The 144179-nt window shown below is 37.7% G+C and overlaps 3 protein-coding genes and 3 pseudogenes across 4 annotated transcripts; 3 read left to right on the top strand and 3 right to left on the bottom strand.

The window, feature by feature from the left end:
- The first annotated feature begins 982 nt into the window (after nucleotides 1-982).
- BRG3 (SBP (S-ribonuclease binding protein) family protein) lies at nucleotides 983-2399 on the top strand. The gene is made up of 3 exons (XM_059588597.2): nucleotides 983-1195; nucleotides 1308-1650; nucleotides 1759-2399. The coding sequence occupies exons 1-3, from the start codon at nucleotides 1140-1142 to the stop codon at nucleotides 2338-2340; spliced, it is 981 nt and encodes a 326-aa protein (XP_059444580.1). The 5' UTR covers nucleotides 983-1139; the 3' UTR covers nucleotides 2341-2399.
- A 16964-nt stretch (nucleotides 2400-19363) lies between these two features.
- LOC132176403 (Trypsin family protein) lies at nucleotides 19364-56577 on the bottom strand. Of its 2 annotated transcripts, XM_059588596.2 has the most exons (7): nucleotides 56406-56577; nucleotides 54952-55011; nucleotides 54219-54725; nucleotides 53891-54034; nucleotides 21932-22172; nucleotides 20568-21068; nucleotides 19364-20004 (listed from the first exon to the last, which is right to left on the bottom strand). In XM_059588596.2, the coding sequence occupies exons 3-7, from the start codon at nucleotides 54711-54713 to the stop codon at nucleotides 19571-19573; spliced, it is 1815 nt and encodes a 604-aa protein (XP_059444579.1). In that variant the 5' UTR covers nucleotides 54714-54725; nucleotides 54952-55011; nucleotides 56406-56577; the 3' UTR covers nucleotides 19364-19570. The 2 variants fall into 2 exon arrangements, with proteins under 2 accessions (XP_059444579.1, XP_059444578.1); XM_059588595.2 differs by lacking the exon at nucleotides 54952-55011.
- A 15866-nt stretch (nucleotides 56578-72443) lies between these two features.
- Nucleotides 72444-92052, bottom strand: LOC148586877 (protein FAR1-RELATED SEQUENCE 5-like; annotated as a pseudogene).
- Nucleotides 92053-94104: 2052 nt separating this feature from the next.
- LOC148586876 (zinc finger BED domain-containing protein RICESLEEPER 2-like) lies at nucleotides 94105-95360 on the top strand (annotated as a pseudogene).
- A 401-nt stretch (nucleotides 95361-95761) lies between these two features.
- On the top strand, nucleotides 95762-139755 carry LOC132174243 (ubiquitin fusion degradation protein 1 B-like; annotated as a pseudogene).
- A 1746-nt stretch (nucleotides 139756-141501) lies between these two features.
- On the bottom strand, nucleotides 141502-142103 carry LOC132176634 (SAUR-like auxin-responsive protein family). Its single transcript, XM_059588897.2, has one exon. The coding sequence runs from the start codon at nucleotides 142071-142073 to the stop codon at nucleotides 141687-141689; it is 387 nt and encodes a 128-aa protein (XP_059444880.1). The 5' UTR covers nucleotides 142074-142103; the 3' UTR covers nucleotides 141502-141686.
- Between the last annotated feature and the right edge of the window lie 2076 nt (nucleotides 142104-144179).

Below are 144179 nucleotides of genomic sequence, written 5' to 3'. Positions count from 1 at the left end.
AAATTTTGTGGAGTAGAGTTTTAATTGCTCAAAATATTACTCGGTCAAACTTTGACATCTCGGATCTGTCAAAATCGGCATGATTTGTGAACAGCATTTTTTCCTTTTTCGCCAAGGGAAGAAAAAAATAAAAATAAAAACAAATGGGAGTAAATTATATCTTTAATAGGATCAGATTCTATAAAATCTGAAACTCTGAACCGTTGATTAGTGAGATTAACGTAAATCGTTGTAATTTTTGAAAAATTAATGCCGTTGTGATTTTATCAGCTGGATTAACGTAGAGCGGCACCGTGCTCGAAGTGGGAAACTGCCAAAGGAGAATCCCCATCACAACGGCCACCAAGCCTAATCTAGACAGGCAGGGGCATGGTGGGGAATCAGAAAAGTACACGCTGGCACGTCGCACGTGGCCACAGGGGTTGATTTGTCCTATTCTCCCCCACTCTGCCCCCACACGTGTTTCATGGGGCCCGCGCTCATCACGTTGTTCTGTTCAGTGTTCAGGGACGAGAAAAGATCAAAAAAATGAGTAAAGGTGGTGGGTTGGAGTGTAGCTGTCTACGTGGCAGGCTCCAGTCGGCAGGTGTTTCGTGGCAGATGCCCGGCGTGTCAGTTTTTTAATCACCACATGCACCAGGCAGGCTATACCTCTTTTTTTTTTAACAAAATTAAAAAAACAAAAATCTAGTTACGATAAAGACGGGACGATATTCCGTATGTACCCCTAGTAAGTCACAAAAATTGCGGACTGACCGGATCTCTGTTTCTTAAGATAAGTAGGATGAGAGGGGTGTTTCCGGTAACCGAATCCCAACATAGCCAAAACCAAAAACCAACAAACGGGTCCCCCTTCTAGTCTACTTTACTTTCTCTTTGTCTTTCTAAAAATGTGGGCGTTTTTTTTTTTTTTTTTTTTTTTTTAATATTTGATAAGATTATCTCTCTCCAAACCAAATCAAACCCTAAATAAACCCCACCACAGCCTTGCCACCTCTATTGCATGCCTTTTTGTTCATTTTCTCGTCGTTGTCGTTCTCTCCTATTTTCCCCTCTAAAAGCCCAAAGCAGGGTGGAACGCGTACAGATACAGAGAAGTACCAAGACAAAGAATAGCCTCCACAACCCTTTTCTTCTTCATGGCTGTTGAGGCTCGGCATCTCAATCTCTTCCCTTCTCAACTCATAGGAAACAGGTACCCTTTTTCTCTTCTTCTTCTTTTGTTTTCATTTTTATTTTTATTTGTTTGTTTTTTTTTTTTTTTTTTTTTTTTCCATCTAAAGTTATGGGGGGTGATGAATTTGCAGGGAAATGATGAATCTCATTGAGGTAAACAGCAATATGTACAACTCCCATATGGGTTACACAGTTCCATTATCAGGAACCACGACGACGGAGACTCTGTTACCAGCACACAGTTCTGTGGTGATTGATTCGATTCCTCCGAAAGGTGCAATGAAATCCGACAGCGGCCTCACCTACAACATCCCCATATCAAGAAAGCGCTCAAGAGACGCGATCAACCCTTTCTTTTCCAACCCAAATCCTCAACCCCACAAGAATTGCGGCTTCTTCTCGTTTCTTGGTGAAGACATTTCCTTCCAGATCCAACAACAGCAGTTCGACATCGACCGCCTGGTTTCCCAGCATGTACGCCTAATTAATCTAATCAATCGCGCTCTTTTTGTTTTGATTTTTCATTAGATGTTTGTTGATCGTGAGTGAAGTATTAATTTGTAATTTCTGTTGTTGTTACAGATGGAGAAGGTGAGGATGGAGATTGAGGAAAAGAGAAAGAGACAAGCGAGGAGGATAATAGAGGCAATAGAGTTGGGGATGATGAAGAGGCTGAAGGCGAAAGAGGAAGAGATAGAGAAGATTGGTAAACTGAACTGGGCTCTGGAAGAGAGGGTCAAGTGCTTATGCATAGAGAATCAGATATGGCGCGACCTGGCGCAGAGCAACGAGGCCACGGCCAACGCTCTCCGAACCAACCTGGAGCAGGTGCTGGCCCACGGCGCAGGATTAGACGACGAGACGGCCGCCGCACACATGGACGACGCCCAGTCCTGCTGCGGAAGCAGCGGCGAGAACGTGGAGGATCATCACACAGAGGTGGAGGGCCCGCGCACGTTAGCGAGGATCGGAGGAGAAAGAGACTACTATAGGAGTGATCAATGTGGCAACAGGTGGTGTAGAAACTGTGCGAAACAAGAGTCGTGCGTACTGCTGTTGCCCTGCAGGCACCTCTGTCTCTGTACCGCGTGTGGCTCTACGCTCCACACTTGCCCCATCTGTAAATCCACCAAGAACGCCAGTGTGCATGTTAACATGTCCTGAACCTCAAAGAACAGATCAAATTCTAGAAATTTAGATGATCCCATGGATCCTTTCTTTCTTGTCAGTCTCATTTTTTTTTGTATCTATATTTTCTTTCCCTCGATTTGTTGTTTGTGGGACATGAATTTTCTCAGCAAATGGTCGGAAAGACCATCCCAAAATCAAGAACCAATTACGTAAAGAATTTGAAACCATTTTGCAGCCTAATTTCTCTCATTGAGTTGTTTTACATGGGAATTAATTATCGTGCGTAAAGAAGGTGAAATGCAGGCGCATTTTAACGTAATAATGGCGTTAAATGTTGGAGTTATGGGCAAAAAGGGAGGGTCCAGACCCGAGGACGTAGGGCGACGGACGGCATGCGGAGGATCTAACCGACAGCTAGTACTCTGTACACCAGCTGGCGAACGGCAATGGAGCGTGGAGCGTGGAGCACAGGCGCGTGGAGTCAACGAGGAAAGGCGAAAGGGACTGGTGTGAGGCAAAAGCTGACACGTAGGACGCGCGCAAATGTCGCTGTTGGGAGCAGTGGCATCCCATTGCCAACGGCAGCACTAATCTCTCTCTGATTTGTTTTGTCTCGATTGTGCGCACTGTAGGGCTGTGCTTGTGTAGCTGCCAGCCTTTGGCACCAAAATCCAAAGGAGAAGCCGACACCAGAGTCGGTGGTTGGAATAACCCCGTCAAAAACAAAACAAAACAAGTGAAATTTTATAAACTAGTATTAAAAAGAAAGTTGGGGTATTGTAAACGACGACGTGTTACCGTTTCAATTCTTTCTAAAATTAAAGATGGTTGTTGGGACTCGTGGCTTCAGGGAGGCACTTACTTTTCTGTCTAAACCCTCTTCTGTCACTGTCCAACAACAGGGACCACACACACAGAATCAGGATTTGGTTTTAAGTATATTAAAATAACTGTTTTTATTTTATTTTATTTATTTATAAGTGGTAAAAGAAAAAAAGAAAAAAAAAAGAACGGGGTTCTGCTAAAAGTGGCAGCCTGTGATTGTGCTTTCTTGCAGTAGTAAATGGTACGGTCGTCCTTTGACTACTTATTACTCCCGCTATAAATTTTGGCGGTTAGGATTTCCTGTCACGGTTTTATTTATTTATTAACTAAAAAAAACAAAATAAAATAAAATGTATTACTTCTTAGCCCGGTTGAAACTGAATGGGTTGTTTTGGAAGTGATTGACACGTTACTTCTGGTTTTAAGGGAAATTTGCACCTATTAATGACCACAAAAAAAAAAAAGAAAAAAAAAAAGAAGAAGATTATATATGAAAAAGAGGCTAAACATATTCCATTATTTTGTTAGAGTAGTAATTGGCGTGAATATAGGAATTGAATTGACAATTTCAATGGAGGCCTTGGAATCAACTCCACCATAAATGAGTGGAGTGGAAGATGCCTAAAATTGTTTGGCAGTCGCATTCAATTTAATTGAAACTCTAAAATCAAACGTCAACCTTTGTCCAACTAAAGGGACACATTATTATTAAAATTAAAATTTAAAAAAAAAAAAAAAAAACCTCAGATTTGAAAGGACAAAAACCCTGGGTGGACCCCACCTAAACAAAACAAAACTAAAAAAAAGGTACAAACGTCAAAGTTGGCATGTTATGAGTCAATGGTAAAAATAAAATAAATAATGTTTTTATTTTAATTATTATTTGTCTGGCCCCACTTGTGGGCCCTCACCAGATCTGGACCATCTGACCGGCATTATATATGCCCTCTGGAACACGTGAATCCCATTCCCACCCACCCACTTCCTCTCTCTCTCTCTCTCTCTCTTCTTTTTCCTGTTATCATTATCTTCATTATCTACTCAATTAAATTGCCATCAAGACTATACTTTTTTGTAATTTGGGGGGGTGGGGCCGGGGTTTAAATTGTCTTTTGCCTTTTGGCCACTATACCTGGGTGTTTCTGCCTAGGAATCTCATCAATAGCTTACCTGAAAAAAAGGATTATTCTACTTTTGGAAAAAAATAATTATTACAATTTTGAAACTAAACCATTCTTGTAAAACCGGACATGACTTTTGACAGGGAAAGAGGTTCTCCAAATTGTTCGCCTGCTGTCTTTCAACTATTTTAAGGTGGGAGGTGGAGGATCCTCTTCCTTTTCTAACTAAAATGAAGAAATATTATTATATCATACAAATTTAATTGTATTATTTTGTTTTTAAATAATGTGACATTATAATATATATATATATATATATATATATAAAGAGGATCGTGATCCTTTAAGAAGTCACAACTTATTAGTTTGTGTTTTTTCCTTTTTAGTTTGGAAAATACCATTTTATTATCTTGAGTTTTGATCATCTCATAAATGGTTTTGTCTAATTTCACAGTTAGACATAAAGGCCTACTGATGGGGTTCTACATCTTTATGAAATTTTCATTATATCCTGAAAAATTTCCTAAAAGAATATATAAGATAAAAATAAAATAAAATAAAATAAAATACTAACAGAAATGCCTCCACCCTCACAGAAGGGTTGCCTACTTGCTTTGCTACTTCTCCTCATTGATGGGGTGAAGGCTTGTAGGCATGTGAGTTGTGACACCACCAAATTAATTAATCGATAACTAATTTGAGATATTACATATATTACCATAATATCGTAATACATGTAACATAAATGTAATATTGATATGAACTCAATTACTATTTTATCGTGGTATCTTTCTATTTATTTATTCTCATCCTCTTGTATCGTTAGTACAAACTAGAGCCACTATAAATACAATTACCTCAAAAAGTATATTGTTTTTCCAAATGCAATAAGTACAAGAATACACTCTATAAGATTTCACACTGCGACCTCAGAAAGCTCGTGAATACAGTATTTACTGTTGGAACTTGGTCTAATAATATGTAAAACAATAATGTTTTATAGGTAGAAAATGGGAGATTAAAGGGCGACCCACATGTTATTAGTACACAGTGTAACCACATGTTATTAGTACACGGATATTAGAGACCTATTCAAATGAGCTAAGTGAAGTTCTTGCTTGATTTTACATATAAATTTTCTCTCATGCATTCCACATTATAGGCGACCCACATGTTACTAGTACACGGAGTAACCATTTATCCATCACCCTATTCACATTTGAACGAAATGGAAACATAGGGGGACATTGCACTCTTGTTAGAGAGCATAAAACATAAGACTTTTCACTTACCATAACAAAGATTGCCACTAATCACAGCACAATATATAATCACCAGAGTGAAACTAAAAAATCAAGCAATAACATAGATATCCATCAAGTGTTGCGATCTAAGACCGATCATCAAGCCAAAAGGAAATAATTATAAACCAAGTCTAAAGGTTCTAAAGCATTAAACAAGTTTAGCTAAACCAAAAGTTAAGCTCATCAAAGTCATCATAAGCCAGATCACAATCTTGAATAACCTTGACAACGATTCACAATCAATATGAGGGCCATTACTTTAAACATACTAAATTAAATAAACATCATCCTGGTAATCTAATAAATGACTAATTTTTTTGCACTCGTTCCATCATCAAAAGATCAACAATTCAGGATCCAACTTCTCAAAAATAAGTCTGGCCAAGTCCTCCAACGCTATCAGGAAAATAGGTTTTGTCTCCTCTATTTTTGTCATCATTAAATAGATCAACTATAAAACAACACACGATGTACTATGTCAATGGCTGTTATGGTATAATAGTAGCCAATGACCATTATCCCGTTATACGATGTATTATGTTACACGATGCAATTTTTTACAGTCTTTTATATGAATGCATTTACAATTTCATATTTTCTTAATCAATTTTTCTTTTTTCTTTTTTCTTTTTTTATTTTTTTTCTTTTTTATTTTTTAATTTTTCCAAAGTAGAGTTTATATCATTCTAAAATGTATTTCATGTGAGTTGTGAGCATGCACATTTGATCTGTAAAATAATTATGTCATTAAGAATTGAGATAACAAGCATTTGTGTGAGTTTTACTCATTTTGCTCATGCGATTCCACTAGGCAATCCACCAAACAGTCACCAATCTCCCAATGTATGAAAGGACTTATTATAAGTCCCTAATCTAGACAAAAACACCATTAAATCTAAACTAGTGACAAAATGGTCATTATGTCTGACCATCGAACGTTCGGTTATCCTATCGGCCATTTGACCTTGATTATTCAATAACCTTACCAAACGTTTGTTAATTGAGCAAAACCAACAAAGGTCCAAGCTTTTCCTAGTCTATTACAACCTAAGGCTTTTCTAAGACACTAACCACAATCTTAAACCAAAATAAAACCTCCATGCATAATAAAGTATGTCCAATATTCATAAGAGATTGACCATTAGTAATCTTGTCTTAGGACTTAACAAAATCTTATAAGAGTAAACCCAAAACCTAGATCTACAAGATAAAGTTGTTTAAACGACCAAAACAACACTAACATATGCTAATCATGATGATAACATTAAACAAAATGACTTTAAGTCTAGGGTATTACCTGATAAGCGCCAAATGTTGCACATTCAAGCTCTTTAACTCGCATATGTTAATTCCTTAGTAGTGTTATTTGTTTTGATTTTGTTTTTGTAAAGTAAATGCATAAAAGTAAAGATAATAATGATGAGAGAATAGGAGCTTAATTTAACCACTAACCGTATAACAATGGTCAATCATAAATTAGTAAGGAAAAGTCATATTATGCATGATATAAGGTTCGTCTTACTTAAGTAGTCAAGAAAAATTATCATCATTAAGAAATAAGTATAATCTATCTTTGGTTGGCACAGACCGTCCACCTAACCACTTAGATGTGGTACGATCCATCTTCCCTAGATATAGATTATCTAATTTTTTAATAGGCTACACACAATTAATGAATAAACATAACCTATCTTCGGTTGGCACGAACTATCTACCTAAATTACACTAAACTCGAGTATAGTACAATTCGTCTTCTCTAGGCATGACCTATAAAATCTTATTGATCATGCGTCAGTTAAAATCGTTGTATAACAATAATTCATATAATTACAGAAAATATAAAAAATTGAGTTCAATCAACATAAAAGACTTTCTAAGACAAGAGAAGAATTTCATAATAATTGAATATAAACATTAAGATCAATTCTCACAATTATACAACTATCATGCATATAGAAAAACCTAAATTAAAATACGATTAAACCATTGTTACTTGGAAATGGCTACATCAGGATGACCTCCTACCATGTTCCTCTTCTCTTCAACTCTCTAAACCTTTAAAAAGATTTTTTTCTATCTAAAACTAAGCACACTTTTCTCTTGAAGTTTGAAGCCTATTTATAGGGAGTAAGCAAGCCCTAGATGCCCTAGGAATCCCAGAAAAATCGTAAGTCAGTCTCCTAGTCCAAGTGTAAGACTAAAAACCTTGTCCAAGGTGGATTTGGAGCTCCTGCGTGTGCTGGACGCTCGTGTGCGCTCAATCCCTCTAAGTTGTGCACTTGAGCCTAGTTGCTTGGGCGTTCGAGTGCAGATACGCTCAAGCTCTTCTTTTTCTTAAATACCTGAAAACACTAAAATAACACAAAATCAAACAAATAACAATGCTAAGAAATTAGCATATACCAATTAAGGGGCTTGAATGTGCAACATTTGGTGCTTATCATTACCTTTTGAAAAAGATAAGACCAAAGGTAAAGTCCTCTCTCCAAACCTCTACTTTCTATCTTTAGGGTTCTCTCATCTCAAAATGGCAAAAATAGGAGATTAAGGGGTGTAAGATCCTTATATATAAGCTCTCATATGCGTCCACAAGGGTAAGGTGTCCTTAAAACAACCCTCGGACGTGCTGTAACGCTTCGAAAATTAATTAACTGGTAATTAATTTCACGGTTCGCCTTCCAGCCTTATTCCACCCCGAACAAGACTCAGGGACCTTTACTCCTCAAAAACAGAGGATACTAAACAGCGGAAAGCATTAAAGTTTTATATACATTAATCATTACAAACAGAGCATCTACCAAGGAACATCAAAATAGCTAAAATCATACTATACGAGTCATCATCTTTACAAGGGATTCATGTTATACCTTAATATGCAAGCATACATAAAAGCTCCTAGGTCTACAGCACAACTTATAAGTACTAGTTACCATGAGCGGTTGCCTAAGCTTGTAATAAGTCCTCAAGCACCTCCCGGGTCGAATCCTCCAATATAACCGGATACTTCGCGGTATCGATCATTTGCTAAACTATCTATAACAACATAGTTGTACATAAGAAGAAAAAAGAGAAATAATACAAGGAGAAGTTCGATGACTTAGTGAGTATAAATGCACATGACATACCCGTCATTAAATGGTGAACTCATTTGTTTATAAAGCACATGCAACATTATGACAATTTATCATGGATGTGATATAGATATAATATATACTTATAATCATAAGTAATAATAATAGTCCAACCGTATGATCTACCCGAGATATTACCCATTCTCTTTTGGGTTGGCATTGTCCCGAGGGACCTATAATACAATATCGGTGCCCCAGATATTGTACACTACCGTACATAGCATTAGTGGCATGACCAAGTCCGACCTCGGGTAGCCCACACCATTAATGATGTTCGTCCTGTAGTGACCATCCATTAGGGAATGGTTGGGCCTTGGTCACGAAACCATTGGATCCAAAGCCCACACACACACACATTTGACCATAAAGTTAACCTGTATAGTAAGCCTATGGCTGTTATCCCGCATATACCGGTGTACTATGTCATACGATGCAATTAATCTTATTAGTTTTTTACATAGTTTTACAAACCTCATTGTTATCTTGTTAATCAACACACGTTTTCGCAAAAGAGATTTCACAGTAGTTTTATAATGTATTTCATGAGAGTTGCAAAATATGCATGTTTGATATATATAAAATAAATGTGCAATGCGAAAAAAGTAACAACAAGCATCCATGTGACTATGTGAGTTTGTACTCACTCGGGTTGTAAGACTCATCAATAAAATCTTCTTGAGGCTCTATAACCACGAATACTGAGAAAAGACTTATCATTAGTTCTAAATCCAACTAAAACGAACATAGAATATGAAAACAGAGGTTATCGAATGATTGGCCAAAGTGGTGTTCCATAGAAAACTCCTGACCGTATGTCTGGGTCCGTGGCTGTACGTCTACCCAGAAGGCACGTATGTTTGGTTACGTGGCCGTACGTCTGCTTAGAGAGTTTCAGGTAGAACCTTATTTGGTTCAACCGTCCTCCTATCCTCCCAAACTGGTTTTAAAGCTACCAAAAGGCTTTTTAAGACTACCTATCTCAAAATAATGTCTCCATGCAATACAAAACACACTAAATCAAGATAAACTACTAAACCGCCAAGATTAAAGCATAACCTAGCTAAAACTCAAAATCAATAATTGAGCTAGCAATTAAACAGCATAATAGCTAAGAAACAAGCTAGGCTTAAGGATATTACCTCATTGAAGCAAAACTTCAAGAACCTCCTCTCTTCTCTACAAAACACACTCTTATAGAGTTCTGGGAGCTTAGGGGCGAGAAGGGGCATGAAAGGGTGAGGGGTAGGGGGTATTTGTAGGTGAGAAAAAGCTGAGGGCGCCACCAACTATTCTGAAAAGTAGCTAACGTCCGGTACTATTGGGGTGTACGTCTGGTACTATTTACACAGCGGTCCAAAGGTTGCAGCGTACGTCTAGGTATTAACTAGTGGTCAACCAAAAAGTAGAGTACGCCCAATACTATAGGAGCATACATCCGTGCACTATTTGCAGAGTACGGCGTACTATTGTCAGCGTACGTCCGGTGGTCCTCCAACGTACGTCCTCACTTCAAGACAGAAGCGTACATCCGGTAACCCTAGCATACATCTAGTCCGAAATTATAAAATTCTCAAAATGCCCATTCTAGCTGTTCCTAGTGACTCAAAACTAAAATTAACTCTCTAACTAAGCTACTTAAGCTTAGTTAATTATTTAGGTCACTACACATGTATCAAACGTTTATAATTTAACTTTGATAATTCGAGATCCAAATTTGAAGTTTTGAGAGGCACATGAAATTCTTAAAAGCCCAAAATTCTACGTCTTAATACTTGCAATAATCACAATACTCAATTATACCAATTAGAGCATACTCATCCAGATTAAATGTCGGGGGTATTACAAGTTTCCTATGCATTTTGATCGTTTAAAAGAATCTTGTCCATTAAATGGTTATGATTAGGGCTGGGCACGGGTCGGGGTGGGGCGGGTATCAGACTTTTTTCCATCCGCCCTGCACCTTGCGGGTTTTGGGATTTCCAATCCGCCACCTGAGCACAATTAGCAATATCTGCACGGGTTCGGGTGTTGCAGGGCGGGGAAATTGTCTGCGGGTTGTGCGGGTTGGGTTCTTTTCCTCCATTTTCGTCTGGTTTTTTCTCCTCCATTTTCGTCTCTCCTGTTCTGTAGATTTCTTTTCCTCCTACACAACCACAACCCAACATCAGAACCTATAAACAATGGAAACGAAAATTTATTTGTTTGAACAAACAACCCAACATCAGATTAATGAATTTATCAAGAGATCTCTTAGATCCCATTCATGAAAGAGATCTAGAGAGAGAAAAACCTAGATTGTAGTCTGTGGACATGGGAGTGGCGTAACAGTGTCTGAGGAGGTGGAGGGTGGCGCAGACGAGAGACGAAGAGAAAGCCACTAACGAGAGAGAACAGATGAGAGAAAGCAAAAGAGAAGAAGAGAGAGCAAAAGAGCGAACTGAGGGAGAGAGGCGGCAGAACAAAATAGAGAGAGGAGTTAGGGGTAGTACCTAGGGTTTTTTCCTTTTTATACTAATGCAGGTTGGATCGGGCGGGGTGGGTACCCGCATGGAAAAAATTCCTGTACCCGCAACCCGCCCCGCACGGGTTGGATAAATCCTACCTGAACCCGCAAAAATACACACAAAACCCGCGTGGGGCTAGGCGAGGCGGGGCGGGTCTGTGGGTTAGGCGGGTTTTTGCCCACCCCTAGTTATGATGTCCTAATTTGGTGAAACTTCAATGCTATTGCTTTTTAGGTTATCAACAAAGGAAAATGTTTGAGTACTACATTTTTTGATTTCAAGTTATTTTTTATTTTTATTTTTTAATAAACTAATGTAGCAGTTTATATTTGGTGAAATCTTTAAGTATGTATAGCTGACAAGCTAAATACTAACTAATTAGATTTATAAGTCAAGTATTTTGCTTAATCATTTTATCAATTATGAAATGTCATGTTAGTTTGTAAAATAGTTATAGTAAAAATTGTAATACTCATGGTAACATGATTGATATCAAATGCCCATCCTTGATTGCAGAGCATCGCTATAAGAACAAAAGTAACCAACATTTCGAATAAGGATTTTTTGTTGTTGTTGTTGTTTTTTTTTTATTTTTTTTTTTATTTTTTTAAATTTTAAATTTTTTTTAGGGAAATTGTATATAAAATCCTTAGGTAAACGCGCCTTTTTTAAAAACTCCCTGGGTTTTTTTTTTCGAAAATTTACTCCCTGGGTTAATGGAAATGACAATAAAATCCATGCCGTCAAAAATTTTTAACAGCCGTTAGTCAAATTCAAAACGCACCGTTTCACCTTATTAAAATATTAATTTTTTTTATTAATTTAATTTTAAAATTTAAATCTAAAAATAAAAAAATAAAAAAATTAATCTTTTGTCAACTCACGACTTCTTTCCTCAACCCCGGCGAACACACCCCAGCTCTCGAATCTCTCCGGCAACATCAACGGTGGTTTGGCTTCGGTGGTGCCTTCTCCAGTTGTTGGAGAACAATTGATTTCTCAGTTAGATTTCCAGTTGGTGACTTCTTGCCTTCAAATTGATTTTTCAAGTTGAAGAACAAGAAAAAGAGAATTTTACTGCTGGTTCTTGTTATTATATCTTGATGGTCTTTTATCTTTACAATTTCAGGGTCTCTACTGCAATTACCAAAGGGAGAAAAGGAGACTGTTGTCGATCTGATCATTGCTCAAAGTTTTTGGTTTCTTGCTCTGGGTTTTGTTGGTAGAAGGATTTTCTGAATGGGTTTTGCTTAGTCTTTTTTTTTTCTTTTTTTTTCTGGTATATGGGATTTTTTCAGCTTGTCAGATGTCAACGTTTGGAGAATCTGGTTGTTTCCCTCAGAGCCAAGCTAACGTTTACCCAAGTCAATCTGATCATTGTTTCCCTCTTGCCTTCAAGGAGAATTACAGCAAGCATCAGAAAGGTTTAAAAAAATTCCACAGGCGTCAAAAGATTCCAACTTGTTTAAGACGGCTAAAACACATTAGCAGAGGCATGCATAACATTGTCCCTTAAGATGTTGGATTCTCATACACAAGACTCAGGAGCCCAATTTCAATAGCCCTTCTCAGAAAGGGAATTACATCAAAATTGCACATCTAAAAAAGGGATTCTGGTAGATTGGTAGCGCCTGGTTTGATGGAATTGCGTTTTTTCTGGGGTTGTCAATACTGAGAAAATTTGAGTGTTTTTTACTTTGTTTGGTTTGAGGAAGACCTTTTTTGGCATTGGATTGTGCTCTGTAATTATGTATTGTTTTGAGGAAAAATTGGAGGTTTGGATGTTTGTGATTACTCTAATCATTCAAATATGACAATGGAACTGTAGTAGTGCATTGTCGTTGTTAGGAAAGATCCATAGGAAGATGGACTCCACAACCCCTCCCTCCTCTCCTGTGCGAATTTACCAACTTCCTCTGTCACCTCACCACCACCACCTTCTTCCCCTGCTCCGTCGAATTCTTCAATTACGCCTACTCAGACTACTGACACCCCAGCGCCTTCATCCCCTTCAACCCCTTCAACTCTAGCTCCTCAGTCTCCTCCACCGCCAGCCCCTGCTGCTCCTCCTCCATCCCCACCAGCTTCACCCCCACCGGTATTAACACCACCTCCAACCTCACTGCCACCTTCTCCGCCAACCACCATCAACTTCACCACCGCCATCGCTACCAGCATGACCCCCAACATCTGCCCCTTTGCCAGATCACCCCCTCCAGTTTTATCTTCGCTGCCACCACCACTAGGAGGCTCTCCTCCGCAAGCATCCCTTACACCTCCGGTGGCATCCCCACCTCCCCCTCGAGCCATTCCACCAACTGCATCTTTACCTCCTCCACCCAATGATCCAGCACCGCCTTCCTCCAATCTAGATCTGGGAAATTCTGGAAAATTTTTACGATCTCTCTGGAATTTAAATTAATTTTAAAATTAAATTAAAAAAAAATTAATATTTTAATAAGGTGAAACGGTGCGTTTTGAATTTGACTAACGGCTGTTAAAAATTTTTGACGGCATGGATTTTATTGTCATTTCCATTAACCCAGGGAGTAAATTTTCGAAAAAAAAAACCGAGGGAGTTTTTAAAAAAGGCGCGTTTACCTAAGGATTTTATATACAATTTCCCTTTTTTTTATTTGTTTAAAGTGATTTTATTGTTGTGCTTTTACAAGTAATATAAACAAGAAGTTCTTTCTAAGCTTTTAGATAATGAAAATTAAGGCTTCGTTTCTTTTGACATAAAATATTTTTTGGAACACATTTTCTTATTATTTTGGTGTTTTGTTACAACAAAAAATCGTGATCAAACCGAATAAATTTTCGGTTGAACAAGAAAACCTTCTTTAATTTCCAAATGGTTTCCATTTTTCTAAAACTGTAAACCATTTCGGAGTTTGAGCTTCTCCTTTTCAAATCGCCAGAGTTTGCCGGACCATCATTCGCTGCCACCAGAGGTTGCCGGAATCCACCAAGGTGTTCACTAGAGGTTTCTAAAAATCACCAGCTCATTTCTTCCGTCTCTTATTTTTTGTATGAGCCAAAAGCCAAACAATATTTTCATTTTTTTTTTAAAAGATGATTTCGTTGAAAATATTTTTTAACAAAATACATTTTACGTCAAAACAAATGAATCATAAGTACAAAATTTGTTGGAGACGTTAGAGAATGTTTGAAAGTTTGAGACTAGTGATATGTCTCTCCTTCGGTTGTTCAACCTTTAGCTTAGTTTGTGCTTAATTAAAGCTCAATCGACTCAAATCAATTGCGTCAGCTGGCAGCTATGTGGGGAAATATGATCCTCTCTAGTTGAAAAACACTGGATAGGAATTAGTTATTTATAAGAGGAGGGTAAAACGATCCAAATAAAAAGTGAAATTATCATTTTACCCTCATCTTATAACTAACCGGTTCCTCTTCAGTTTTTTTTTTTTTTTTTTTTTTTTTTTTTTCAATTGGAGAGGATCCCAGTCCCTATGTGGGATGGTTTTTGGTAGCTTTTAAAAACATTTAATTGACTTGTATATATATAATTGGTGTATTATCTTTCATTTTATCATCTACTGACAAATACTTATGCTAAGCAATTGATTAAAGTGGTTTGAAGCATCATGGGCCCATACAATGTCATCCTATTGTTTAAAATTGGAGTAGTTATGCCTATAATAAATTTCTCCTACGTTTGTTCCTTAAATCCAGCGATTGAATTTTTTTTTTTTTTTTTAAAAGAAAATTAAAAAAAAAAACAGAAAGAAGAAGGTGAGTTGTGGATTACAGCAACCAAAGCATCATGGATGGATCCATCCATGAGTGCATACTCATGATGGTGGGCTTCAAAGTTATTCGAAAGTGACATTTGTGAATAATTTTGTTAAGCAGATTTTATTCGAACATAAAAGGGAATTTATTTATATAATAAAATGGTAATTTGGGTTTTTTGTCAAAGGGAGATTGAAGTGGTCATCAAGTGTTATGCTTGAGTGGTGCTTTGCACATTGGAATACTCCAATCCCATCTTTTCAAATGCCCCTCTTTTTTTTTTTTTTTTTCTTTTTTAAAAAAAAAAATCATTTTATTTCATTTGATTAATGATTTAATGACAACCAACAACACCCACGCAACCCCATGTCTCCCTCCTCCGAAAGAGATGTCTCAATAAATTAATTAACCTATGGAATCATGCAGGTGATATGATCCTTTCCATCCCCCCACCCCACCTTCTCTGTCTTTTTCTTTTTAAATAATAATATTATAAAAAAGCATAGTATATAGATAATTGAAAGATTAGGAGCATGTTGAAATTGATTGTCACGTACACACCACGCACCCAGGGGCGGCAACAAAAAGGGGACGTCGAGGACAATGACATGTACATTTTTTTTATCTTTCTTTTTTCTCTTGAGAAGAACCTAAGTATCTACGCCCATGCTTCTTGTGCTTATTATCTTTCTTTCTTTCGTTCTTTCTTTTTGGTTCAAGGGATGGAAAAGGTGTGTCGCATAAGTTGTCCACTTTTGTTGATGTAATGGAGAGCAGTACAAAGCATAGAATATGGATCCAATTAAGAGGGCATGGGGGCCATGATGTGAACCCTAACTTTCTTTCCTTGTGAAAGGGGGCACTTATGTACTAGTCTATCATCTTTGAGTTGATTTGGTTGCTTCCTTTTGTTTTCTCCTATACATTTCCCTTTCATTTAAGGGCCCCCCACCATACACACCCATATCACTATTTTTTATTTCTTTTCATTTTTATTTTTTTAAATTTTTTCTTAGTAATAAGTAACCAACATCACAAGTTGCTTAAGAAAAAAAAATTGATAAGACCCAGATCAGATCAGTTAGAATGAAAAATGGTCATAACCTATAGCATATGTTAAGAATGTGAATAACAAGTCAAAATAAACCCCACTTTGAAGCCTACCAAAATTTAAACGATCTTTTTATTTATTTTTTAAATCCTATTTGGGGTCGGTATAATCCAAGGATATGACCTATTCCCAAAAGAAAACAATGGTTTTGTGATGAAAATTGTAAACGAGATGGACCTTGACAACTCACAATTTTTTAGTCACATAATCCTTTTTAAGAGCCCTCATCCTCACATACTCATTTTACATTTGTCTTTTTAAAAAGGCATGGTGGGTCAAGAAAGAAAGGATTCACCTAGAAATCATATCTTACACAATGAAATATCCTTTATGTGAGAATTTCAATGAGTCTGCTTTTACAAGGATGGATTTGGTGTGATGGGTGGAGTAAGGCAAAAGATAGAGACATAATTTATTGCAATTTTGAATCCAGAAAACCCCACTACTACTGATGATCCAAACATTAAAAAGAGAGAAAAAAATAATAATAAATAAATAAAGAAAAAAAAGGCAAAAGGGTAAAGGAGGTGGAGTTCTTTCAACCTAGCTATGTATATATATATTCTTTCTCTAGGGTTGACAGATTGGTGGGGGGAAGTGTAAACATCAGCTTCTCCCACTAGCACAAAATATCCATGTGCTGAAACCATCAACTCTTTGCTCATCCCATTAATGTGGTCTTGGAGAATGTGGCTGCAAACCCAACTCCTTTCATCTTGGGTAAAATCATCATGCTTTCTCTCTCTCTCTCTCTCTCTCTCTCTCTCTCATTAGTGGAACCTTTGTGTAAAGAAAAGTGTCAACAGTTGTTGTCTACATTCGGAAGGCACCACTGCAAAAGACAACCACTGAAATCATTGGTGCTGTTTGGTTAAGGTAAAGTGGGCGAACATGATATGATGATATCAAACATAGAATGGAATTCTATGTGTATTGTATGTGTATGGATGGATAGAGTGTAGAGGAATTAGGGTTAAAATATTAAAAAGTGAGCATCTCTTGACGATCCAAATGATATCTATGAAGACCAATTAAATTAAGAGAGATGGTTGTGCTATAAAATCCATCCCCCCCCCCTTCCCAAGTTGCACATTATATTCTGACATCAACTTAAGAGTTGAAGGTGACATTACAAAGAATGAGCTATCACTCTGAACCTAAATAAATAGAGAGAGAGATATCTTTGGCATTATCACCAGTACATGATATTGTGTTGTCGACAATTCTTTGGCCAAGGGTGGCCCACGCAATTTGTCTTTGGAATTCAACCCCCATTTGGATGATTATGACTCTATTTGGTCCATACATAGTTTTTTTGTTTGTTTGTTTTTTTTCTTTTGTTTTGTTTTTATTATTATTATTTTTTTTAAATCTTTTGGATAATATTATGCAAGTTATTTAAGTGCACCCAAGTTTTATTCAAGCCTCATGCCCATTTTTGACGCACTTAATTTACATGAAAAAACTCCGTAAGCATTCAATCAAGTACATTTTGGATGTTCTTTTATTTTTAACTATATATATTGAGTTGATGTTTGGATGTCATTTACATCAAACTCAAATATTTTCAATCCAACACAAAAAAAAAAAAAAACCAAAACAGTTATATAAAAAAAAGAATAAAGAAAAAGCATTAAAAATAATACCCAAGGTGGTCTGGCCACCATCCCCACACCTGGGGGCTACCACCACCCCTAGGTGTCTGGGGTGGTTGAGCCACCCTTGAGTGGTTTTGGGGGTGGCCGAACACCTAGGGGTGGTTTTCAAACGACTCAAATATTTTTTTTTCTTTTATTATTTTTTTATTTTTAAAATTTAGAGATTCACACATCCAAACAAGCTTAAGTGATGTGTCATGTCATTATTAGCTTTTATTTCCGCGTTAGTCATGACAACATCACCAACCACGATATCTCTAATCAACTAGGACAAAGAATCAATCGATTCTCCATTTGCTAAAATCAACACTCATTTGCTAATTTCTAAATAACATTTTTTTTAAAAAAAATTTTTTATAGAAAATTTGTAGCCATCTTCATAAAATTTTCCCAATAACAACCAAAAGCCTTTTCATAGGTCAAATACATGACAAGCCCCATCCATACTAATATGAATAATACCATTAAACAAAATAATTTTGACATCACCAATTTTAACAATTTCATATTTGTTTATCCCACCCATACCATATGCACAACCAACGCATGGACAATAAGTGTAAAAATAGTACTGTTTCTGTTTTCAAGGTGTCATGAAAAGTTACAGCAGTATCTTAAATCCATTGATGCTTCATATTGCCGTAATATTACATCGCCTTTCTTAGCAGATTTTCCTTTATTATTTTTTTTTATTTTTTTTTCTTTTAACCAAATTACCATGGAATTTTGAACCCTAATCTCATAAATAATAAGAAAGTGATCTTACATCCTTAATGCATAAAGTAAACTAAATTCCGAATAAAATAATTCATTATATTTTTATTTTATTCTAAATTTTTCTAATTTTTATTTTTATTTTTTTGTATTTTTATTTAGTTTTTTAATTTAGTATTTTTTAAATTTATTTATTTGAGTGTATTTTTGTCCTCTAACATCTAAAAAACATATTCTGTTTGATTTAACGAGAACAAAATGGTAGTTCTATGCGGTTGAGTTAAGTGTGACGAGTGAGGCAGCTTGTAAACGAGATAGAAAAAACAAAAACTTAACCGTCCAAAATATATGGACATTGTGGGTAACAGTTTTGGGTTTCATCTCGGATTACCAGCAGTCTTTGGGCTGCTCCTGCAGTAGAAAGCGTTCCTAGCTTCTGTCTTGATCACAACAATCATTTTCAATATCCTCTAAATTGCATTTACTATTCCACCATTGTGCCTTGGTAATGGATATTGGTGATAACCCTCTCCCTATAAACAAAAGCCAGACGCTGCTCATAGCCCTTTGCCACCGCAGTTTGTAGCATTAAATTACACCACTCGATTTTTTATGGCCTTGGGGAATAATGCCAATAAGTTTCCCTGTGCCATTTTTCATGATTATTCCCATCTTTTTTATTCAGAAGTACTAAAAAAGTAATTAACCCAAAATTTAACTCCACAAAATTTAGAAGACCTCAAACTGTAACAAAATCCAAAATTGTGCACCTTCTATGTCTTAAATTTTGGCAAAACTGCACATTCCTAGCCAAAGTCTTTAACTAGCAAGGAGCTGAAAAGGACATGATCTTATACTTGAGGAGCTTAACAGAGAAACATTCCATATCTCACTTTGCCTTTAGCACCTTAGCTAGCAGGAAAGCTGATAAAGACGCGGTAAATCTTTTAACTCGAGATTAAAAAGAGAAACTGGAATCATCAATGTTTCTAGCCCATCATCACAGAGGTTTACTTGGAAGCTCACTTCAGATTTCTGTACACTCTGCCCATTGTTTGAGCTGATATTTTTACTTAACATGAAATGTAATCAAGGGTTAGAAAGTTCTTACAGAACACCATCTGCGTGCAAAATTTGATTCATTTAGGTTCTTCTGTACTAGTTGAAGCCTCTGAACGCCTCCTCTTGGCATCATTGTCACCTAAATGCAACGAAACACAAATATCTTCATCGCAACCACTCCTTAATGAAGAGAGATTCTCCGGAACACCCCTAATCTGTACACTTTTTTGATGTAGTGGGGACCCACTGGTGAAACTTGGAATGAACTGATGTTCAACACTGGGAGCCATCTTGATCCCATCTTCCAGATGAAACCCTGTTTCCATTAGTGATGGGTTCACTGTTGGGCTGTGGCGTTCAACTTCCAGAGGGATGTGCTGTATCTGAAGACCCAGTGGTTCAAATCTGTCCTCGGCTTTGTCCTTTGGAAGCATTCCATCAGGAGGTGAGGAGTCCCCAACAGTAGACCCAATTGCTGTAGCGGACATTGCTCTTTGTTCTTGCACCGCCACTATATATAACAAACACACACACTTGGAATCATGATAAGGCAATATAAGAAGGTAACTTTTTTATTTTTATTTTTATTTTTACAAAATTTATAAGGTATTTCCGTTCATGTATCTGGTTTTTCATTAATCCTTAAATAATGTACAGCTCTTCTCTCTGTGTGTGTGTGTGGCAAGGATGTAAAAAACCATACACAAATGTGATGTGGCCGAGGCTCAGAGGGAGACTACCTTAAGTACTTGTCCCTGGCCACCTCGAGTAGTTTTCTCTTAAGCTTGCTATCTTCTTAGATGAAAGTTTTCATTCCACTTGCATTTTTAATGTCTTAGAAGACCATATACAATCACATTGCCTTATCCTAAACCAACCCTGTTAACTTTAAACAATGAAAGCGTATCTTGGTTTTTCTAATTTGTATAGCAGCTTTTGAAGGTAGGGGCAACAAGACCGAAGAAAATCAGAATAGTTATGCATGATGCTTATAAATCCATAGTAAAAGACAGGCAGATCAGATCAACAAAATATGTCAGCACCAACAAAAGAGGCATCTGTAAAAGTACAAACCTTTAAGTCCTTCATCAGAAGTTATGAGATCAAGTTCAAGGAGATTAAGAAGGCGCCCAAGATCAACACCACTTGTCCAATTTTCGGGAGGTTGGCCAACTTTTAGTTTAAGTCGGCCCCGGTTAGCAGTTCCACCCCATATGATTCCTATCGACCGTGGCTTCTCACCATTCTCACCCTTTAACATGATGAGGCTTCCACTATCTCCTTCAAGGTCAAATGTTTGCCGGTTCTCACCCACAACAAGAAAATCAGTTAAGAAGCATATGCCTTTTTCATCATTGTACTCGAGAGCATAGGCCAATACAGTTCCAGTGGTCAAACCAGAACTTCTTCCAACCTTCATCACCTGCTTCCCAATAAGGCTACTAATTGGAGACTGCAAGTCTATAATTTTTACGTCACCAATTTCTCCAACGCCTTTCACAGATGTAGTAACAGTGCACATGTCAAAATCATCAGCAAAAGGAATGAATGCCCCATCTGCTCTTACGAATGTCTCTGCAGGGGGTCAGTATGGTAAGTTTATTAAATTAATGAAAAGCCTATTACCTAAAATGGTTAAGTATATCTATTAGCTACATAATGTAACAATAAAAGGAGAAAATGGATTAAGAAATATTTAAGAACCACAGAGAAAAATTAAGAGTGCTAAAAGGCATAACTGAAGAGGGAAAAGAATCCTAGAAAAAAGGAGAAACTACTAAGCCGTAGTTGTTAGAGAAGAAAATGAGATAATATCTGACTCAGTTGTTACTACTAAACCTTAAAATTTGTCTCTCTAAAGTTATAATTACAAGCCCTAGAAAAGGAGTTTTGAGGAGCATCTACCAAGTTGGTTGAAGTATTGACCAAACAGAGTTTAGATGATAACTAAATTATAATACCACACTATGTTTATTGAACAACCATAATGCCAAGCTAGATGAAGTGTAAACAAAGAAGGTAAAAATGGTTGGCGAATACAGTGCCAGCCATGATGGCTAGAGCACATAACCATCAAACAAACTCAAGTTGAAGCAGCATTATCAAAACCCAACTAAGATCTAGGCAGAGTCACATTCCTATTAGGTTACATCAAAGTTTCTCCTTTTCGGACATGGATACAAATAGACATGAATTCCATGATGCATGTTAATTAGATAACACCTTGAACCAATTGCAATGGGTTTGGTAGATTAATGAAAAAAAAAAAAAAGACTCACGTATAAAATCCAAATTGAGGTGCTATGTACTTAGATCGAGACCATTCCTCATAATCAATCCAATTGTAAACTTTTAACTCTCCATGAGAATAATTTTAAACTTTTTTGGTCATCAGCATGCTTATTACATTAATCAGACTGGTAATAGATCCTCATTACCTGGGTTTATTCCAGCAAAGATACCATACCAAAGCTCGTCTGTGATGAATGAGGTAGCTCTCTCCACTGCACCAAGATATACCCCAGGTCCAAGTGTTGGAGGCAGCGGATGAAACATCTTCTGATTTGGATAATCTAAGTCAACAGCAACATGACGATTTGTAAGGAAACCAACTTGTCGACTGCCTGTTTGGCTCCTCACAATAGCACCCAAGGTCCCATATGTCTCCTGGCTAGCCACCTATCAAAAGCCACAATGATGATGCATTACCAAATAAAATGAAAAGCAAAGCTAACTTAAATATTGCCAGGCAGAAACCAGTTGAAGAAAAAATAGGAAGACTTCATGATGTAGCAAAAGGCTGTAAATAGTACCAATGAACAGTACCCGTGAACTATATTTTCTGTTTGTGAATATTATTGTAGAGAATTGTACGGAAAATTTGGGAAGAGAGAGTGACTAGGTTGATTCAGTTGTAGTCCTCTCAACCCTTTTATATAGATTGATTAAGTGGTAGAAATACAAAAGTGTCCTTTAACAACTTTGTTACGGTCCTTTAAGATGGTCTTCAAATCTCTACTAGTATCTTAATAGGTTATTTTATATTATTTAGATTTGTCTTTATTTCTATGTAAGAGTCTTGGTAACTTAACCCTAGTTTATATTCCAATAAGAGCTGTTGACTCAGCCCTAGAATATGTAGTGAATCCTCTATTTAAAGAGGTTATGCTATGAATAATGATATAAAAAGAATTAAGCCCAAACCTTGTGTTTAAAAGGTCTAGATTCCTTTAGAATCTAACGTTTAGGTTCCCTTAGAACCTAATTTATCCCGTTACAGACTTAGGTTCGTAACAACTTGGTATCAGAGCCAACAATGGCTTTACCATCTTCCAATTTGGATCAAAGGCTTATAGATGGTGAGATTCGAGAGTTATTTGCTGCCCTTCTCTCCAAGATGGACAAGCTAATTGCTTTTCAATCTTGAGTACAATCAGAGCCACAAACACCACCCCACTCACCCAACCAAATCACTATCGACCCACTATTCACCCAGTCGGATTTTACACAAAAATCCAACCAGTTGCTCTCCAGAATTCATGAACCCAAAAATCACCGATCTCCGCCAAAAACCCAACCAACCAATGATACGTACACCGCTGCCAATCCCCAAATCCCACTCCTTTTCGTCATCACCGGAACCCCCAAAATCAAAAACCCACCAAGTCCACCCCCACCGAAATTCTTACAAAAAGTCTCCCTGTCACTGCTGGCAACCCAGACACACAAAACCAAATCAGAAAATCACCCTTTCAATTCCCAAATACCACACAAATCACAACCTGAAGGGAATTATTCTAGCCCCTTTCCACACACAACCTTCAACCACCAAACATGTGTTCCATTTGAGCCTATAATACACGGGCCGTTCAACAAGAAGGTGCAGCCATGGGTGGCCACTTTTCTGCGGAAGTAACGACCCAAGAACAAGAAGCCGCCAATCGTAACCCAGCAATTCAAATCAGCTCTGCTCTATCCAGGTGAAGAAGCCATGGATGTGGTTGATACCGAAACACCATCACGAGCTCGGATCAACCCTTTCCATTGCTATCATGTGCTACCTTCTGAGCGGCCAAAAAGAAAACACCTTAAATTTTTGGATCCATTCGTAGGGAAGGAGTTGGAGGAGCTGGAAGAAGTCGTCGTTACCTACAATGGCATGCCCAAACTCATTGCATTGGAGGAAGAGTTTCCGCCACAAGCGCTCAATAGTTCGGTAGAGAGTAAGAAGGTGTTTGCTTGCATTGAGATTCAATTTTCCACTTATGCCCTTGAGGACAAGAGGCCACTCAAAGATCATGGATGGCAATATTGTCCCTACAAGAGATGGTGCGATGGATGCTTGATGAAGTATAGAAGAGATAGGGTTCACGAAGGGCATGAGGTGGCTACTAAAGGCAAGAAAGGCAATTTGAATATACCACGATACTGCTACGTGGAAAACTTGGAGTGGAATTTTGTTACTTTGACTTTGAAAGAACAAGGATGCTATAAAGAAAATCAACTAGACCTTGGGGACAAGGTCTATGTTAAGAGGGAGGAATGTTACGGCCCTTTAAGATGGTCTTCAAATCTCTACTAGTCTCTTAATAGTTTATTTTATTTTATTTAGATTTGTCTTTATTTCTATGTAAGAGTCTTGATGACTCAGCCCTAGTTTATATTCTAATAAGAGCTGCTGACCTAGCCCTAGAATATGTAATGAATCCTCTATTTAAAGAGGTTATGCTATGAATAAAGGTATGAAAAGAATTAAGCCCAAACCTTGTGTTTGAAAGGTTTAAGTTCCCTTAGAATCTAAGGTTTGGGTTTCCTTAGAACCTAATTTAACCCGTTACGGACTTGGGTTCGTAACAAACTCACTAACAAACACTTACAGCTTACTAACAAACTAACCAATGCAGCTTCGTAACAAACTCTTACAACTTACTAATTTATACTTCCTGTGAACTTGGGTTGCGCTCCTCTGCGCTCTCTTAATGCATCATTACTTATAAAAAAAAAAACAAACTAACCAATTCTACTAACACTAATAAAGGATGGGTGGTGAAGATTAGGACTTTGGAAAAAGAATAGGTCTAAATTTATGGACATTACGGAGAGTTTTAGAGGAAAAAATAAATGAGAAAGACGTTCATAAGCATCACACCTAACCCTAAGAGACTTATACTCCTTGGACTTGACTAGTTTTTTTTTTTTTTTAATAAGTAATGATGCATTAAAGAGTGCAGAGGGGCGCAACCTAAGTACACAGGAAGTATACAAGAGAGCGATTAAGTAGAGGAGAAAGAAGAAGAGAACATAAATAGAAAATCAGGAAAATTGATCACTATGGGTGCAAGCCAGCCTGCAGTCCAAGTAAAGAGCGTGTACAAAAAGAAATGAACAAGGTCCTCAAGGTTTCTCGACAAATCCCCGAAGCATCTAGCGTTCCATTCCTTCCATAAGCACCACATAAGACACAGGGGAGCCATCTTCCACACCACCGCACTTCGGGATTTACCACCCGACCACCAACTCGCAAACATCTCTTTGACGCTTCTAGGCATAACCCAACACATGTTGAAATAAAAGAAGATAACATCCCACAAAAAGCGCGCAACCCCACAGCGAAGAAAGAGATGATCCACAAACTCCCCTTTCGATTAACACATACAACATCGATTAATCAGAACAATACCTCTCTTCCGAACATTACTCAAGGTAAGAGATTTCCCAAGGGTGGCCGACCAAGCAAAAAACACATCTCGAAAGAACCTTAGTTTGCCAAATACTTTTCCAAAGGAAATGGTTGGGCTCTTTAAGGACAAGCTTACTATAAAAGGAGCGAACCTCAAACTTCCCTTTTCTAGATAGGATCCACCATATCCAGTCCTCCCCTTCCCCACGCAATGAGAGCGAATACAAGAGCGAGAAAAGGGAGGCTAAGGCCATCTCCTCCCAATCATGAATTCTTTGAATAAAGGTAACATTCCAATGAACCATACCATTTATACACTCCCTGATATCCGCAATGGAGGCAGCCTTATTGCTAGCAATGTTGAAAAGGCCGGGAAAAGCATCCTTGAGGGACATCTCGCCACACCAAATATCCTCCCAAAATTTGACTTTTAGCCTCGAGCCAGGATTAAATCTAAAGTGATAGTGAAACGACCTCCAACCCCTACAAATGTGTTTCCATAACCCCACCTCATGCGAACCGTGAGGAACTATAGAGCGCCAACCGCCCCAAGACACCCCATACTTTGCCACTAATATCCTTCTCTACCAAGCCTCTTCCTCATTGGCAAATCTACATAACCATTTTCCCAAAAGAGCTTGATTAAAAGACCGCAAACTCCGAATCCCTAGACTGCCCTCAGAAATCGGCGTACAAACCTCGTGCCAACTAACCAAGTGTGTGGGCGGGTCCTATAAGATTATTGCAAAGGTCTTAGCCAACAGAATGAGGAGAGTTATGGATCGGGTCATCTCCAATTCGCAAAATGCTTTTGTCAGAGGCAAACGTATTTTGGATTCGGTTCTTATTGCCAATGAATGCCTTGACAGCCGAATCAGATCTGGGGATCCCGGCCTCTTGTGTAAGTTGGATATGGAAAAGGCTTATGACTACATGAATTGGAAGTTTTTACTCTACTTGTTAAGAAGGTGCGGTTTTGGTGAGAAATGGTGCTTATGGATTGAGCATTGTATCTCGTCTATGTGGTTCTTGGTTTTGATCAATGGTTCTCCTTCCGGTTTCTTTAAGAGTTCGCGTGGAGTGAGACAAGGCGATCCCCTCTCGCTTTTTTTGTTCCATCTTGGTTATGGAGGCGTTTAGCAGGATGATTAATGTTTCTATCAACAGGGGTTTCATCAATGGTTTTTATGTGGGTACCGAAGAGTCTAATCGGGTTGTTGTTTCTCACCTCCTTTTTGCTGATGATATGCTGGTTTTTTGTGGGGTTGCTCCTGACCAAATTAGATTTATTAAAGCCCTTCTTATTGGTTTCGAGGTTGTCTCTAGGTTAAAAGTAAATCGGGCCAAATCTGTTTTGGTCCCTGTCGAAGGTACGGGTGAGGCGGGTGAGTTGATTGGCATTCTGGGATGTGGCACTAGCTCTTTGCCTTTGAAGTATCTGGGTCTTCCTCTAGGGGCTTCTTTCAAGCTTTTGGCTATTTGGGAAGACATGTTGGAAAAGATTGCTAGAAGGTTGGCCCCTTGGAAACGTTCGCATTTGTCCAAGGGGGCTAGGCTCACCCTCATCAAGAGCACCTTATCCAACCTTCCTACATACTTTTTGTCTCTCTTTCCTATCCCTGCCTCTGTGGTGAATCGCTTTGGGGGGGGGGGGGGGGGGGGGGCTCAACGACGAGCCTAAGATCCACTTGACTAGTGAAACCTACAAAATAAAACCCTATACCAATAATAAGCCAAAATATAAAATAGGACCTAACTAGACTTAAACTAAATTATGCAAGCTCCCAAGTAGATTCTGCATCATCTAACAGGTACCAAATTAAAATTTGGACTATAGAAACATATTTTCCATGCTTTAACAAACTTCATTAGAATGCTGCCACTTGTCTCCATCATCTCTCCCCAGCTTGAGAAAACTCGACCATATCGCGTTGAAGGCATAGAATTGTTCGTAGAAGTCTCAAGCTTGAGGCGTTTGAACCTATTGTCAATGATCCAAGTACAATGAGAAAGTGGGCGCCCGTTCCATTTTAAGAGAAACATTTGATAACTCCATTAGACAGGAGTTCATGGTCCTAGCCAATAGAATGAGGAGAGTTATGGATCGGGTCATTTCCAATCCGTAGAATGCTTTCGTCAAAGGCAGACATATCTTGGATTCGGTTCTTATTGCCAATGAATGTCTGCACAGCCGCATCAGATCTGGGGATCCCGGTCTGTTGTGTAAATTGGATATGGAAAAGGCTTATGATCATATGAACTGTAAATTTGTACTCTACTTGTTGTGAAGGTGCGGTTTTGTTGAGAAATGGTGTTTATGGATTAAGCATTGTATCTCGTCTGTGCGGTTCTCGGTTTTGATCAATGGTTCTTCTTCCGGCTTCTTTGAGAGCTCGCATGGGGTGAGACAAGGCGATCCTCTTTCGCCCTTTTTGTTCATCATGGTCATGGAGGCATTCAGTAGGATGATTAATGCTTCTATCAATAAGGGGTTCATCAATGGTTTCTATGTGGGAGCTAGAGAGCCTGACCGGGTAACTGTTTCTCATCTTCCTTTAGCTGATGATACGCTGGTTTTTTGTGGGGCTGCTCCTTACCAAATTAGATTTATTAAAGCCCTTCTTATTGGCTTCGAGGCTGTCTCTGGGTTAAAAGTAAATCGGGCCAAATTTGTTTTGGTCCCTATTGGAGGTACGGATGAAGCGGGTGATTTGGCTGGTATTCTGGGATGTAGCACTAGTTCGTTGCCTTTGAAGAATTTGGGTCTTCCGCTAGGGGCCTCGTTCAAGCTTTTGGCTATATGGGAGGACATGTTGGAGAAGATTGCTAGAAGGTTGGCCCCTTGGAAACGTATGTATTTGTCCAAGGGGGCTAGGCTCACCCTCATCAAGAGCACCTTGTCCAATCTCCCTACCTATTTTCTGTCTCTTTTTCCTATCCCTGATACTGTGACGAATCGCATTGAGAAGCTCCAACGGGATTTTTTTATGGGGTGGGCTCAATGATGAGTTTAAGTTCCACTTGGTCAGTTGGCACGAGGTTTGTTCTTCGGTTTTTGAGGGTGGTTAAGGGATTCGGAGATTGCGTTTATTTAATCAAGCTCTTTTGGGGAAATGGTTGTGGAGATATGCTCATGAGGAAGAGGCTTGGTGGAGAAGAATCTTGGTGGCGAAGTACCGGGTGTTTTGGGGTGGTTGGCATTCTAAGGTCCCTCGTGGATCACATGGGGTGGGGTTATGGAAACACATTTGTAGGTTGGAGGCCGATTCAAAGTTGCTTTAGATTTGATCCTGGCTTGGGGTCGAAAGTCAAATTTTGGGAGGATACTTGGAGTGGCGAGTTGTCTCTCAAGGAGGCTTTCTCCGTTCTCTTCAATATTGCTAGTAATAAGGATGGTTCCATTGCGGATATCAGGGAGTGTTTAAATGGTATGGTTCTTTGGAATGTTACCTTTACTCGTAGAATTCAAGATTGGAGCCTCTCTTTTCTCGCTCTTATATTTGCTCTCGATGCTTGGAGAAGGGGAGGATCGGATGTGGTGGATGCCTTCAAGAAAAGGGAAGTTTAAGGTTCGCTCTTTTTATAGGAAGCTTGCTCTTAAAGAGCCCAACGATTTCCCTTGAAAAAGTATTTGGCGCACCAAGGTTCCTTCGAGAGTGGCATTTTTTGCTTGGTCGGCCGCCCTTGGGAAATCTCTTACCTTGGATAATGTTCGGAAGAGAGGTATTGTTGTGATTAACTGATGTTGCATGTGTGAATCGGAAGGGGAGTCTGTGGATCATCTCTTTCTTCATTGTGGGGTTGCGCGCACTTTCTGGGATGTTATCTTCTCTTGGTTCAACATGTGTTGGGTTATGCCTAGAAGCATCAAGGAGATGTTTGCGAGCTGGTGGTCGGGCAGTAAATCCCACAGTGCAGTGGTGTGGAAGATGGTTCCCCTTTGTCTTTTATGGTGTCTATGGAAGGAAAGTGTTAGAAAAATATATTGTATGGGATCTCTCACTTTCATTTCCCTCTCGTGCTTTGCAGTCGTCAAGTTCAGCTCTTAAGTGGCATTGTCGCCTTGGTCATCCTTCCCTTCCTGCGTTGAAGCATCAAGTCCCAAGTCTCCGTCATGAGTTGTCTGTGTCGTGCGAAGCGTGTCAGCTTGGCAAACACCATCGTGTTTCTTTTCCGTCAAGAGTTGTTAGTCGAGTTTCTCGTCCTTTTGAGTTAGTTCATTCTGATGTATGGGGTCCTATGAAGATCGAGTCCAATAAATTTCATTATTTTGTAACATTCGTGGATGATTTTTCCCGTATGACTTGGTTATTTTTAACGAAAAATCGTTCTGAGTTATTTTCTGTCTTCCAAATGTTTCGTAATATGATTAAGACTCAATTTTCTCAAAAAATTCGTATCTTGCGTTCTGATAATGCCAAAGAATACACATCTAGTTCTTTTGCCACTTATTTGTTTGATAAAGGCATTATCCATCAAACCTCATGTGCTCACACTCCACAACAAAATGGTGTGGTTGAACGTAAGAATCGTCATTTATTAGATGTTGCACGTTGTCTCTTGTTTCATATGCATGTCCCCAAACATTTTTGGAGTGAGGCAGTCCTCACTGCTTGTTATCTCATTAATCGGATGCCCTCCTCGGTCTTAGATGGTGTTTCTCCTCATTCACTCTTGTACTCTTCTTCACCTCCGTTTGCCTTACCACTAAAGATTTTTGGGTGTGTTTGCTATGTCCATAACTTGGGTCCTGGCTATGATAAACTTGATCCTCGCTCTACTAAATGTGTCTTCCTTGGTTATTCCACAACTCAGAAGGGATATCGTTGTTATAGTTTTGTTCTTCGTCGCTACTTTACTAGCGCTGACGTCACATTTGTTGAGTCTCTTGCCTATTTTCCTGTTGATGCGTCTTTCGAAGCGTCTACCCTTGAGCCCAATGTCACGTCTGTTCCGCTGCCTGTTCCATATCTCTCTGAGTCTGTCGTGTTGCCTCCATGCTCTTCTGCTCCTCTCCAGGTTTATACACGTAGGCCATGTCCATCAGCTCCTGCACCTCCACCATCATCCATCCCGTCTTCGGATCCGCTGCCACCTGCATCTGATTCCTTGCCTATTGCCCTAAGGAAAGGTACACGTTCTTGCACTATTGCACATCCTATCAGTCATTTTGTATCTACTAGTTCTTTGTCTCCTTCCTATTCTTGCTTTATTTCCCATCTTTCTACTGTTTCCACCCCAAAGACAGTGCATGATGCTTTATCTGACTCTGGTTGGAGGCAAGCTATGGAATTGGAAATGAAGGCCTTGCATCAAAATGGTACGTGGGAGCTTGTTCGCTTACCACCTGCTAAGAAGCCTGTTGGTTGCAAATGAGTTTACACGGTTCAGTTTAATCCTGATGGTTCAGTTGAACGGTTGAAAGCTCGTTTGGTTGCTAAGGGTTATACACAGACATATGGTATTGATTATGATGAGACATTTTCTCCAGTTGCCAAAATCTCCTCCGTCCGTATTCTTATTTCTTTGGCTTCTAATTTGGCTTGGCCCTTATTTCAATTGGATGTCAAAAATGCCTTTTTACATGGGGATCTGCACAAGGAAGTTTATATGGAGCAACCACCTGGGTTTGTTGCTCAGGGGGAGTATCTGGGTTGTGTCTGTAAATTAAAAAAGGCTTTGTACGGTCTCAAGCAATCTCCACGGGGATGGTTTGGGAAGTTCTCAGCGGCAGTTATGGAGTTTGGTCTTCAGCAATGTCAGACAGATCATTCAGTATTTCACTTGCATACAAGTGCTGGTCATATTCTCCTTGTGGTATATGTGGATGACATCGTGATTACAGGTAATGATTCAGGAGGCATTGCTCGGTTGAAATTGTTTTTACAACAAAAGTTTCAGACAAAAGATTTGGGAAAACTAAGATATTTTTTGGGGATTGAAGTTGCTAGATCCCAAACAGGTATCAATTTATCTTAAAGAAAATATGTACTTGATTTGTTAGAAGAGACGGGTCTTCTGGGTGTTCGTCCTGTTGACACTCCAATGGATCCTAATCAGAAATTAGTAAAAGATGAAGGGGAATTGTTTGAAGATCCTAATAGGTATCGTCGCTTAGTTGGAAAGTTGAATTACCTGACCATTACTAGACCAGACATCTCATATGCAGTTGGTGTTGTCAGTCGTTTTTGGAGGCTCTTAGGGTTTCACATTGGGAAGCTGTTACTTGTATTATTCGATATTTGAAAAGAGCTCCTGGCCTTGGGATATTGTATAGACCGAATGGACACCTTCGGGTAGAAGGGTTTACTGATGCAGATTGGGCTGGTTCTCCCTCAAATAGGCGATCTACTACAAGATATTGTACTTTCTTGGGTGGTAATCTAGTAACTTGGAAAAGCAAGAAACAGACGGTGGTGGCACGGTCCAGTGCCGAGGCAGAATACAGGGCAATGTCTAACACTACTAGTGAATTGACATGGTTACAACTCTTTCTCCAAGAGATCGGATTTGCCGCTCCTACTCCTATCCCATTATTTTGTGATAATCAAGCTGCAATACATATTGCATCTAACTCTGTCTTTCATGAAAGAACCAAGCATATTGAGGTTGACTGTCACTTTGTTCGAGATAAGATACTCAATAGCGATATCTCTACACCGTTCGTGAAGTCTGGAGATCAGTTAGCTGATATGTTTACAAAACCCTTGTGTCGGAAGCAGTTAGAATTTATTTGTTCAAAGCTGGACTTATATGATATATATGCTCCAGCTTGAGGGGGAGTGTTAGAAAAATATATTGTATGGGTATTTTTGTCTTTGCACTCTATGTTGGTTTATATATATATGCAATATGAGGGGAGTGTGGCTGTGTGATGATTGACACAGCCCCATATTCTATTCTGTCCACAGAAAGGAATGCTAGATGTTCGAGGAACCTTGAGGACCTTGTTCATTTCTTTTTGTACACTCTCTTCACTTGGACGGTAGGCTGGCTTGCATCCTTAGTGATCAATTTCCCTGATTTTCTTTTTATGTTCTCTTCTTCTTTCTCCCCTTCTTAGTCGCTCTCTTGTATACTTCCTGTATACTTGGGTTGCGCCCCTCTGCGCTCTTCTAATGCATTATTACTTATAAAAAAAAAAGGAGTTCATGATCAATAGCATCTTCAATCCCTTCCTTCATATGTGGGGTTAGTGGGAGTTTAGCAACAATAGCATCATTAGGTTCATCTTCATCATGCCTTTGGTATAAAGTGAGATCTTCAATATTAAAGACATTACTTATACCTATATCTTCCAGCAAGTCAAGAACATAAGCATTAAAATTAATTTTCTTCAAAATTTTGTAAGGACCTGCACTTCTTGAATGAAACTTCTTGTACATACCTTTTGGATATTGAAATTGTTGGGTTTTTAATGTTGGCTCATTTGGTGTCCAAAATACTTGCATGAAATTTGGTTTTAGACAAAATGTTTTGGGACTATGGGATATCAAGTATTTCAAGTCTGAAATCAAAAAATGTGAAGATTGTACTAAAAGAAGTAATATCAGACTTGGGTGTCCGGATGACCTTTGAATGTGTCCGGATGGGACTTCCAGGGAGTACCAGTTTTTATGCATGTCTGGACGGCCTCTAAATGGTCCTCCAGAAAGTACCCGGACCATGCGGCAACATTGACCCAGCCAGAGTAAAATGATCAAAACTTTTGATTCATAAATCCAATGAAGTCAAACTTGGTGTCCTTGGAAAGCTAATTCAAAATAATACAATTTTGTATTTCATGAAGTTTCCAATTCCAACGTTTGAGGGGCCAAAACGAGTTGTGAAGAGAAGACTGAAAAGCTGAGTTACTGGAAGATGGTCGTTTGGACGGGCCACTTACATGTCTGGATGGGAGTCGTAGAAGTGCAATATTTGGACCACCAACTTTCAGAATTTAGGACTACTTTCTCAAGTCTATTTAAGAGCTTTTGGAGTATGGATTTTGTAAGGATTGGAGGTAATATTTCCAAATATAACAGTTTTTTCCTCCATGTGCTAAGAGAGAAAGTACATGTTCTTATGCTTTAAGGTGTATCTCTCGAGTATTTGTTGTAAACCACAACCGTTCATCAACAACAATTGAAGCCTATTGGAGTTTCGGTATAGAAGATCAAGTAGAAGAATTGTTCCAGACATACTAGGAAGGGCTACTGTCGTAAAAGTCAAGTGAGTCGCTTGTCTTATGCAAGAGTGTCATCAAAGGTTTTGTAAGTGTAAACTTCTTGTAATTCTTATTCTTCTATAGCAGATTGATTTCTTGAGTTTAGTTGCCCCGAAGTAGTTTTACTTTTTAAGAGTTCTTCAAAAAGTTTTCACTTCGTCACCAAAATCTCTATGTTGATTGATTTATCACTTTCCATATATTTGGTGATTGTGTGGTCAATAATTTTAAATTCTGCAATAATTGATAAACACCTATTAGGTGTGTTTGGAATCTTGTTTTATATTTTTAGAAACAATCCAAGAGATGGTTCTAACCCAAAACCAAAACATGCACATAACAATTTATAAAATAAAAAAAAAAAAATTGAAAGGCGAAAAATAAAACCAACACACTCAATACAAGATATTGGTTACAAGGTGGAAAACCTTTTGAACAAATCAAAAGTAAAAAACCACTCCGAGGCAGTCAAACCTTGAAAATCACTATATGAAGAACCAAATTACAGACAATAGTGCCTTGCAAGTTTTAGACTCTGTAAGACAATAAGCTCCCCACTTGACTATCTTCATGGGTTCATGGAGTGCATTTCCTCACTGATTCATCGGTAGACTTCATTGTGGATAAAGAGGTGTAAGGTTGTAGTGGGTAGGACAAATACCACATCAAGAAAGGGATAGCTCAAAGCTTTTTCACATCCTCTCTTGGTATCAACAATGGTGAGGGATATCACTTCAAGGAAGGAATAGCACACCAACTTTCTTCAGCAAAAACCCTCCGAAACTTTCAAGAAAATTTCCTCAAAAGCTTATGCAAACAATATTAGAAGATGGAATATATATTGGAGAAATTCACTCTTTACGTCTTAACGGAAACCAAGTCCCATTAAGATAGAAAGAACAAAACATCACAAATCTGATATTTCTTAAACTTGAGTCAAGACGTGAATAGTAAGACTCAACATTCACGTCATAACAGTACATCCAAAGGGACATCAAACGGGAAAGGCAGTGCCTATATGTCACATTCCCGTCTTGACGTGTCATCCAATGGAGAAGATAGTCTGAGTCATATTCCCATCTTGACAAGTCATCCAATGCTGAAGGCAGTAACTGCGTTACGTTCTCGTCTTAACAGAACATCCAATAGAGAAGGCAGCAACACTGCCTTACATTCCAGTCTTAAGGGAACGTCCAACGGAAATTCCTTTTTCCTTTTTCACTTGCAATAACACACCAAAACACTAGTGAAAACTAAGACCAAAATACTTGCAATGTTTTGTGCATTGAATAAGGCCAAACTAGAACCTAATAGTTATCTTTCAGGCCTATGCCCATCACCATGTCTCCTTCCTTCAATTCAACAAATTTTCTCCTCAAATGAGCACGTTATTTATAGCTCTCATTGCTTATTGCAATCTTTCATTACGCTTCATCATGTATCTCATGCATATGTTTATTCATTATAAAAAATAAAAAAAAATGTATCTCATGCATATGTTTGGAAAAAGCATTAGCTTCAACACTAGTACAGGCTAGAAAAGGTAGAGGAACCAAATCAATTGGCTTTTTATGAAGTAAACCCATCACTCTCGAATGGGCTACAACATGTAGACAGATTAACAGAGCTATTATAAGCAAATTCAATAAGACAATGGAGGAGATCACTCAAACTTTGATCAACAATTTCTATTTATCCATCAGTCTGGCGTGAAAAGAAGAGAACTTCATTCGGACTTGCATTTAGCGATTTTCATAAAGTTCTCCAAAAGTAACTCAAAAATTTCGCATCATTGTCCAAGACGATAATTTTAGGCAGCCCAAAGAAGAGTATCAATATGGACAAATGAATCAATGAATCAATGTGGAAGAGCCTAAGGGCACGGGAAAGCTCTTTCTAAGGAACTCGGCAAAATAGCTGTCTGTCTTGGAGTAAGGAATAAAGTGACCCATCTTTGAATATTGATCCACCACCAGAAACGTAAAGATAAAGCAATGATGCTGAAGAGTTCTTGTAATCCTAGGACAAAGTCCATATATAAGTCTTGCCATGGTTCATGGGGAATTGGTAACGGCATGTATAAACTTGTATTTGTCTTCCCTCCCTTTGATATATGACAGGTACGACATTGGGAGACAACTCTTGCTACATCTTGCTTCAAGCTTGACCAATAACATTGATCCTCAACAAATTCAAGGATCTTATCTCTTCCAAAAGATAGCCATCATGCAAGGAAAAATCAGAATATATGCAGCATGCTGTCCAGGCATTAGATCAATATATATAACACTAAAATCCTGGCAAGATGGGTGGCCTCTTTAAGCAAATCAAAGCCCACAACTTGAATAGTTATTGAGGAAAGAACAAGTACCACTCGACTTAGCGCAGCAGCTCCCTTGCTCTCAATACAAGTCTTGTGATTGGTAACGAAAATGTACTCTTGCAAGAAAGAAACCAATTTCAGTGTGGATATTTCAACTTCTTTTGGGCATTGATTTATTTAAGTGCTAAGAGTAAAGCACAAACACCTTGAGAATGACATAACAATGCCAATGACAAAGTGCTTGAACAATAGCATAGAATTCTTTGTCATACGTAGAATACTTTTGTTTGGCCTCATTTAACATCTCACCGAAACAAGCAACGGGCTGGCCTTCATGACTAAGCATGCCTTTTATTACAACATGTGATGTGTCATATGCCACTGCAACTACTTTAAAATTTCAAAGTCACAAAAGTGGAGCATCATTCTTTTCTTTACGCTTCAAAAGTTTGTGATGTTGACTTGGTTCAAATTAACTATCCACTCTTTAGGCAATTAGTGATAAGCACTATAATAGTGCTAAAATTTTTGGCCAATCGTTGAAAACTACGAATTTCATGCAAAGTGGTGGGAAATGACCACTCTTCAATAACATTGTCTTTTTATGGATTAGCTTCCATACCTTCGGAAGAAATAACAAAACCCAAAAGTTTCTCTTGGTGAAGAACTTTCATAACTTGATGAAGATGAAGGAGGTGCTTATCCTTGGTCTTATTATAGATTAAAATATAATCAAAATAAAAAACTAAAAAGTGACCAATAAAAGGCTGAAATAGTTGAGTTATAAAATGCATGAAAGTAGTAGGTGCATTGGAAAGACCGAATGGAATAACTAGCCACTCATAAAGCCTATCTTTTGTTTTTAAAGTAGTCTTCCACACATCTCCAGGTCTAATGATATCTACTCTTCAAATCCATTTTCCAAAAGATAATAGAATCAGCCATCATGTCTATTAAGGTCCTCTCATGGTCCTTGTTAGAAGAATGTATTAGGGTTTGAGGGTATTTTAGTCTTTGTCATAATTATTTCAGCATATATAATAATATGTTTGAGGTTGGCTACATAACAGAACAATATGAGCCTCCTCTTTCTTCTCACTTTTTCCATGCAAACCTCTTAACATGGTATCAGAGCTTAGGGTTTATATCGAGGGTTTATACCTTTGCTTGATAGTTATATTTATCTCCGTTCATTTTTTTTTCCCTTTTATCTTTCCTTTCTCTCTTGCCCCATTCCTCTTGCTACTGATCGAAGGAAATTGTGTTTTTGGGCTTCATGCCCATGGTAGGAGATGGCACCGAGTTTACTGTCGTCAATGGTGTGACCTCGCCGTCATCTTCATGGTAGGATCTGGGTTCGTGACTGTTGGGTTTTAAGTAGGCTTCGTTGTCATCGTTGGTGGTTGGTTGGTGTACTAGGTCGGTTTGGTCTGTGGCGGCTAATACGCTTTGTGGTGGCCGGAGATGGGGTTTGTGATCCACGGCGGATCTATTCGTCAGAGTCAGAGCAGTCTGGGTCTCGCCGGCATGGTCTGAGTGTCACTAGCAACCTTCCGGTGAAGACGATGGGTGTTTGGTTATTGGTGTTCGCTGTTCTCTATTCGGGATAAGGATATCCCAACTTGAAACCGAGATAAGGCTATTTGTGGTTTGGGTTAGACCGATTCTTCCCGAGTTAGTACAGTTCACCACGGTTCAGGCCATTTTCCATCTGGTTCAGCCCTGTTCAGGCCATTCCACTTTCGATTCAGGCCATTTTACACCTGGTTCAGGCCATTTTGGAGACGGTTCAGCCCTATTCCGACCATTTCACTTCCGGTTCAGGCTCTTTTGCAGCCCCTTCAGGTTGGTTTTTGACTATTTCTTTCGGTTTTGCCTTGGTGTAAGTTTTTCGGTTGCCCACGCATCTCTTTCAGCCGGTGTTGCTTCGGTTTGGGGCTGTTTTATGAGTTTTTGCTTGTGTCTACGTTGTATTTCGTTCTTTGGTGGGATCTTGTAGTTTTGTTTTTGGTATTGATTAGCACTGTCACTACATTATGGCTCAAAACCCAGATTTAATTACTTCTGCTTCTATGGGTCCTGCTCCTATGACACATGTGAAACTAAATGGAAAAAATTATGTTTATTGGTCACGATCTGTGGAAGTATATTTGAGAGGGAAAGGTCTATATTCTCATTTGCAATCAGGAAAACCCTCGGAAAATAGCTCCGTGGGCCTTTGGGACCAAGCTGACAATCAAATTATATCTCTTATGTCGAATAGTATTGAGCCTCACATTGGATCCTCTTGTCTCTATCTTCCTACTGCTAAAGCCATTTGGGATCATCTCGAGCATATGTATTCTAGTATTGGGAGCATCACTCGATTTATGAGGTGTGTAAACAATACTTTGGGCTTGAGCAAGGTACCCAAACTCTTGATGAGTACTACAATCAAGTTATGACCATTTGTAAGGAAAGAGACATGTATCAACTGCTCTCTACTGACTTGAAGAAAATGGAAAAGTAATGTCAAGATATGGATGTGGTTTGGTTCCTTCTCGGTTTGAAACCTAAGTATGAGTCTGTTCGTGCGCAGATTTTGGGTGGTTCCAACCTCCCATTGCTCTATGAGGTTTTCTCTCAGCTTCAGCGTGCAACTATTACTGATCATGGTTCTCTGTTGAGCATGGAACGTAATGGTGGTCGTGCTGCTTTTATTGCTACTCGTGGTAGTTATGGTAGTTCCTATGGGAGACGTGGCGGTCTTGGTGGTCGTGGTTTTCATGGTGGACGTGATTATCGGGGTGGCGGTCGCATTGGAGGTTGTGGGCCTCACAATTGCACTCATTGTGGTCGTACTAACCATTTTGTGGATTTTTGTTGGGATTTACATGGCACACCATCTGGGTTTGCCAATCAGGTTGCTTCTTATGACCAGCCCCATCTAGACCACTTGTTAGCTCAAGCTCACATTTCAAGAATGATCTGATCTCCATTCCGAAAGATGAGTATGCTCAGTTCTTAGCCCATAAGCGGGTTTCTACCTCTTCCACTGCTACTCTTGCTCAGTCAGGTACTGCATCTCACTGTCTTTTATCCTCCACTAGCGACCCGTGGGTTATCGATTCTGGCATCAATGACCATATGACTGGTTCGTCTACTTCCCTCTCTGATTATCATCCTATTGCTACCCTCAAAAGTGTCACCCTAGCTAAAGGTTCCCTCTCCAAAGTGGTCGGCTCAGGCACTACCCATCTGAGTCCTGATGTTGAGTTGTTGTCTGTTCTACATGTTCCTGGTTTTCCTTTTAATTTGTTATCTATTAGTAAAAGGGAGATGAGGAATTTGGAGTGTTCGGTGAATTATGATGCCAGAAGTGGGAGCTCGGTTCGGGGAAGCAGGAAAGGGAGGGGGAACGTAGCAGTGTTATGAAGATAAGCATAATCTCTTGGAATGTGAGAGGATTGAATAAGAGGGATAAGCGCTTGAGGGTGAGCAATTTGCTTAGGGACTGGAATGCAGATGTTGTTTGCCTTCAAGAAACCAAGATTCAGGCTATGTCTAGAAACATCGTTCGCAGTTTATGGAGGCGAAATCATGTGGATTGGTGCTGTTTGGAGTCTAGTGGGGCCTCGGGTGGTATTTTAATCATGTGGGATACTAGGGTGGTGGAGAAGATCGATATCTGTATAGGGGAGTTCACCCTGGCTGTGTCTTTCAGGAACGTGGCAGATCTCTCTGAGTGGGCTTTTGCAGGGGTGTATGGTCCGAATATTGATAGGGATAGAAGGCTCCTTTGGGATGAGTTGGCTGGTGTTCTTAGTTGGTGGAACGTGCCATGGTGTATTGGGGGAGATTTCAATGTTACCCGTTTCCCTAGTGAAAGATCTGGTGGAGCTCGTTTGGATTCTGCTATGATGGGTTTCTCAGATTTTATTTCTGAACAAGGGCTTATGGATCTTCCCCTTGGAGGGGGTGTCTGCACTTGGTCGGTCTCTCAAGATCCTCCGCTATGGTCTAGGATTGATCGGTTTCTTGTTTCTCCAGAGCTGGAAGCCTGGTTTCCAGGGGTGAGGCAGAAGAGGCTTCCACGTCTATGTTCGGATCACTTCCCAATTATGCTAGAGTTGGGGGAGGTATCCCAGGGGAAAAGGCCATTCAGGTTTGAGAATATGTGGCTTAAGGAGGAAGGGTTTGTTGCGTTAGTGAAACAATGGTGGGATTCTTATGAGTTCGAAGGTTCGCCGAGTTTTGTTCTCGCTCGCAAACTCAAGGCCTTGAAGCTGAATTTGAAGACTTGGAATGAGGAGGTGTTTGGTAACATTGAGAGGAATAAGCGGACTCTTCTTGAGGATCTCCGGGTGTTTGATGAGCACGAAGAAAGTAGGGCTTTGAACGAGGAGGAGTTAGCGAGGAAGGCCGAGGTTGTTCGAGAATTAGAGAAGTGTACTCTTATGGAGGAGATTAGTTGGAGACAGAAGTCTAGGGTGTGTTGGTTAAAGGAAGGGGACAAGTGCACTAAATTTTTTCATTCCATAGCCAACTCAAACAAAAGATATAATTCGATAGAGAATCTTATGATTGGGGATAATCTTTCTTCAAATCAGGATGAGATTAGTGAGCACATTGTTGATTTCTACCAAAAGCTCTTTGCTGAACATCACAGTTGGAGGCCTTTGGTAGATGGTATTTCCTTGGATTCCATCTCAGAGGGAGAGGCCAGCTGGTTGGAGAGAGATTTTGAAGAGGAAGAGGTTAGAAAGGTCGTGTTTAAGATGAATGGTAACAAGGCACCGGGCCCCGATGGGTATTCTATGGCGTTCTTCCAAGCTTGTTGGGATGTGGTGAGGGAGGACATTATGAGGGTCTTCAATGCTTTCCATGCTGGCGGAATGTTTGTTAAGAGCCTCAACGCCTCGTTCATTTCGCTTATTCCAAAGATTCCCGGTGCCATCAATCTTAAAGATTTCCGCCCGATTAGCCTTGTGGGAGGTATGTACAAAATTATTGCCAAGGTTTTAGCAAATAGATTGAAGGTTGTGTTGGACAAGATTATCTCCAAGTCGCAAAATGCTTTCATCAAAGGTCGGCAGATTTTAGATCCCATCTTGATTGCTAATGAATGCCTTGGGAGTAGGATGAGATCTGGGGAGCCAGGGGTCATTTGCAAAATGGATTTGGAAAAAGCTTACGATCATGTGAATTGGGGCTTCTTGTTGTACTTGCTAAGGAGGTGTGGTTTTGGAGGGGTTTGGTGTTCCTGGATTCATCATTGCATTTCCTCGGTGCGATTCTCGATTCTGGTAAATGGTTCTCCTAAAGGTTTTTTTAGTAGCTCCAGGGGTTTGAGACAAGGGGATCCTCTCTCTCCTTTGCTGTTTGTGTTTGTGATGGAGGTCCTAAGTAGGATGATTTCGGCGGCGGTTCATAGGGGGTTGTTAGAAGGCTTCAAAGTTGGCAACACTACAGTCTCCCACCTTCTTTTTGCCGACGACACCTTGATTTTCTGCAATGCTAGGCCTGCCCAGTTACGCTACTTGCGGAGTTTGTTCTTGTTGTTTGAAGCTGTTTCCGGATTGAAGGTTAATTTGGCTAAATCGATGCTTATCCCGGTGGGGAATGTGGAGCAAGTGGCTTCGTTAGCCGGCATTTTAGGGTGTGAGGCAGCTACTTTGCCAGTGAAGTACCTTGGTCTCCCGTTGGGAGGCTCTTGTAGGTCCAAGCATATTTGGGATGGAGTGATCGAGAAGATTGAATACCGGTTGGCCAGCTGGAAAAGGGTGTTTTTGTCGAAAGGGGGTAGGGTCACCCTTATTAAGAGCACTCTTGCTAACATGCCCACTTATTACTTGTCTCTTTTCCCTATTCCGGTGAGTGTTGCTAAGCGCATTGAGAAGCTTCAACGCAATTTTCTTTGGGGAGGGATAGGCGAAGAGTTCAAATACCACTTGGTGAAGTGGTCGCAGGTTTGCACTCCGATCAAGGAGGGAGGGTTGGGGATCAGGAATTTATTGGTCTTCAACCGCGCTCTTTTAGGGAAATGGTTGTGGCGTTATGGGTCGGAAAGAGATGCTTGGTGGAGAGTTGTGATAGATGCGAAGTTTGGAAGTTTATGGGGAGGATGGTGTTCAGTTGAGCCTGGAGGCACGCTTGGGGTAGGGTTATGGAAGAATATTAGGAAAGGGTGGGAAACTTTCAAAGGCTTTACGAGATTTGTGGTGGGGGATGGGTCTAGGATTAGCTTTTGGCATGATTGGTGGTGTGGAGATTCAGCTCTCAAGATAGCTTTTCCGATCCTTTATAGTATTGCTTGTGCAAAGGAGGCCTCAGTTGCGGATAACGTGGAAATGCTAAGGGGATCCAACCAGTGGAACGTGAGTTTCTTGAGGGCGGCTCATGATTGGGAGGTGGAGGCCTTTGCCTCTTTTTTCCAGGTGTTACATTCTACAGGAGTGAGAAGAGGGTCGGAAGATAGATTATGGTGGAACCCTTCCAAAAGAGGTACTTTCAAGGTCAAGTCTCTCTTTCTATCCTTGGCATGCTCGGAAGGGAGGAGGTTCCCCTGGAAGAGTGTGTGGCGGACACAAGCTCCTCCAAGGGCAGCTTTTTTTGCGTGGTCGGCGGCTTGGGGGAAGATTCTGACCTTAGATAACCTCAGAAAGAGAAATGTGATTGTGGTAAACAGATGTTGGATGTGTAAGAAGAGTGAGGAGACGGTGGATCACCTTCTTATTCATTGTGAGGTGGCGTCTGCTTTGTGGAGTGCCTTTTTTGGCCGTTTTGGGTTATCATGGGTGATGCCTGGTCGGGTTTTCGAGTTGCTAGCTTGTTGGTGGTCTGCAGGAAGGGGGGGGAGTGCTACAGTCTGGAAGATGGTGCCTACTTGCTTTTTTTGGTGTTTATGGAGAGAGAGAAATAATAGGTGCTTCGAGGATGTGGAGAGGTCTTTCGAGGACTTTTTATCCTATTGTTTTCATACTCTGTATCTTTGGACTGTAGCGTTTGTTTTTCCGGTTTCGATTAGCTATAATGATTTCCTTGTACGTTTTTCCCTTTCTAGTTAGGTGATCCTCCTTGTATACTTCCAGTGTACTCCGGGGCGCCTACGCTTTTAATAAAGTCAACTACTTACTTATCAAAAAAAATCTATTAGTAAAATTACAAAATCCATTAATTGTTCTGTTAGTTTTTATCCTTCTTTGTGTATTTTTCAGAATCTCAAGACGAGGAGGATGATTGGTATGGGGCATGAAGTCGATGGATTATATTATCTGGATCTAGCACCTACACCTCCCTCTCGTGCTTTGCAGTCGTCAGCCTCCGCTCTTCAGTGGCATTATCGCCTTGGTCATCCTTCCCTTTCTACGTTGAAGCATCAAGTCCCGAGTCTTCGTCATCAACTGTCTGACGCTTGTCAGCTTCGTAAGCATCATTGTGCCTCGTTTCCGTAACGAGAGTTGTTCCTAGGATTTCTAATCCTTTTGAGTTAGTTCATTCTGATGTATGGGGTCCCATTACTACAGTGTCCAATAAATTCCACTATTTTGTTACTTTTGTGGATGATTTTTCCCGTATGACATGGTTATTTTTAATGAAAAATCGTTCCAAGTTATTTTCTATTTTCCAAATCTTTCGCAATATGAATAAGACTCAATTTGCTCCGAAAAATCGTATATTGCGTTCAGATAATGCTAAAGAATATAAGTCTCATTCTTTTGCATCTTATTTGTCTGATAAAGACATTATTCATCAAACCTCGTGTGCTCACACTCCACAACAAAATGGTGTGGCTGAACGCAAGAATCGTCATTTATTGGATGTCGCAAGTTTTTGGGTGTGTTTGTTATGTTCATAATTTGGGCCCTGGTTTTGATAAGCTTGACCCTCGTGCTACTAAATGTGTCTTTCTTGGGTATTCCACAACCCAGAAGGGCCACCGTTGCTATAGTTCGGTCTTTTGACGCTACTTCACTTGTGCTGATGTTACCTTTGATGAGTCTCTCCCCTATTTTCCTGCTATTACTTCTTTGAGCGACTCTTCCCTTGCACTTGATGCCACGCCTCTTCCACTGCCTATCCCCCTTCTCTTGCCTCCCCACTCACATGCTCCACTCCAGGTTTATCAGCATCGGCCTCGACCATCTGCTCATGCTCCACCACCATCATCCTTATCGTCTACATATCCGGTGCTCCCATCTCCATCCAACCACTTGCCTATTGCAATACGGAAAGGTACACATTCTTCCACTACCCAACATCCTATCAGTCAATTTGTATCCACTAGTTCTTTATCTCCTTCATTGTCTTGTTTTGTTTCCCATCTCTATAGTATTTCCATTCCAAAGACAGTGTAGGCTGCATTATCAGACTCTGGTTGGAGGCAAGCTATGGAATTGGAAATGAAGGCCTTGCATCATAATGGAACGTGGGAGCTGGTTTCCTTACCACCTAATAAGAAGACCATTGGTTGTAAATGGGTCTACACAGTTAAATTTCATCTTGATGGGTCAGTTGAGCGGTTGCAAGCTCGGCTGGTTGCTAAGGGTTATACGCAGACATATGGTATTGATTACGATGACACTTGTTCTCCAGTAGCTAAAATTTCTTCTGTTCATGTTCTTATTTCCTTGGCTACTAATCTTTTTTTTTTTTTTGATAAGTAAACATGTACATCATAATAAGTCCCATCACAATAATACCACTACTCAGGTAACAAGCCCACGTTCTTGGCTACTAATCTTGATTGGCCATTGTTTCAATTGGATGTCAAAAATGCCTTCTTACATAGAGACTTGTGTGAGGAAGTTTATATGGAGCAACTACCAGGGTTTGCTGCTCAGGGGGAGTCTCAGGGATGTGTTTGTAAATTAAGAAAGGCATTGTCTAGTCTCAAGCAATCACCACGGGCATGGCTTGAAAAGTTCTCTGAAGCGGTATTGAAGTTTGGTCTTCAGAGACGTCAGACGGATCATTCAGTATTTCACTTACATACTGGTGTAGGCTATATCCTTCGTGTGGTATATGCAGATATCGTTATTGCTGGAGATGATTCAGGAGGCTTTGCCCAATTAAAGCAATTTCTACAAGAACAATTTCATACAAAGGATTTGGGCAAACTTCGATACTTACTAGGTATTGAAGTTGCTAGATCTCGAACAGGTATCAACTAATCTCAGAGAAAGTATGCGCTTGATTTATTAGAAGAAACAGGTCATTTGGGCTCTCGAGCTGTTGTTGTTCCAATGGATCCAAATAAGAAATTACTGAAGGATGAAGGTGAATTATTCGAAGATCTTGGTAGGTACCGTCGTCTAGTTGGGAAGTTGAACTATCTTACTATCACCAGGCCGAATATTTCATATGTAGTTAGCGTTGTTAGTCAATTCTTAGAGGCTCCTCGGGTTTCACATTGGGAAGCTGTTACTCGCATTATTCAGTATTTGAAGAGACAACCTGGTATAAGGATATTGTATAGACCAAATGGACATCTTAGGGTCGAAGGTTTTACTAATGCAGATTGGGCAAGTTCTCCTTCAGATAGACGATCTACTATAGGATATTGCACATTCTTCGGCGGTAATCTTGCAACTTGGAAGAGTAAGAAACAGATAGTGGTGGCACAATCTAGTGCTGAAGCAGAGTATAAGGCAATGGCACATACAGCTACTGAGTTGACATGGTTACAACACTTTCTTCAGGAGATTGGTTTCTCAATTCCTACTCCTATCCCATTATCTTGTGATAAACAGGCTGCTATACATATTTGTTCCAAGCTGGGTCTATATGATATATATGCTCTAGCTTGAGGGAGAGTGTTAGAAGAATGTATTAGGGTTTGAGGGTATTTTAGTCTTTGTCATAATTATTTCAGCATATATAATAATATGTTTGAGGTAGGCTATGTAACAAAACAATACGAGCCTCCTCTTTCTTCTCTCACTTTTTCCATGCAAACCTCTTAACAGTCCTCAAACCTATGATCGTTTCTTTCCCTCCATATACACCACATAAGGTAAGGCAAAATCATCTTCCAAATTGCGTCAAGTTGAGACCTACCACCTGGAGCTCTCCAATAGGCAAAGAGGGATAAAGAGATCCATCTCCCAATTACGAGCTGCTCTAAGAAAGTTAATATTCCACTCTCCAAATGATCTGCAATAGTAGTTTCCTTAAAACGGGCAATGCTAAATAAGTCTAAAAAAGATGTCTTGAGAGCTTGATCCCCACACCAAATGTCATGCCAGAATCAAATCTTAGAGCCATCCCCTATCTCAAATCTAGTGTAGCTAGAAAGCTTCCCCAGCCCGTCCTAATATTATTCCAAAGCCCCACTCCATATGACCCATGAACCTCATTAGAACACCACCCACCCCAAGCAATACCATATTTAAAACCCACAATCCTCCATAATGACTCTCTCTTGAACATAGCGCCACAGCCACTTCCCCAGAAGAGCTCGGTTTAGCATAAGTAAGGTGATTTACAAATATCCCACAGATGGCGCCAAACCGCTGATATAGTTGATCACATGCCGAAAGGTTAGCCGAGAGTGCCTGCAAAATAGACAGGGAGTAAGCAGGGAGACTTTTCGGAGCCGGTGGGGATGTCTCTGATTAATAAGTAGGTAAAAGGGCTCTCAAAGAAGAATGGGAGAAGAGATTTTGGAGAAAGAAATACGCAGACAGTGAGGGAATTCGGCCTTACCAGCTACAGTGGCTGCCTCTTTTTTATTGATAGTAGATTTCCTTTTGCGTAACTGCCCCGCCACGTGGCGTACCTTCATTGGGCACATCCTTATAGTATGAAGTATGCCGTTCAAGCTTCGTGGTGCTGTCCTCTAGCGTCCGTAGGGTGTATCCATGCGCAACAAATATTCCCTTTAGAGCAACCATCAACTTTATCCTTTAGCAGGCCATTATGGTGACGTGGCAAGAATAAGGATCCTTTGTGGTGCACCTCCATATATTTCCTGTGTCTTCATATGGCCAGTGGGCTCAAGTGTGACTCTAAGCGAACCAATGGCCCTGGGCTTCATTTCTTGTCCTGACAAGCCCACCAAAAGGTGTCCTATCTTTCAAATGTTTCAAAGAATGATTCAGACCGAGTTTAATACCTCTATAAAAATTGTCCATTCTAACAATGGGGGTGAGTATATGTCTGGTGATCTTATACATATTTTTGTGAACGTGGTACCATCAAAGCACTTGTGTCGATACTCCCTAGTACAATGGAGTTGCTAAGCGAAAAAATTGACATCTTCTAGACATAATTGAATTTTTAATGCTTGATATCCCAAATCTTATTGGGGTGATGCCTTACTCGCTGCTACATATCTCATCAAAAGGATGCCCTCTCATGTCTTAGATTTAAAACACATGTTAAGGTGTTGTCCCCCATCTTTATCTAATGGTCTTTGGATGTGTTTGTTTTGTTCACCTTCATGGTCCGACTTGGGGTAAAGTATATCATTGTGCTCTCAAATGTATCTTTGTGGGTTATTTCCCCACTTAAAAAGGAGTATAAAAGTTACCATCCCTCATCATGGAAATGTTTGTCTTGATGGATGTTATTTTTTTGATTCACAACCATATTTCTCATCCACCCAAACTTCTATTCAGGGGAGAGTCCAAGTGAAGAGAAATTTTCTACAAATAGTCTTCTACTTGTCATTACTAATGTGCCAGCATGACAAACATCAACCTTTTGCTAATGAGTCTCTTATTAATGAGTTGTATGAGCCACTAGTGGAGGAGTTGAGAGTTTAATCCAAATGCCAGAAAAGTAAGACCATTCCTGATGCTACTTGCCAAACACCTAATCCTAACTCAAGTAATACTACTTCTATCCCTGATTTAAACTTATCGTCAATGATATTAATCTTCCTATTTCACAATGCAAAGGAGTTAGGTCATGTACCCCTTCATATCATTCATTTGTATTCAAATTTTCGTCTGTGTCTATTCCTAAAAATTTACAAAAGGCACTTAGCAAATCCAAAGTGGAAGGATGCGATGCAAGAAGAGATGAAAGCTCTTCATAAAAATAATACATGTGGTCTTGTTGAATTGCCTAATGGAAAAAAGGTGGTTGGAAGCAAGTGGGTGTTTACTCTAAAGCATAAGCTCAATGGTTCCTAGGAGATATACAAGGTTAGACTAGTTGCAAAAGGTTTTACAAAAACCTACGAAATTGACTATGAGGAGGCATTTGCTCCAGTAGCAAGGATGAACTCAATTCAAGTCCTACTTTTAGTGTCAGCAATTTGGATTGGTCGTCGCACTAATTTGACATTAAAAATGCATTTCTTTGTGAAGATCTAGAAGAATAAGTATACATAGAAGTTCCTCCAAGGCATGAATTTTCCAATTCTATGGGTAAATTGTGCAAACTAGTGATCAGTAGTGATCAGTTTCCCTGACTTCCTTTTTATGTTCTCTTCTTCTTTTTCTCCCTTTTAGTCGCTCTCTTGTATACTCCCTGTGTACTAGGGTTGCGCCCTTCTGCGTTTTGATTAATATATCTTTATTTATCAAAAAAAAAAAAAAAAAAATTGTGCAAACTAAATAAGGCGTTGTATGGTCTAAAACAATCACCACGAGCATGGTCTGAGCATTTTTTTCTGAGCTATGTAGAGATTTCATCATAAACAAACTCAATGATTTGTTGGCAAGTTTGATTTATTTATCTCATACCTGTTCCAAAATTGTATATGTTGTGAATGTGGTAAGTCAGTTTATACATTCACCACGTGAGTCTCATATGGAAGTGGTCTACCGGATTTTTCACTACTTAAAATCCTCACTAGATAAGGGATTGTTGTTTTCACAACATGATCACTTGAAGATAAAAGCCTACATAGATGCAGATTAGGTTGGATCTATTATAGATCTATGGTTCACATCAGAATATTGTATATTTGGTTACTTGGCGTAGTAAGAAACGGTTAGTGGTTGCTAGATCCAGTGTGGAAGCAGAAGTCAGACTCGTGACTCATGGAGTGTATGAAATATTGTGGTTGAAGATACTACTTAAAGATATTTGCTTGATATTCCAAAGATTCCATGAGACTGTATTATGACAACAAAGTTGCAATCAACATTGCTCACCATCCAGTCCAACATGATCGAACTAAGCATGTCAATATTGACAATTATTTCATTAAAGAAAAACTACAAGTGGGTCTAATATGCCCAACATATGTTAAGACAAGGGAAGAACTTGTTGATATCATGACAAGAGGAGACCTAAGTAGCGCCTTTCATGCTATCTTAAGCAAGTTGGGCAGGCGAGATGTCTTTGCCTCAGCTTGAGAGGTAGTGTTGATGTGTTATTATTTTTATGCTACTTTATTGGAGGGAATTTATGTCTCTGTACAATGTGTAGCAACTATAAATAATACATGAACAGGAAGAGAACCCTAATTCTGGTGTTTTTCTCGTACTTTTTTTCTTCTGTCTTTTTCTTCTCCTTTATTCCAACTATCTTTCCTATCATTGTTCTGTACTCTTTAGATTTTTCTACAGCACAAAAGTAATGACTTTTTCAGGTGCATCAAAACCTCTAAGTTGTGAACATCAAATGTAACAATAAAAGAATGTAACAATAAAAGATCAAATGCATCTGAAGTTGTTCAAAAATATATAAAAATACGTGGTGTGTGTTTTTGGAAGAATGTTAAATGACTTTAATACGGAATAAAAAAAAAATCATGGCCAATAAGTCTCGTAAAACCATTGAGATCCAAGAATCCTGAGTGTGTTTTGAGAAATAACAATGTAAACGATAGATGAAGACTTGCAAACCCATGACCTTGCACAAGCCTAGTAGGCCATTGAATTTGGCTTGCTAGATTGCCAATATTACTCGGATGATTTTCTTTTTTGAAGAAGTAATCGAAATATCATTAAAAGCGCAACGCGGGTATACAAGAAATATACAAGAGAAACGCCTATCTAGAAAGACTCGAACAAGAAAATCATTGAAATTAAACACCAATGGAGCTAAATACACAGTTGTCCAAGTATAAAGAGAATAAAAGGACTTAAGGCAAAGAGGAAACCCCGCAACCTCAAAACGACAGCCAGCCCCTCTACATTATCCACGTTACCCACTGGAACCAATTTTGACTCAACCAGGTTAATCTTCAACCCGTAGACAACTTCAAAACATAAGAATAAAGCACGCAGATAGCGAAGGTGGTCAGGATTAGCCTTGCAAAAAACCAAACTATCGTATGCGAACAACAGGTGTGACATATTAATCACACAGAGTGCCTAGACGCCATAGAGAAACCCGAGATAAGACCCCCATCAACAATTGCACAGAGCATTTTACTTAAAGCCTTCATGATAATAACGAACAAAAAAAAGAGACAAGGGTCTCCCTATCGCAACCCACAGGAGTTACAGAAAAAAATGGACAGATTACCATTCACCAATACGGAATACAACACCTAAGAGATATAATGCACTATCAAGGAGTATCATGAAGATCAGGAGGGTGGTTGGTGCACTAAGGAGGTTTCGGGTTCCCATGGTGTGGGCTTATGGAAGCACATTCGGCAAGGTTGGAATTTTTTTGCCAAAGGTATTCGTTATGAGGTGGGGGTGGGTTCGAAAGTGCGTTTTTGGCATGATATTTGGTGTGGGGACTCCTCCTTGAAGCATGCTTTCCCGTCTTTGTACAGCATAGCCAGACACAAAGAAGCTTGAGTGAAGGATAACTTTATTTGGAGGAATGGGGTTGTCGAATGAAATGTCATTTTTGTGCGGTCAGTACAGGATTGGGAGATGGATTTGATTTCTTCTTTCTTTGACTGGTTGTATTCGTACAAGATATCCATAGGCTCTATGGATTGTATTCGATGGTCTTCGTCTAAGAAAGGCAATTTCGAGGTTAAGTCTCTCTTCAAGGCATTGTCCAATTGTGACCATGAAGTGTTTCCTTGGAAGAGCATTTGGTGTACTAAGGTGCCATTGCGAGTGGCTTTCTTCGGGTGGATCGCGGCCTTAGGCAAAATTTTGACTCATGACACCCTGCGGAAGAGGAACATAGTGGTAGTGGATTGGTGTTGTATATGTAAGAAGAATGGAGAGTCGGTCGATCATCTTCTTCTCCATTGCGAGATCGCAAGTGTTCTTTGGCATACTATTTTTGATCGGTTTGGGCTGCTTTGGGTCATGCCTTGCAAGGTGAGGGGCTTGTTTGATTGTTGGTGGTCGGGAGGAAGTTCTCGAAGCGCGGTAGTGTGGAAGATGATCCCTTTGTGTCTTATGTAGTGTATTTGGAATGAAAGGAATGCTAGATGCTTTGAGAACTCCACTAGGACTATAGAGGAATTGACTCATTTTTTCTTGTTTACTTTGTATTCCTGGACGGCCGCTTGGCTAGCTCCTATAGGGATTAGCTTCTCTGATTTTCTTTTTCATTTTTCTCCCTCTTAGGCGCTCTCTTTTATACTTCCCGTGTATGTGGGTTGCGCCCCTCTGCACTCTTTTATATCATATTTACTTATCAAAAAAAAAAGGAGTACCATTTCCACCCCAAATCAGCACCTTCTCAACATGTAAAGTAAGAACTCCCAATTGACATGATGATAGGCCTTCTTCATAGCCAGCTTGAAAAGCATCTGTGGTTCACCAGATCCAGTCCTACTATCTAGACGTTCATTTGTTATAAGCACTAAATCAAGGATTTGCCTACATTTAACAAAGGCATTTTGGGGCTTCGAAATAATCATTTCCACAACCCTTCTCAACTGATTGGCAAGAACTTTGGCAATAATTTTATATACCCCACTCACAAGACTAACAGGTTCGAAGTCTTTTACATTAACAGCCCTAGACTTCTTTGGGATACCTGATGAAAAACCTTAGTGCATTAATCACCCTCTTTAAGCCAAAGTACCCTCAACTTTTGTCTCCAACTGATTTCCTCCAATAAAGTAGTTTTTTTTCTTCCAATTCACTAATAACCAAGCTTTTCCTCACTTTCACTTCAACTACCAATGCTCTCTTTTCCTCCAACCTATCAAGAGCATACAACTCTTCCAAAAGAGCTTTCATATGGAACTCCACATTACCAAACACATGTTCATTCCAGACTTTTAAACCAGCCTTCAAGGCCTTCAACTTTTGAGCCAAGATGAAGCTAGGAGAGCCATGGAAGTGATAAGAAGACCACCATTGCCTCACCCTATCCACAAAATGTTCAACATTTAATCACATATTCTCAAACTTAAAAGGTCTTTTGCCGCCCTAAATACCTCCACAATCAAGGAGAATGGGGAAATGGTCTGAGCACAATCTATGCAATCTCTTTTGGAACAGGCCCGGGTGCTTGGCTTCCCATTTCGAAGAAACAAAAAATCTATCAATTCTTGACCAAGAAGGGGAATCCTGATTTTCAGACTATGTACATGACCCCCCTACAAGGGGAAGATCCATGAGCCCCTGCTCAAAAATAAAGTAAAGAACTCCATCATAGCGGGACAATCTATTACTAAGAAAACGGAAGGCGAACATTATCTAATTACAAGAAGACAAACATTATCTTTGTTAGAGTATGTTTTTCTAGTTGTTTTTCGTTTGCTTGTATCTTCCAAGCTGGATTCATATGATGTATATGCTCCAGCTTGAGGGGGAGTGTTAGAAGAATTAGGGTTTGAGTCATTAGGGTTTTGGGGTAGTTTAGTCTTTATGGTATTTCCCTAATCCTATATAATAGGATACTTGTATTAGGTTAAAGATAAGTTGAATAATATAATAGCCTCCGCCTTTTGTGTCTAAGCCGTTCATATAAATTATAATATGGTATCAGAGTCTTAGGGTTTGAATTCTTGGCCCTTTGTTTGTAGTAGTTTTTTTTCCGCTCTATTTGTGTTGTTTTGTTGAGTGCTTTTCTGGTGGCAGCACTGCCCATGTGGGCCTAATGCCCACACAGGCAGTGCCTTGGTAGCATAATTTTTTTTTTTTTTTTTTGTTTTACAATGACCGAAGGAACACCTCTGGTGAAGAAAAAAAGAAAAACCATCACTGTCGTTCCTGCTGGGGTGCGAGTTCTTGCTGCTGGGTGTGATGGCCGGCATGTTCTGTGGTGGCCGGCGAAGTTGCGGCGGCCATCGGGAAAAAAAAAATCCAGCTGTTTGATGTTTTTCTTGTTGAAACGTTGATCTGTGGTCATCGTTTAATTCTGTTGTTGTTTTTGGAGTAGCAAGAGTGGTCTGCATTCTGCGGCGATACTCTAGCAAGAGTCCGGCAAAGGTCCGACGAGCCTACAGTGACTGTTTCTGTTATGTCTTTCACTGCTTTGCTTTTGTTTTAGGTACTGCCGGCATGTTCTATCTCCTGTGAGTTTCAGCACTTTCCGACGAAGTTCCGGCAAGTCTCCAGCGAAGTTTTTTCGTTTTTTTTTTTTTTTTTTTTTTTTTTTTCCAGTAGTTGTTTTCCGGCGAAACTTGTTGGTTAATCATGTGTTTGTTGTTGGTTGTTGGTGATCGATGTATCCGACCAGCCTTCGATTCCAGGGAGAACCGATCCAATGTTGTGATCGATGTATCTGACCGGGCTTGGTGTTTTGCAGCAAGATCCAATCAAATCTTGGTTGTTCAAGTTTCCGACAAGTTTTCGACCGGCGTTGAAGTTTTATTTAATTATCTTGTTATTTGTATTATGTACTCCAAGCTGTTCCAGCTTGAGGGGGAGTGTTAGAGTATGTTTTTCTAGTTGTTTTTCGTTTGCTTGTATCTTCCAAGCTGGATTCATATGATGTATATGCTCCAACTTGAGGGGGAGTGTTAGAAGAGTTAAAGTTTGAGTCATTAGGGTTTTGGGATAGTTTAGTCTTTATGGTATTTCCCTAATCCTATATAATGGGATGCTTGTATTAGGTTAACATAAGATGAAGAAGATGAATAATATAATAGCCTCCACCTGTTGTGTCTAAACTATTCCTACAAAACTTTAACAATCTTCTCCACAACCCTCCTATTGATTTATGGTAAAGGCCACAAGCTACACATATGAAGTTTGGTAGCATGGTAAAGGCCATAGGTTGGATGGTGCCAAGCTACCAAACTTCATATGTTTATTAGCCCATAAAAATAATCAAATTAAATGGGGATCTTGTATACAAATATGGAACTAGTAGTTTCTGTCTATAAACTAGTTTAGCAAAAAGTGTATGCTTGCTTGGCAAAGTAAGAATACCTGAGAACCTGATCCAATACATGGATCACCACCACGCAAGTCATCTACAATCTCAGTGTACAATTGTTCTTTTGGAGCAGGCTCAGGTGCACCAAAATATGAGAATTCTACAACATCCACATCGCACCATACACCGCCAGGTCCCTGATTAAAGATTCAAATGCCTTGGTAACTACCAGTTAAAAACAAAAGCAAACTTGAGCCAAGCATGTATAGGAAATATCTACCACTCACCCCACGAACAAAATAGGAAAAAAAAAGAAAAGGAAAAGGATAATCAACCAGAAGCATTTAATCAGAAACGTGAAAATGAACATCCTTTCCTGACCTCTAGGGCAGTAGGCAGACATTGGATAGGGCTGAGCCATTGCTTGTGAACTTTCCTGGAAACAAAAACAAGAATGGCTGGTATGTCGGTTAAAACACCCCGCTGAATACGAAATCCAATTGCTGTGCCAAGACTGTAACAACGCAAGATCTTGCTATGAAATGCCCTTATAGTCATGAGTTCAAGCAATGTTGCTGCCTGCTGCCCTTTGGGCAACTGGCCAAGAATTTCAGGTAGCACCCCTTTTTGTAGATTTGCAAAATAGTTTGCCCTCTCTTCAGCGGCATCATTTAATCGGCTGGAAGTAGGCCATGAGAAGTAAGCAGCACTACTCTCGCAGTGCTGTCCAGCTGATGCAAAAGGTTGAAGTGTTGGTAGACTCAGTGAAGCCATATTAGAATGACTACAACAGTTTCTTTCAAGATCCAGCGCTGATTCCTCAGATGGTGTTGAACCAGAACAACGGAACCTCATGTTAAGTCTAGTCTGTTCCATATTTCAGTTTACCTATAGAAATAATAGTAATGTTAAGTCTAGTCTGCTCCATATTTCAGTTTCACCTATAGAAATAATAGCGAACTGTAACAGAAACCAAAGTTGAGGAATGATGATATAAGAAACAAAAATGTAAGAAGTGAGGGAAACAAGATAAAAACAGAAAATGAAAATAAATAAAGATAAGGTGCACAATGGCGACAAAGTGGAAATAGAATTCTCTTGCTTTGATTCATACATCAAAATGAGGCTTCGATGAAAGGAATTCTGGACAGCATATCAAAAGCTTGAACTGGAGCTATGGACAAAACAAAATTTATAGTGATAAAAATAAAATAAAATAAAAGAGAGACTTTAACAAAACATTGGATACCAACATATCAAAATGTGTGAGATGGCTAACATGTAATTCTGTGAAATTTTCAACAACAAAAGAAAAGAAGTAAGAAAAGTAAAATGAGAAGAGCAAAAGGAATGCCAGAATAGATATATGTGGAAAGAAGCCACCATTAGCACCATTTTGAAAAATTTCACCACACATTAGAAGTTCCCAAATACAGCAATGATTCTCAATTTATTTCTGATGTATTCCAGATAATCAACACAGATGAAACATATCTCAAGTTTCATGGTTTGTAGTGGCTTCAACACTTGAATTCATTTAACAAAACCTTATATCCTCATGTTAAAGTATTGTCAGTGGCTTGGAGTACAAAAGGCAAAGTTGATAACAACACTATGCATTTAGTTCTTGTTAGAAATGCAAATTAAACCAAAAACCCAATCTGGCATCAGACACGATGGGGAATGGGTTGGAATTGCAATACCTAATAGTCAAGTGTACACAAGAGACATGAGAATAATTTTACAAAAAAGAAGAAGAAAAAAACATTGGCGGTAAAACCCTTAAGGGTTCCTCAGAGGTGAAATCTGAAAACAGTATACTACTAATACGAATTTGCTAAACACCCTTCCACACTACCTATATGAACAAAACTCCTTGAAATTCCACAATCATGACGTGTTACACTAAAAATAAAGAGAAAGTATACTTTAAGCCCATAATGACAACTCAACGCACTATCTAATTCAATAAGAATATAGAAGAAAAACCTAATAGAGCAAAACAACCTGAAAAAAACAATGATAATAAAGAAAAACACATAATTAAGCAAAGACACCTGAAAATTCATGATAATGTACCGCGACTCGTTTGGTAACCAAGAAAACAGACGAAAAGAATTGGAAGAGGCATCGATCTAAAACCTTACATCTTCCGCATTCTAGCTCCTTAATAATGGTAAAACTCACTTCTACATAGCATTTTGCAGTTGAAAACAAAGCCAAGAATAAAAAAAATTAAAAAAAAAAAGAAGCAGCAGCAGCTTAAAATTCCTTTCATTTTCCTATGATTTCTCAGCAATCAAACATATAGAGCAATAACAAACCATGAACTGTTTAATGTCGTACTTCATATTCACTGTGTCAAAAAGCTTCAAAAAAAATTTCATGTAGGTTTCCTCCAAAAGCTAAAAATCACGCAGCCAATGGACAGCAAGAACACAAGAAGAAAATCAAACCCCGAAAACACAAAAGCATATATAACAATTTACACATGCACGCACCGAAGCCGACCCCATGCACAAAGATATTAAAGAAATTAGAGAGAAGAGTGAGAAGTGGAAGACTCACCGATCGGCAAGCAGCGGAAAAAGGTAGAAAAAAGTTGAAGATCATCAATCTCTCGGAGCAGCAATTTGTTGCAGAGCTGCAGAGATTGGCGAATTGCGCAATTGTGGTAGACATTTATAGAAACCAATGAAAGGCAAAGTCGCATATTATGCATAGTACATCAAAATGTGGTAAAGTATGCGACTTGCCAATATTTAATGCTTGTATTCGCTTTTTATATATATGGCCATATGGGGGAGAAGAGTTGGTGGAGTACGTGTCAGGTGTGGGCGGCTTCGTGGTAAGGCTTCTGAGGTCTTCCCTTGGAAGCCATGTGATTAGATTGTATGTTGAATTCCTCGATGTAATCTTAACATCGAACGGCTTGGGAGCAACGAATATGAGTTTATATTAGATCATCTCTTATTGGATGGGTCATTTTATTTATTTTTTGGAAAATGGATGGGTTATTGTTAGTAGGGTTACACTACATGTACAGCTATTTTATAAACTTTTTACAACTTTTTATGTATCAGTATATGATTGAAGATATTTCAGTCACTAAAAAAAAAATTTCAATATTATTGACACATGTTAAAAGTTATAAAATAGTTAGAATTTTGTTAGAAAAAAAAAAAATAGAGGTCTAGCATTTTATTTTCTAAAGAGAAATGAATTGGTGTCAAGATTTTATCCATATTTCTTTTATATCATTTTAAAAATTAACTATTAGATTTGTAAACTTATGTATACCCCACATAAGTCAATGGTTGACTTTACAAATTTAATAATTGATCTATTAAATTTATAAAAAAATATAAACAAATTATTAATATTAATCATTTCTCGTTTCTAAATATTAATTTACCACTTAAAATTTTATTTTCACTATATCACAAAACCTAAACACTGGTAACACTAGCTTGTGGCTCACTAGGTGTTCTTTTGCTTGCCTATGAATCTTGTAGATTATCAACCTTTAGGTCTAACTTGATTATTTAGGCCAGTTGACTAACCAATCAATCTTTACCCGAATGACATGTGTAACACCAGGATAAATAAAAGTCAAGGGAAATAATGGAAAAAAAAAAATGTTAAATTACATGTGTCTTAGTGACATTAGATTGAACACGACAAGCCTTCCAAGTATTGCATCAAAAGGGACTACAAATATAAGTTAAAACTTAAAAATAATTCAAAATTGTGTAATCTTATTTGACCAAGAATGAATCTCAATCAACCGATTTGGCATTGCCAAATGTGTAACACCCCGTTCTAAATTAGGTATCAGCTTATGCAACTTATACAACACCTTGCTAAGTACACCTTGTGAACCCCGCATCTGACGAGTTAATGAAAAAGTCAGTGGTTTTCCTTCCGGGTTTTTTACTCATTCTACAGGGCTCATTCTCTCCACTCGTAGACTCAAGATCCTCATCTCTAGGAAAAAAAAAAAAAAAAAACAATAAAATACTTTCATTGATGTTGGTAAACCTTTTTCGTGCTTTTAGGTTAGGTTCCGGAGTGGTTCCGAATTTTGAATGCTATGGTAATTGCTTCCTCCACTCTCTATGCTCCTACTCCTGGCTACTTTAATGAGGACTTAGAGAATAAAGAAGGGACTGAGAATGACATGGAAATTAGGGAGAACAGGCACGAACAACACTTGGAGGAAGTTTGGATTGGACCAATCTACCAGTGGGAAGGTACCGATTGATCAACTTGACTCAGCAAAACCCTATGGAAATTAGGGAGAACAGGCACGAACAACACTTGGAGGAAGTTTGGATTGGACCAATCTACCAGTGGGAAGGTACCGATTGATCAACTTGACTCAGCAAAACCCTACTGATCAATCAATGATCAAGGTTTTTATTCGGTTAGGTGATAGTACACTGCAGATTTGAGAGAAATATCATGTTTGATTGACATAAAGTAGATGATCGATCGATGAGGTGATAAGACACGTCAGACAAAGATTGAAACCCTAGTGATCCGTTGATAAGTGCTAAAATATTCATATTTTCAGCCCTTATCTTACATGTTTTAATCCTTTGGTTATAGTTAATTAGGCCATTTTAATTTCTTTTTGTGTTTTTGATGTTTTTATAGGCTTTTGGAAGAAAGTGAAGTACAACTGGGTGATTTAGGCTCAAAAAGAGAAGATGGAAAAATTGGAGCTCCCTGGTACTGCGATCGAGCGCAATACTAGAGAAGATGCTGCACGAGCCAGGCCAGGAGCGATCGAGCGCAGGCCAAAAGAAGGATCGATCGCAGACCTGCAATCGAGCGCACACGGGTTGCGATCGAGCACACCCGTGCGTAGGAGGCATTCCAAGTGGCGGCTATAATGTCCCTATTTCCATATTAGGTTTTTTCAAACTCCAAATTGTAATAGGATTGAAACCCTACGAAAACCTTAAGGTTTACTACTTTTCCAAGGACTTCTAAAGCCTATAAATAGACTCCTAAGCCTTTAGAATAAGGATGCTTGGAGAAGGGAGAAGAATAGGAGCTCTCAAGTCAAGCCTCGGATTTATTCTTTTTCCTTTCCTTTCTTTTATTTTATGAAGATGTTTAACATCAACTCTATGTGTAGCTAATTTACTTAGTAGGGCTAGATTGAAGCCCTAGTTATGTTAAATTAATATTTCAATATTGGCGCCTTGTGATGATCATGTTGTGCTATTTAACTTGATTAATACCTGCTTGCATGAATTCCTCATATGTGTATGCCTGATCAACATGTGCATGTGGTATGGACTTGTTAGTTAGATCAATTTGGATGACCGAGTCCTGGGTTTAACTTAAGTAATAAAAGAATCCACACCGCGATTCTTGGGTTAATCGACATGGGGAACTGGGAGTATACACCCATGCCCTAGGCCCTGTGTGTTTGTCGATTTCCATAGAACATATATGCTTTTCTAAATAACAACTTTGTATATACCATGCTAAATCCTTTAGGAAAGAAAAGAGTTAGAGTATACACCCATGCCTAACTCATTGCTTAGGGAAATCAATAGCTTAAGGAGTATACACCCATGCCCTTAGGTTGGCAAACATTAAATATGCATAACTTGATCAAAGCATTGGCATATTGATATACTAGTTTAATATAATTAGTGGTGGATATCAAAGCCCTACCCTTTGTTATCATCACATCAACAACCAACTTTTATTTTGCTTTTGCTTAAGGAATCTATTTTTAAACATAAATTTAGCAATCCTCGTGGGAATGATCCTGTACTTGCACCTTATACTACCATGTTGACCTTGTGCACTTGCAGGTAAAACGTACAATTATTTACCTATTAATTTAGGTAAATTTTTGCACAACAAGTTTTTGGCGACGTTGCCGGGGATTGCGGCAAATTTTGTTTAAATTTATCTTCCTTTAGTTTTGTTATTTTAATTTTCAATTTTTAATTTAGTATTTGCAAAAATCAAAAAGAATTTCTTGTTTCCCTTCACTTTTCTGTTTTCTGTTGCAGGTTGCGGATTGGCATTCTATGATTGAGATCAATCATCAGTCAAGTGCGATCGAGCGCACTGCGATTGAACGCACCAACCTGCGATCGAGTGCAGTTCCAGAGAGCATCCGGACCAGGCAGTGCTGAAGCTGCCAAGTTCATGCAAGGTCGTCGATCTCAAGCCTCAACCGTTTTTCCCCTCGATCCTGAAATTGAGCGGACAATTCGACAACGACCTAGATACAAAGAAGGAGAAGAAGAAGTTGAAGTGGAAGACTTGCAAGAAAATCCAATCGGGCCAAGACCCCTAGAAGCAAATCCACCACGAGTGAGGAGACCAATGAAGCAAGCATACGTGCCAACAAACCTCCATCAACCCTCATGGATAGCATATCAACCGGAGGTGGATGGCAGTTATTATATCTATCCCCAAATCCTCAATGCATTGACTCACTTCAGAGGCACAAGTACTGAGGATCCCAACTTGCTTCTTAAGGAATTCTTTGACTTATGCAAGTTGCAGAATGTTCAAGGCCTAACTCAAGAGAGACTTAGGTTAGTTCTCTTTCCTTTTTCCTTAAAAGATAATGCTAAACTATGGTATAATTCCTTGCCTATAGAGTCCATTCCTACTTGGGAAGAATTGACCACCAAATTTTTGAAGAGGTTTTTCCTTGCCCAGAAGACAAAGCAACTTAAAAGGGAACTTCAAATGTTCCAACAACGAGACGGAGATTTGTTCTTTGAAGCATGGGATCACTCCAATTCCTTACTCCTAAAGTGTCCACATCACAACATCCCTCAAGATGATCAGGTACAAATTTTTTATGAAGGTTTAGATGATACTAATAGAGGGATGGTTGATACAGCTTGTGGAGGTATACTGATGGAGAAGAGCAGTGAGGAAGCCATAGAGATCTTTGAAAGGTTGAGTGAACATACTTAACAATTCCCATCCAGAAGGAGGAAAGATGTAAGGAGCAAGGGCAAGAGTGACGAAAATAGCGAAATGAAAAATCAGATGTTTGCTATGGAATAGAAGTTGGACATGATTGTCAAAAGCCATGACTGCTCAGAAAATTTCACCTCTACAACAGGACACACCAGCCCAAAAGCCAGAAAGGGATGACCTAAAGGATCTTGTACGACAACTGGTGACTTCACAGTAGCAGTTTATGGCTGATCAAAAACAAGTCATACAAAAACTGGAAGTACAAATGGGTCAGATGGCAAATGAGCTGAGTGAGAGGAAGCAGGAAGAATTTCCAGCTTCAACAATACCCAATCCAGGGGATCGTCAGTAGCTGGAAGCAGTCACAGTTCTCAGAAATGGCAAGGTCATTGGAATTGAAGAACCACCTCAAGAAACTCCAGAAGGACCATCAACTTCCAAGGTAAACAAAATGGAGAAGGTAAATGCACCACCCTTTCCTCAGAGGCTAGTCAAACCAAAGAAAGAAGAGCAACTAAGGGATATCTTTGAAACTTTGAGGAAAGAAGAAATCAACATTCATTTATTAGATGCAATTAAACAAATTCCTGCATATGCCAAATTTTTAAAGGACTATTGCACTAACAAAAGGAAGTTTAAGGAGTATAAGACAGTGGCCTTAACAGAAGAGGTAAGTGCAGTCTTGTTAAGGAAATTACCACCAAAGCTAACAGATCCAGGTAGCTTTACCATTCCCTGCAGGATAGGAGACCATTCTTTTGAAAAAACGCTACTGGATCTAGGAGTAGGGGTGAATTTGCTGCCTTACACTGTGTATAAAAAGCTGGGATTGTGGGAGCTTCAACCAACCTCTATCACCTTGCAATTGGCAGACAGAAGCATCAAACGACCAAGAGGTATACTGGAGGATGTGTTGGTAAAGGTAGGTACATTTATTTTACCTGCTGATTTTATTGTATTAGATGTGGAAGAATCCCCTATGCCATCACCTTTACCCATTATTTTAGAAAGACCCTTTATGAGAACTACCGATACTACAATAAGGGTGAAAAAGGGTATTGTGAGTATGAAGGTAAATGGTGAGATAATCGAATTCAAAATATTCAATGCATTGAAAGTACCTCAAGAAGATTTAGAATGTTTTGATGTTTGTGTGATCCAAAATGTTAGTGAGACAGTTTTGCAGGGCCATCATAAAGATCCATTGGAGGCCACCCTCACCTAGAGTCTCACAAGGCAGGATATTGAGTCGGAACTGGAAGAGATCACTAGTGATGTTAAGGAAACAGTGCATCACCTTGAGGCCTCTCCTAAATACTCATGTAAGTATACTCATCCCTTTGAAATTCTTGAGCCCACTAACACCTCTCTTGTTCCCTCTGTTGTATAGGCACCCAAGCTGGAATTGAAGCAATTACTGGAGCACTTAAAATATGCATACTTGGGAGAAAACAAGACATTACCAGTCATCATTGCTGCAAATCTGAGTTGTGGGGAAGAAGAAAAGTTGTTGAGAATTCTGAGAGAACATAAAATCGCCTTGGGATGGACCATTGCTGACATCAAAGGAATAAGTCCAGCTAAGTGCATGCATCAAATCTTCCTTGAAGACGAAGCAAAGCCAACCAGGGATGCATAAAGAATACTCAACCCACACATGAAGGAGGTAGTCAAGGCAGAGGTATTAAAACTACTAGATGTGGGCATCATCTATCCCATCTCAGATAGCAAATGGGTCAGCCCAGTTCAAGTAGTGCAAAAAAAAAGTGGGATCACAGTGGTAAAGAATGAAGATGATGAACTGATACCCACAAGAGTAACCACTGGGTGGAGGGTATGCATCGATTACAGAAGACTGAACAAGGTAACAAGAAAATACCACTTTCCATTACCATTCATTGACCAAATGCTAGAGAGATTAGCTGGCCATAACCACTACTGTTTTTTGGATGGATATAGTGGTTATAATCAGATTGCAATAGCACCAGAGGATCAGGAGAAGATCACCTTCATATGTCCTTTTGGCACATTCGCCTACAGAAGGATGCCATTTGGTTTATGCAATGCCCCAGCCACATTCCAAAGATGCATGATGAGTATTTTTTCAGACATGGTAGAGAAAACCATTGAGGTCTTTATGGATGACTTTAGTGTTTTTGGGTCTAGTTTTGATGAATGTCTATACCATTTGAAGAACGTTCTCAAGCGGTGTGAAGAATGCAACCTAGTGCTCAATTGGGAAAAATGCCACTTCATGGTTCAACAAGGCATTGTATTGGGTCATGCTATTTCAAGCAAGGGCATAGAAGTGGATAAGGCCAAGATAGAAATCATCTCCAAACTTCCCCCACCTCTGACAGTCAAGGGGGTAAGGAGTTTTCTTGGACATGCCGGGTTCTATAGAAGGTTTATCAAGGATTTCTCCAATATCTCTAGACCCCTCTGTGCATTGCTTGGGAAGGAAGCCAAGTTTGACTGGACCAAAGAATGCATGATGGCCTTCAACACACTAAAAATGCTGCTCACTTCTGCACCAATTATGCGAGCACCTGATTGGAGCTTACCCTTTGAGCTCATGTGTGATGCCAGTGACTTTGCTGTGGGAACCGTTTTGGGTCAAAGGATCAATAAGGTACCTCATGCCATTTATTATGCCTCTAGAACATTAAATGATGCCCAGCTGAATTATTAGCTATCATATTTGCTTTGGAGAAGTTCAGGTCATACCTAATTGGTTCTAAGGTTATTGTATTCACTAATCATGCTGCGTTGAGATATTTGTTTACCAAGAAAGATGCCAAACCAAGACTGATCAGATGGGTATTACTACTACAAGAATTTGACCTTGAGATTAAAGACAAGAGGGGCAGTGAGAATGTGGTGGCAGACCACTTATCCAGATTACTCCATGAGGAGGAAGGAGATGAGCTCCCACTAAATGAAAATTTTCCAGATGAGCAGTTGTTTGTAGTTGATATCCAACTCGCATGGTATGCAGATATAGTGAATTACATCACTGCCAAGGTCTTTCCTCCAGATATGTCTAGCCAAGAAAGAAAGGGTGTAGTACGATCCGTCTTCCCTAGGTATGGTCTATCTAATCCTATTGATTGCATGCCAATTAAGTACCATTGTATAACCATCATTCTTATGATCACAGAAAATAAGAATGATTTGAGTTCAATAATAGTAAAATAATTTCTAAGACAAGATAAGAATTTTACTAATATTGAATAGGAATTTAAAGAACAACTGCATTTAATATGAAGAACAGAAATCAACTGTAGCAATCCTCAGGGTTATACAATCAACATGCATAAATTGAAAGACTAGAAATTAAATACAATCAAACCATTATGCTTGGAAAGGGCTACATCAATACCCCACAATTGGGTTTAGCTGCTCATGATCTCCTAAACTCCACAGACTATTTTACTGAATTTTTCTCCTAATCCCTATTTATAGGGATTAGGAGAACCCTAGAAACCCTAAAAACCCTAAAAAAACCGGAAAGCAGTCTCCCAGTCCAATTGGGAGACTGAAATCCAAGTGCATGCTAGAGAGGAATTCTTGCCGTACACTGTACGCTCGAGTGCGCTCGATCCAAGACTTGGTGCGCTCGAGCGCAGTGCGCTCGAGCCTAGCTGGTATGTGCGCGAGCGCAGGCATGCGCTCGATCCTTGATCACAGACGTTCAAGTGCAGTGCGCTCGATCCCAGGAGTGCTGCGCTCGATCCTAGTTCCAGAATGCTCAGCTTTTTTTTTTTGTCTTTTTAAGCCCAATTTCCGAAGGTTTGTCAAATGAAACCTGAAACTTAAAAACAAAGCAAAATCAAACAAATAACAATGCTAAGGAATTAACATATGTAAATGAAGGGGCTTGAATGTGCAACATTTGGCGCTTATCACGATGTATCCTTAAAGTATAAAGTTCCTGGTTAGTAAATGGAACTGGGTATTCCATTTTCAGTAAGACTATTACACATCGAATTTTGGTGATCTACCTTCATCAAGTGAAGCGGTGACTTTGAGATTGATGTGTAGTGTGATGAGAACCTAAGGCACTGAACGGACCAAGGAGTTGTCTTTTTCATAAAGATACTGTATATTAAGGAAAGATAATAATCTCCTTAGAGACTATTTAGACTTTGATTCTAAATCCTGAGAAATTCGTGAACTCAGATGTGAAATGTTAATTACGTAGATGTATCATAGGAAAAGACCTATCATCGATCAATAGAAGCTCAGTGCGTTGGGTAATTGATGTGGTCTTTTTGTGTGCAAAAAATAATCAATAATAAAATTACCACTCGCAATAGAACGAATCCGTATAGAATAGGGCTATATAGAAGGTGTCAAACCGCAATGACTGCATCAGGTTGTTATCAAGTTCTTCAGAATTAAAAATAACTTAATTAAAAGATGATTGTTTGTTTTTGGATTTATAAAGTAAATGCATAAACTAAAGCAAAAGTAGATTATGATGAGAGAGAGAGAGAATAGGGGGTTGATTTCACCACTAATTGCATAACAATGGTCAATCATAAATTAACAAGAAAAATTCATATTATGCATGATATAGGGTTCGTCTCACTTGAGTAGTCAAGAAAATACCATAATTAAGAAATAAGTATAATCTATCTTCGGTTGGTATGGACCGTTTGCCTAACCTCTAGATGAGGTACGGTCCGTCTTCCCTAGGTATGGACTATCAAATATCTTAATCAGTTATACAATCAGTGGATAATCATAGCTTATCTTAGGTTAGTACGAATGGTCTACCTAAAGTACACTAAACTAGGGTGTAGACAAATTCGCCTTCCGTAGGCATGGCCTATCAAATCCTATTGATCATATGTCAATTAAAAACGTTTTATAACAATCATTCATATAATCAAAGAAAATATGAAGGATTGAGTTCATTCAATATAAAAAGCTTTCTAAAACAATAGAAGAATTTTATAATTATTGAATATAAACATTAAGATTAATTCTCTCAGTTATACAACCATCATGCATATAGAATATCTCAAATTAAAATACAATTTAACCATTGTTATTTAGAAAGGGATACATCAACACCCTATTAGAAATTTAGTTGCTCATGCTGGTGCTGAGATGGCCTCTTGTCATGTTCATATTCTCTTCAACTCTTCAAGCCTCCAAAAAGATCTTTGTGTGAAATATTTCTCTCAAACCAAGCACACTTTCTTCAAAGCTTAGAGGCCTATTTATAGGGCGTAAAACTAACCCTAGAAGACCTAGAAATCTCAGAAAATTTGTAAGTCAGTCTCCCAATCGGATTAGGAGACCTACAAAGGCTTTCCTTATCAATTTCAGCATCTTTAGGACTTTTTAGCACGAGTGCGCTCGATCCCACCTTACGCAAGTGGGCTGATTTGCGCTCGATCCCTCTTGTGCTACACTCGAGCGCAGTTACGCACGTGGACTGATTTGCGCTCTTATATTGCGGGACGATTGTGGCATAGCAAATGTCTGAATTAGGAAATTTGTGTTTTACAATGATTTATAGTATTTTGAGTTAGATTTCCATTGCCACTGGTTTTACCTCAATCCGATACAAAGGTGTGAGGTGAAACCAGTGGCATTATCCATGACTAGTATTTTAGTTATGGTCAAAATATTGAGACGGGTGCAAAATTCAAAATTTAATCCAATCCAATTTTAACTCCAATTAGAGAAATTATGATTTAATCATTTCCTTGATTTGATTAAACTTAACCACATCATATAAGTCATCTATCATGATTGGTTAGGCTTAATCACATCTTCTAGGTCTTCTTAAAGTGTGTTTTAAGCCCAAAATCAATCAAATTTCTTGCATCTTTATTAAAAACCTGAAAAATACTAAAACAACACAAAATCAAACGAATAACAATGATAAGGAATTAACATATGCGAATTAAGGAGCTTGAATGTGCAACACTCGGCACTTATCAGTAATCACATCTAACATTGTGGGAACACCAACTTGTGGGAACACCAACTTCAAGAGGGAATCCAAATCCTTTGTTAGTAAACAAAGAGATAAGAAATCCAAATCTCAGAGTCTTCGGCTAAAGCATTTTGGTTGGCATAACAAAATATATACATGTGTTTTTCACATGTATGAGAATAACATAAAATTAGTGACTCAAGGATACAAAGGTAGAGAATTAAGTGGCAGTATCCTTAGCCTTAATTATGCTATGGAATATTTCATGGAGGAATCATAAGTCAAAAATCAAAGGGATTAATTGTTTTAATCAAAAATATTAATTGGAGATCAGTCACAATCATTTAGTGGAATTAATTGTGATTAGAATATTGTTGCGTAATAAATATCGGGGTGACATGATTATGAACTTATTTAAGCCAATAATATTTTTTACTTTAGGTCCCTCACCAAGCTGATATAATTTAACCATAAGGCTTTCTTATTTATTGGGCTAACTGTTTTATTTATTTAAAATATGGGCTAAGGAGATTAGTTGCAATTGGGCTTGGGATAAAACTTAGAGGCCCAATGAGCATAAGTGGGAAAACATAAGACCAAAGATTATTCACTGGGCCTATGTATTAGTGACAAGGAAAAAGGTTTGGGGTAAAATCCAAGCGCAATCCAAAAAGCAAGAGACCGTATGGCCCATGGAGAGCTCTCCATGGACCACACGGCCATAGCATGGAGGCTAGGGTTTAAACCCTAGCCGCCCATGCTACTCCTAGTTTGACTAGGAGTCTTCTTTTGCAAGCTTTTCCACATTGCTTAAATCTAATTCTCTGCCTCCCTGCTATGCCAATAAATAGAGAGGATCCTAGGGCTTTCAAATCATTCAATCAAGTGATTTTGATACATAGTTTTCAGAGACTCTGAAAATTATATTAATTCTTTGTGTTAACTCACGAAGAACAAAAGTTTAAGATTTGAAGAGCCAAGGAAGAGCCTACACTCTCTTGGTTATAACCAGGCATTGGTGAAAAGATCTAGAGGTCTTTATATCCCCAAGTTCTTTGTGTTCTTGAAGAAAGGAAGAACTTGTTTTTCGTGTTTTTGAAGAAAAAAAAACTTGTTCTTCGTGTTCTTGAAGAAAGAAGAAGTTGTTCTTTGTGTTCTTGAAGAAAGAAGGATTTGTTCTTCGTGTTCTTAAAGAAAGAATAATTTTTTCTTCATGTTCTTGAAGAAAGAAGAAATTGTTATTCGTGTTCTTGGAGAAGCAAAAAGATTTTTGCCCAAGAGTGGCCATTAATATCCAAGTAAGTGTTCTTCATTCTTGAAATTTAATTTTAAATACCAACGGTTCTTCACATGTTTTTCATAAAGGATCTTGGCATGGGAATTCGATTCTTTCCGTTGCGCAAATACTTTGATTTGCAATCCTATTCCCAACAGGTAGCACATTAATGAAAACCAAGTGTTACTACATACCAGACATTTGTCCCACATGCAGGTCTATTCCTTATGGGGGCAAGTCCCTCAAATCTTCTGAGAAGGAGAGAAGGCATTAGTGCTACCTAGTAGAAGAGTGGGAAAGAAAAGAGAGAAGGAAGAAAAGAAAGTGAGAAGAGGAAGAAGAGAAAGAAAGGGAAGGAGGATGAAGAAGAAAAAGATATGAGAACTCTTCAAGGTAATATCCTCAACTTCATATATTTTATTGTTAACTTTTGAAGAGTTAACCAATGGGGTTGATTGTTGATGAATTTTTGATATATTTAACACATTTGATTTATGGGATTGTGAGGACTCTACTTGATTTCCTAATTTGTATGATGATCAATATGGAATTAGAGATGTATTATATAGTCTTGCATGTAGGATTTTGTTGGTTATTAGAAGTTTATGGGAGGGGTGTAAATCGGGCATGGTAGGGTTTGATGTCACTTTGATGTATAATTTTATGGATTTATGGATTATAAAGGTGTTGAGCATGAGTTGGATCCTGGTTGGAAGAAAATATGGAAAGAGAATAGATGATAGTGGGATAGATATTTGAGATTTGATCCTTAATAGCTAAAGTGATGCATGAATGAAATTTGGAAATGAATCGATTAATAAGGACTCTTTATCGAATCCGGATCCTCTCATATTTTCATAAATATGAGAAGCTCATATTTTAGGATCTTAGTCGTTCATGAAATCTGATGGTCTATACAAATGCTAGCTATCTATTGTATAATCGAGGAGCCAGCTTTCAAATTTCAAAATGAAAAAGCTGAGCACTAAAATTTAAAAACAAAGGATGCTTATTCTCCTCTCTCCTTCTTCATCCTCAAGTCAAGATGGCAAAAAAATCCAGCTTTCGCAAGTTGTCCTCGGCTGGCCACTTCTCTAGCACCTTCCAATTTGGCTTCGACAGGAAGCCCAACCGAAAGGGAATTAACAAGTGCTAGCTCCATTGAGACTTTATCGAAGAGGAAAGGAAAGGACTGCCAGGTTCTACATGCAGAGAGAAAGAGAAATCAGTGTGGAAGAAGAGAAAGAATGAGGAGAATTAAAGAAAAATGAAGGTGTATCTGTCTCCCTATCGTTATTTTTACTTCCTCTACTCTGTTTTTCTTCAAGAATAGACTATTGTGTTTATGGTTATTTTAAATTCGAATTTTGAAAATACCCATAAAGTTTGTACTTCCTTTGAGATACCCATTAGGTGATTTAGCTAAATTTCCTGAAAATTTTGCAAGTTTAGATGGACTATGAAAAATTTCGGGTATAACCGAAACCCTTTTTCATTCATGATTTGGTACTGTTCTAATGGTATTTTCAAACTTTTCTCTATTTTTTTTTTTTTTTGGAAATCGGATTGATGGTAGTTTTGGAATGATGGATTTGCATATTGATGTGTGTGGATGAGTTTTCTAAACTTTGAAGGTAGGAAAAGTAAATGAAATTCATAGGGTTGTTGTGTTGAAACACGGTAAGTCTCCATCCTATGTTTTGCATTATCCTGTTGGAGTTTTTGTTATTCAATGTTTGATTTGGCAGGTCACAGAGAAAATAGAGGAAAAACAGAGGAATACTGAAAATTCGGTATCTTGTTCTTGACATCTTGGTTATTTTTTCTCTATTTTGTTTTTGAGTGAGCAGGAAAAAATGGGAAACAAAAAGTTGTAAATTTGGTAATGTTTTAGCTGAGTTTGATGGTTTTTGAGTATCAATTTCAAATCAGGAAGAGGATTTGGGTATGACTTTGTTTGGGATATTGTTTTTGTCGTTCACATTTTTCTCATTAGTGGCTTTTGTAGTGGTTAGAAGACTGGGACAAAGAATGCTTTGGTTCTTGAGACTACATGTTAGGATTTCTCATTTTATTTGCTGTGTTGTTGATGGTTGGAAGAAGATTTTACTTAGAATGCATAGTTGCTACACATGTAGGAAAGGAAAGGAAATGAGCATGTCATCCAAATCTGTAGAGCAAGAAAGGACCGTGACAGTAGCAACTGAAGATCCTCTCCACTCTCCACTCTGTCAATGAACCAAAGAAGGAAACAAGACCAAATCATGAAAATGAAAATCTTCTATATTCTGTCAACACATCAAAGAAGGAAAGAAGATCAGCAATGTCATGATGTAATTGACAAAATCCAAAACTCTTGGAATTGTCCTAAATGTATATTCACATGTTTCTCTCTAGGACTCTTTATTGTATAAATATTTGTGTGTATCATTGTATTACTCACTTGAATAAAATTATCACTTCTCACTTATCTTTTCAAATTGTCATTAGTGGCTATTATCTATGCTGAAGTTGATGCAGAGGTGCATTTGTATCCAAATTTGAATGGCATTGCTACTAATATAATTTTGAACAGTATTATCTCGACCATCAACTATTGACAACACAGCAAATAAAATTTTCTCTATGATGCTGTCATAGGACAAGTCCAATATGACAGTATTAGATAGATGAAGCTCTTTAAGCAGTGGCTTCTCTATGATTTTGACAGCCTAAATTGGAGTATTATTCCGTGTTGCCAAATTGGCAATATGGTATTGATGTCATAAAATCAAATAGCAGAATAGAATGAAGAACAAAATTTGCATAATTTCATCTTTAAATCTAATCTAAACACACTTACACAATGATAGAATTATTAGCAGTAATATTTATAATTATCTCACAGAGCTTAGTATTCCTTCGCAAATTGGATTTGGTCTATCAACCTCGTCCTAATTCAACTCATTTATATATCTAAAACTACCATACATTCTATGCATACTCATGATCCGAAATTATTGCATTATAGAGCAACAAGTTCGGTGGATCTGAAGAAAGGGAATCACTTACGCTTTGACAAGCTCAATGGATAATTTGCACATACAACATCAATTCTAGGACAATCATACTACAACATCTTCATTGCCACTCCAGTCCCTCTATGAAAAGCAACACAAATCAATGAATTAGAAATATAATTAAGGTATTCACACCAATAGAAACATAGAGTATAGGTTTTGCAATATGCAAGACCATAAGTGAGCGATTGAAAAATCTACTTGCAAAAAATAGAAGGCATAATCTACTTGCAATAGCATGTTTAAACACGAAGCAAATAATTCGTCTATTGTATCTAATATACAATATATACAAAAGCAATATAATATTCAACACAAAAAATGTCCTAAGCAGAACACCAACCCATCAAAACAACATATTTCAAAATCAATGTTAATTTATCAAATGAATAAGAAAATACTAAAATATTTCTTTATTAGTAAGTTTGCTACTTACTAAGAAAATTTATGAGATCTATATTTATATTTGTGCTATCAGCAAGGGATGTTGGTGTAAGATTGAACTCATTAGTTCTCTAAAAAACACAATATCATTTAACTTGTCGACCTAATATGAGATACATTAATTTATTGTTGTCAAGTACAAATAAAACGTATATTTTTACCTGCGTAATGTATGCATGATTTGATACTTGAGAAGACAAGTGCAATGAGCTTTTATCAAATGGTTCCTATATAACCACATTAATCATATGAAAATGGTAAAATAGAGTTAGGGCACCGGTAAAATAGTCCTTATATAATCATAACCAATCATAGAGTGAATATTTTAATTTTTTAGAAAAGTAAAATGATGTAAATGTACCGATAGAAAGTTAATGAAACTGGTTTCACATTTATGTTGAAATGATTCGTCAAATGTTATCTTTGGTACGGAATAAGACACTTGATGATTTTGCTATATAATAAAACAAAATAAAATCTCATCAACAAAAGCTACAAATGGATAATGCATTTAGACATATTATAAAATTCAAGTTATTTTAAGCTACTCCTTTTTTTCCTCTTTCTTTTTTTCTAAGTAGCTATTTCACTATAGAACCAAATAATACTCACCTAATGAGAATTACATTCTAAATGCAAGTTAGAGTTATCATCCCAAATGTTGAAAGAACAATTAATTTCATGTAAGTAAGAATAAAATTTAATTAATCAAATAATATTAAATCTAATAAATTATACGTGATGAATGTAAATTATAGAGCTAGAATATTACCTGAGAAGACGTTTTTTCAATATTATTTTTGCTGTAATTTTTTTGTCTTCTTTGTTTGCTTCTCAACCCAACCTTTTAATTGTTTTCCACCCTTTCGACCTTCCTTCTTCTTTATCCCTTTTACCGTTTAAAGTAATTTCTCAACGGATTGGGTATGATTTGCAATTTCAATACTGTCTGACAATGACAATTGACCTTCATTATCAAGAGCAACACTCGAAACTTTTTTAATATTTCAAACTTTCTTTTTCATTTTTTTTACCATTATTTCTACAAAAGCATATGCCTCTTCATTGCCATCTGCTTCAGTGGCTAATTCCACTAGCATTGGACACAATTTTCTATATCGTTGTATAATATTTAAAATCACATCCTCTTGCACAGTCCTTGTCGTAGTATTTAAGATGTCTTCACTCTTTGCTTCTGTTGCCCACCTCTTCAAAATGTACGTGTTACAAAAATTTTCAAAGCATGACAACACAAAATCCCAAATGTTTCGAACTTCTTGCAGCTACATGAAATTATCTTGTTGACATGGTCTCAAACTACTTTGTACTCTTTACTTTCATTAAAAAAACCCAATAATATATTCATGCACTAGTTGGCTATCATTGTGGTGTTTTATTATCGTTGCTGGTGATCATACTCATTATGAAAATTTTTAAATATCATAGGAGTATATGTTTGACTTGCCTACTTCAACAAAGGAGAATTCTTTAATCTCAATGTAGGCAATTTTTCTCGAGCATTAAATTCAACCTCTAACTCCTAATGCCGCTTTTGCTCCACTACCCACTCAAAATAGAAAAAATTCCATTATACTCAAATATGATTTTCAGTAAGCTTTCAAGTCACCATTCAAGCTCTCACTGAGTTGAGTACTTCGCACTCCAAGAGTAAAGGCATTCTTCATGTGACAGTTGGCCCATTTTGTCTTTAATTTGTATATACCGCTCAACCAAATAACTGACCTGACATTGTGCTTTTGAATCATTTTGTCCCAAGCATTTTCAAATTTATCCTCATCATCATATTCAAACATACAAGATTTAAAGTCTTGTAGAAAATGAGAACCATCTTTCATGAAATTCCCCAAATGCTTGATATCATTTAGCATTACTGTCAAGTACATAATCCATGCCAGGTTTCTGGCATCACCTCATTTAATGCCTTTACCATTGCAGCATTTTGATTTGTAAAGATTGATCGAGGCTTTTTACGTGCATTTGCATCTAAGAAACTTTTAAAAAACCATTTGAATGACTCTACCATTTCATCATATAGAAGTACAGCCCAAAAAATTACAACCCCTCTATGGTGATTAAAACCAGTAAATACAATTAGGTGTCTTAATTCTTTATTAGTACCCTATGTAGTATCAAAAGTCATCATGTCACCAAAATAGACACAGTCGGCTAGTATCTAGATGGACTACATAATGAAATGATGGATTTTTGTTGATTTGTTCATGGAAGTACTTCAATAAGCTACCCGCTTCACCATATATTAAGTTCCTTTGCCATCTTGTTCGAAGATAATTTTTTTGATCGAGCTCAGTACATCCAAGATTTTCCCTCCCACCAGCCTCTCTAGTCATCAATGCATGTGTTGCCTTAGGAGAGATTCCAGAAGCACATGCCAAATTAATTTAAGATGCTTGAAATTCTAACAATTTACAATGTGACCTCATCATATAAGTGGTTTCTTCAAGATGCAAAATATGATTATGTTCAACTACAAAATCATAAACCTTTTATGTTCCAGTCTCTTGTATTAATTAAATAGACAATCATATAGGACAACCATATAACGCCCCGTGGAAATCAATTAACTGGTAATTGATTCCATGGTTCGTCTCTTAGCCTACATCCTTCATTGGACAAGACTTAGCGATCATCATCTCTCATAAACGAGAGAATATAGTGGAAGACTTTAAACTACAGGAATAGAAAGTAGTAACTAAACATCACAAGCATAAACACCAGAGTAAAGATAAAACATCATATCATAAATAGATCACTAAATGTATGGTCAAATACCGATCATCAAAATATAGGTTACAATCCCAAATCATTGTCTGAAAATAACAAATCAACGTCTAATCTTAAGTAGTGCAAGCATGATCACTATCTCTATCATCTCTGCCCGTATGTCCACATGGACTTTAGCCATACCGGGTCCATGTCTTCAAAAATGACCTAAATTAGGTCTTGAGCAACCACCATGATTCGGTCCGAAGGCATCCTCCTTTACGCTAGCTAAACCGCGCAATTTATATATAATGGAGGGGGAAAATAAAAAGGGGTAAGTTCAAGGACTTAGTGAAAGATAATGCACACAATACCCATGTTATTTTAGTGATGAACTCTATTTGGTAAAGTATGCAACATTTTAGGTATGATAGTTATCCATGAATGCAATATAGATATAGCACATGCTTATAATCATGAAAAACAGTGATAGTTCAATAGTATGGTCTACCCGAAATATTACCCCTTCTTAGCAAGGTTGGCACTGTCTCGAGTGACCTATAATACAATGCCAGTGCCTCGACCATTATACGATACCTTTCATAACAACTAGCAGCTCGACTGAGTCCGACCTCGAGTGGCCCACTCTAGTGACCAACTGTTCAACAATGGCTATGTTGGTCACGAATAACCATTGGATCCAAGGCCCATATAACAACACGCACATTTGACCATAAAGTTAACATGTATAGTAAGCCTATGGCCATTATCCCGCACGTACCAATGTACCATGATATACGATTCAATTAATCTTGCCTGTATTTTACATGCATGCTTTTACAAATCTCCAAGTCATTACCTTGTTAAGTAGCACATTTTCACAAATAATAGAGTTCATGGTGCAGCAAAGTGTATATCGTGAGAGTTGTAAATATGCATGTTTTGGTACACAAAATAGTCGTGCATTGAGGAAAAATAAATAGTGAGCATTATGTGAGTTAAGACTCAACTAGGTCGAATAAACTCTCCAAATGATTCAGGATCTCCAAATATGTGGAAAACCTACTAATAGTCCTAAGTCCAACTAAAATGAACTTAAGACTCGAAAATAAGGGTCGTAGGGTGCTTGTCCAAAGAAGCATTCCCCTAAAGATCTCTAGTCGAGCACTCGTCCCCTAGGGGCGAGCGTTCCGCCAGTGAGGTTCAGGTAGAACTTCATTTGGTCCAAATGCTTCTCGAGGCTCCTCAACTAGTCCTAAGGCTACAAAAAGGGTTTCTAACACCTCTTAACCAAAACAACATCTCCAAATAACAAGATTAAGTCTAATCGGAAAGGAAAAGCTTAAAACGAGATTAAAGCTTAAACTCCTAAATATTAACAACTAAGCTTCTATAAAACAAGAAGCTAACATAACAACCTAACAAAACACAGAGAAAGGGCAGTGGTTAACCCAACAAGGCAAGCTCTTCAAGAAGACCTCCTTATTCTCCAAACACACTCACAACCTCACACACGCTCAAAAACCAAACCAACAGAGTTTCTCTAAGGCTTCATAGGCTAAAATGGAGGTTTAGAGTTGTAGGAGGGTGGTTTAAATAGGGGAAATAGCTGAGGGCGCTGCAGGTGGACTCTGAAAATGAGTGAGCGCTCGTGTACCATTTATCTAGGGGTTTTTGAGTTGTAACTGGCACGCATAGGCAAGAACCAGAAGTCAACAAAAAGTCTATGAGCACTTGGCCTGGTCCCCACACGAGCGCTCGTGTACTGTTGCCAGGCGAGCGCTCGTGTGGTCCCCCATGCAAGCGTTCGTCTATTGTAGCTCCAAAACTCAAAAATTTAAAAAATGCCCCGCTAGGTGTCCGTAGTGACCCAAAGTCCAATTAACACTCTAACCAATCTATCTTAAGCCTAATTAATTATTTGGGTCACAACAAACCAGTCCTTGTTACATCTCGATGACGAGGGTAAAGATGATTTTGCTTGTCTACTCTTTGAACACCTTCTTTACGACAAACAAACCCCTTTGTTGTTACTTTTCCATGCAATTTACTTTTATTTTCAAATTGTTTTCTCACTCCAAAACCCATTTGCTTTCCATAATTTTCCCAATGCTTCTATGCATCCTCTGGAGTATCAAATTCCATACCAACTTGAGGTGCCCAATTTTTCTCGGTACTCACATTTTGAGAGGAATCACCCACAATGACATCCTTTTTTTTAAATTTTTTTATTTTATTTTATGTAAAAGTATGTCTCTGTCATAACAAACAATAAACCAAAATTAAAATATGCCAAAATAACATCACAAAATAATTGATACACGTTGACTATTTCCTTCTATCTTATAGTACTGTATTGAAATATTTTGTAGGTGCTTTAGATTGAATACCTACACATCACATAATCACATTTATTATATAGAGATTTGTACATTTTGAATTATATATAACCTTTATGGTGAATATTGATCTGTAAGTATCTAATGTACCAAAGAGATAAGAGATAATATTGAACTAGAATACAATGTAATCTCCTACACTATAAGATACATATTATATCTAATCTACCTAAGAGATAAGAGATAATATTGAACTACAATTCAATATAATCTCCTATAAGTATTATATTCAATCTCTCTAATCTACCCTATGATGGAGCCAGAATTTTTGTTCACAAAGAGCAAGAGTATAAAATAAAGTTTAGCAAAAATTGATTAGAAATATTTAAAAAATATAACGGACAAAATAAAAGAAACAATTCAACAAAATTTAATTATCGTTCAAAATTACATAAATAAAAACTATATAACATGCTTAAAAAAAAAAAAAAAATCAAGCTTCCATTCACAGTAAAGTTTTTGTAGAGGATTTGACAATGCATTGACATCATTTTTGAACATTGATTTGATTAGAGAATCAATAAAATTAAAATTAAAAGGAACATATTCATGCCCCTATTTATTTCCACAAATAGATCACCAACCTCAAATAGTCATATTTACACTTAGCTAACAAAATTCAAGGCAACAATAAGAGATAATCAAACCGTCAATCTCCATTGTGGCAAAAGTCAAGGCAAATACATGATAAGCAAGATCATCAAAAAAGTCATGCTAATTAACCAATGGGAGATTCTCAACAGATGCAAGGCCAACTTCAAGTGGGCATTTTTTTTTTTTCAATCAAATGAGCTAAAACTGGGCCATACATGTAAGCAAGCATGCGTTGCCTAGTTTGAACTCATTTGGTTTGTTTGTTTGTGTTTTTTTTTTTTTTTTTTTTTTCAAAAGAAAAGATAGAATGTGTTACACAAGCATGAGAAAAGCTTGTGATAAGTTAACGTATTGGTGCTCTAGGTTTCTTGTTCGTCAAGTGAGATTGCTTTGGGTGGTTAATCCAAAACAATCTTGAAAATCTACAGAAAACCACCAATCAATATATCCAGGATGAAGGAAAATTTTTGGGAAAAACCTCCCTCCACCCCAGACTGTACAAGAAAATAAATTTTAAAAGTACATACATTGTTTTGGAGCTCTCTTTTGCTTGTTTGGCGGTAGAAATTCAACACTAATCAGAAGAAAGCTTTTCTGGTGTGAAGAGGAAGAAGCTTTCATGGAGGGATGAGAAAAGCGTGAAGAAGAAGCTTGAGGAAGAAGAGAGTTTTTTGTTTCTGGATGGAAAACATGCAAAATATAATTGAAAACAACTGGCTGGCTGGTTGAAAACAAAGAGTTACTGTATCGGTAAAATAAAAACAGCCGGCATTTATGTAGACCATTAGATTTCATGAACACTAAGATTTGAAAATATGAGCTTCTCATATTTTTAGGAAATTGAGGGGATCCCGATCCCTTTTTATCTACATTGTAGGGAATTATGTGTTGGATGCAGATTCAAAATAATAGCATTTGATGCCAGGTAAGTGGGTTAAGGTTAAACAATCTCGGTTAAAGCAAAATAAAACATTTTTTAAAGGATTAACTTTATGGTCTGTTAGTGATGCCTTATGTTTTATGAAATGAAGGAAATGTATCTTTCATGAAACAAAAATACCCTTCAAACTCCGAAACAAATTATCTATTAATTATTTTGAAAAGGGTTAGGAATTTTATGACTCATGTTTTTAAAGTTATACTTCTTTTCATATTTTAAGCCATGATATATAAATATGTACGTGCTATGATTATGGAATTCATGAAAATGATTTATGTTGTGAATTTGCATGTGCTATGAGTATGAATGAAATGAATTCTCAAAGCTTACATGATATGTTGCATGTTCACTATATGTATAAAGTTTAACCCAGCGGCACCATAATGTCATGATTGGTACTGGATCACATGGTTTTATGGGTAGCATGGCAACCACACTGAAGGACGGCTATGAGAAGGTGTGTGCTGTCAGCTAGGTGACCTTCAACTAGGGAAGTCCCAATCCTGGTAGCTCTTCCCTATGACGACAGGATGAGCCCATGGAGTCTTTCAGGACAAGCCAATGTGTGCTGCTTACGGTTTAAATGTGTAGAGTCAGGTCAAAGGGTAAAACATTTATGACAGTTCACAAAAGTAAAAGAAACGGAAGGAAGTCTTAAGTTATTTTATCGCTTTGCTCTTAATGTTTTGTTTATGATTCTTACACTACAAAAAATTAATTTTTTTTGATGGCCCGTTAGTGACGTGTCTAGCCTGTTGACACGTCATTAACGGTTAGTGACGTGTCATTGGCAACGTATGTGGCAGGTTAACAAATTGGAAGTCACTAATGGGACTTTAGTAATGTGTGGTGATGTGTCAAACTTGACACGCTACTAAAGTTTAAAAAATTATTAAAAAAAATATTTTTTTTTTTTTCAAATTTTTCAAAAATTTCAATAGATCAATCAAAAGTTTTGAACTTGGAATCTAATTTTACTACTCACTTACTGTGTGGAGTTGGAGAGTACCCAAAATCAGAAACCTGCAATACCAAAGAACCAGAAAAATCAATACGTTTAAAAGCTAAGACAAATGACAAAAAATCAACTAGAAAATCAGAAAAATTGCCCATTAGAGTATACAATGTTCGTTCCCCAAGTGGATTCAACTTGAAAAATCAAACCAAACAAACCAAAAAAATTAGACCCAGAAAAATTTCAAACACCCGAATCCAGCAGCAAAAAAAATTTTCAAAATCCCAAACCCAACCAAAAAAAAAAAAAAAAAAATCAGATCTTTTCTTCTTTTATTCATTTTCTTCTTATCTTCTCTTCTTTTTCTCTTCTCCTTTCTTTTTCTTCTTCCTATCTGAGAGAAGAGGGAGCTGGCATGGGGGGTAGACTGGGTGTGAGAGTGCAGAGAGAAAAGGAGAGAAAAAGAAAGAAGAAAGAAGAAGGTAGTGTGCGGTCGGGAGGAAGAAAAAACAAGGAAGAAGAAAGAAAAAGAGAAAAAGAGGGAAGCAGCTAGCGCATGTTCCCAATGCCCATTGGTGATGTGTGTCCAGCTGGCACGTCACTAGTATTAAGAAAAAAAGAAAAACACTTTGGCAACTTTAGTGGTGACGTGTCAACTTTGACACGTTAACAATTCGAAAAATGAAAAAAAAAAAAAAAAAAAAATTGACAACTTTGAGTCTTTGACACGTTACCAATTCGAAAACTAAAAAAAAAATTAAATAAATAAATAAAAATTTGACAACTTTAGTAATGTGTCAAAGTTGACACGTCACTATTTGGTGATGTGTCAAATTTGACATGTCACCAAATGGTGACGTGTCAAATTTGATAGGTTACCAACTCAAAAACTGAAAAATAAATAAATAAATAAATAAAACTTTGACAACTTTGGTAACTTGTCAAAGTTGATACGTTACCAAAGACTTTAGTAACGTGTGAGAAACTGCCACGTTACCAAATGGTGATGTATGAAAAAATTTTGTACTGTAGACACATCACTAAAAATGCTTTTTTTTTTTCTTTTTTTTTTTTTTTTTTTTTTTTTTTTTTCTGGTTTTACTCTCATGATCTTTGCAAAACAAGTTACCTTCAAAAATTTAATAAGGCTCACATGCACACATTGCTTAACCTTGCATTACTTACTAAGTTGTAAACTTACCCACTTTCTACTTGTAAATGCAATATGTATTAATTTACAAATTGCATTTACAGAGAGTGCAGTGACTATTGTACAACTTTAGAAAATATTACAGCAAAGTCAAGAGGTTCACATGGTGCAACAACGAAGGAAGGATAAAGGTTTTCAAGGATTGAGTTTTTGAGTTGTTATTAATTGTACTATATATTTTAGTAAGTTGTATAAGTTCAAGAGGTTGGATTCTTATGTGTAAAGTTTTCACTCATATGGTTTATGGCTCATATTTTCAGTAAGGGTAATATGTTATGTACTGTAAGTTAAGAATTAAGATCTTGTAGTTTTTGAGTTGTAAGAAAAGAATTATAGCATGTATTGTTTTAAGGTAAATGAGATTATATTGTATGGTTATGAGGTTTATTTTAATAGTTTGTGGCTCATGATCTAATGAAGGAGCTAGTACAACACAAATGTTTCATTATGATTTTAAATTATGTAAGTGAATGTATAGTGTGCTCTGGTGATTTTATGTCTTTGTGGTGAACATATAGTGCAAGATTGATAATAATAATGAAAATATCCAATCGCTCTACTCTAGAACTTGGGGCATTATAGTTTTCTTCATATTTTTCTAAGTATTCTTTCACTATATTAGATAGTCTGTTGATTTGGTTAATCTAAATCACTCTAAAACTCTTTTTAATACTTAGGGCGTTACAAAATTAAAAGATAATCTTAAAAAATTATAACTTCCACTCTTTTGGCTCTTGGTATATAGAGAGTGTATTTGACAATAGTTAAAATTAAAGTAAAGAATGGAGCTTGTTAAATGGGTCTTTTATGAATTTTGTCAATTTTTTAAAGAAAAACTAAATATACAGAGCCAATTGTGAATGCTCTAAGATTCACAAATACAAAACCTATAATTAAATAGCCTATGACTCTCGCTCCACATCCAAGCCTAATGAAAGACTCTAAGTTTTAACTCGATCTAGAACTTGCTCAACTGCAAAACATGGAGGTGTTACACAGGTGGAAAACAGTAGAGACTATGTAAGTGTAACACCCCTAAAACTGGTCTTGGCTAGCCTGATAGGGTTACTAGCAATTACCCCAGTTTAACCAACTGGTGGCTAAATGGGGAACCACCCCTCTAAGCATTATTAGAGTTAATGCATAGGAAGGTAAAACAAATCTGAGAAATCTATAAATCACTATAATACAATTATAATCCTCAAATTTAAAGACATGGAGCAACTGACAAAGCAAACTTGATAACAGTATGAAGATCTTAAAGCAAAGTATGTAGTGGCAACCGTACCACTCTTGGGTTCTAGGAACAAGCTCCCTATAAGAGTAATAACCGCATAAGTCTAAGGACTTAGTAAGTAAACCTCACAATTGGGTATGACATGAGCTCATTATTATTAAGTAGAAATAAACATACAGCTTTTGGTAAATATTGAAAAGAGGTGTTGCCTCCGTTAATATTCCCTAAGAGTATCGTTTAGTTAATAAAAATGGTGGTGTATTCCTAGAGGCAATCGTCTAAGTATTTTAATGTAGAAAACTAAAGCTTTATAGGTCATAACTATCATATATAGTTTACTTGATATATTACCCATTCTTTGCAGGGTTGGCGCTGTCCTAAGGGACCTGTAACACAATGCCGGTGCCCTAACCATTGTACGCTACCATCCATAATACTAGCTGCTTGACCGAGTCCGACCTCGAGTGTTCCACGCTATTAATGATGTACGTTCTGTAGTGACCGCCCCTTAAGGCTGCGCCGATCACGAAACAACCATTGGATCCAAGGCCATATAGCAACATACACATTTGACCATAGAATCAAGTCTATATAGTAAGCCCATGACCATTATATTGCACGTACCGGTGTACCATGTTATGCAATGCATCTTATCAATAAGTTATTCAAGCAGTTACCAAGTTATTACAAAAAGTAGACATGCTCATATCATACGCGTGATCAGTCAGCTGACATATCCCACGTTTTTAAGGAAAGTGTTTACTTACTCCGTACACTCGCTTGAGTCCTTCAACATCACAAAATTCTGCTATATCGAAACACAACTTATCGTCATAAATGGCACTAAAGAACTCAATGAGGTTCCATCTAACGAAAAGGGACTGCTAAAACCTTTGTGCAAATTTTTGGGGCTAAGAGGCGTGTAACCCATCCTTTGGTCGAGCGCTCGTTACTTAGGACGAGCGTTCGGCTATGGGCTATGGTTTTGGCCAGAAAGCCCCAAAATGCTCCTAAACTTCTATCTAAGACTATGGGTTGGTATCTCCTCTCCTAGGTTTAAAATAAACACATAACCCACTAGGTAATACAACTAAAGAGGATCAAAGAAAAAGTGTTTAAAAGCCTTTTTAAACATTCATGGTATTGTTAAGAAATAAGCACATCCAAGTGCAAAACAACAACCCTTTAAAGAGAACAAGAACAAGGGTGGTTTCAACCTTTTGAAATCATTCTTTGCTTTCATAAGAAAACTGAGTATGAGACTCGTCATGGCACTTATAACATTAAGAGGGTAGTAACAACATTTAGGAAACATAAAGAAGGATTAAGAAGTCACCTTAAAAGATAGCTAGTTCTACACCTCCTCCTTCTCTAAGAACACTCACAAACCTCACCACTCTAAAAAATCAACCCAGTAGGGTTTCTCTAGGGCTCAAAGGGCAGAATGGGTGACAAAGGGGTGGGAAGGGGGTATTTATAGGGTAGAAAAGCTATGAGCTTCGCAGGAGAATTTTGAAAAGGTGCGAGCGCTCGTTTACTATTGGGTCGAGTGCTCGTGTACTGTTCACTACAGGTTAAAAATGCTTTTTAGGCGTGCGTTTTGGGTATTGTCCAACAGTCTAATGAATAGTCAATGAGTGCTCGCGTATTGTTAATGCAAGCGCTCATGTACTATTCACAAAAAGTAAAAAATGCTCAGATTGTACGATTGGGTTTTGCATAAGGGATAATACACTGTTCATACGAGCGCTCGTGTGGTCCCTTGGACGAGCGCTCGTCCAGTGTGGGTATTTTGGGCTTTTTCTTGTTAAGAGGGTTTGAGGGCTTGGGTTAGTTAAAGAGGGTTTAGGCCACGTGTTTCATTAACTGATTAAGAAATCTTTAATACTTTAAAAAGTGACAATTTATCGGGGTATTACAGTAAGTCTACGACTTCATAAGTAAATATCACATGAAAATAGGCCCTTAATAGACTCAAAATGAATTTTCATAATACCACTCCATTTTAGAAGGCTTTTGCAAGTGTTTGTCATAATATCTAGTTGAGAATGTAAAGTAACAAATTCATAAAATAAGGCATGGTTTTATGACAATTTCATTTTGAGGTATTTAAAAGTATTTGAATTAAAACGTAACATTCTTACACATCCCATTTACTTTAAAACCATAACTTTATTTCATTACATCATTTCCTCTTTCTTCTACATTATCATATTCGTATCTTACCCTCATAGAGTTGAGGTCACTTTATCAACCTTTCCATATGTTTTCATACTAGTACACTAAGCACCGTATCATAGTAGTACATTAACCCTAGTACTATACAGGTTGGCGAAATATACATGATTCCATATATGTAACTAGTATCATATTGGTTCCCTCGCCATAGAGGACATAAACATACTAACACCCCTTTACAAGGTAACCGTAACTCATATTAGAGGCCTGTTATCGAGTAATCGTAACGCATACCAACACCTTATTACAAGGTAGCTGTACTCAGATTGAAACTTGTTACCTAGTAATCCATAATGCGTACCGATTCCATTTTAAGGTAATCGTAACTTGTTCGTCATTTCATAACATATTCATATTGTTTCATCATCTTTCATAGTTAAAACATGCTTAGTACATAAAACATAATTTAACATTTGATCGTGCAAATGAAATATGATTAGGGCTCACATCATGTCAGAAAATTATATCATTTCATGTTATAATAATATCTCCAATTTTCATTTGAAACATCATGCATGAAAGTTTATTTATAAGTCCGATCCATAGTGAGTTTACTTACCTTGAATGCTTATCCTCAAACACAAACATCTCAAAGCCCAACTTCACAATTCTACAAGCTATACTCTAATATTAGACATAATCCATACTAAAACCTTAATGAAAACCTTAATCAAGCATCTAAAATCCCTTAAACCTCATATGGGGGCAAAATGGTCATTTTATCTGGCTATTGAACGTTCGTGTATAATGTCGAACATTCGAAAGTGTGGTAGAACCTCATGGTTTTACAAAAGGTATAAACTTTACCCCACCCAACATGATCTAAGGCTCTATTTATCAAGCTTAAGATTGTCCTAACCACAAATAACACGTTCATGTACCAAAAATTTAACGCCCTTGTAAAATCAATTAACTGGTAATTGAATCAATGTTTCGTCTCCCAGTCTTATTGCACAAGAAACAAAACTCAAAGATCTCATCCTCTCTTAAAAGAGTTTGCAGTGGAAAATGTTTCACTTATAAAAAGAGATAGGTATAATTTAAACCCTCAATCAATGAATAACTAGAGTGAAACTCAAAGCATTATAACATAGATTAACTCCCAAATGTTGCGGTCAAAGACTAATCATCAAATAAGTTACAGACCAAGTCTAATTATTCTAAAAACATAGTCAAAGTCTACACTTAACAAGGTACATCATAAAAATGATCTCAATCATATCGTGGCAGGTGGCTCCATTGGCATCCTACATAAACTTGAGCCACACAGTATCTAAGTCCTAAAAAATGATCTGGATAAAGTCCTTTAGAATAATCGGATGCCTCCCGAAATTGTTAAACTATTTATAACAACACAGGTACACATAAGGGAAAAGGATATAAGAGTAAGTCCGACGACATAGTCAATATAAATGCACATGATGTACACGTTATTATATGGTGAACTCAATTGTTTATAAATTACATGCAACAATATGATGTCAGAGTTCATTATATGATTATAAATACAATATAGATAGAGTACAAGCTGTAATATGAAAATCATGTCATAGTTCAACTCCATATGGTCTACTCGAGATATTTACCTCTTCTTGGTAGGGCTGGCGCTGTCTTGAGCGACCTGTAATACAATATCGGTGCCTCAGCTATTGCATGCTACCGTCCATAGTTCTACACTATTAATGATGTACGTTCTATAGTGATCATCAATCAAACATGGTTATACCGGTCACAAACAACCATTGGATCCAAGGCTTATCTATAAACATAAACATCTTTTGACCATAGGTTAACTTTTATAGTAAGCCCATGGCCGATATTCCGCACGTACTGGTGTACCATGTCATGCGATGCAATTTAGTATTTTCATCTTTTTCATGCATGCTTTTGCAAATCTCATCATTTTCATTACTTTGCTTAATCACCATACGTTTTGCACAAAATAGAGTTCACAATAATCCAAAATGTATTTCATGAGAGTTGTAAAGATGCATGTTCAGTACATATAAAATAATCATGCTATGCGAAAAATATAATGACACATACCCATGCGAGTTTGTACTTACCTGTGTCGTATGGAGCTTACTTAAAGTCCTTTAGAGGTTCCACACCTCGTAATTTGATAAAAGGCCTATTATCAGTTCTAAACCTAAACATGTTCAAAACAGACTTTCTTCTTGATCATCGAATGTTTGGACAGAGGGGTTCATAAGTTCAAAGAGGACATCAAACATCCGACAAAGATGGTCTAACGTTCGGTGCTCGGACAAGGAGTGAAAATTACACTCCTTGCCATTGCTCTAGAAAACCGGCCATGGGGAGAGAATTGTCTTCCCATGCGCCTAGGGCTAGGGCGTAGGCCCTAGCTCACTCCCACATGCTCTGACACTTGGGCCTTGGTTTTATCCATAAGCCCAATGCTCCTTTAACTTGACTTTAGGATTTAGAATTAGTTCTATTAAGCCCAAAGTTTATTTACAAGCCTACAAGAAATAAAATCATGAGCCCAATGCTCTTTTTAATTCTTTAGCCTCTAAGAATTAAATTATGAGCCCAATGCTCGATCTATTTAAATCCCTAAGTCTAATTTCTCTAATTAAACCAATAAGATTAATAAATCTTCTAAACCATGTTTTATTTAACATAAAACATTCCAAGTAAATAAATATATGAGTGAGGTCTAATATAAATACTAGTCAATTTACATTAGGTCAAAGATGGACCTAAAGGAAAAATATCATTAGCTTAATAGGCTTGTGACCATGTCTACCTAGACCATGTCACACAACTCTATTTAATCATAATTAATTTCACTAAATAATGTTGACTTTACTCTAATGAGTATTTTTTGATTTAATCAATTAATCCTCATGATGTACTTATTTATTGCATGTTACCCCTTCATGTGATCATTCCGTAGTCGAACTAGAATCTATGTACTGTCACTTCGTTCACTACCTCTTTTCCTTGCGAAAATGCATCTCAACTTGTACATGTATAAGTTTTTAGTGTACCTAATGGAAACTACTTAGGCCTGAGCTTTAGGATAATCTTTCCCATTAAATCTAAAACAAGGGGAATATTTCCTATCTCTCTGTACTTTGACAAAGGCTTTGGATTCATTCTTAAAGTTAGTGTTCCCTCAATGCTACATGCGATTACCCAACGTATCGAGGTTATTTTGACTGATTATAGGTCTCAGTCTTTGATACATCAAAGTAACCTATGCTTCACATTTGACTTCACGTACTCTCTAGGATTTAGAGTAAATGTTATAAGCCGTCGTGCACGTACATCATTTTTTATGACATCATTTATAAACAAATGATGACTCACGTGGTCTTGTTCCGTGTATGGCACAACCCTACCAGTACCCAACATATCAACCCGAAGCCTACCTACTTATCCTCACCAAAACAAGTCATTGAGGTTTGATATGTTATAGTCTAGATGGAGTTTTCAATTCCATTTACAGCTACAAACAATAAGTTTTATAAGCTTTAAGGACATTTGAGTATGATCTTCTGTAATACCCACACCATCACTCAAATTCAATGCATCTTAGGAATCTTACTTGCATATTATTGGACAACACACAATCACACATATATGTCATGCAAGAATATAACTGTACATATCCATTATTCTATAATAATAATCAATACATTATCTAATCAAGTGAAGTTTTGGACACCATTTCTAACAGGTAGACCATACAGTTTAAACTATGACAAGATTCTCATATTACAACATATACTATATTTATATTGCATCCATGATAAATTGTCACCTCATAATACTGCATGTAGTTTATAAGCAAATGAGTTCATCATCTAATGACGTGTATGTCATGTGCATTTTTACTTATTAAGTCATCATACTTACTCTTGTATTCTTTTCCCTCCATATACATTGCGCTGTTATAGATAGTCTAGTAGGAGATGGACCGAGGAAACCATTTGGTGGTTGTGAGGGATTTGATCATGGTCATTTTTGAGGACTTTGACCCTGTTTGGCTCAAGTCCATGTGCGACGTTGGTGGAGCTACTCGCCAGATCGAAATTATCTTTATGTTCTATTTGGTTAAATGTAGGCTTTGATTTTGTTCAAGAACAATTGGATTTGGTTTGTATTATATGTTGTTGACTGGTCCTTGACCTCAGTACTTGGAAGTCTATCTATGATGTTTTAAGTTTCCCACTCGTTATTATGATTGTGGATTTAAATTATTGTTATCTTTGTTCCTTAGTCTAAGTCTTTCTCTCTTCAGAGAGGATGAGATCTCTGAGTCTTGTTCCTCGTGAATAAGGTTGGAAGGTGAATCATAAAGTCAATTACCAATTAATTAATTTCGCTGGGGCGTTACAGTGACCCAAGGGAATGTCGGACTACTAAAGTAAGCCCCTGTAAAGGCCTACAGAGGATACTCCAACAAAGCAATATCAAACCCACAGGAAAGATGCCCGAGATCACATGAACCAGCCTTAGCTGACCGAGGCCTGTAAAAATGAAGAGCAAGCATCATATTACTCCCAGTTGGGTAATCCCGTAGAATAAGCAGAGTATCATTCTCGCCCAACTAACTCTTTAGGTAAATATCTGTTACGAAGGATCTCCTAAGAATTATGGTAGCAAAATCAAGCAATCCCAGAAATGAAGAGCCGGGGGGGGGGGGGGCGGAGTTGAGAATCCTCCCACGGCACAACGAGACGCTCCCCTTAACCCTAGCCCTAGCTATAAAAACCGAGGGGCTAGGTTTTACAAAACACGATGATATCTCTCTACTTAGGGCTGTAAGCGAACAAAGCTACCCGTGAGCTTGCCTGGGATCGGCTCGATAAAGCTCGGTTCGTGCGCGACTTGATTATTAAATCAGTCGTTCGTGGACATGAAACCAGACTCGATTATTAAACAATACAAACCCATATAAAACTCGACTCACTCGTTTAAAGTTCGTGAACATACTTGTATAAGGGCTCGACTCGCTTAATAGCGCGGCTCGTATATATTTATTATATATACATATTAATTAATAAATATATGTATATATATTAATTGAATAAAAATAACTTATATAGTATATTACTTATTATTTATTAAGTAACAAATTAACAATAGTCAATGTATATTAATTATTAAGTATTTCTAAAAAAAAAATTAAATTAAATAACAATAATTAATTGGTATACAATATATAAATATATCTAATGATTATAAGTATCTATATAATATATAATTGAATGAACAAAGTTAATCATACGATTATATCTTAAATGACCTAACAATTAGTGCTAGTTCAAACTTGAATCAACAATTTGAATTATTAATCATATGATTTTAATGAAAATCATGATATTTAATCATATTATTCATGTAATCATATTGATTCATATAATTCATGTCATATACAATGACAATGTGATTAGAATAATCCTTGATGAAATTATTAGAATTAGAAATTTAAAATTGACAAGAACAAATTAACAATGCATGTAATGTCCTATAGTCACAAATTAAGTATTGACATTGTCATTTGAAATTGATAGCATGAGATGTTATTGTTGATAAGTTAATGATAACTAAAGAAGAAAAAAAAAGAGAGGATATTGTTAATATGAATCATATGATCAATCATCACATAAGGTTTATGAATAGAAAATATTTCACTAAATACTTGGCGTGAATCTTTAATATTGTTAATGTGAATGTGTGATATCTATAATAGTTCAATACAAATCCAACACATATAATTTTGGAGAATAGTAATTTGTGAAAGCATAATATCCTACAATAAATTTTTAAAGTTAATGAAATCCATATAATGAAAATTAGTGAAATTTCATCACTTAATGCTAAAAATATCATTTCATTAAGCACAATAAAAATTTTAAAATCATCACAAAGCCATTAATTTGTGAACTTAATGAAATCTCAATCTCATATAGGGTGACTTTGGTTGAGAGAGAGAGACAAACGTGCTTTGATTTAGGGTGAATGCGTGAGACCATGAGTTGATAAAGAGAGAGATTAGAAGGTCAAGGTATTAAGAAACTTAATTCATTAATAAAAATAGAAGAAGGAAATTATTAAAAACCGGTTCAGTCTTTGCAGTATGCAGACTTGGCACGGTTCAATTATTAAAAATTACGAGTAAAAAAGCCAGTTTATTATTTAAAAGTATGAGTTCACGTCACATTTCACAATTCTATAAAGGGTTTCGGCTACAATGTATGATATTATATCATAAACTTATGCAATTAATAATTTAGTTAATTTATAGTAACATTGATATATGATGATATGTAACATATGTTAGTTAAGTGTTATTATTATTTTCGTTTAAGTGCATTTAATAATTTTTAGGCTAATTATATATAAAATAACACCTATGGTAATGTACTTATGTCACGTATTTATGGTTAAGTATAAATTATATAATTAAGTGTAATTACTATGAAAATAAATATTTAGATTATTAGCACAAATTTGAAATTGGGTAATCGGCTAATTGGTGCTATTGCTAATTATGGTGTATAATGTATAATGTATTAATGTGTGTAATTAGTAATTACTAATTTACCATTAATGAATTTAATATATAAATTTAAAATGGTGTAACCGTGTAAATGTGTAATTATTATTAATGGTAAATTGGTAATTGACTAATTGGCTAATTAGAAATTGGAATGGATGAATGGTGATAGTTTTGGTTTTTTATTATCAAATTTAAAGCAAAAGTCAAACATGATTACAGCTGTGATCCATTTTTTTCATATAAATTTTTTAATGTGTGGCTAAACGCACGCTTATGCATCTGATTCAACGAGTAGGATTTTATCATCAGATATACACTTTAATAAACGGTGAAGATTGCTGCATCTATTTTGGAGAGGAAAATCTCACAATTATGCGTGTGTAGGGGATTAAAAAACTTAAGGGTTTGTTTTTCAAAGTGGGCCCATGCCTAACACGTAGCAAACGGATCGAGGCAAGAAATGCTTTCTTCAAGATTAATATCCACTGTCCGATCTTGAATTATAATTTTTATACCAATCGCAGCCGTTGATTTGAGAACATGGGATACAGTTGTCAAGCACTTTGAGGAGAGGAAATAATATAGTGTTTTAATTATTCATGAGATTGATATCTTGTAAATAATCCAACGGCTTAAATGTAATTTTGGAATATATGATTATATTGAAGGGCAAAGACACACTACAACGATTTCAGTTGAATGCACACTTAGGGAAACAACTCTAAAACGCTTTGATTCTCGTTTACAGCCCTAAATGCGAATACCCAATCTCGATAATTTTGGCCAAATTTTTGTGCGATTCAAACCGTTGATTTCATGCTACTAACAGATCAAACGATTCACACCATTGATCTTTGGTTTGTTTCGAAATCCTTTAGGTATAGAGCGAATTTTGGGGTTCTTCTGAATCGTCAAGTTGAAGGAAGAATTTATTGTTGAGTCAGATTGGGTATGGAAATTAATGCTTGCATTCAATGCAATCGTTTCTCCTTAACTACTCGTTATCAAATCTAACCTTTGATTTTTATTCTTTCTTGCTCTTGATCGTAGTCTCGCAATCGCAGACGATTCGGTTTGTTTGTGTGTCTAAAGGATTTTGAAACCCTTTTTTCATCGAATTCCAACCAGAGGTCCAATCTTTCCAGAACTAGAAGAGAGTCAATCTCTCTCTTGCAAGTTCAAGTCCCATCTCGCCGCCATATCCCCAAATTTGAGTCTCTCTCTATCTCTTGCGATCCTCACCAGTCACCTCACCTCCCCATACACACATCGATGGCAGTGTACAATTGGTTGATTTGGTTAATTTGGACTTGGACCTGATTGTTTTTTGTTTCCCAAATACCATATCGATATGCTCTGCCTCTCGTTCTCAAGTTTCTTCAACATAAAATCGATTGGAAGAGGAAGAACAGTTTGAGTGGTTTGGACAGTCTGGCTAAAGAAGACTACAAGCTAGGTATTTTGCTTTCAATTAGTAGAATAGTAGTTAATTTCTTCTCTATTTGTAAGCCCTGATGTTAACCTTAGCCCTTACTTATGCTGTTATGAATAATTTTTTACCTTTCAGGGGACAACCGTTCAATCTCTATATCTTTGATTTTGTTTTTTGACTCTTCGAGTCTCAACCCAGCATCGACATCCAACTGGACCAACAACATACTACTGAGTCTGAGGTTATTTTATTTCATTAAAAAATTTGTTCATAAGTTTATGTTTGGACCGTCTCATATATATATACCATAACAATTCGTTATGGTATGTAAATTTTAAAAGCTTTTTGTGGTATGTCCAATACGTCGTCATTCATGCTATGGAGGATGTGATGATTTTAGAGGGGCTTGGTGGTTGGTGCCTTGCACTTGTGTAGAAATGGTACTAGGCATTAGGCAATGCCATATTCTATAAAAACGTAGCTTTGCTTCCTTATTTTTTTTTATTTCAATCTTAAATTTGCGTAGAATCTACTAAAATTTACCTGCATTTGCTTTAATCATTTATTTATTTTTCTCTTTCTTGAATAATTTTTTTCTCTCTTGAATATAGAATGATTAATGATGGAGAATTGGAACAGAACATATATACCCTATTTGGTTAATGATTACAAAACCCTATTTGATTTATGCTTTCTAGTTCATATTGTGTTTCATTTTTTTTTTTTTTGCTGAATGATTTATAATTTTTTGCTCTGATTAATGATTGTGACCTGTGGAAATGGAACCCTATCTTGTTTATGCTTTCAAATTGGTTTAGTAACTTCTGTGGTTTATAGTTTATGCTCTTGGTCATTTGCTTAATCATTACTCATTTGCTTGCAAATTTTGTAACTTTTGATTAATCATTGCTTATTCATTTGCTTGCAAATTACAATAATTTAGTGGCTTTTTTGCTATTTAGTTGTTGCTCTGATTAGTGATTATAAAACCCAAGATACCTTCCCTTACTTTATGGTTTTCTAAGTGTAATGTAAATTTCTGAATATGATTTATGAATTATGATTATGCTATGTATTTTTAATTATGATGATTATACTCTTGCTCAATATACAGTAGTCAGTATTATGCTATGCTAATATGCTATGTATAAATTATATTTTCTGCCTTATGGTTTATGCTCTTTAATTTGTATGCCATTGTCACTATAAATTAATGATCATGCATCATGCTCTTTTAGTATAAGATGTATTAGTTTTTGCATACTAAGGCTATTGTAATATTTTAAAAGGCATGGAGGGTGATTCGAACCAACTTCATCCGATGGTGGATGTTGAGGAGTATGAAAATGAGGATTCTATTGGTATCAGCAATGTTGGTACTGATAGTTCCCCAGAAAATGAAGTGGCCCAAGATATTGTTTCTAATGAGGTTCCAAACCAAGAAGATCTAGAAAAGATTGCTTATCAGAGGAAGCAAAGGAAGAAGACCTCTCATGTTTGGGAGCATTATATTGAGGTGAAAATAAAAGGTAAGGCAAAGCATCAATGCAAATGGTGTATGAGGGCATTTAGTGTGTCGAGTTCAAGCTGTGCAAGTACTTTAGGTAGGCACTTAAAAAAATGTAACACTTTCCTTGGTGCTAAAGATAAGAAGAAGCAAAAGGTTTTGTCTATTGATGGTACTATGGATGGTGATGGTGTGGGCAGCATAAGAAACTTTACCTATGATGAAAGAAAATCAAGAGAACTTTGTCCTCATATGATTCTCTATCATGAATACCCATTTAATATTGTAGAGCATGCATTATTTAATAAGTTTGCAAAGTCTTTAGAGCCACAATGGGCAAAACTAAGTCGGGATGCAGCAAAGAATGATTGTTTTGCCACTTTTGAGGTTGAGAAGAGGAAATTGAGCAATTTGTTGAGAAGTGTTCATAAAGTTAACATTACAACTGACATGTGGACTTCGCGCCAAAGATTGTCTTATATGGTTGTCACATGTCATTTCATTGATCCTGATTGGTGTCTAAATAGGCGTGTGCTTAACTTTTGTAATGTGCCACCACCACACACCGGTTTTCTCATTGCTGATGCACTACAAAATTTTTTTCAAGAATGGGGGATTGAGAACAAAATTTCTGCCATCATAGTTGATAATGCAAAGGCAAATGATACATCCCTTAGAATATTGAAAGATGTTTTTAACAGAAGAAAAGCTTTGCTTATTGGTGGAAAATTGTTTCATGTTCGTTGTTGTGCCCACATGACCAATTTGCTAGTTCAAGATGGTCTTGATGAGATTTCTCTAATTGTTGACTGTGTTAGAGATAGAATTAAATACTTGGTGGCATCGGAGAGTAGGTTGATTAAGTTTAGTGAAATTGCAAAGCAATTGCAATTGGCCTCTAAGAAATTAATTTTGGATGTCCCAACTAGGTGGAATAGTACATATAAGATGCTCTCAACAGCAATTGAGTTCAAAGGGGTCTTTCCAATGTATTCATACATGGATAATGGTTTTCTTTGGTCGCCATCTGATAAGGATTGGGAGAAAGTTGAAAAAGCGTGTCAATTATTGGCGGTCTTCAATGATGTAACCAATATTGTCTCGGGTAGTGATTACCCTACTTCTAATTTATTCTTACCAGAGGTGTGGAGGATGAAATATGTATTGGCTACGAACTGTAGACATGAAAATGAGTACATTAAAACAATGCCTCGTAAAATGAATGTCAAGTTTCTGAAATATTGGGGAGAGTGCAACTTATTGATGTCAATTGCTGCTGTGTTGGACCCAAGGAATAAAATGACATTGATACGATTTTGTTTCCCTTTAATATATCAAGAGGGAGATGCGAAGAAGAAGATTGATCTTATCCTTGATGTTTTAAAAGAGTTATATAATGAGTATCTTAAAGAATATAATGCAACTGTTATTTAACATAATGTGCAAAGTAATACACGTGAATGCTCTTCAAGCAGCTCAATCAATGCACCTGGGAAGAACATTCAAACTGGTAGGGAAATATTTGACTCATTCATTAGAACTATTGACACATTGTAGCAGCCAGCCAAATCAAATTTGCAAGCATATTTGGAGGAAAATGTATTGATTGTTGACAAGGGTGTGGAATTTAATGCCTTGGATTGGTGGAAGGAAAATACCCTTAAGTATCACATTTTGTCTATAATGGCTAAGGATATATTGTCAACACCAATTACTACTGTGACTTCTAAGTCCATGTTCAGTGCTGGTGGAAGGGTTATTGATCCTCAAAGAGCTTCGTTGTTTGCAGAAACTGTTGAAATGTTACTATGTGGGGGTGATTGGGTTAGAGCACTATATGGGATGAAAAGGAAGTGCAAAGTAAGTGTTTTTTTTTAGCAACTAGCTGCAATTGAGTAATTTTTATGACCATTTGCATTTACAAAGTTCTAAATGTTGTTTTTTTATTATCCTTAGGAGGAACCTGAATTGGAGATCAACCTACCAACGATACCGTAGCCAGTGAACTATCATTTTAATTTTGATTTAACTTGTAGAACTTCTGTAATTTAATAGTATATTTTGTTTGGGGACTTTTGTTAGAGAATATCATTTTCTTGAAATCTTGAAGACGTGAAGACGAAAGGTCCAAAGGTTTTTTTGTTGTCTAAGGTAATGTATGACTTCCTAATTAATGATTATTGCTTTCTTTTGCATTTACAAAGTACTAACTATTTTTAATTCTATATTTGTCTAAAATTAGGGGAAATATGAAGTGAAGATTACTGGTTTGAAGTAATAGGACTGCTGTGTTGATTGCTGAACTGCATATTTTAATATGACCGTTGTCTCTTGAACAACTTGAACTGCATATTTTGTGGATTTCATTTGTTATTGCACTTTTGATGGTTATTGTTATGTAATATTAATCATGTGTTATTCAGTTTAAATGTCTATTCAGGTTTTTTAGAAAATTTGTAGTATTAGTTTTATTCAGGTTGCTACCTTGCTCAATTCCTGCCTTGCTATATAGTTGCTGCCTTGAGGTTAATTCATTTTTTTAATGATATGGCAAATTAAATTTTGTAATTAAATCATACCTTCCTTGACATTTTAATCAAATGAAGTTTCTTCACATTGACTAATTAATGCAAGGGAGTAAAAATATATTAAACATTTTTTTTAGTGTGTATTCAGGTTATTGAGAAAATGCTGAAGTTGCTGAAGTTCCTGCCTTGCTAGTTGTTGCCTTGCATGGTTAGTGTTTCTTGTCTTTCATTTATAGGAATATGTATTTCTTGATGTCTCCTGTGTTATTTCTGATAATGATCTTATTCTATGGTAAATGACTTGCTAGTAATTACTCTAAATTTTTTATTTTCTTTTCTTAGGTATGATGCTGCTACCTTTTTCCCTTGTGAAGGATTTATCTCCGCAACCTATATCCTGGTTGACCTTATAAGGCTTGGATTGAACTATTAAATTGGCTCACAAAATATACCCAAAATGATATGATGGTTGGGTCAAGTCATATACTTGAGAGTTACCATTGCTGAATTTCATTTACTTTACCATGAACAATTCTATTGGTTAAATTGGAAATGTTAGAATCATCTCTGTTGGACTCTAACTAATTATCCCAACACTTTGATTATAAGAATATCTTGAAATTGGTTGTTAGATTTATAAGCTTACTAATTTGCAGTACTGACTAAATTGATATTTATAATAACTCATGACAAAGAGAAAAAATACTGATTTATACCCACAATTAGTTTTCACATTGTATACATGAGTTGGTCTAGTATTTACTCTTTAGTTAGGCTCTTGATTTCTGATTCCATTTTGGTCATTTCTCTGAATCTTTGCAGGAACATTTGGAAAAGGGTGATAAAAGTACGTTTACTGCTTGACCAATTGTGTGATAATATCCTCTGTTTATATGTTTATTTTCTCTTGATTCTTGATATTTCTTAAGGCTGAAGTATTACTTATGAGGTTTCTTTTTTCTTCTAGTTATTATGCCTCCCTTAGCTCTTGATCGCCTTGGTAAGTCAGTAATTTATCTATTTTTAACCTATTCTTCTTTCTGTTTCCTAATACTGATGCATTTCAGCTTTGCTTTTACCGATGTCGGTTTTTATCCCTGAAAACATCAGCTAACACATTTTGTATTTTTTATGGTCCAACATCTTTAGACATGGAGTACCCTATGTTATTTGAACTTAGAAATACTTCTACTAGACGAGTTAGTCATTGTGGAGTCCTAGAATTTGTTGCTGATCAGGGATTGATATATTTACCATGTTGGGTATACTTTTTCTCTTTGATCTTCTAAAATGCTGTGGTTCTTGTTCAGTACTAAAATATTCACATTTTCAACCCTTAACTTGCATGTTTTAATTCTTTGGTTTTAGTTAATTAGGTCATTTTAATTCCTTTTGTGTTTTCCATACTTTGTAGGCTTTTGGAAGAAAATGAAGTAAATCTGGAAGATTTGGGCTCAAAGAGAGAAAATGGGAAAAATAGGAGCCCCTGACACTGCGATCGATCACAGGTTCCTTGTGTTCGAACGCACTACCAGAAGACAAAGCATAAAGCAGGCCACGAGCGCTCGAGCGCACAACAGAAGAGGCTCGATCGCACTCGTGCGCAGGAGACACATCAAAGCTGCGGCCAGATTGTCATTCTTTCCATATCAGGGTTTTCCAACTCCCAATTGTAATAGGTTTTGAAACCCTACAAAATTCCTAGGTCCACTAGTTGGTCAAGGACTTCTAAAGCCTATAAATAGACCCTTAAGTCTCTAGAGTAGGAGACTTTTAAAAGGAGAAGAATTGGAGCTCTTTTAGTTCAAGTTTCGGGTTTATTCTTTTCCTTTCTTTTCTTTTCTTTTCTTTTATTTGATGAAGATGTTTAACATCAACTTTATGTGTAGCTAATTTATTTAGTAGAGCTAGATTGAAGCCCTAGTTATGTTTAGTTAATATTTCAATATTGGTGCCTTTGTAATGATCTTGTTGTGCTATTTAACTTGATTAATACTTGCTTGCATGAATTCCTCATATGTGTGTGCCTGATCAACATATGCATGTGGTATGAACTAGTTAGTTAAATCAATTTGGATGGCCGAGTCCTGGGTTTAATAGAAGTAACAAAAGAATCCACACTGCGGTTCTTGGGATAATCAACATGGGGAACCGGGAGTATACACCCATGCCCTAGGCCTCATGTGTTTGTCGATTTTCATAGAGTATATGCTTTCCTAAGGAACAACTTAGTATACACCATGCTAAATCCCTTAGAAAAGAAAAGAGTTAGAGTATACGCCATGCCTAACTCGTTGCTTAGGGAAATCTATAGCTTAAGAAGTATATGCCATGTCCTTAGGTTAACAAACATTAGATATGCATAACATGATCAAAGCATTGGTATATTGTTATATTAGCTGAATATAATTAGTGGTGGATATCAAAGCCCTACCTTTTATTATCATCATTTAGCAATCAATCTTTGTTTTACTTAAGGAATTTATTTTTAAGCAAAATTCAGCAATCCTCGTGGGGATTATCTTGTACTTGCACCATACACTACTATGTTGACCTTATGCACTTGCAGGTAAAACGTACAATTATTTACCTATTAATTTAGGAAGATATTTGGACAACAAGTTTTTGGTGCCGTTGCCGGGGATTGGGGCGAATTTTGTTTAGAATTATTTTCCATTAGTTGTTTTATTTTAATTTTCAATTTTAAATTTAGTTGTTATCAAAAATCAAAAAGATTTTTCGTTTTTCCTAGCTTTTCTGTTTTCTGTTTCAAGTTGTAGATTAGCATTCTGTGCTTGCGATCAATCGTCAGCCGAGTGCGATCGTGCGCATTGTGATCGAACGCACCAACCTGCAATCGAGCGCAGTTCTAGGGAGCTTCCGGACCAGCACCACTGAAGCGACCTAATTGAAGAAGCAATTCAGTTGATGCAAGGTCGTCAATCTCAAGACTCAACCGTTATTCCACTCGATCCTGAAATTGAGCGGACAATTCGACAACTACCTAGAAACAAAGAAGAAGAGGAAGAAATTGAGCTGGAAGATTTGCAAGAGAATCCAATTGGGCCAAGACCATTAGAGGCAAATCCACCATGGGTGCGGAGACCGATGAAGCAGGCATTCGTTCCAGCAAACCTCCATCAACCTTCATGCATAGCATATCAACCGGAGGTGGAAGACAGCTATTATATTTCTCCTCAAATCCTTAATGCATTGACTCATTTTAGAGGCATAGCTACTGAGGATCCCAATTTGCACCTTAAAGAATTCTTTGATTTATGCAAGTTGCACCATGTCCAAGGCCTAACTCCAGAGAGACTTAGGTTAGTCCTTTTCCCTTTCTCTTTAAAAGATAATGCTAAACTGTGGTACAATTCCTTGCCGCAAATTCTATCCATACCTAGGAAGAATTAACCACCAAGTTTCTAAAGAAATTTTTCCCAGCTCAAAAGACAAGACAACTTAAAAGGGAACTTCAAATGTTCCAACAACGAGATGGAGATCTGTTCTTCGAGGCATGGGATCACTTCAATTCATTGCTTCTAAAGTGCCCACATCACAACATCCCTCAAGAAGATCAGGTACAAATTTTTTATGAAGGTTTAGATGATTTTAACAAGGGTAGTGTTGATACAACTTGTGGAGGTATGCTAATGGAAAAGAGCAGTGAGGAGGCCATTGGGATCTTTGAGATGTTGAGTGAACACACCCAACAATTCCCATCTAGAAGGAGGCAAGGTGTAAGGAGTAAGGGCACAAATGAAGAAAATAGCGGAGTGCAAGATCAGATGGCTGCCATGCAAAAGACATTAACTATGCTTGTAAACTCCATGACTACTCAGAACATCTCTCCTAGTCAGCCAGCCACCAAATTCCAGGTATGTGCCATACGTTCTCAAAAAGGTCATTCTACTGAAACATGCCCTTTTTATTCTTCTGCAGATCAGGAGCAAGCGCACTATGTGGGGCAAAACAATTCTTACTCCAACACTTACAAGCCAGGGTGGCTTTGCCACCCTGATTTCTCATGGAGTAATAATCAGAACCATCAAAGGCAGCAGAGGAATTCCCAAGAAGCGAGCCAACCAATTCAAGAGTCAAATTTGAACAAACTGGAGAGTATGATACACACCCTGGTGACTTCACAACAGCAATTTGTGAATGCACAACAACAAACCAATGCCAAGCATGAGCAGTCCATTTAGAGGATCGAGCAAGCTGTCCAAAGATTGAAAGTACAAATGGGACAAATGGCAAAGGAGCTGAGTGAAAGAAAGCAGGACGAAATCCCACCCCAACAATACCCAGTCCAAGGGGTCACCAGCAATTGAAATCAGTCACAATTCTCAGAAATGGCAAGGTCATTGGAACTAAAGAGTCATCTCAAGCATCTCCAGATGAAGCATCAACTTCCAAGGTAAACAAAATGGAGAAGGTGAATGCACCACCCTTCCCTCAAAGGTTAGTCAAACCAAAGAAAGAAAAGCAACTCATGGATATCTTTGAGACCTTGAGGAAAGTAGAAATCAACATTCCTTTATTAGATGCAATTAAACATTCCTTCATATGCTAAATTTTTAAAAGATTGTTGCACTAACAAAAGGAAGTTTCAAGAGTATGAGACAGTGGCCTTAACAGAAGAGGTAAGTGCAGTCTTGTCAAGAAAAATACCACCAAAGCTAACCGATCCGGGTAGTTTTACCATTCCTTGCAGGATAGGAGACCATTCTTTTGAAAAGGCACTACTGGCTCTAGGAGTAGAGGTATACTTGAAGATGTTTTGGTAAAGGTAGGTACATTTATTTTACCTGCTGATTTCATTGTGTTGGATGTGGAAGAATCCCCTATGCCATCACCTTTACCTATTATCTTAGGAAGACCCTTTATGAGAACTGTTGATACTACAATAGGTGTGAAAAAAGGGTATTGTAAGCATGAAGGTAAATGGTGAGACAACAGAGTTTAAAATATTCGATGCATTGAAATTACCTCAAGAAGATTTAGAATGTTTTGATGTTTGTATGATCCAAGGTGTTAGTGAGACAGTTTTGCAGGACCAACATAAAGATCCATTGGAGGCCACCCTCATCCATAGTTTCACAAGGCAGGACATTGAGCCAGAACCTGAAGATGTTACTGAAGACATCATTGAAACCGTGCACCTCCATGAGGCCTCTCCAAAATATTTGAGTAAGTACACTCCTCCCTTCGAGATTCTTGAGCCAACTAATATTTCTCTTGTTCCTTCTATTGTCCAGGCACCAAAATTGGAATTGAAGCAATTGCCAGACCACCTGACATATGTCTACTTAGGAGACAACAAGACATTACCAATCATAATTGCTGCAAACATAAGTTGTGGAGAAGAAGAAAAGCTGTTGAGAGTTCTTAGAGAACATAAAACTGCTTTGGGGTGGACCATTACTGACATCAAGGGAATAAGTCCTGCCAAATGCATGCATCAAATCTTCCTTGAAGAGGAAGCAAAGCCAACCAGGGATGCACAGAGAAGACTCAACCCGCACATGAAAGAGGTAGTCAAGGCAGAGGTGTTGAAATTATTAGATGTAGGCATTATCTACCCCATCTCAGACAGTAAATGGGTGAGTCCAGTCCAAGTAGTTCCAAAGAAGAGTGGGATCACAGTGGTGAAGAATGAAGATGATGAGCTGATACCTACAAGAGTAACCACTGGTTGGAGGGTATGCATTTATTATAGAAAGCTGAACAAGGTGACAAGAAAAGACCATTTCCCCTTACCCTTCATTGATCAAATGCTAGAAAGGTTAGCTGGCCATAGCTACTACTACTTCTTGGACGGGTACAGTGGCTATAATCAGGTTGCAATAGCACCAGAGGAGCAGGAGAAGACCACCTTCACATGTCCTTTTGGCACATTCGCTTACAGAAAAATGCCATTTGGATTATGCAATGGCCCAGCCACATTCCAAAGATGCATGATGAGCATTTTTCAGATATGGTGGAGAAATCCATTGAGGTATTTATGGATGACTTTAGTGTCTTTGGGTCTAGTTTTGATGAATGCCTCAACCATCTGAAGAGTGTTCTCAAGAGGTGTGAAGAATGTAACCTAGTGCTCAATTGGAAAAAATGTCACTTCATGGTTCAACAAGGCATTGTATTGGGTCACTCTATTTCGAGCAAGGGCATTGAGGTAGATAAGGCTAAGATTGACATCATCTCCAAACTTCCTCCGCCTCTGACAGTGAAGGGGGTGAGGAGTTTTCTTGGACATGCCGGGTTCTATAGAAGGTTCATCAAGGATTTCTCCAAGATCTCTAGACCCCTCTGTGCATTGCTAGGGAAGGAGGCCAAGTTTGAATGGACTAAAGAATGCATGACTGCCTTCAACACACTGAAAAAGCTGCTCACATCTGCACCAATAATGAGGGCACCTGATTGGAGTCTACCATTTGAGTTCATGTGCGATGCCAGTGACTTTTCCTTGGGAGCTATCTTGGGTCAAAGAATCAATAAGGTACCTCATGCCATATATTATGCTTCTAGGACATTGAATGATGCTCAGCTAAATTATTCTACCACTGAGAAAGAATTATTGGCTATCATATTTGCTTTGGAGAAGTTTAGATCATACCTAATTGGCTTTAAGGTCATTGTATTCACTGATCGCATGCTTTGAGATATTTGTTTGCTAAGAAGGATGCAAAGCCAAGATTGATCAGATGGGTATTATTACTGCAAGAGTTTGACCTTAAGATCAGAGATAAGAAGAGCAGTGAGAATGTGGTTGTAGATCACCTATCCAGACTACTTAATGAGGAAGAAGGAGATGAGCTCCCATTGAATGAAAAGTTTCCAGATGAGTAGTTATTTATAGTTGAGGTCCAACTTCCATGGTATACAGATGTTGTGAATTATATAACTGCCAAGGTTTTTCCCCCAGGAATGTCTAGTCAAGAAAGGAAGAGGTTGATGTCTATATCTAGACAATACCATTGGGATGACCTATATCTGTTCAAATTCTGCCCTGATCAAATCATTAGAAGGTGTGTCTTAGAAGAAAAGCATTGGAGCATTCTGCAGCATTGTCATCAGTTTGCTTGCAGAGGACACTTTGGGGCCAAGAGAACAGCACTTAAGGTATTACAATCTGGTTTCTATTGGCCTAATGTATTTAAGGATGCCTTTTTGTTTTGCTGCTCCTGTGATAGATGCCAGAGGACAGGTAACATCTCATCCAGAAATCAGATGCCATTGCAAAATATTCAGGAGGTGGAGCTCTTCGATGTATGGGGTATTGATTTCATGGGTCCATTTCCTAATTCATATGGTTATTTGTATATCCTTGTGGGTGTGGATTATGTGTTTAAATGGGTCGAGGTTGTCCCCTTAAAGGCTAATGATCACAAAGTGGTGGTGAAGTTTTTGCAGGACAACATCTTCACTAGATTTGGGACACCACGAGCAATAATTAGTGACGGAGGCAGCCACTTCAACAATTATGCATTTGCTTCTTTGATAAAGAAGTATGGCATTACTCATAAGGTTGGAACTCCATACCATCCCCAAACCAGTGGCCAAGTGGAGATCAGCAACAGAGAAATCAAAGGTATCCTTGAAAGGACAGTGAACCCCAATAGGAAGGATTGGTTACTACGCTTGAATGATGCACTATGGGCCTATAGGACTGCTTGTAAGACACCTATCGGTATGTCTCCATATCGGTTAGTCTTTGGGAAAGCATGTCATCTACCAGTGGAGTTGGAACACAGAGCATATTGGGCCATCAAGCAGTTTAACTTTGATATGAAACGAGCTAGCAACATGAGGAAGCTACAATTCAATGAACTAGAGGAATTGCGGTGGGATGCATATGAGAACGCCAAGCTCTACAAGGAAAGGACCAAAGCATATCATGACAAACAACTACTCAAGAAGGAGTTTCATGTAGGACAAAAGGTGTTGATCCATAATTCAAGATTGAAACTTTTCCCTGGTAAGCTCAAGTCAAGATGGTTTGGACCCTGTATTATTACTCAAATTTTCCCTCATGGAGCATTGGAGGTTCACAATCCAGAAAGCAATCGCATATTCAAGGTTAATGGACACAGAGTAAAGCCATATCTCGAAGTGAAATTGGTACCAAGAAATGAAGATCTGACACTCCAATCTGCCCCCTATGCACCACCACCATCTGGAGCGTCTACTTTTGGACATCAATGAGCAGGGACCACAGTCTGGCTAAAGACGTTAAACTTAGCGCTCATGGGAGGCACCCCATAGTTTATCCTTTTATTTTGTTTTGTTTAAATGTGTTTTCAGTTAATCTTTTTATTTATCTTTAGTTTTGTTCATTTTTACTTGTTTGTGTGTTTTCTTATTAGGCAAGGACAAGTGTGCTTCACTTCAAGTTTGGGAGTGTGCTATGAGCCATGCTTCCCAAGATCATGTCGACCATCTCCTAGGTACATTCTTTCCTTTACTTAGACATATTGGGGACAATGTGTCATTTAAGTTTGGGGGTATGGGCAAACATGATTGTTTAGACACTTTGTCCAAAGTTCATAATTAGTTGTTGTTTGGTGTGTTTGTTTGTTTATTCAAAAAAAAAAAAAAAAAAAATTATGCATGTTCATGTTTGCCCCAAAATTTTAAGTTGATCTAAAATAATTTTGGTCTGATTTCATCAGTGAGCTTAAAATTTTGAACACATGATCTGATGAGTGAATCTGTTGGTTTGATTACTTGTTGAGGACAGTTGAAAAATCACATGTTTAATCTGATCACACAAGCACATTAGCACATAATCTGTGAGGTATGACACGAGGTCTGATATGCGTGTTTTTGCATCATGGATGAAATTGGATGACTTATTAGATGACACCATGGCATATATAGTGATGAAAAAAAAGAAAAAAGAAAAGAAAAAAGAAAGATGTGAAATAAAAGATTATTGATGGCTTTTCACTGAGTAACTGGACCTCTTGCCTCAAATCATTGAGTGTTCACGTCAAAAGGTGAAAAATGTTGATTTGATCAATGTCATGGTTAGTTGGTTTTGTAGCCTTATTGACTCGAGTTAGTAGGTCCTTAGGGGTGTCTCTACACCTAATGCCCTAAAACCATCTAGTTTGGGAGTCATTGACTTAACACTCATTACAAGGGTCAATTAGAAAGCTTAAGGGAACCGAACATTGCACAACCTGACCAAAAAAAAAAAAAAGAGAAAGAAAAAAATATGCCATGGTTGTCATTCTAATAGGGATTTGAATGAATTTTGAGATATGGAGACATTGCATATTAGAAAGATTTGGAAGCCTCATAATTTTGTGCAAATTCACTTTACACTGTTTTCAAACTTGTGATGTTTTAGCATGTCCTTTGTAAGTAATTGCACTTTGAGAATCCAATTCATTGTGAAGATAGAGTTCATCTTTTTAATCTTTCTAATGAATGAAAATCATGATCTTGAAGTGATGCTTTAATTTTTGGGATAACATGAACTGTGCATGATGTTTGTGGGTAACATTTCTGGAAAACTCTCACGAGACTTCACTCGTCCTCTAGGGAATTCCTAGAGGTTTAAAAGGCTTGTTGCATATGCTAAATGCAATCGTACATCCCACGAAAGATGGATTTATCTTTTTGTTTTTAGTTTTCCATTTAATTTTTAGCTTTGTATTGCTAAGGAACTAGCAATATGTAAGTTTGGGGATGTGTTAAGTACTCAAATATTTACATTTTCAGCCCTTAACTTGCATGTTTTAATCCTTTGGTTTTAGTTAATTAGGTCATTTTAATTCCTTTTTGTGTTTTCCATACTTTTGTAGGCTTTTGGAAGAAAATGAAGTAAATATGGAAGATTTGGGCTCAAAGAGAGAAAATGGGAAAAATGGGAGCCCCTGACACTGCGATCGATCACAAGTTCCTTGTGATCGAGCGCAGTACCAGAAGACAAAGCATGAAGCAGGCCATGAGCACACAACAGAAGAGGCTTGATCGCAGACCTGTGATCGAGCGCACACAGGTTGCGATCGATCCCACCCGTGCGCAGGAGACACATCAAAGCTGCAGCCAGATTGTCATTCTTTCCATATTAGGGTTTTCCAACTCCCAATTGTAATAGGTTTTGAAACCCTACGAAATTCCTAGGTTTACTAGTTTGTCAAGGACTTCTAAAGCCTATAAATAGACCCTTAAGTCTCTAGCGTAGGAGACTTTTAGAAGGAGAAGAATTGGAGCTCTTCTAGTTCAAGTTTCTGGTTTATTATTTTTCTTTCTTTTCTTTTCTTTTCTTTTCTTTTATTTGATGAAGATGTTTAACATCAACTTTATGTATAGCTAATTTATTTAGTAGGTCTAGATTGAAGCCCTAGTTATGTTTAGTTAATATTTCAATATTGGCGCCTTTGTAATGATCTTGTTGTGCTATTTAACTTGATTAATACCTGCTTGCATGAATTCCTCATATGTGTGTGCCTGATCAACAAATGCATGTGGTATGAACTAGTTAGTTAAATCCATTTGGATGGCCGAGTCCTGGGTTTAATAAAAGTAACAAAAGAATCCACACCGCGGTTCTTGGGTTAATCAACATGGGGAACTGGGAGTATACGCCCATTCCCTAGGCCTCATGTGTTTGTCGATTTCCATAGAGTATATGCTTTCCTAAGGAACAACTTAGTATACACCATGCTAAATCCCTTAGAAAAGAAAAGAGTTAGAGTATACGCCATGGCTAACTCGTTGCTTAGGGAAATCTATAGCTTAAGGAGTATATGTCAGGCCCTTAGGTTGACAAACATTAGATATGCATAACATGATCAAAGCATTGGCATATTGTTATACACTACAAAAAAAATAAGATTTACTAACGCTTGGAATAGAGGCGCTTTAATAAAACATCCCCTTATAGGGAAGTTTTATTGTGTAAACGACACAAAATAAAATTAGCAATATTTGCGCAAAAAAACGTCCCCTTAATTTGGGACATTCCAATAGAGTATGCCCCAATTTAATTAATTAAGTGGGCCTGGCTGGCAAGTGCCCTTAATTCGAGATGCCTGTTATCCAAGCGCCCTTAGTTAGGGGCGCCTGCCAGCCAGGCACCCTTAATTAGGGGTGCTTGCCAACTAGGCGCCCCTAATTAAGTGCGCTTGGCTGGCAAGCACCGCTAATTAAGGGCGCCTGGCTAGCAAACACCCTTAATTCGAAACGCCTGCTATCCAGGCGCCCCTAATAAAGGGTGTTTATCATCCAAGCGCGCCCTTAATTAAGGGCGCTTGGATGGCAAGCGCTCTTAATTAGGGGCGCCAGCTAGCTAGGCACCCTTAAATAAGGGCGCCTGGATAGCAGACGCACCGAAATTATTTTTAGTTATATAGGAGAACTAGCTTCTCAAACATTAAGTTATATAAAAATAACTTAAACACAACAAAAGATAAAAGATAAAGGAAGAACAACATAAAATTTGAAATTCTAATGTTGGCTTCTCTTTTATCCTTTAATGTTGGCTTATATAACTTAAACACAATAAAAATTATTTTATGTTGTTCTTCCTTTATCTTTTTTCATTTTATAGGAGAATTAGCTACTCAAACACAATTCATTACCGTTGACTTAAGAACATATATATGATTGCATAATATACATTTGCATCTATTTATATATAGGTGAGAATGGATTAACAAATGAAGATGAGCATGCAGTTGATAAATAAGGCGACCATCGTGGATCATCACAAAGTATGTGTAGATCTTCATATCTTAGTCACTTGTAATATAATCTAGTTATATATAGGTTTGCACTTTCAAAATAGTTAGATATAGGTTTGTAATTTAATTTTTTTTTTTTTTTTGTTTTAACATTTGCAGGTAATCGTTAAGTGACGTATGTATACTTGACCTGTTAGGTTGGGTATGTATTTGATGTCAAATGCTAAGCGAACCCGTTGATATATTTTATTTCATATGAAATATACAATTTTTTCAAACTCTTTTAAGAGGTGGTACACTTTTTATTTATAATATCGTTTTTGATATTTTATTTTATATTTATGGTATAATTTTTGTTAACTCTTTAAGATGTGGTATACTTTGTGTTTATGATATCATCATTTTGGAGTTAGATGTCTTATGAGATATGAGATTGTATATATGGATTAGATATGCATTGTGAGATATGTATAAGATTGTATGCGATTGATGAATGAAGAAAATATTTAAGGAGAAAATACGCAATACAATATTGTATTGCGTATTGTATATTAGGAGAAAATAAAAAATATATATGGATTGCATGGGGAAAACATTTTCTCCTTATATTAATTATTGAAGGCGCTTCGCAGTGTGGAAGCGCTCCCATATAGAAATAGGGGCGCTTTACACGCAAGCGCCCTCATTCTAAAAAGGGGCGCTTGCCTAGGAAGCACCCATTTTTTAAAAGGGGGCGATTTTCACCACTAAGTGCCCCCTTTTTTAAAAGGGGGCGCTTTGTTCCGAACTTCCCCTTTTCGAGGCGATTTTTTAGTAAAAAAATGTCTCAAACTTAAATTCTAGTCGCCACAAAAACCGACGTGTCCCAAGTGTCCCTAATCAAGCATTGTGAAATCTATAGAAACGTTTTTTTGACAAAAAATGCCCCAAATAACCATGTCACTAAACCTTTTTTTTTTGTGGTGATATTAGCTGAATATAATTAGTGGTGGATATCAAAGCCCTACCTTTTATTATCATCACTTAACAATCAATCTTTGTTTTACTTAAGGAATTTATTTTTAAGCAAAATTCAGCAATCCTCCTAGGAATAATCCTGTACTTGCACCATATACTACTATGTTGACCTTATGCACTTGCAAGTAAAACGTACAATTATTTACCTATTAATTTAGGTAGATATTTGGACAACAGTTCTCCTGATGTTTTTGGTAAGTGCTAAAATATTCATATTTTCAGCCCTTAACTTGCATATTTTAATCCTTTCGTTTTAGTTAATTATTCTATTTCAATTCCTTTTTGTGTTTTTCATACTTTTACAGGCTTTTGGAAGACAATGAAGTAAAACTAGGTGATTTGAGCTCAAAAGAGAAGATGGAGACAATTGGAGCTCCCTGGTACTACGATCAATTGCAGGGTACCTGCGATCAAGCGCAATACCCGAGAGGACACAACATCAAGCAGGCCAGGAGCGATTGAGCGCATGCTAGAAGAATGATCAATCGCTGATTTGCGATCAAGCGCGCACGAGCTGCGATCGAGCTCACCCGTGCGCAGGAGACACACCAAGTGGCGGCCAGAATGTCCCTCTTTCTATATTAGGGTTTTCCAACTCTAAATTGTAATAGGTCTCAAAACCCTACGAAATCCCTAGATTTACTACTTTGTCTAGGACTTCTAAGGCCTATAAATAGACCCTTAAGCCTCTAGAATAGATATACTTGGGAAGGAGAAGAATAGGAGCTCTTCAAGTTCAAGTCTCGGGTTTATTCTTTCCCTTTCTTTTATTTTATTTTATGAAGATGTTTAACATCAACTCTATGTGTAGCAAATTTAATTAGTAGGGCTAGATTGAAGCCCTAGTTATGTTTTGTTAATATTTAAATTTTGGCGCCTTTGTGATGATCTTGTTGTGCTATTTAACTTGATTAATACTTGCTTGCATGAATTCCTCATATGTGTGTGCCTGATCAACATATGCATGTGGTATGAACTAGTTAGTTAAATCCATTTGGATGGCTGAGTCCTGGGTTTAATAAAAGTAACAAAAGAATCCACACCACGGTTCTTGGGTTAATCAACATAGGGAACCGGGAGTATACGCCCATGCCCTAGGCCTCATGTGTTTGTCGATTTCCATAGAGTATATGCTTTCCTAAGGAACAACTTAGTATACACCATGCTAAATCCCTTAGAAAAGAAAAGAGTTAGAGTATACGCCATGGCTAACTCGTTGCTTAGGGAAATCTATAGCTTAAGGAGTATATGTCACGCCCTTAGGTTGACAAACATTAGATATGCATAACATGATCAAATCATGGCATATTGTTATACACTACAAAAAAAAAAGATTTACTAACGCTTGGAATAGAGGCGATTTAATAAAACATCGCCTTATAGGGACGTTTTATTGTGTAAACGACACAAAATAAAATTAGCAACACTTGTGCAAAAAAACGTCCCCTTAATTCGGGACATTCCAATAGAGCATGCCCCAATTTAATTAATTAAGTGGGCCTGGCTGGCAAGCGCCCTTAATTCGGGACGCCTGCTATCCAAGCGCCCTTAGTTAGGGGCGCCTGCCAGCCAGGCACCCTTAATTAGGGGTGCTTGCCAGCTAGGCGCCCCTAATTATGTGCGCTTGGCTGGCAAGCACCGCTAATTAAGGGCGCCTGGCTGGCAAACACCCATAATTCGAAACGCCTGCTATCCAGGCGCCCCTAATAAAGGGCTCTTATCATCCAGGCGCGCCCTTAATTAAGGGCACTTGGATGGCAAGTGCTCTTAATTAGGGGCGCCTACCAGCTAGGCACCCTTAAATAAGGGCGCCTGGATAGCAGGCGCACCGAAATTATTTTTAGTTATGTAGGAGAACTAGCTGCTCAAACATTAAGTTATATAAAAATAACTTAAACACAACAAAAGATAAAAGATAAAGGAAGAACAACATAAAATTTGAAATTCTAATGTTGGCTTCTCTTTTAACCTTTAATGTTGGCTTATATAACTTAAACACAATAAAAATTATTTTATGTTGTTCTTCCTTTATCTTTTTTCATTTTATAGGGGAATGAGCTACTCAAACACAATTCATTACCGTTGACTTAAGAACATATATATGATTGCATAATATACATTTGCATCTATTTATATATAGGTGAGAATGGATTAACAAATGAAGATGAGCATGCAGTTGATAAATAAGGCGACCATCGTGGATCATCACAAAGTATGTGTAGATCTTCATATCTTAGTCACTTGTAATATAATCTAGTTATATATAGGTTTGCACTTTCAAAATAGTTAGATATAGGTTTGTAATTTAATTTTTTTTTTTTGTTTTAACATTTGCAGGTAATCGTTAAGTGACGTATGTATACTTGACCTGTTAGGTTGGGTACGTATTTGATGCCAAATGCTAAGCGAACCCGTTGATATATTTTATTTCATATGAAATATACAATTTTTTCAAACTCTTTTAAGAGGTGGTACACTTTTTATTTATAATATCGTTTTTGATATTTTATTTCATAGTTATGGTATAATTTTTGTTAACTCTTTAAGATGTGGTATACTTTGTGTTTATGATATCATCATTTTGGAGTTAGATGTCTTATGAGATATGAGATTGTATATATGGATTAGATATGCATTGTGAGATATGTATAAGATTGTATGAGATTGATGAATGAAGAAAATATTTATGGAGAAAATACGCAATACAATATTGTATTGCGTATTGTATATTAGGAGAAAATAAAAAATATATATGGATTGCATGGGGAAAACATTTTTTTCCATATATTAATTATTGAAGGCGCTTCGCAGTGTGGAAGCGCTCCCATATAGAAATAGGGGGGCTTGCCTAGGAAGCACCCATTTTTTCAAAGGGGGAGATTTTCACCACTAAGCGCCCCCTTTTTTAAAAGGGGGCGCTTTGTTCCAAACTTGCCCTTTTCGAGGCGTTTTTTTAGTAAAAAAACGTCTCAAACTTAAATTCTAGTCGTCATAAAAACTGACATGTCCCAAGTGTCTCTAATCAAGCGTTGTGAAATCAATAGAAACGTTTTTTTGGCAAAAAAGGCCCAAAATAACCATGTCACTAAACCTTATTTTTTGTGTGGTGATATTAGCTGAATATAATTAGTGGTGGATATCAAAGCCCTACTTTTTATTATCATCACTTAACAATCAATCTTTGTTTTACTTAAGGAATTTATTTTTAAGCAAAATTCAGCAATCCTCGTGGGAATGATCCTGTACTTGCACCATATACTACTATGTTGACCTTGTGCACTTGCAAGTAAAACGTACAATTATTTACCTATTAATTTAGGTAGATATTTGGACAACAGTTCTCCTGATGTTTTTGATAAGTGCTAAAATATTCATATTTTCAGCCCTTAACTTGCATATTTTAATCCTTTCGTTTTAGTTAATTATTCTATTTCAATTCCTTTTTGTGTTTTTCATACTTTTATAGGCTTTTGGAAGAAAATGAAGTAAAACTAGGTGATTTGGGCTCAAAAGAGAAGATGAAGACAATTGGAGCTCCTTAGTACTGCGATCAATCGCAGGGTACGTGCGATGAAGCGCAATACCCGAGAGGACACAACATCAAGCAGGCCAGGAGCGATTGAGCGCATGCTAAAAGAATGATCAATCGCTGATTTGCAATCGAGCGCACACGAGCTGCGATTTAGCTCACCCGTGCGCAGGAGACACACCAAGTGGCGGCCAAAATGTCCCTCTTTCCATATTAGAGTTTTCCAACTCCAAATTGTAATAGGTCTCAAATCCCTACGAAATCCCTAGGTTTACTACTTTGTCTTGGACTTCTAAGTCCTATAAATAGACCCTTAAGCCTCTAGAATAGATATACTTGGGAAGGAGAAGAATAGGAGCTCTTTAAGTTCAAGTCTTGGGTTTGTTCGTTCCCTTTCTTTTCTTTTATTTTATGAAGATGTTTAACATCAACTCTATGTGTAGCTAATTTAATTAGTAGGGCTAGATTGAAGCCCTAGTTATGTTTTGTTAATATTTCAATATTGGCGCCTTTGTGATGATCTTGTTGTGCTATTTAACTTGATTAATACTTGCTTGCATGAATTCCTCATATGTGTGTGCCTGATCAACATATGCATGTGGTATGGACTAGTTAGTGGATGGCCGAGTCCTGGGTTTAACATAAGTGACAAAAGTAATCCACACTGGATTCTTGGGTTAATCAACATGGGGAACCGGGAGTATATGCCATGTCCTAGGCCTCATGTGTTTATCGATTTCCATAGAACATATGCATTCGTAAGGAACAACTTAGTATAAATCATGCTAAATCCCTTAGGAATGAAAAGAGTTAGAGTATACGCCATGCCTAACTCGTTGCTTAGGGAAATCTATAGCCTTAGGAGTATACGCCATGCCTTAGGGTTGACAAACGTTAGATATGCATAACTTGATCAAAGCATTGGCGTATTGTTATATTAGCTAAATATAATTAGTGGTGGATATCAAAGCCCTACCCTTTATTATCATCACTTCAACAATCAATCTTTGTTTTGCTTAAGGAATCTATTTTTAAACATAAATTCAGCAATCCTCGTGGGAATGATCATGTACTTGCACCATATACTACTATGTTGACCTTGTGCACTTGCAGGTAAAACGTACAATTATTATCTATTAATTTAGGTAATATTTTTCACAACAAGTTTTTGGCGCCGTTGCCGGGGATTTCGGCGAATTTTGTTTAAAATTATTTTCCTTTAGCTTTGTTAATTTAATTTTCAATTTTTAATTTAGTTGTTAGCAAAAATCAAAATTATTTTTCGTTATCCCTAATTTTTCTGTTTTCTGTTTCAGGTTGCGGACTGGCATTCTGTGATTGCGATCAATCGCCAGCCAAGTGCAATCGAGCACACTGCGACCAAACGCACCAACCTGCGATCGAGCGCAGTTCCAGGGAGCATCCGGACCAGCAGTATTGAAGTTGCCTAACTGAAGAAGTAATCTAGTTCATGCAAGGTCGTCGATCTCAAGCCTTAACCGTTCTTCCACTCGATCCTGAAACTGAGCAGACAATTCGACAACGACCTAGAGACAGAGAAGAAGAAGAAATTGAGATGGAAGATTTGCAAGAAAATCCAATTGGGCCAAGACCATTAGAAGCAAATCCACCACGGGTGAAGAGACCAATGAAGCAAGCATATGTGCCAACAAACCTTCATCAACCCTCTTGCATAACATATCAACCAGAGGTGGATGGCAGCTATTATATCTCTCCCCAAATCCTCAATGCATTGACTCACTTCAGAGGCACAGCTACTGAGGATCCCAACTTGCATCTTAAGGAATTCTTTAACTTATGCAAGTTGTAGCATTTTCAAGGCGTAACTCCAAAAAGACTCAGGTTAGTTCTCTTTCCTTTTTTCTTGAAAGATAATGCTAAATTGTGGTACAATTCCTTGCCTGCAGAGTCCATTCATACTTGGGAAGAATTGACCACCAAGTTTCTGAAGAGGTTTTTCCCAGCCCAAAAGACAAAATAACTTAAAAGGGAACTTCAAATGTTCCAACAACAAGACGGAGATTTGTTCTTTGAGGCCTGGGACCACTTCAATTCCTTGCTTCTAAAGTGCCCATACCACAACATCCCTTAAGATGAGCAGGTACAAATTTTTTATGAAGGATTAGATGATACTAACAAAGGGATGGTTGATTCAGCTTGTGGAGGAACACTTATGGAGAAGAGTAGTGAGGAAGTTGTGGAACTTTTTGAGACATTAAGTGAGCATTCACAGCAATTCTGTTCAAGAGGAAGGAGAGGAATCAAAAGCAAGGGCATGTATGAAGTAAACCTCAGTGGGGGATCAACCAATCAGTTGGCTGCTGTAGAAAAGAAGTTGGACATGATTGCCAAGGCCATGACTACTCAGAAAATTTCACCTCTGCAACAGGACACACCAATCCAGGTATGTGCTATTTGTTCCCATCTAGATCACACCGCTGAGAAGTGTCCTTTATCTCCTTTTGCAAAGCAAGTAGAGGTGAATTTTGTGGGACAAAACAATTATCCCCACAAGAACAACCCATACTCCAATACTTACAATCCAGGATGGTGCAACCATCCAAATTTCTCCTAGAGCAATAATCAAGAACAGCATAAAGGGCCCCAACAAGCAAGCCAACCAACTCAAGAACCAAAGATAAACCAGCTGGAAAATATGATACACAACCAGGTGACTTCACAACAGCAATTCATGGCTGATCAAAAACAAGTCAATACAAAGACTGAGCAAGCCATACAAAAACTGGAAGTGCAAATGGGTCAGATGGCAAAGGAGCTGAGTGAGAGGAAGCAGGGAGAATTCCCAGCTCAAACAATACCTAACCCAGGGAGTCACCAGCAGCTGAAGGCAGCCACAGTTCTGAGAGGTCCTGTTCCTACAAGAGCACTTGAGCCAAATTTTGAGCTCAAGTGTAGCTCTTCACACTAGGAGCATTACAATCACAAGTAGACGTGTTTGAGCATGCATGAACCTCAAGCGCATCTACTCACAACAGTGGTACTGAAGCCACCGAAGGCGGTAACATTTTCCCTCTTGTTTTCTTCGTCTTACTTTTTTTACTTCACATAAGTCTCAATTATCCTTTATGTTTCGTTTTCATTAGTGACCTTTGATTTACTTTTCTTTTGTTTGGCTTTCTAAAAAATAAAAAATAAAAAAAATTTGACATTCTGTTACTACGATCGAGCGCACATGACCCATACATGCGCATTTCTGGCCACATGCGATCGAGCGCACCAAGTGTGCGATCGAGCGCACTCGGACAGCAGGGCCTGCGACCTATTTTAGGTCACTTTTTCCCATGGCCCACAACTACTCTCCCGGCGCCGTACAGGTCCTCCCAAACTCCCCGCCTCCGGCACTTGTCCTCCTCCCATCTTGCACCTAGTTTTCACCAAATCCCCTACACCACCACCATATAAGACCCTTCTCCGGCCACCAGACCACCATCTTTCCACTAAAACCACTTCATACATCCCATTATCACCTCCAAACTTCAGTATCTCCGAACACTCATCCAACCTCCAAATTTCTTCAATATTCTTGCAATTGTGGGTGCTCATCCACCCACATTGCCTCTGTGTTGGGATTTTTGTGTGTTTGTAGGGAGTTTTGAGCATCTTTGGCCATAGTTGTCTTTGTGGTCATCAGAAGTGTACACCACCTGTTCGACAAAAGTCCCCAGTCAAGCTCACAATGCCTAGAGCCCATGCTTCATCATCCCAAGGGTCCGAGGCCCAAGCCACCTCTCCTCCACCCACTTTTGAGGAGCGGGAGCTGCTGTTTGAAACCACCTTCACCATCAGAGAAGACTTTCAAAACAATGAGGCAACTCAATGGGCGGTCGCCGAGTTTAGGCGAAGGGGTCTCAAGAAGCTCTTTAAACCGGTCACCTCTACCGCCTACCGAAAGCTGGTCGTTGAATTTTATGCCAAGCTTTCCCATGACTGTGACAACTTGGCTGCTCTCTCCTCAAAAGTACGAGGGCAAATTGTTCATGTGACGAGGGCCGACATAGCCGTAGCCTTGCAATGCAATGATGAGCATCTTCCAGAAATTGCAAATCTTGCAGAGCAACCTCCCCGATACTATGTGGCAGAAATCATTGAAGATATGTGCCAAGGGCACTATACGGATGCCCACCACAATGCCGGCAGCCAGTCCAAGCTACCTCGAAGGTTGTGGTTTGTGGATTCCATTTTGCACCAAAATGCCTTCCCCTTGGGTCACAAAACTCAGAGGTGTGATCAATTCCTCCAAACTCTCTACGCCTTCCACAAGGATGCATGGTACCCCATTCCCGACATCATTTGGAATCAAATCCATAAATTTTGGAATGGAGTGCACATTGGGGGAGCAGAGTCCACACATTCACGCCTTTCCCCTACTTGATCACATACATTTTGCGGAAGAAGGGCATTAAGGGCACCGCAGCTGATGAGCCTGTCACCACCACTCCGATATATGGCATTCGCCAATGGAACAAGAGCTCCTCCCATATGCCCCGGGGCACCTCCAGAAGCTGGGGAAGAGGCGGATGAGGTCGAGCCAATGGCCGAAGATGAACCGGCAACTGAGTCGGTAGCAGAAGATGAGGAGGAAACCTCAATTGACATTCGAGCCATCCAATACCGATCCCTTTGTGAACAAATGGCAGGCCTTCAGAGAGAGCTAGCTGATCAAAGAAGGGAGGCTCGGGAAGATAAGGTCCTCATGGATCAACGCTTAGCTGCCCTGGAAGAATTGATGCGGTCCATCCTAAACCGGTTATCACCACCACCTGGAGCATCTACTTCTGGACAACACTGAGAGGGGACCACTGTCTAGCTGAAGACGTAAAACTTAGCGCTCATAGGAGGCACCCCATAGCATATCCTTTTATTTTGTTGTTTAGTTTATTTTATTTTGTTGTATTTATATTTCGTTGTGTTTTCGTTTGTGTTTTGTTTATTCTAGTGTTTTTGGTGTTTTTAGTGTTATGTCATGTTTTTCCCATTATGTTACTGCGATCGATCGCACCACGCATGCGATCGAGCGCAAGTCTCCATTTGTGGGACTACCGCACTCTGTTAGTGCGATCGAGCGCACTTGGCAGCATCCCATAGATTATTTTTTATTTTCTTTTGTTCCATTTTTATTTAGTTTCAGTTTTGTTCCTTTTTACTTGTTTGTGTGTTTTCTATTTTGCAGGGACAAGTGTGCTTCAATTCAAGTTTGGGGGTGTGCTATGAGCCATGCTTTCCAAGACTATGTCCACCATCTCCCAAGTACATTCTTTCCTTTACTCAGACACATTGGGGACAATGTGTCATTTAAGTTTGGGGGTATGGGCACACGTGTTTGTTCACACACACTTTGTTCCAATTGCATGTTAATTGTTTTGTGTGTTGTTTGTTTAGTTAAAAAATATATATAAAAATAAAAATAAAAATAAATAAATAAATAAATAAAAATTATGCATGTTCATGTTTGTCCTAAAATTTTAAGTTGATTTAAAAGAATTGTGGCTTGAATTCATCAGTGAGATTAAAATTTTGAACACATGATTTGATCAGTGAATCTGTTAGTTTGGTTACTTGTTGAGGATAGTTGAAAAATCACATGTTTGATCTGATCACACAAGCACATTCGCACATAATCTGTGAGGTATGACATGAGGTCTAATATGTGTGTTTTTGCATCTTGGATGAAATTTGATGACTTATTAGATGACACTTGGCATATATATATATATATATATATATATATATATATATATATATATATATAGAGGGGATGATCTCATGAGAGCTTTAGATTTCTTCCTATGCGTTTTGGAGGGAGCCATAGGAGGTAATCCAAACTGTTCACAGAAATTTCCCATTTCATACTTAGCTTTTTTGGCGTTTTTAAGCTGCTGTCTGATCATCTTTTGATCGATGCACATCTTAATGCCAAGTTTTTTGACAGTTGAAAACAAATCACCGTAAGTTAAATTTTCAAAATCGATGAGACCAGTGTCAGTACTGATCAATTCATCTTTGACTTTGTGAGCAAATAATGAAGGCAAACCATCAATGAACTTTTCTTTCCAATAAGGTTTTTGACTATCAGGTCTAACCATGACACGGGAAAGAAAAACATCTTGATACCATCTATAGTCAAACATAGTAGGGCATTGAAGGTTGTTCAGATAATCAGAAATACGGGAGGTGATATTGGAAGGAGTTCCAACAAAATGTTTGATAATTGTATAGATCAGGGAGTTAACACCATCAGGTTCACCCATTCCGATTTTCTCATCGAAAATAGGTAATCCTTCTTCATCACTCTTTACTGCTTTCTTGATCTGATCTCTTCGATCTTCCTAGACGCCAAACCCAGGCTTAAGCGGGACTTACAGGTACTGGAATTAGAGCTGACAGAAGAATTAGATCTCCACATTTTGACACACAATCTAAACTCAAAATCACACACTCAGTAAAGTCTTAAAGGATCTCATCCTAGGTACTCACTCACTGGGTAAACTTCGTAAGCATAAGAGTTGCGATCTCTTTGCTGCTTGATGTACACCCTGCTCTCCTTTTTGCCCCCTGAGTATTGTCTTGCTCTTTTCCTCTTTGCTTACCCCCTGTTAACCTTTCTATGTGTCGAGATCCTAACTGACGGGGTAGTGGACTACCAACCAACAGCTAGGATCTCGACACAGAGAAATTCAATGTCAAAATATTTTCAACATCTTTTTTCAAAATATATTTAGCAGATTTACAATCAATACGCAAAAGAAATTTCTGGTTGAGCAATTCAGACTGAAATTTGGAAATACATAAAACAACAAAAAGAATTTCTTTTTTAATAGTACTATAATTAATCTGCGCAGAATTCCAAGAACCAGAGTGGAATCGAACAATTTGTTCTGGGAATTCTGGGTTAGGTCCTGGAGAAATGACTTGTTTCAGAATACCTCCAAAGCCAATTTCAGAGGCGTCAGTGTCGACAATTTTGAAAGAATTATCAGAAGGGATGCCCAGACAAGGGAGAGTCTTGACATGGAGTTTAATTTCATTGACAAGAGAAGTATGGATGTCAGACCAAGGGGGAGGATTGCCTTGTAACCTTTCAAATAAAGGTTTACAATGTTTTCGCAAATCCTTGTAGAAATCAGCAATATAATTCAGAGAGCCAAGAAATCGTTGGAGTTGGGATTTCTCAGTGATGACATCAGGAAATTTATCAGCAAATTGAATCGCCCTGTCAATAGGACGAATTTGACCTTTAGAAATATCAAACCCAAGAAACCGGATTTTATCTTGAAAGAGTTTGATCTTTTTGGCAGAAACAACAAGCCCGTTATATCTGATGGTTTCTAGGAACGATTTCAAATGTTTCTAGTGTTCATCGATGGACTTTGAGAAAACAAGGACATCATCAATATAGACAATAGTGAAATGACTGAATGGGTTGAAAATATCGTTCATGATATTCTGGAACTCACTGGGGCATTTTTCAAACCAAAAGGCATGACATTCCATTCATAGTGACCAAAAGGGGTAGTAAAGGCCGTTTTGTACCTATCACTATCCTTAATCTGGACTTGCCAAAATCCTGATTTCATATCAAACTTAAAGAAGACAACAGCGTCATTTAGACGACTGACCAGATCCTTCCTATTGGGGATAGGATACCTAATCCACTCTAGCACATCATTGAGGGGCTTATAGTTAATGACTAACCTTGGAGCACCTCGTTCTAACTCAGCATTTTTCATGACATAAAAAGCAGCACAGGACCAAGGGGACTTACTCTTACGAATAATACCCTTAGCAAGCAAATCAGCAATTTCTTTTTGACAAAATTCTAAAGTTTCGGCATTCATTTGAATAGGCCTAGCTTTAGTTGGGATTTTGTTTTCAGAAAAATCTTTAACATAAGGCAAAGAAACAATATGCTTTTTCCTATGCCAAAAAGCATTAGGAAGTTCAGAGCAAACAGAATCAACAATCAAGGTATTGAAAGCAACAATTTTTGATTGCAAAAGCTCGTCAGAGAGTTGTTCAGCAATCTTTTTATACCTTAATTCTTGTTTGAGAAAATTGAGTTGTTTATGCTTGGCAGAGACCAAATTTAAACAACCGTTATCAATTTCAGACTCAGGAGCAAAAGGAAATTTTACTTCAAATCCCATCTTAAAAATTGAGACACCAGGTACCTCGACAACTATAGTAACGGGGTGGTAGGCAAACTGCACTGACGGGGTGATGGACTACCAACCAACAGCTAGGATCTCGACACAGAGAAAGGTTAACAGGGGGTAAGCAAAGAGGAGAAGAGCAAGACAATACTCAGGGGGCAAAAAGGAGAGCAGGGTGTACATCAAGCAGCAAAGAGATCGCAACTCTTATGGCTCTGATACCAAAAAGGGGGGGGGGGGGGAAGGTGATGACATTACACTGCTGAGGAGCAGTGGGAAGAGGAGCATCAAAATCAGAAGCAGAGGGAGAAGTAGATCTACCTTCGTCATCAGTTAGGGGATGATTTCTAGTAGAATAAAAAGCAGAAGAAACTTGGGAATCGGTAGAAATTCCTTTGAGTTTCAAATCAGGGTTAACCGGACAAAGAGGAGGAGAGGCGTTAAGTGACTCGTCCACATCTTTATCACGACGATGAAATCCTTCCGAGGTTGTTGAACCCGCAAAAGAATTTCTTCGTTCGTTAACCAACAGAGGCCTTTCATACAGAGGACGTTCAATCCTGCTGGAATGACTTAAATCAGAAAAATTGATTTTGACAGATCCATCCATATATTGTTGGATGTAATCAAGACTAGAGGCATCGTTTACTACTCGAGAAGGTTTTGCAATACCTTCCAAAAGCCACTCGTTGGGGAGGTCAATCTCTTCCCAGCGAATCATTTTTGGAGTTTTGATTTTTGCATTCTGAGTAGAACTTTGAATTAACAAAGTTGATTCACCTGGATTCTTGATCACAGCTTGTGGATCCAGATTTGTCTTCATCAATTTATAATAAACACGATAGATGATAGCAAGGGGTCGGCTACCTTCTTCCATGTTATAACCAGAAGACAGAATATTAAGCGTTAAAGCTTTCAAAATATGCATATCAGACAAAGCAAGAGAAAGATTGGGAAAAACATCAAAATGAATAGGACCAACAAACAAGGAAGATTGAATCATTCTGAGTATACTGGTCTTAAAATCAAGAAATCTTGCGTCACGCAAGCAAAGCAAAACAGAAGCATTAATACCAAGTCGAGTCAATGGCTTGACAGCAACTTGAACACAACCAACATGCAAAAACTTATAACCTTTAGCAAGAGAGTCGTTAATGAACCACTTGTTGAACAAGGTTATAGTTTGATCTTTGCCGGTAATAGCAAAGGTTTGTCCGACAGTTTTGACAGAAAATTGAGATTTAAAAGAAGATTTAAACCAAGAAGTAGTGTAAACATCCTTAGCGTCCAGCTTAGGGATGTTCCATTTATCAACACATAAATTATTATCAGATTTGACAGAGAAATTTTCATAGTTAACCACGTCCGGTGGCAAACTGGAATTAGAGCTGACAGAAGAATGATCTCCACATTTTGACACACAATCTAAACTCAAAATCACACACTCAGTAAAGTCTTAAAGGATCTCATCCTAGGTACTCACTCACTGGGTAAACTTCCTAAGGATCTCCTTCCTAGACATAAGATTTATCCACACATACCCTTGGCCGCGAAACAGCGCTACACATACCCTTGGTCACTCTCTACAGTCTCTTCTTCACGCCCTAGACGCCAAACCCAGGCTTAAGCGGGACTTACAGGTACCTCGACAACTGTAGTAACGGGGTGGTAGGCAAACTGCACCGACGGGGTGGTGGACTACCAACCAATAGCTAGGATCTCGACACAGAGAAAGGTTAACAGGGGGTAAGCAAAGAGGAGAAGAGCAAGACAAGATCTCTTTGCTCCTTGATGTACACCCTGCTCTCCTTTGAACCCCCTGAGTATTGTCCTGCTCTTCTCCTCTTTGCTTACCCCCTGTTAACCTTTCTCTGTGTCGAGATCCTAGTTGTTGGTTGGTAGTCCACCACCCCGTCAGTGCAGTTTGCCTACCACCCCGTTACTACAGTTGTCGAGGTACCTGTAAGTCCCGCTTAAGCCTGGGTTTGGCGTCTAGGGCGTGAAGAAGAGACTGTGGAGAATAGCCAACGGTATGTGTAGCGCGTTTCGCGGCCAAGGGTATGTGTGGATAAACCTTACATCTAGGAAGGAGATCCTTAGGAAGTTTACCCAGTGAGTGAGTACCTAGGATGAGATCCTTTAAGACTTTATTGAGTGTGTGATTTTGAGTTTAGATTGTGTGTCAAAATGTGGAGATCTAATTCTTCTGTCAGCTCTAATTCCAGTTTGCCACCGGACGTAGTTAACTATGAAAATTTCTCTGTTGAATCTGATAATAATTTATATGTTGATAACTGGAACATCCCTAAGCTGGACGCTAAGGATGTTTACACTACTTCTTGGTTTAAATCTTCTTTTAAATCTCAATTTTCTGTCAAAATTGTCGAACAAACCTTTGCTATTGCCGGCAAAGATCAAACTATAACCCTGTTCAACAAGATGTTCATTAACGACTCTCTTGCTAAAGGTTATAAGTTTTTGCATGTTGGTTGTGTTCAAGTTGCTGTCAAGCCATTGACTCGACTTGGTATTAATGCTTCTTTTTTGTTTTGCTTGCGTGGCGCAAGATTTCTTGATTTTAAGACCAGTATACTCGGAATGATTCAATCCTCCTTGTTTGTTGGTCCTGTTCATTTTGATGTTTTTCCCAATCTTTCTGTTGCTTTGTCTGATATGCATATTTTGAAAGCTTTAATGCTTAATATTCTATCTTCTGGTTATAACATGGAAGAAGGTAGCAGACCCCTTGCTATCATCTATCGTGTTTATTATAAATTGATGAAGACAAATCTGGATCCACAAGTTGTGATCAAGAATCCAGGTGAATCAACTTTGTTAATTCAAAGTTCTACTCAGAATGCAAAAATCAAAACTCCAAAAATGATTCGCTGGGAAGAGATTGACCTCCCCAACGAGTGGCTTTTGGAAGGTGTTCTCGAGTAGTAAACGATGCCTCTAGTCTTGATTACATCCAACAATATATGGATGGATCTGTCAAAATCAATTTTTCTGATTTAGGTCATTCCAGCAGGATTGAACGTCCTCAGTATGAAAAGCCTCTGTTGGTTAACGAACGAAGAAATTCTTTTGCGGGTTCAACAACCTCGGAAGGATTTCATCGTCGTGATAAAGATGTGGACGAGTCACTTAACGCTTCTCCTCCTCTTTGTCCGGTTAACCCTGATTTGAAACTCAAAGGAATTTCTACCGATTCCCAAGTTTCTTCTGCTTTTTATTCTACTAGAAATTATCCCCTAACGGATGACGAAGGTAGATCTACTTCTCCCTCTGCTTCTAATTTTGATGCTCCTCTTCCCACTGCTCCTCATTAGTGTAAAGTCATCACCTCTACCTCCCCAATCAAAGATTTCTTTTCTGTCATTGATTGGCCTTCTTTGTCAAAAGATTTTTTGTCAAAAGAAAATCGTGCTCTTCGGCATGCTTTTCAAAAGAAATATTCTTCCAAGGAACAAGATCTCATCAAGGTCAAATGGACTGAGATGATGATTGAATCCCACAAACATATTTTGTTTTTTGATTATCTTCAAAAACATTTCCCTGTCGATAATGTTTTGAATGTTGTCAAAAAGAATTTTGTCAAAGAAGATAAATCCATTGTCAAATCTTCTCATCCTCCTCTTGAAAATACTCTTCTTGATGTCAACAAAATGGTTGTCAAATGTTTCCCTTTCAAAACCCATGATAAGGACCCTATTAATAACGATAGGAGAATTATCGAACAAAACAATTTTTGTGCCCAATCTTTGCATATTTTAGGACAACAATTGGGTCGTATCGAAGAGAAACTTCCCTCTCTCTCTTCTGATTCAAAGGTTTCCTCTGATCCTCCAAAGATTGAAAAACCCCTGATTTCTCTCCCTGATTTGTCAAAATCTTCTGGTTTGAAAACGACTTCTCAAATGAACCTTGAGAAAGTCAACAAATTGCTTTCTGAATTAACTCATGCTCGTGCCAGTTCTTCTGGACAAAATTTTGTTATCAAAAAAGTTTCTTCTTCTGATTCTGAAACTTCTTCTCAAGAATCCACTGATTCTGACATCAGAATTCTTGAACAAAACTTTGGTAAGATTGAGATGGAGCCAAAACTCCAAAGGATCTATGACGGATCTAAACCCTTCAATCTTACAAAGAATTTTTATTCTAAACCTACTCCTCCAGATTTACAATTCGAGGAAAGGTTTCACCAATCCCAATTCTCTGTGTCTGCTGATAAATTGTATGAATGGAATATTGACGGTTTGTCTGAGCAAGAACTGCTCAATAAGATGAATCATATGTCCATGGTTGCTAATGCTTATCTCACGAATCACAATAAAAGCCAAGCTGATATTGTGGATTTACTTGCTACTAGTTTTTCTGGTACTTTGAGAAATTGGTGGGATAATTATCTCACTGAAGATCAAAGAGATCAGATCAGGAAAGCAGTAAAGAGTGATGAAGAAGGATTACCTATTTTCGATGAGAAAATCAGAATGGGTGAACCTGATGGTGTTAACTCCTTGATCTATACAATTATCAAACATTTTGTCGGAACTCCTTCCAATATCACCTCCCGTATTTCTGATTATCTGAACAATCTTCGATGCCCTACTATGTCTGACTATAGATGGTATCAAGATGTTTTTCTTTCCCGTGTCATGGTTAGACCTGATAGTCAAAAACCTTATTGGAAAGAAAAGTTCATTGATGGTTTTCCTTCATTATTTGTTCACAAAGTGAAAGATGAATTGATCAGTACTGACACTGGTCTCATCAATTTTGAAAATTTAACTTACGGTGATTTGTTTTCAACTGTCAAAAAACTTGGCATTAAGATGTGCATCGATCAAAAGATGATCAGATAGCAGCTTAAAAAGGCCAAGAAAGCTAAGTATGAAATGGGAAATTTCTGTGAACAGTTTGGATTACCTCCTATGGCTCCCTCCAAAACGCATAGGAAGAAATCTAAAGCTCTCATAAGATCATCCCCTCCATATTACAATAGTAACAAGAGAAGAAAATTTAATAAACCTAAATTTTCTAAACCTCCTCCTAAACGGAGTAAACAATCTAAATTTGAAAAATATTTTTCAAAAAATAAATGTTTTAATTGCGGAGAAGAAGGACACTATGCTGACAAGTGCCCAAAACCTCCCAAAAAGATTAAAAAAGAGATTAATGCTTTAAACATCAATAACGATGATAAGCGAAAAATCTATAGAATTTTTCAAAACAATGCTTTTTCAAACTATTCTTCTGATAATGATCTTCTAGAATCCTCTGATTCTGAATATCGATCTGCCTCAGAAATATCTGAAAGTTGTTTTCAAATTGGTTGCACTGATGCCTGCTGCAATCCAAAAACCTGTTCTGTTTTAACGAAATCAGAAGAACAAGAAGACTTGCTCCTAACCCTGATTTCAAAAATTGAAAACCCTGATTTAAAAGAAGAGTATCTTAAAAAACTTAAGAAACTCATGACAAAAGATGTTGTTGAAAAACCTGTCGGCACTATATCTCTTGAGGATACCTTAAAACGTTTTTCAAAACAAAAATCCAAGGTAGTTACTATCTTAGACTTTCAGCATGAGATTAGTACCATCAAGAAAGATATTGTCAACTTGCAAATTGCTTTGCAAAATGTCAATCATGAAAACAAAGATTTACAACAAAAGCTTTTGCTTTTAAATCTTAAACAAATTTTTCCTGGAAGTATTTTTGATAACGAAATAACTTCTGAGCATGATGATGAAGAATCCTGTCATAAATCTTTGTCCAGTGAGATTAAGATTGTCAGTATGATCAGCAAATTTGTCCCTCCGAGATGGTATTCAAATGTCAAAATTACCATTTCTCCTGATTATTCTTTTGATGTTTTTGCTTTGATTGATTCTGATTTGAATTGCATTCAAGAAGGTTTCATTCCCAGCAAATATTTCCAAAAATCCACACAATGGTTGCACTCAGCCAGTGGTAGCAAATTGCACATTGATTTTGAATTGAAAAATGCATATGTCTGTTTTGATAATATTCATTTTCATATTCCTACTGTGCTTGTCAAAAACATGGGTGAAAGGGTAATTCTTGGTATGCCTTTTCTTGCTTTACTTTATCCATTTTCTGTTAACGAAATTGATGTTTCAACTGTTAAATTTGATGTTAATATTCAAATACCTTTTGCGTCAAAATTTGAAATTGATGTTAATAGGTTGGATATTAAGTTTAGGCAATCCTTAGATCTAGAAACGGATGAGGACCCTATTACCATCAGAGTTTTGTCTTGTCTAAACACCCCCCTAACGGTCGTGTTTACCCAGGATTCTTTGATCATACCTTTCCCTGTCATATGGCGCATATTATTATTTCTGTTTTACAAAGAATAATTTTGACGTTATTCTGCATATATTTTATAAAGGTTTTTACCTTTTTGATTTTAATTATTTTCCTTTTGAATTTTTGCAGTGCCACCATGGCCAGCAAAGAAGATAAAGAGAAAACTGTTTCAAAAGCTCTGACTATAAAGTCAGAATCCTCCCCTCTTGCTTCTTCCTTGCCCATTTCATCTATTGCCATAACCAACAGATTTGCTCCCTTTGCTCCCTCTTATGATTCCCAAATGACGTACTCCAGTACGCTTGCCTCCTCCTATGATCCTTTTTCTGATAAGCCCAGACCTCCCTTCATAAGACATGATAAAACGTCTGTCTTTAAATCTGAATACATGATTCTCCCTTACTACCAGAACTAGTTCTTTGTCGAACTTAATCGTTCTGCTTCTTCTAAATCGCCCGGAGATATTGCCGTCTCCTATTTTCCTCCAAATTTTCATTGGATTCCTGAACATCCGCAGAAAAATTTGGCTTTCTATTCAGCTGTCTTAAAACAGACTGATTCTGTTTCTTTCAAGTCTATTCCCGATCGACTTAATCCTAATAAGATACTCTATCATAGTGTCTATTTCAAACGGATTATTTCTGAAAAGGAATGGGGTAACCACCCCTCTATCACGAGATCCCTTAACGGATTTTCGATTCCTTGTACCTACTATGATTATGTCGATGCCTGGTTCAAATTCTTACTTTATCAAACCTCTGTCTTTGATCATTCTTGGTTTGTTAACTTTGATAAGAATTTTACCGGTATCTTTCCCCTTTGGTTTGCCAGATGGTGGAACCAATTTGGTTTGATCCCTAATATCCTCCCCCTCCAGCTAGTTGAAGCTTTCCAACTATTTAAGAACAGCTACAAAGTTGATTCTTATGGTGCCAAGTTTCCAACTATTCTTTATTTTGCCAATAATTACAAAATTCCATGGATTCTAAAATGGAATTACCACCTGTTTGATGACAAGATTCAACGACAATGGTTTATCAAATGGTGGGATAAATGCTCACTAACTGATGACATTGTCCTCCCTGTCAAAAGCATGTCTCAAGCCCTCAAGGCCCAGCCACTAACGGCTAAACCCCCTCTCCTTGTCACCCCCGGTATCTTTTCTTCTCCAAAAGAAGAAAAAGAAGTTTCTCATGCTTCTACCCCTTCTTCCAGTTCTTCCAAGAAGAAATCTTCTTCCTAAAAAGAGAAGATTAAAGCCCTTCTTGCTGCCCTTGATGATGATTCTGACAACGACGAAGAAGACGAAAAGTTAGCCTCGTCCCAGAAGAAGTCTCTCCTCAATCCACTCCAGAATCCCTACTATGAGGATACTCAAGAATACTATCCTTACCCAGGGATTGAAGATATGTAAAGCCTCATAACGGCTCGCCTCATAACGGCTCCTAAATTGGTCCCTAACGGCCACAAAGTTCTCCACAAAAGAATTGGAACCATTCCACTGACGGATCGTTTTCAGTTTACTGTCCATAACAACAGCAAAGAAGTTTGGTGATCTCAAATGGGTCACTGTTCAGATTGTCTTCGAAGTTACTGTGCAAAATCATTGTTCACTTTTATTGTTCATTGTCCGGACGACACTGCGCAGGATTACTGTTCAGAAGCACCGTTCACTTCACTATTCATGTTTTGTCTGCCGACACTACAGTGCAGACAGCTACTGTTCAATCAGGCAACTTTCACTGTTCAAGATTGGCATCAAACGTGCCTCTACTGTTCACATGTGACCGCACTGACGCGGCGCCTGCTTTTACTGTTTTGTAATCGATTGTATTTTGTTTTATGCTTTATGCTCAGCCTATATAACGGGCTCCCCTCCCCCTTTGTAAGGTAGTGGTTTTTCGAGAGGTTTTCTAGAGTCCTTCAGTACTCTCCCTCAAGAACTATCTTGCCATTCCCCTGTCTTCTGTCTCTTACTTCAGTAAGCACTAACGCTTTCTTTTGTAAGCCTATCTTTAATCTGTAACGATTTTAAACTCTTTAATGAGTTTTTATCCAGATTTGTTTATCTTATCTTCTGTCTTTTATATCTTTGATTATCAATTGTCATACCGCCTTCTTGGACGGTTCTATCCGCTTTAATTTTAATTATCATTATATGCACGTACATCCCTCTCCCCTACTCCCTGCATCTATATGCATATTGCGCTTCCACCCTTTCCCCCCCCCCCCTTTTTGGTATCAGAGCCATAAGAGTTGCGATCTCTTTGCTGCTTGATGTACACCCTGCTCTCCTTTTTGCCCCTGAGTATTGTCTTGCTCTTCTCCTCTTTGCTTACCCCCTGTTAACCTTTCCCTATGTCGAGATCCTAGCTGTTGGTTGGTAGTCCACCACCCCGTCAGTGCAGTTTGCCTACCACCCCGTTACTACAGTTGTCGAGGTACCTGTAAGTCCCGCTTAAGCCTGGGTTTGGCGTCTAGGGCATGAAGAAGAGACTGTAGAGAGTGACCAAGGGTATGTGTAGCGCTGTTTCGCGGCCAAGGGTATGTGTGGATAAACCTTACGTCTAGGAAGGAGATCCTTAGGAAGTTTACCCAGTGAGTGAGTACCTAGGATGAGATCCTTTAAGACTTTACTGAGTGTGTGATTTTGAGTTTAGATTGTGTGTCAAAATGTGGAGATCTAATTCTTCTGTCAGCTCTAATTCTAGTTTGCCACCGGACGTGGTTAACTATGAAAATTTCTCTGTCGAATCTGATAATAATTTATGTGTTGATAAATGGAACATCCCTAAGCTGGACGCTAAGGATGTTTACACTACTTCTTGGTTTAAATCTTCTTTTAAATCTCAATTTTCTGTCAAAACTGTCGAACAAACCTTTGCTATTACCGGCAAAGATCAAACTATAACCTTGTTCAACAAGTGGTTCATTAACGACTCTCTTGCTAAAGGTTATAAGTTTTTGCATGTTGGTTGTGTTCAAGTTGCTGTCAAGCCATTGACTCGACTTGGTATTAATGCTTCTGTTTTGCTTTGCTTGCGTGACGCAAGATTTCTTGATTTTAAGACCAGTATACTCAGAATGATTCAATCTTCCTTGTTTGTTGGTCCTATTCATTTTGATGTTTTTCCCAATCTTTCTCTTGCTTTGTCTGATATGCATATTTTGAAAGCTTTAACGCTTAATATTCTGTCTTCTGGTTATAACATGGAAGAAGGTAGCCGACCCCTTGCTATCATCTATCGTGTTTATTATAAATTGATGAAGACAAATCTGGATCCACAAGCTGTGATCAAGAATCCAGGTGAATCAACTTTGTTAATTCAAAGTTCTACTCAGAATGCAAAAATCAAAACTCCAAAAATGATTCGCTGGGAAGAGATTGACCTCCCCAACGAGTGGCTTTTGGAAGGTGTTGCAAAACCTTCTCGAGTAGTAAACGATGCCTCTAGTCTTGATTACATCCAACAGTATATGGATGGATCTATCAAAATCAATTTTTCTGATTTAGGTCATTCCAGCAGGATTGAACGTCCTCTGTATGAAAGGCCTCTGTTGGTTAACGAACGAAGAAATTCTTTTGCGGGTTCAACAACCTCGGAAGGATTTCGTCGTCGTGATAAAGATGTGGACGAGTCACTTAACGCCTCTCCTACTCTTTGTCCGGTTAACCCTGATTTGAAACTCAAAGAAATTTCTACCGATTCCCAAGTTTCTTCTGCTTTATATTCTACTAGAAATCATCCCCTAACGGATGACGAAGGTAGATCTACTTCTCCCTCTGCTTCTAATTTTGATGCTCCTCTTCCCACTGCTCCTCATCAGTGTAATGTCATCACCTCTACCTCCCCAATCAAAGATTTCTTTTCTGTCATTGATTGGCCTCCTTTGTCAAAAGATTTTTTGTCAAAAGAAAATCGTGCTCGCGAAGCATGCTTTTCAAAAGAAATATTCTTCCAAGGAACAAGATCTCATCAAGGTCAAATGGACTGAGATGATGATTGAATCCCAAAAACATATTTTGTTTTTTGATTATCTTCAAAAACATTCCCCTGTCGATAATGTTTTGAATGTTGTCAAAAAGAATTTTGTCAAAGAAGATAAATCTGTCGTCAAATCTTCGCATTCTCCTCTTGAAAATATTCTTGTTAAACACAAAAAAAGTCATTGTTAAAAGTTCTCCTTTTAAAATCCATGATGATAAGGATCCTACTACTAACAATAGGAAAATTATCGAACAAAACAATTTTTGTGCCCAATCTTTGCATATTTTAGGACAACAATTGGATCGTATCGAAGAGAAACTTCCCTCTCTCTTTTCTGATTCAAAGGTTTCCTCTGCTCCTCCAAAGATTGAAAAACCCTTGACTTCTCTCCCTTATTTGTCAAAACCTTCTGATCTAAAAGCCATTTCTCAAATAAATCTTGAGAATGTCAACAAATTATTTTCTGAGCCAACTACTGCTCATGCCAGTTCTTCTGAACAGAACGTTGGCATCAAGAAAGTTTCTGCTTCTGATCCTAAAACTTCTTCTCAAGAATCCACTGACTCTGACGTCAGAATCCTTGAACAAAACTTTGGTAAGATTGAAATGGAGCCAAAACTCCAAAAGATCTTTAACGGATCCATCAATCCTACGAAAGATTTTGAACCTACTCCTCCTGATGAGATTGACCATGATTGTATTAGTACTTGTTCTGTTCTGACCAAATCTGAAGAGCAAAACAATACTAAAACATCTCCTGAAAATACTTTGGGAAAAATTTCAAAACAAAAATCCAAAGTAGTTACAATCTCAGATTTAAAATACGAGATTCGTAATATCAGGAAAGATATGGTTGATTTAAAAAGGAATAAGCAACTTCCTGTCTCTGTCTCTGATAATGTCCATTTTGTCAATTTGATCAACAAAGTTGTTCCTCCCAAATGGCATTCTAAAGTACATATCATTGTCTCCCATGATTTCACCCTTGATGTTGTTGCTTTGATTGATTATGGTGCTGATTTAAATTGTATCCAAGAAGGATCAATTCCCAGCAAATATTTTGAAAAATCCACAGAACGGTTGCATTCAACCAGTGGAGAAAAATTGAACATCAAGTATGAATTGAACAATGTCCATGTTTGTCAAAACAATGTCTGTTTTCATATTCCTGCTGTTTTGGTCAAGAACATGACTGATAAAGTCATTCTTGGTCTGCCTTTCATTGCCATGCTCTACCCTATAACAATTGATGACACTGGTGTCTCAACTGTTAAGATGGGATTTGAAGTAAAATTTCCTTTTGCTCCTGAGTCTGAAATTGATAACGGTTGTTTAAATTTGGTCTCTGCCAAGCATAAACAACTCAATTTTCTCAAACAAGAATTAAGGTATAAAAAGATTGCTGAACAACTCTATGATGAGCTTTTGCAATCAAAAATTGCTGCTTTCAATACCTTGATTGTTGATTCTGTTTGTTCTGAACTTCCTAATGCTTTTTGGCATAGGAAAAAGCATATTGTTTCTTTGCCTTATGTTAAAGATTTTTCTGAAAACAAAATCCCAACTAAAGCTAGGCCTATTCAAATGAATGCTGAAACTTTAGAATTTTGTCAAAAAGAAATTGCTGATTTGCTTGCTAAGGGTATTATTCGTAAGAGTAAGTCCCCTTGGTCCTATGCAGCTTTTTATATCATGAAAAATGCTGAGTTAGAACGAGGTGCTCCAAGGTTAGTCATTAACTATAAGCCCCTCAATGATGTGCTAGAGTGGATTAGGTATCCTATCCCCAATAGGAAGGATCTGGTCAGTCGTCTAAACGACGCTGTTGTCTTCTCTAAGTTTGATATGAAATCAGGATTTTGGCAAGTCCGGATTAAGGATAGTGATAGGTACAAAACGGCCTTTACTACCCCTTTTGGTCACTATGAATGGAATGTCATGCCTTTTGGTTTGAAAAATGCCCCAGTGAGTTCCAGAATATCATGAACGATATTTTCAACCCATTCAGTCATTTCACTATTGTCTATATTGATGATGTCCTTGTTTTCTCAAAGTCCATCGATGAGCACTGGAAACATTTGAAATTGTTTCTAGAAACCATCAGATATAACGGGCTCGTTGTTTTTGCCAAAAAGATCAAACTCTTTCAAGATAAAATCCGGTTTCTTGGGTTTGATATTTCTAAAGGTCAAATTTGTCCTATTGACAGGGCGATTCAATTTGCTGATAAATTTCCTGATGTCATCACTGAGAAATCCCAACTCCAACGATTTCTTGGCTCTCTGAATTATATTGCTGATTTCTACAAGGATTTGCGAAAACATTGTAAACCTTTATTTGAAAGGTTACAAGGCAATCCTCCCCCTTGGTCTGACATCCATACTTCTCTTGTCAAAGAAATTAAACTCCATGTCAAGACTCTCCCTTGTCTGGGCATCCCTTCTGATAATTCTTTCAAAATTGTCGACACTGACGCCTCTGAAATTGGCTTTGGAGGTATTCTGAAACAAGTCATTTCTCCAGGACCTAACCCAGAATTCCCATAACAAATTGTTCGATTCCACTCTGGTTCCTGGAATTCTGCACAGATTAATTATAGTACTATTAAAAAAGAAATTCTTTCTGTTGTTTTATGTTTTTCCAAATTTCAGTCTGATTTGCTCAACCAGAAATTTCTTTTGCGTATTGATTGTAAATCTGCTAAATATATTTTGAAAAAAGATGTTGAAAATATTGCATCAAAACAGATTTTTACCAGGTGGCAAGCCATTTTAAGTGTTTTTGATTTTGACATTGAATACATCAAAGGCTCAAACAATTCAATACCTAATTTTCTTACCCGAGAATTCTTGCAGTGCCACAATGGCCAGCAACAAAGGAAAGGAAAAGGTTAATTCTATTTTGAAGCCTAGGCCTTCTATTCCCCTTGATCCCCAGGATGATCCTATGACGGTTCATTCATTTCCTTCCCAAGTTTCCCCACAATTTACCCAGTCAAAATCTTCTGCCTTCAACCAATACAAACCCGGACCTATGACTCCCCAAACGGAACATAGTTCCCATCCTGGTTCTCAAACGGAATCCAGTTCTAACCCTATCATTCTTTCTTTCCCCTGGGTAACTCTACCCTTTTCTCAATATCTGTTTTCTTCTGAAGATCTTTCCAGAACCCCTGGACAATTGGCTTATAATTATTTTCCTGCTCATTTTCATTGGATCCCTGAACATCCTTTGAAAGATTTGTCATTCTTCACTGATATATTGATCCAAACCAAATCGGTCAAATTTAGGCCTATCCCCAAAAAAGACAATCCCCAAACGATTGTTGGGACCATTGCCTACATTGTCAAATTCATTTCTGTTGAAGAATGGGGTTCCCACCCATCTCAAATTCTCCCATCTTCAAATTCTCATATTCCCTATTCTTATTATGACTATGTCAATGCCTGGTTTCGTTTTATGGTTTTCCAGAACCCTGAGTCCAAACACTTCTGGTTCATTACCTTTGAAGAAAATTTCAATTGTCTTCTCCCCGCATGGTTTAAACAATGGTGGGACCATTTTGGCATAACCATTGATGTTCTTCCCTCTCCTCTTGTCTATGCTTTTCATCTGTTTTCATCTCACGTCGCCTGTAAAGGTTTCGTCGGGCATTTTAATCGTATTTTTCCCCCCATGCTCTATTTTGCCAAAGAATTCAGAATCCCTTGGTTCCTAAAATGGAAATATGTCAGGAATCAAGAAAAGATTGAAAGACACTGGTTCCAATGTAAAACTTGGAAAATGTCCCCCAAGATTGAACGCATTGTCAAAAAAGTTGAATTAATGACTCGCAGATATGATGCCATTGTGCCATATACTGCGCCTCCTCCTCCCCCTGTCCCCAGATATTCTTTCAAAAAGAAACAATGGATTCAGACTTACCTTGACTCCATTGGTCCTCTTGATGATAACGAATAATAGTTTGGAACACAACATCTTCAAACTAGCCACTGACGGTTAGTTCAGAGTTTTCTTGTTTGGTCCCTATACGACCACGAAATTCCTCAACAAAAGAACTGGAACCATTCCACTGACGGATCGTTTTCAGTTCACTGTCCCTAACGACAGCTAAGAAGTTTGGTGATCTTAAACGGGTCACTATTATTTTGTTGTTACTGTGCAAAATCACTGTTCACTTTTACTGTTCATTGTCCAGACGACACTGTACAAAATTACTGTTCAGACGCACTGTTCAACTTCACTGTTCATGTTTTGTCTGCTGACACTACAGTGCCGACAACTACTGTTCAATCAGGCGAATTTCACTGTTCAAGATTGGCATCAAACATGCCTCTACTGTTCACATGTGACCGCTCTGACGCGGCGCCTGCTTTTACTGTTTTGTAATCAATTGTAATTTGTTTTATGCTTTATGCTCAGCCTATATAACGGGCTCCCCTCCCCCTTTGTAAGGCAGTGGTTTTTCGAGAGGTTTTCTAGAGTCCTTCAGTACTCTCCCTCAAGAACTATCTTGCCATTCCCCTGTCTTCTGTCTCTTACTTCAGTAAGCACTAACGCTTTCTTTTGTAAGCCTATCTTTAATCTGTAACGATTTTAAACTCTTTAACGAGTTTTTATCCAGATTTGTTTATCTTATCTTCTGTCTTTTATATCTTTGATTATTAATTGTCATACCGCCTTCTTGGACGGTTCTATCTGCTTTAATTTTAATTATCATTATATGCACGTACATCCCTCTCCCCTACACCTTGCATCTATATGCATACTGCGCTTCCACCATCCCCCCGCCCCCCCCCCCCTTTTTGTATATATGAAATAAATGATCATTGATGACTTTTCATTGAGTAACTGGACCTCTTGTCTCAAAGCATTGAGTGTTCACGTCAAAAGGAGAAAAATTTGGATTTGATCAATGTCATGATTAGTTGGCTTTGTAGCCTTTTTGACTCGAGTTAGTAGGTCCTTAGGGGTGTCTTTACACCTAATGCCCTAAAACCATCTGGTTTGGGAGTCATTGACTTAACACTCGCTACAAGGGTCAATTAGAAAGCTTAAGGGAACCAACATTGCACAACCTGACCAAAAAAAAAAGGGAAAAAGAAATATGCCAGTGTGTCATTCTAATAGGAAATTCAGTAAATTCTGAGATAAGGAGACATTGCATATTGGAAAGATTGGGAAGCCTCATAATTTTGTACTAATTCATTGTACACAAATTTCAAACTTGTGACGATTTAGCATGTCCTTTGTAAGTAATTGCACATCGAGATTCCAATTCATTGTGAAGATGGAGTTCATCTTTTTAAGCTTGCTTATGAGTGAAAATCATAATCTTAAAGTGATACTTTAATTTTTGGGATAACATGAACTCTTGCATGATGTTTGTGGGTAACATTTCTGGAAAACCCTCAAGAGACTTCACTCGTCCACTAGGGAATTCCTAGTGGTTTAAAAGGTTTGTTGCATATGCTAAATGCAATCGTACATCCCACAAAAGATGGATTTATCTTTTCGTTTTCAGTTTTCCATTTTATTTTTTTAGCTTTGTATTGCTAAGGGACTAGCAATATGTAAGTTTGGGGGTGTGATAAGTGCTAAAATATTCATATTGTCAGCCCTTAACTTGCACATTTTAATCCTTTGGTTTTAGTTAAGTAGGTTATTTTAATTCATTTTTGTGTTTTTCATACTTTTACAGGCTTTTGGAAGAAAATGAAGTAAAACTAGGTGATTTGGGCTCAAAAAAGAAGATAGAGACAATTGGAGCTCCCTGGTATTGCGATCAATCGTTGGGTACCTGCGATCGAGCGCAATACCCGAGAAGACACAGCATCAAGCAGCCAGGAGCGATCAAGCGCATACTAGAAGAAGGATCAATCGCAGACTTGCGATCGAGCTCACACGGGCTGCGATCGACCATACCCGTGCATAGGAGACACACCAAGTGGCGGCCAGAATGTCCCTCTTTCCATATTAGGGTTTTCCAACTCCAAATTGTAATAGGTTTCAAAACCCTACGAAATCCCTAGGTATACTACTTTGTCTAGGACTTTTAAAGCCTATAAATAGACCATTAAGCCTTTAGAATAGATATACTTGGGAAGGAGAAGAATAGGAGCTCTTCAAGTTCAAGTCTCGTGTTTATTCTTTCCCTTTCTTTTCTTTTATTTTATGAAGATGTTTAACATCAACTCAATGTGTAGCTAATTTAATTAGTAGGGCTAGATTGCAGCCCTAGTTATATTTTGTTAATATTTCAATATTGGTGCCTTTGTGATGATCTTGTTGTGCTATTTAACTTGATTAATACCTACTTGCATGAATTCCTCATATGTGTGTGCTTGCTCAACATATGCATGTGGTACGGACTAGTTAGTGGATGGCCGAGTCTTGGGTTTAACATAAGTGACAAAAGTAATCCACACCGGATTCTTGGGTTAATCAACATGAGGAACCGGGAGTATATGCCATGCCCTAGGCCTCATGTGTTTGTCGATTTCCATAGAACATATGCCTTCCTAAGGAACAACTTAGTATAAATCATGCTAAATCCCTTAGGAATAAAAAGAGTTAGAGTATACGGCACGCCTAACTCGTTGCTTAGGGAAATCTATAGCCTTAGGAGTATACGCCATGCCCTAAGGTTGACAAACATTAGATATGCATAACTTGATCAAAGTATTGACATATTGTTATATTAGCTAAATATAATTAGTGGTGGATATCAAAGCCCTATCCTTTATTATCATCACTTAACAATCAATCTTTGTTTCACTTAAGGAATTTATTTTTAAGCAAAATTCAGCAATCCTCGTGGGAATGATCCTGTACTTGCACCATATACTATTATGTTGACCTTGTGCACTTGCAAGTAAAACATACAATTATTTACCTATTAATTTAGGTATATATTTTGACAACAGTTCTCCTGATGTTTTTGATAAATGCTAAAATATTCATATTTTCAGCCCTTAACTTGCATATTTTAATCCTTTGGTTTTAGTTAATTAGGCCATTTTAATTCTTTTTTGTGTTTTTCATACTTTTACAAGCTTTTCAAAGAAAATGAAGTAAAACTAGGTGATTTGGGCTCAAAAGAGAAGATAGAGACAATTGGAGCTCCCTGGTACTGCGATCGAGCGCAATACCCAAGAGGACACAGCATCAAGCAAGCCAGGAGCGATCGAGCACATGGTAGAAGAAGGATCAATCGCAGACTTGCGATCGAGCGCATACGGGCTGCGATCCCGTGCGCAGGAGACACACCAAGTGGCGGCCAGAATGTCCCTCTTTCCATATTAGGGTTTTCCAACTCCAAATTGTAATAGGTCTCAAAACCCTACGAAATCCCTAGGTTTACTACTTTGTCTAAGACTTCTAAAGCCTATAAATCGACCCTTAAGCCTCTAGAATAGATATACTTGGGAATGAGAAGAATAGGAGCTCTTCAAGTTCAAGTCTCGGGTTTATTCTTTCCCTTTATTTTCTTTTATTTTATGAAGATGTTTAACATCAACTCAATGTGTAGCTAATTTAATTAGTAGGGCTAGATTGAAGCCCTAGTTATGTTTTGTTAATATTTCAATATTGGCGCTTTTGTGATGGTCTTGTTGTGCTATTTAACTTGATTAATACCTGCTTGCATGAATTCCTCATATGTGTGTGCCTGATCAACATATGCATGTGGTACGGACTAGTTAGTGGATGGCCGAGTCCTGGGTTTAACATAAGTGACAAAAGTAATCCACACCTGATTCTTGGGTTAATCAACATGAGGAACCGGGAGTATATGCCATGCCCTAGGCCTCATGTGTTTAACGATTTCCATAGAACATATGTCTTCTTAAGGAACAACTTAGTATAAATCATGTTAAATCCCTTAGGAATGAAAAGAGTTAAGAGTATACGCCATACCTAACTCGTTGCTTAAGAAAATCTATAGCCTTAGGAGTATACGTCATGCCCTAAGGTTGACAAACATTAGATATGCATAACTTGATCAAAGCATTGGCAGATTGTTATATTAGCTAAATATAATTAGTGATGGATATCAAAGTCCTACCCTTTATTATCATCACTTCAACAATCAATCTTTGTTTTGCTTAAGGAATCTATTTTTAAACATAAATTCAGCAATCCTCGTGGGAATGATCCTGTACTTACACCATATACTACTATGTTGACCTTCTGCACTTGCAGGTAAAACGTACAATTATTATCTATTAATTTAGGTAATATTTTGCACTACAGTTTTGCCTCTTATTTAGTGCTGCCTTTTGTTTTTCACTGCTAGATGACGGAAAACATGTTCCTACAAGAGGGAGACGTAGTGCAAGTGAAGAATGCCAGCCTAGCAAAGGGAACATATATGAAGCTGCAGCCCCACACCAAGGACTTCTTAGATATCTCCAACCCCAATGCCGTATTAGTCAATTTGCCATTTTCATTTATGCCTTAGCAACAGCCTTGTTCTCTGTGTGCACACGCTCTTGCGCGTGTTAATCTTCATTCGTATCTTACCTCAATGTTCATTTCTAGGTTGGAAAGATCATTAAGGGGCTACTCTTGTTTAACCACTGGCGATACCATCGTGGTTGCTTATAACAATAAGAAGTATTACATTGATATAATTGAAACAAAACCCTCGTCTGCAGTCAGTATCATTGAAACGGACTGCGAGGTTGACTTTGCCGCTCCTCTTGATTATAAAGAACCTGAAAAACCGGCAACATCAGCTCTGTTGAACAAGAGAGAACCAGAAGGTTCTTTGCCTCTTCTTCTTTATTTATTTTTTTAACCTTTCTTTTCGACACTTGCTCGGAAGGTTTGATTATTAACCTCTTGCCTTAAATTCTTTTTGGTATTTCAGTTGAAGACGAGCCAGCCAAAAAGATGGCCAAGACCAGCCCATTCACTGGTTCTGCGAGACGTTTGGATGGAAAACCCTTGACACAATCAGCTGCACCAGCTTCTTCTCCCATGCTTAAGCAGTAGCAACCAGAGGGTCAAAATGGAACCAAGTATTCTAAGTCATCAAATCCTGCCTCACATCAACCCTCTGGAAGGCTTGTGTTTGGTTCAAATGCAAACAAACCTGGAAAGGAAGCACCAAAATTATGTCTTTCTGTCTTGTAATAAAGCTGCCCCATTTATTTTATTTTTTTTGCATAACTGGGGTTTTAGATAGGGATGCAAGTGCCATTAAGAAATATATTTACTTTGGTATATATGTATTTTAGATAAACAGAGCATGACATGATTTTGCAAAGGCTTCCAGTGACCTAATTCAAGGGCTATATATATAGTAGCTATAAATCCTTCTTTACATTAATTAGCTGGACACTGAATATGATATTTCAAAAATCCCTTTTTCCAAACTTTGGTCATTAATGAATTTGCTGCCTTGTTGGTTTGATAAATCTTGGGTTTTGATTACATGCTCATTTGAAAATTTATTGTTGCCTTATTTGTATATTGTTGCCTTGGTGCTTCTGAACCTCAAAGTTGAAGGTTGCTGGCAGTGGTGTTGATTGGAATTTTAACAGCTAAGTAAGCTTTTGAATAGTTAAATGACTCAAATCTTTTGTCAATCATATATTTAATTTATTTAATTTTACTTTTGTATCTCAATATTTAGAAAAAAAGAATGTGCAACATTTTGCTAGAATTTGGAACTTGGAAGCATTGCATTATGTAGCTCTACACCAGTGTTAATGTCTGCTGTTCAACCCCTGCATATCTTATGAATTTCAAGATTTCATTTGCAAATTAAACTTTTTATTTGTTGTACTCACTTGTTTAGTAAAGACTCTTGTCTGTATTTCTTTTTCAAAATGTAAAGTGATTGTGGGTTTTTTTATTTTTATTTTTATTTATTTTATTTATTTTTATTTGATTTGTAATTGCATATCAATATATCATAATGATATTGCAAATATTCATTAGGTTTTTTTTGTAATACTATTTCAAATTTGATATCATGATATGTAATTGTTTTTGGAAAATTTTGGAGTTGTAATTGTAAATGTTTGTCTTGTTAGTTGTAAGTTGTTATGTGGTTTTAGAGAATTTGATTAAAATAAGTTATATGAATATATTTTTAAATTTTTGTAATCCATTATTTTTGTTAATTTTAATTTATTAACAATTTAAAAAAAATAAATATTTTCTACTTTGCGAGCTAGGCGAGCCGGGTACCCAATAAGGGGCTCGGCTCTCCTAAGAGTCGAGCTCGAGCTCGAGCTCGTTCTCGCACAAGGAATTATTCTTGGCAAGTCGAGTCAAGCAGGTGATTTCAAACTCGTCACGAGCTCGAGCCGGGCTTGAACTCGTTAACTATTTTCACGAGCCAAGCTTGAGCAGCCCTGGCTCGCCTAAGCTAGGCTCGTTTACAGCCCTATCTCTACTCTTCACACTCTTATGCTTATATTTTTATTATCATCTTATGATCACATATCTGACTTAGGCATCGAAGGTGGAACGGATGTGAACCCCTCACTTTGCGGCCTTCTACTAATCCTTCCTTTTTCTTTGCAGGGTCTAAGATCAAAGAGCTATCGGGAGTGACAACTGGTCTAACAGTGACAACCAAAATACATCATAAAAACAAATTATAGGTAAATACAATTTACAACCTCAAACCAAACCTATCAAACCACGATTAGACTTTGATTGATGGAAAATGTGTTGTACCTATTCTATGAAACCATGTAAAAAACTGATTACACACATTGAGATTTGGAATAATAAAACAACATCACGCCATTACCAATAAAGCAAGAATTTACGATGCAAAATTTAGTGACTAGAAATATACTTTTTCTTTAAAAAAAAATTAAAAAAAATTGATTGATACAAAAGCTCCCCAAACGGCTCCTCAAGGAAACTTTATTATTACTTTATATGCAAGGATAAAGAATGATGACATAAAACATCAAAAACCCATGAATACACCCATTTCAGGTAATTCGTTGAATGAGCAGTTGGTCCATGAATCCCAACGAGTTGGGTCGACAGAAATGAAAGGAATATAAGAAGAATAACATAATTGGATATTGAAGAAGATCTCAAGAAACATAGAGGTCAGCCAGTTCCTGTAAGGACTCTGAGCCAAGATTTGGGTCGACATTCTCAAGCATCCACAAGAGATGGTCGAAGAGAACCACCTCACAGTTGACAACCAAGACATCATCGTCCCCTGCCTTCTGGTTTGTCCTGTCGATGAGAGCACATATAAGAGGATGTCTTAGGTGGTTGGAGCTAATCACGTACCGCTTTCTGGTGCTTCCCACAAATATAGTTTCATGATGATGATGATGATGGTGATGATGGTGATGATCTTCCCATAAATCTCCCCTTGCGGATTTGGATCTTAGGCTGCTATATGATGAAGATCTCCCCAGTTGCCTTGACAGGCTCTTGCACTTCCTCAGTATCATATTCATCTTCTTCATTGCTTTCTTCTTTCCACAGAGAGAATCAGAAAGATTTGGGAGACTTGACTTACACTCTCACAACTCACAACTCACACAGTTTATAATTATTGCTTAAAGCGCGACAGGGTGGCTGCAACGTCCTTGTTTTCAGCTGCTTCAAATGTGGGGTCTGTTCGCAACCGGCCTTTTTTTTTTTTAACTGACAGGAACAATTCATCTTTTTGTTTATTTTTTATTTTTTATTTTTATTTTTGATGAATTAATGGTGGGGGTGGGGGCTTTTACACACGCAAACCGACCCACACAAGCTCTCACTAGTGAGTGTAGGAGCCCATTGTTTTTCATGTGTAAAATACTTCTTAATTAACCCTCTCAACCAAACAGTTGTTTTTGTTAAAGTCTGACGGACCGACAGTTGTGACACTTGAATTCATTAAACTACAGAAATAAGTTCATGGGAGTAGCTCGCAAGCCACCCCTAACCGAATGTTAATAGCTACGAGCCGCCCATGGTGGCTAAGGAGTGGCTTGCAGCACCCCATTTTAAGTATTAAAACAAGGATATTTTCCGAAGAATATGGTCAAATATGACTTTTTCAGCGAACCATATGGTCAACATTAATGAAAGAGACTAATTATAACAAAATGGTAATGTGATGATTAATTGAAGTGTTACAATTGCCAGCTTATTGAGTTTTATAAAAAAATAGTTGTTAGTTGAGAGGGCTAAATTATATTTAACCCTTTTTTGCATCCTCTCAACGCCCCGAATGGGTAATTAACCCACTCTCCGAGAGATTGTAAAGAGTGATCTATATATATATATATATATATATATATATTCATTTGCTACTCTAAAAGTTGAAGTAGCCCAGGTTTTCCGTTTGGTGGCTTGTTATAAGAAATATGCAGGACATATATATATTCATTTGTTACTCTAAAAGTTGAAGTAGCCCAGGTTTTCCGTTTGGTGGCTTGTTATAAGAAATATGCAGGACATATACATATATATATATATATATATATATATATATATATATATATATATAGAAGAAGAGATTGCATGAGCATTAATTAGTTTTGTATGAGAATGCATGCAGATGTGGGATCAGAGGTGAGAAGGGTGTCTGTCCCACAAGCATGGGAACCCTGACTAACTGCACGTGGTGGAGGTTTCGTGACAGATGACAGAGCAAAAGGTGCTGCCTAATTTAGCCCATCCATTCATTTCACCACAAAAGCCATGGGAGTTCTATATGCATACAGGCATACAGCCTCAGCATGGACAGTTCCAATGCACCACGTTTTTTTTTTTTTTTTTTTTTTTTTTTTTTTTTTTTTCACTCAAGGAAGGGTGGACCCTAACAAACAACCCAAAATACTCCGTAAAAAAAACGGAAACTTTACTTACCCCCTAATTTATACGTCTTTTGCAAATACTCCTCAAAGTTTAAAATCTCTCTTAAACTTTCGTTTTTTTCCAAATACTTTCTTAGTCCTATGGTTGAGCAGTGGCCACAAGAGAGCTTAAATAAGTGGCCACAAGAGAGCTTAAATAAATGTCGCAGGGTGTCGCAGGGTCGACTATAGAGAGCTAGGGGTAGATTGAAGGTCGGTTTGTCCATTGGGATTGTGCATGGACGTGCCTCGAGTGGGCTAGTATTGGTGTAAAAATGACAAAATCAAAACTTCTCCCATCGACTTTTATTTTTTATTTTATTTTTTATTTTTAACAAATAAGGAAAATTTTACATGAGGGGTTGTTTTCATTTTTGATCTGAATAGAAGAGAGAATGGAAGACTAGTTATAAATGCTTCTGAACACAATTAGAAGTGGCCATCGAACTACACAAAGTGCAGTATAAATTGCACTACAAATAAAGCAAATAACAACATAAATAGAAAAAACAACAATCCGGTACAGAGATGCTAGCAGCACAGCATAGATTTCTCCAAAGACAGCAGAAGACGAGAGACACGTGGTGGTAGTGTCGATAATTTTACCATTAGATAATCTAATAACTACAGCAGCAATACTTAGCAGCGGAACTAGCAAGAAAACAGACTAAATTTGAGCTGAAAAATAAAAAGAGTTAAATATTTTCCCATTTTGCAAGTTGAGGC

Source organism: Corylus avellana, chromosome 3 (assembly GCF_965113065.1).
Source record: "Corylus avellana chromosome 3, dhCorAvel1.hap1.2, whole genome shotgun sequence".
Classification (NCBI taxonomy): Eukaryota; Viridiplantae; Streptophyta; class Magnoliopsida; order Fagales; family Betulaceae; genus Corylus; species Corylus avellana.
The sequence above is the reverse complement of the archived record's forward strand: the minus strand, read 5'-3'. Positions and strand labels throughout refer to the sequence as shown.

Bases quoted from the DNA above. Each gene is read 5' to 3' on its own strand.
- LOC132176634 (XM_059588897.2), bottom strand. From the start codon at position 142,073: ATGAAGAAGATGAATATGATACTGAGGAAGTGCAAGAGCCTGTCAAGG.
- LOC132176403 (XM_059588596.2), bottom strand. From the start codon at position 54,713: ATGGAACAGACTAGACTTAACATGAGGTTCCGTTGTTCTGGTTCAACA. The intron at 54,035-54,218 runs GTCAGGAAAGGA...ATCTTTAATCAG, and splicing joins GTCTGCCTACTGCCCTAGAG to GGACCTGGCGGTGTATGGTG. The intron at 21,069-21,931 runs GTAATGAGGATC...GACCCCCTGCAG, and splicing joins CTTTGCTGGAATAAACCCAG to AGACATTCGTAAGAGCAGAT.
- BRG3 (XM_059588597.2), top strand. From the start codon at position 1,140: ATGGCTGTTGAGGCTCGGCATCTCAATCTCTTCCCTTCTCAACTCATA. The intron at 1,196-1,307 runs GTACCCTTTTTC...ATGAATTTGCAG, and splicing joins TCTCAACTCATAGGAAACAG to GGAAATGATGAATCTCATTG. The intron at 1,651-1,758 runs GTACGCCTAATT...TTGTTGTTACAG, and splicing joins ACCGCCTGGTTTCCCAGCAT to ATGGAGAAGGTGAGGATGGA.